The sequence below is a fragment of the Grus americana genome, chromosome 4 (genome assembly GCF_028858705.1).
Source record: "Grus americana isolate bGruAme1 chromosome 4, bGruAme1.mat, whole genome shotgun sequence".
NCBI lineage: Eukaryota > Metazoa > Chordata > Aves > Gruiformes > Gruidae > Grus > Grus americana.
The window spans coordinates 45,303,289-45,425,184 of record NC_072855.1 but is presented as its reverse complement, the minus strand read 5'-3'; the positions used below and the strand labels follow the sequence as shown (position 1 = coordinate 45,425,184).

At 37.9% G+C, this 121,896-nt stretch overlaps 1 long non-coding RNA gene across 1 annotated transcript; it reads left to right on the top strand.

Annotated features, from left to right (window-relative positions):
* Positions 1–389: 389 nt before the first annotated feature.
* Positions 390–88,940, top strand: LOC129205991 (uncharacterized). Its single transcript, XR_008576943.1, has 4 exons — positions 390–474; positions 23,916–24,159; positions 39,339–39,522; positions 88,734–88,940. It is a non-coding gene; the product is annotated as an uncharacterized LOC129205991 (long non-coding RNA).
* The last annotated feature ends 32,956 nt before the right edge of the window (positions 88,941–121,896 follow it).

Genomic DNA, 121,896 nt, shown 5'->3' with positions numbered 1-121,896 from the left:
AATAACACTGTTCTCTCTGCCTTCACTGAGGAGAAAAAGGCTAACTTGGTGGGTGACTTATGGTGTCTCAGTTACATGCTCTGAATTGCACAAGGAAGGACCTTCTTTCTCTTGACTAGAGAAAGACTTTAGATCAGCTAAATTGTATAGTTTAGGTAATATGAACTATTTTCTGTGATGATAATGCTGCATTCAAGTTAATTATTTCAGATATCTACTAATTAATTTCATACTTTCATATAGTCATACTTTTTTTTTTTCCCTTTGTTTCCAATAGCTCCCTCCCCTACACGAAAAGATTGTTTCTCTGGCAATGTCAGAGAAAGCTGATCTCCACTGACTGAGCACTGAGTGACACTGGAACATGAAGAGAACAAACCAGGAAAGCCCAAAGATGGGGAAATAGGGCTGCTAAAACTTCTGCTGCTATTGAGATTCACTAGAACCTGGTGGGGGACAACGGGAGGAAGAGTCGTAAGTAGTTGTAGCTACAGAACAAGAAGATTGTTAGATAGCTTTATTTTAACAGTGGCTGGTTTTAGGCCATTTAGTCTCTCCAACTGTTAACAATCAAATTTAGTCAGAAGAAGCTGTGAATTACAAAGGCTTCAAAGTCCTGTATGTTATGTAAAAAGGAAGAAATAAGAAATGTTTTGAAAAGCGAATGACCTTTACCTCCCCCAAGGTAGAGAAATTATTTTTTCCCATTACATGACATGATTTCTAAGGGGAACACGAGCCTTAGAGAAAATAGATGGTTGCAATGACTTAACAAAAGCCACTGGAACAAGCTTCAGAGCTAGATTAAGTACCTATGAATCTGACCAAAAAACCCCAAACAAACAAACAAACAAACAAAACCAACCAAAAAAACCAACCAACTAACCAACCAAAAAACCACAAAAGGTGGACTGTGATTGTTAAGGTGACAGCTGAGGAATTACATGACGTGATTAGGGAAACATAAGATAAGGTGTGTATTTACAAGTGTGAGTAAAGGAACTGTGTTTTTACTATCAGACAATGCTGAATGTAAGTGTTCCTGCTTATGTGTTTGGCAGGAGGCAGCCATGTATCTGCGTAGACTGCCTGCCCCTGCCAAGGACAGCATGGTGAATGGCATAGAAAGGTTATCTGGGGATTGCAAAATCTAATTAAAAGGCCAGAATTATATTAGCTTTGAGCTAATTACGGTATTGCAAAAATTCTTAAGACTTTCACATAAGCCAAAAATACAGACTAAATCAAACAATATACCTTATGTTTGGTGCTATAGGAAAAAATGTAGGCAGCAATAAGGTAGGCAGAGATTTTTTTAATTTTTTTTTCACTGAAGGAAAAAAAAGACCACAAATAATAACTTGCTTGATATTGTCTTTATTTCCTTGAGATAAGGTCACCAGAGAATGTTACAACTAAATAAGTGATCATGCTTAGTAATTTTTTTCCCCTTTTTCCTTGCCATGTGTTACCTGTTTTTCAGATGTAACAATCTTTGACAACAGGACAGAGTTTGTTGAGGCAGAATGTAGTAAATTGGTGGAAGAGTGGAGGTCTAGATGTGAAGTTGCTAGAGCCAATTATCTCCAGTATAACACGGTATTGGGAAATGGTATCAGAATAATTAAGGTCATGCTAGAAAAGACAAGAGAATCACTCTGATCCACATTTAACATTGTTAAATTGCAGAGTGATGTTAATGAAGCATAAATTGTTATGTGCTAATAATTTGGTTGCTACTTAGAAGGATGTCTCTTGGGGTTTGCAGGCATACGAAGACCCAGATAAGGAAAAAATCCCCAAAACCCTCTAGCCTGTAAGCCTAACAAAGCTTGGCATGACTTAGTGTGCAAGGAATTCTCCCTATTTCATGAAAATAATGATGTGAATAAATCTACACTGTGCAATGAAGCACTGTGCAATTGCCAGGACAGTTGTAGAGACACAACCTCCCATAATTACGAAAGTTTGCATCCCCAGGTTAGAAATATGCAGTGTTTTTATTGACCCTCCCAGAAAGAGGTAAGAATAAAAGGTTGTGAGTCTTCTATTTATCTGAGAAAGAAGCAGTTACTGCAGAGGCTATGTCTGCACCCCCATCCTCTCTGCAGCCAGACTGGATCTGGAAAGACATAAACTGTCACTGAATAAACTGGTGGCTACCAGACTATGCAAAGATGCCCACTCGGAAGCGTCATACCCACATTATGGTGGCTGTTCCTCTGCTACTTAGCCGTCACGACAAAGCGAGTTAGTCTGGGAGCGTGCTGTGAGGATGCTACTGCATTGCTTCTCATGTTGGGGCTGGTTCAGGGATGCGTGCACTGCTCTGTTTTGTGCATAACTGCTGGGAAAGAAAGGCCAGGGTTGTCACAAGAAATAACCTTCAAAGTCATATGACTTGGGCATCCCAAATAGCTACATGCTTTGGAGAAATAAACAATGCTTATCGAACTTGAGATGGGAGGGAAGGAAGTGGGTCAGACCTGGGCGTTTTGCTTGAAAGCGCATCACCTTTGTCCGGGCAGTGTTGGCAGGGACAGATTAGAGCCGGTTTGGTTCCTGAACCAGAGGATGCTGCAGCCAAGGTCTGGGGGAGCTGCCCCTGCTGTGACAGCCGAGATTGCTGTACTTTTGTATTTTGAGTCGATATGTAAAAAAGCTCTCATCTCTCTCAGATAATTCAAGAACTCCTGTGTAAGGATTGCTGAATGAAGGGTCACATTCAGCAACCATTAACTCAACTTCAAGCAATGCTATAGCTATGCTGTAGTTTTGGACCAGTGAGGTTTGTCAGCACTGCTGCCTTTTAGATTTGCAGCTGTATTTAGCCTCACAGTTACTTATCTTTCTTCTAATGCCATCTTTCGAATAGCTGCATATATCCATCCATTTGTGTTTTCATCTGCGTATAGACACGCAATTATCTCAACACTATTAATATATTTTACTCTGGCTTTCTGGGCCATATATTTAAAGAAGTGTGAAGTGGTACCAAAATGTGAGATAGCATCATAAAGGGAAAATCCCAAAGTATTACCAGTAATGGATTTGTGTGTAATATGAAATAACTTTCTCTACAGTTGGAAGAGATGACTTTGCTGTACCTACAGTTTTGGGGCAAAATCACAGCTGCAATTCGAAGGTATTTTATTTGTAGCTGAGTGTCACACTTTCTAGAAATGTATCAGAGAAAGGTCAATGAAGCCACTGTGCAGTTTCAAAGAGAGGTTCTTTTTCCAATGCATTTCTGAGGAGACACTGAAATAAACATTTGCACTCCAGCTTGGTAATTCTAAGCACCACCGTATCACTCATCAAAACGTTCAGTTGTGTAAGGCCTCTGTAAGAGCGTGTGTTATTTCAAAGCAGTTTATAGAGCAAGTAATAGCTAGTGTCAATGTACAGTACTGTGCACTAAATCAGTGAGAGGTGATTTTTGACTTCAGGTTTGCACAGGTTCACAAAAGAATTTGTTCACTTCAGTCTCAGCAGCCGGCTGTGAGATGTGTTAGGCTCCCAGTGAATGCATTCTCATTTCTTTGTTGTAGGACCTGTAGGTGCCTTGCTGACAGAGGATGCTATTGATTAAAATAACTGCATGTCTTTTTCTTCCCCCCCCCCCCCCCCCCCCCCCCCCCCCCCCCCCTCTTCAAGCTTTGTAGGGGTAAATTACTGAGCTGGTGTCCCCACTGAAGACCTTGAAATAATTCCAGTGTGATTTATGAGGAAATACAGTTGGTTCAACACATTATACCCCATTCCTTTATTTAATATTTTGTTGTAATGAGAGGGGACACTATTACTGATGAAAATCATTGTTTGGAACTGAAAACTCATAGCACTTTTAGCAGGATAAAGTTAAACTCAGGTTACCTTGGGCAATACCAAATTTGGTACTGATCTCCCAAAAAGTCCCCACTTCCTATTAAAAACTAATAGTGCAAAATGTGAGGGGAAAAAGAAAAAAACCCTTGCAAGATAAAAGATAAAGTAATTTGGATAGCAAAACTCTAAATTTTTTGCTTTGGAAGTGCATGAAGAAAATATTCCTAAGCCTACCTCAAAGACTTTTAAAAAAAATTTTTATGAGTCTCTATCTCTTGCCTGTGTGCTCATAGGCAAAGATGAACACAAAGGACAGTTAAAGGGATTAAATAATAATTTCACCTTGACATGCCGTTTAAAACACATCTCTACCTACTGAGTTCCTTCCCGTTCCTTTGGCCCCCTTTCCTGACAAGCTTGTGGCTTTGCACCATCCCAGCTGTACCCGCAGCAGACAGATGGGATGCAAACACCCAAGCTCCCTCCCTCCCTGCAGGTGGGCGCAAGATGGGTGCTGCTCTGAAGCCATCTCTGACACCCTCTCGCTGCAGAGAGTGACTGGGTGGCGTTTAGAGAGCTGGCGATGGGCAGATTGATGCAGGAGGGCGTTATGCCGTGAACCATACAAGGAAGGAACCAAGAAAGGAATGGGAGGAATTTTTAATTAGTGAGGTTTGCCCAGGAGAGGAGTGACTTGCCGCCAAATTTCCTTACAGAGGGGCGTGCCAACTGGGTTGTGGTGAGAAAAGGGAGCCTGATGCCACCATCTCACCTACATTTCTATTTGAGGAAAAAGAATTAAAATTGTTCACGTTTTTTCCCGCCCATTATTTTTTCCTTCCCTGGCAGTCAGTCCCAGGCATTGAGGTGCAAGAACAAATTCACCCAGGGAAACATCTGTTCCTGAGGTGGACACAGCGGCAGCACCGGGCGGGGACCTGAGGGAAACAAGGCCCCGACGTCCTGCCAGGGACGCCCCGCCAGGAGGGCACGCCGCAGCCGGTGCAGACCTCTCAGACTGGTAGAGGTACGCCAGGCATGCCGGTGGGTGAGATGCACACGGGACTGTGCCTCTGTCTGAAAACCGCAGGGCCGGCAGCCGCCAGCCCATGCCACCCTCGTCTTCCTCCTGCCTCTGCGCAGCCTGTGCCTGTGCCTGGCGTTCCCACAGCCAGTGACAACAGCCTGTCGCCCCTCTGAGGGGCACGGTTCTTGTGTTTGGATGGATTTTTTTTTTTTTTTTTTTTAAACCCCATCTTTTAGAGGCTTTGCTATTGTGCTGTAGATTACACCGTGCTGTTGCTAGGTGGCAATGTGTCTTCAGGAAAGACGGGCAGCAGTGGTGTGGGGAAGGGGCCTCGGCTACGGCCTGGCCAGGACTCAGCGGTGGCCCCCCGCCACCCTCAGACACCTCTGAGGTAACAGCCTCCCCACCGCACAAGTGGTGGGGGGACACACACACATCTGGATCTAACCGTATACATACGTAATTTTTTTTTTAACTGCTCAAACCGGGTTTTATTATATAATTAATTGATTGATTGGGAGGGGGGAACAGAACCCAGATACCTGCTCTGCCTTAAGTTAATGTAACATACAGGGCATAATATGGCTGTAGGTGCCAGGAGCAGGGGAGCAGCAGCCAGGGTGCTGCGGAGCCACCCCTCTGCTGCCCCAGCCTCTCCCTGCTGGAGGTGCTACACGTCCGGGTGGTTGGGAGCTAATGGGAAGGGGCTTGCTGTACAAACTTAAGTATAAAACTTTAAATGACTTAAAGTGACTTGGCAGTGACAGGCTACTACTTTAGAGACTAATGAGTATTCTTGGGAGTTTATATGGTTTTGGTTTTTTTTTCTTCTTTTTTTTTTTTCCTAATCAAAATAGGAACATGCTGCAAGATGTGAACCAAAGATGTCTTGAAATCTGCCTGCAACCTTTGCATGCTCAATATTGCATTACCTTCAGAGTGCCTTTCCTTCTGGCTCTTCTCCTCTTTGTAAGAAGACCCTGTGTTACTTGGCTGAACATAAATTAAATTACCCTGTGCTAATTGATGTGCTGGAGGTAGCTTTTACTCAAGAGCAAGATACAGTCATGGGTTCAGAAAGCTTTGCTCTGTATAAACAAATGCCATTTGTTATAGATGGTATAATGTGTTCCAGCTTTATTTGTTTTGAGCAAGATGTGCCAAGGATACATCCAGGTTTTTTTTATACTGGTAATTAGCAGTGGAAGGGAAAATTCTTTTCATCCATCTGATCCTGGTTGTTATTTACTCAGAAATGACAATTATTTTAAAGAGAATTAATTATGAGCCAGTCATAGAACTCTAGTTCAGTGCAGCTGACTGGCAATGGCTGATTCAAAAATGGTAATTATTACAGGTTTTGAAAGAGAGCTGAAATGACCCAGATGGTTAGCCTGATTAAACTGATCCAAAAGTCACCAGAAGTACTGCTAATCCTCAGTTTCTACTCAGTACAGCAGTGCATAAAGACCTGCGATAGCAGGGGACAGGTGCTAGTGAATCAGGTTGAGGCGACTGAGAGCTGTACCATAAAGACATCCTGCCGTAAGCCAGCTGGATAGACTTTTGAGGCACAGAGGCTCTGGTGGTGAAAAGCTGAGAGGTTAAAACACAGACACTGAATGAAATAGACCCCCTCTGCCACTCTCTGGCTGAGTGGTTATTGGCCCATACACACGGTAAAGGCATAAAACAAACTAAGAAAATAATCTGAGGAGAATGAGGGCAAGAAGAGCCCCATTCAGAGTTGAAGGTCTCTGGAAAATAATCAGGACAGAGTTTAAGCAGGGTTTTGTTTTCTATCCTATCTGCAAGCATTATATTCCAAGAAAACCCAAGATTGTCTGGCAGTAGTCTTGTATGTGACTAGTTTTGGAGCACTTAATGTACTCTGGCAATAATAGCTGTACAATGTGTTAACGGAAGCTGCTTCTCTATGATAAAAAGAAACACGTGGCAAATGTTTAAAAGTGAGGAAAAAAGCAAAAAAGTGCATTGATGTGAAAATGGATTCGTGACTGCTAAATCTGATAATGTTGAGGGATTGGAGTAATAGGTGAAAAAGAACACAGGAAGGACTCTTAAGATTGAAGTAATATGAAAGAAGGATCATAGGTGCTGTATGCTTTCTTCAGCTAACGAATGACATTAAGGAAGTTTTTAAAGTTTGCAAGTTGTTTCCAAAAAATAAGGCCCCTCATGGGAAAGAGCTGTAGTAGTATCAGAGAATGCAGCAGTCAGGTGGCTATGAGGTTGCAGTGAAGTATTGGTGTAGCATGTGTTATCCATGAGTTCATAAATAATGATTTGGTGGAAAGGGATGTCAAACCCCCCCCCGAGCGCCTACTGGGAAGGATATGTAGATTCAGCCTGTGATCTCTTCTTAGGTCTGCTAAATTACATAATGGAGACAGTGAAGTGTGCTTTGTTATCTTTGACATTTTATTCCAATAGGAATTGAAAACAAAAAATGTCTCCATAATTAAAAAAAACCAATGTCTGGTTCAGCAGGGAACTGGAGATGTATATGGAGGCAACCAAGGCAAATCAAACCAAACCTTGGTACACTTTAGGACCTGGGAGCAACCTTTAATCCATAAAGATGAGGCTAGAAGTACCTGCAATAGAAAATAAAGGCTGTGAACAGCAGGAGTGTCTTGAGAAGTGGCCATTGGATTGAGTGAGGCTGTCATTCCTGACAGTCCCATATTCTGAAACTACAATTTCTGCAGGTTCCAGAAGGAAACAAGATAGGGGATTAGCTGGCCTGACTGAGGGATCGGCAACAGACAGAGCAGTTTTAATTTGTAGAATTAATTATCTTAATATCACCTGATAACTATGATGCCCATGTGATGGGGAGATCACAAGAAAATGAAAGGATCCACAAAAACACCTTAACCATTGCTATTAAGCTTACCTATATGTGTACATTTCTGGCATTCCAAATTACATATAAGCTGGTGGATAATTGTTGTTATATTTGCATGGGAAGGTAAGGCATAGTGAACTGTCCCCTTAGGAGTTTCTGGAACAAGCTGCTGACTGTTGCGTGACTACTTACGTGGAACAACGTTGTGTTAGAAGTTTGACACCAAATGGAGCTGATCTCTCCTTGCCTTGGATTTCTAAATTCTACAGTATGCACAAGACAGACATGTATGCAATTGATAAAAGTATCATACCAGTCAGTCCACTTTCAGGAAGACTAAATTCCAACATAGTAATGGCTTTTTATAAAAGCTTAATGTGATTTAGATGAGGTTGTCCAATAATTTGTAATATACTTATTATATTTTAAACAATGAAATTGGACAGTCTTTCTTCAAATAAACTAATCTCATCCTTGTCCTCTATATGCATGGCTGCAGAGCTTAGAAAATCAGCAATTGCACTGTGCTGTTAATTCCATTTATTTCTCTATATATTTTACATTATAAATATTAAAAAGGGGTAATTACCTGAAACATCAAAGTTAACTGATCTTTGTTGACAGGCTGTAATGACTTAAATTAGCAGCTTGTCCGCAGTGCTCCCCTTGAAATGAAAGCAGTTATAAAAGCATATTCATAAGTTTGCCTAGCCACTGTGCAAATATTTTAGAAAATAGGGTCTTTGCTCCAACAAATATCAGTTAAACAGATACTGAGCCAGCAAAGACACCAAATCAAATGGAAGAGATAGGGAAGGCCGTTAAGAGAAAGGATTAAGTTATTCATCTCTGAATGGCGTTTCCATTACTGTGAAACTACTTGGAATGAAATGGGCAAATAGCTTTGTCTGAAGAAAAAAATAGCTGCAGTGTGGTGGTATCATTTGCTTAGGTTATTATAAGATGACTTTGATTTGGAGGAAGGGTGAAGAAGAGTTGGAAAGGAATTTTAATCAGTGTTAGTAGCAAAAAAGAAAGGACAGAATGTGATTCATGCAGAGGAGCATACCCTGGGCAACAGGCACTTACACAGCTGGGCAAACTGTGAGTTAATTTCGTTGAGCGTTGCTTTTTTCTTCCTCTTTCCAGCCAGGCTGTGGATATATAAGTCAGTGTTCGCACAGTGCCATACGCAGCCTTCTGAAACCTCCCTCTCTACTGGTTAGTGAGATTGGCAGCGCGCTGCTCTGCTCTGAACTGAGCATGGAGGAAAGGGGAAAGAGTTCATAGAAATGCAAAGGAGGGCAGTCTGAGGCAGGCAACACCATCACAAGACTCCTGCATTTGATCAGCTTGCATTACCACTGGTGACCTAAGCATGGAGCCTGGATTTGCACAGGATGGTTTGAAGATTATAATGAGTGTTACGGGTAGTGGGACAACCAAACACCAGTGAAGGGAACTTGATTGGCGTTGTGCTGGAGGTAATACAGTGGCTGCTGCTATGATGTTCTCTCTTCCCTGAGCCACTGTAAAAAAAACTAGTTTGGCTTCAATTATCACAACTAATTTTTCATAAAAATGAAGCAGGCAATGGTTTTGAAAAAACCTAGAAGCTTCCCTGCCTGAAAAGGTGCACCCTGCTATCTTCTGCTGTTGTGAGGAAGAATGATACCCTGTGGGGACAAAAGGAGGGATTACCTCGGAAAGCCAGATTGCTTTTCAGAAACCCCAGTGTTGTTCTTGATATTGGGAAAGATGATCTCATTGCTGTTTCTCATTGATGATCTCATTTCACTGTTCAGGAAAACTGTGAGGGCTTTTCTTGGGTTTGTGTTTGGGTTTTGGTTTTTTTTTTGTGGTTTGTGTTTGGTTTTTTGTTGTTGTTGTTTTTTAAAACTGGTAGGGATCCAGTTACACAGAGAATGGAAATATGTTTGATTTCCTTAGTACTTGTCATTTTCTGGCTTTTGAATCTGTCCTGTACCTTTACCCTATTCATACCTGCACATACCTGTCAAACAGGTTGAGATAGGAATATATCAATTTCTCACTGGGAAGCAGATATCCTGGTACCAAACAGGCACAGTAGTTTCCAGGATGCCATGGAATGAGCTCTGAGACAGAGGTGCAATTTCTGCTTGTTTTTCCCCGCTGACATTAACAGTGTCAGTAGAAACTTCAAAAATTGCTCCGTGTGGTTTATTGCTCCTCTGTAGCATTTTAGAACCCTCCAATGCTGTGAGGTTCTGTTACATTCAGAGACACTGCTGTCTCAAGCCAAAGATATTTTTTTTTTTTAAAGAAGAAATTATGTAAATTGAGTGAAATGTCAAGTAAAGCAGTCAGCAGATCTTGCTGCCTCTGTGAGCAGGGTGGGAGAGCCAGGCCACAACAGATATGACAGAGGTGGAGGAGATGGTTGATAGACAGTTGGTTGTTTGCTGCATGAACTGGAGAGGACAGAGACAGTGAATTTCAGAGAGAATATTCAGTATTCTCAGCCTAGGAAAAAAATAGGAGAAAAAAAAAATCTGGATCATAATCCATATGGCACACTTGCCATCACAGAGCATCCACATGACCCCATTCTACAATTTAGGGAGAGCTTGCGGTAAGGACTGATTGCCACCTTAGGACTTGGACCCAGAGTGCTCTGGTGGTTCACTATTATGCTCACTATTATGCTATAAGTTGTTGAAGTTTGATTGTATTTTTTTTTACTTTTTTGTTTAGCTGCTACCTAAAATTCTGCGTGTTACTATGAAGCACTGATGTCAAACAGTATAATATTTTATCTATAAATATAGACATACAATTGTTCAAGTTGTCCAAAACTAGTGAAGCAGGCATACAAACTGACTTTCATTCCCACGGCTGTGCTATACTGATAGCCCCTTGGAATTTGTTTTGAGTCTACAAGTCAGTATAATTTCTTGCATATTCCAAATCTAAGTACTCTTTTGTGCAGCAAAGGTCCTGCTCTGTAATACTATTTTTACTAATGCTAATCTAAAATTGTAATCCAAACATTGCAACAGGCCAGACTCTTATATCCCAGACATAAATATGGTGTTTCAGTACTGTATTCAGCATTTGTGTAGGGTATCATTAAGGTACTTCAACTGGGTAACCACATATTGGATCAAATTTTGCCACCTAGAGAATAAATGTAATATATATGATGGACAGAAATACCACATTAATATTCATACTGCTAGGAAGGAACAGAGCACCTCTTTATTTGCTTATTACTAAGCCAGCTTTGTGATGGGTCTTCAAAGCAGGCATATTGATGTAGTATGAGGAAAGTGAAAGATGTCTTTCTAGTTTACATAGCCTCGTTCTCCTTCAGATGGGACAGATAATGGTTGTATATGTTATACTGGTGGACTTGGTTTATGAAACTTAGTTAATGTAAGTTAAGTTATTTCAAAAGCAATGCCCATCTCACCACCTGCAGAAGCACCAAACTTCTGTCATCACAGTGCTAAAAGGCAGCTTGTCAGGAATATAAGTACCTGTCTGCACTGCAGGCAAAACTGTGACTAGGAGCAATGTCATGCCCCTGCTCCATTGCTCCAGGGCCTTACTGTCTTCTTTCTTTACATAGAGCTTCTCTGCTCCAGATCTTTGTTGCTTTCCAGTGGTGGTTCTAAAAATGTGCACCTACTTGGTCAAGTTCGATACCAGTGTTTAGTCTCCAAGCATCAAAGCAGTGTGACTTTCATTTCTGTTATTGCTAAAAGAATGAATCACTCCAAAGTTCCCATTAACAATATTTACTTTTAGTTATATCTTGTTGCTCTGCAAGTCCAGTTTAACTAGCTGCTACTAAAGATACATTAACATTAAACCTGAAAATCTCTTCTCCTTCTTACTGACATGCTTGCCTGCTTTGGAAGTTCTTTGTCTATACATTGGACTAAGACATCTATGTAATGTTTTCTCTCATTTTCAAGCAAATACAGGACTCCAACAGTTTCAGTTTCCAATCTACATTACTTATGTATATATGCTGTAAAGCCTTTTCAGCTCCTGTGTTCCTGCTGATCTGTAATCAGGTTGCTCTGATTTTTTTACTGTGTTGTGATACCCTAACAGAATATTAGATTACAGTGGTGTAATGTCAAACATAATAACATGAAAACATGTAAAACCTGGAGCCTGACTTAGCCAATATACTCATATCTTTAAACCCAAACTGGATTTCTTTTCAGAAGGCTGCTTCAATGATTAAAACATTTTGAATGCTTCCATAAGAAAATGAAAATCACTTTTTAAAAAGCAGACTTTTCAAACAATTCACACCTTTATGAATCAGACGTTTTGTGCACTCTGGAGCAGTATATGAATAGATTAGATTCTTGCTAGAAGTGATTTAATAAGTCGGACTGGCAAATGCTGAATCAGACAGCATTTTAAAAGTCTTAAATAAGCCAGGATAGTGTTTCCTATATCAGACCATGTGTTTGCTTTCTTCTTCTGTCTTTTATCTATTCCATGTTAAAATCTCCAGAACCACTACAGCTCAGACACGTAGAATAATTTTAGTGAGAAAGAGGATCTCAAGACTGAGGCTAGAGCAGAGCCTGAATGAATCCTATGTTTGGATAAGTTTCTTGCCTTTCTCACGGAGTGTGCTCTGCTAATTAATTAATTTTATAATTGTGGCAAAAGCATGGTCATAAAAATGCATGTATATGTGAAAAAAAGACGACAATGACAATTTTATTGTTAGGGGTTTGCTTGAAAGCTGTCATTTTCAGGTTCAGATACCAGAAAAAAACCCCTATACCTACCATATATTCAAAATAGGTATTCTTATTCTTTGCAAGTTCTCTCAGGCTAGATTTACATTGCATGGAGTCCTCTTACCCTGAAAAAATAATCACTGTATCTTCTTTCCAGTGTAGGTTTTACCCATTTACAGCCAATCTGTGACAGCTGTTACAGGTTCCCAGAGATTCATTCTTAGATTTCTTTTTATTTTTGCTGTGCTATCACTAACCATTTATACTGCCTGCCTTTGACTTTTTTTTCCAAGCAGTGAAAAATGTTAATATCTTCACATGGTCAGAAAAACCTGGCAGATCACTGTAAAAAGTATCCAAAGTGACAACCCCTCAAATACTTGTGTGTGTGTATATATATATGCATAATATACATATTTAAGTGCATGCCCAAATTTTAAAGCTAGGCAATGCTAGCCCCAGTGATACATATTTATGATGAGCAAACCTGGCAAAAAGACTGGAGAGAAGGTACTAGGGGGAAAAAATCCAACACAACAACAAAACCTGACCTTATTTAACATTGTTGGCTAAGAGAAGTATTGCGTGAGCTTATGCGGAGCATCAGCCCTCTGAAAAGAGACAAGGGTTTCAGAAGCTGCAGGAAATGGCAAAACATTCCAAGTGGCAGGCAAGAGTAAATAAAGCAGGGCACAGCTGGATGTTAGGTGAAAGCAAGCCTTTCCACATTGGAGGTCATTCAGGCTTTTGCACGTTCCTTGTGTAGGAATGGCGTCACTCCCTACATAAATCTTGAGAAAGAGCCCCCTGTAATGGTTAAATGGTCCAAAGAATAAAGCTAGCAGTTTGGGATTGAGACAGTAGTTTTTTTTCAGTTCAGTGACTGAAATGAGAAAAAAAGTAGGGCAGGTACTGTCTCACAACAGCTTAAAACCAAAATTTTTTCCATTAGTGAAAGAAGGCAAAAAACCCAGAATGATTCACTTTCTCTTAGAAAACAATTCTGACTGTTCTGATGAAATGTAACTGTCTTTGAAAGGGGAAACTGACTTTTTTTTGGCAATTTTAAAACAGCTTTTTTTGTGAAATATTTTTTTGCTATAAAGATATACTAAACTTGACTTAAATTCACAAGGGTAAACAGTTGAAACTCCTCTGTTTTGTTATAGAAATGCAGACTTACCAATTTTCAGTTGCTGCTTTTCAAGGCAATTACAACATACCAGATGTCAGTCAAAGAAGCTGGAAGAAATTATAGCGCCGGAAAAAGACCGTTTAAAAACTACCTGTTTGGCCTGCCTACTGCTGTCATGGCAAATCCTCCGTTGCTTCAGTGAACTCCGCTTGGATGGCTGTGTGCGCTCATGTTGAAAGACCCGTTAAAATCAAGGGAGAGCCTGTAGAGGCTCAGGAGTTCGCAAGTGTAGAATTTACTGCTGCATTACTGACTAAACTACCCCTCTAAGGCAGGTATGGCTAAAAAATAGATGGATCTCTGAAAGCGCCATATGCAAAAGGTCTCAATTCATGATTTCACCTTATTAAGTAAGCAATGTAATCCAGAATGAAAGAAAGAAGAAAAAATAGAGTCATGATGGAAAGTTAAAATGTTCTGTCATGTTTCATATTAGTGTGAGTTACCTCCTTTTAGAACTTCAGCATTGAACAAGAAGAGATGCCAAATCTTTAGCTGATATTGGGATGAAAAGGATTGATGGTCCTTGATATGAGCAGGATGATTGAAAGGATGCATTTTAATGCTGTAAAAATAACACCAAAGTGTTTGCTCTTCTGGCAGGCTAGATGATGTTTTTATTCAGCAGCAAAAAGAGGGTGAGCAAATGGTTAACATTAATGGGATGGGAAAGCTGTGTATCTAAGTAGAGGTCTGTACAAAATGGCTGCCTGCAACCTTAACTGTTAATTAGCTCCAATACTGGTTCAGCAAACACAGCCGTGTTTTGTGTGACCTCACTGGTGTGGCATCTGGGCAATTATCTTTGGGATAATGAGCCCCTTCATCCATAGCTGAACAACAACATCTCACTTGGCTTGTGAAAGATCAGAGCCAATCTGCTGCTCATCAGGGTGCCTGCCATCCCCTTTGTATCACACCTTATTTCAAACCTAACCTTTCACTTCCTACATTAATTGTTTTTAGATTAAAAATTAATGAATCAATTTTAACAGCATTGGGGGAGGAGGTAATAAGCACAAAGTATCATCCAAGCAGAAATTTGGATCTTAAATATTCCTGTCTGAGTTTTGAAAAGAAAGAGAAACAACATTCCAGATCACTGGTTACAAATTATCATAATTTTTTTCGTCTATGAAGAACTGTAATTAACAGGAAGTATGGTCCTTCTTCCTCAACAGTACAGTTTTAATGAAAATAATTCTTACTAACTATTCACGTAATACACAAAAATTATAGAAACAGCCACCAGAAGACTACCTTTTTTCTTATCTTTTTGTATTCCACACCATGATGTAGAGCAAAGCTTTTAAAACATTTGACCCTTCACAGAGGTTTTTCTCTTATTTCAGTTCATTCTTCAAGGGTAGTGTGAGGACTTGCTTGATTCCACTGAAATAATTGAACATGTTGTGGCTAAACTTCTGTAAGACTACTCTTTCATGTTTATTGATGAGCTATGAAGCTTTTCCCCTTGCTTTGAAGAGTGCTTATGAAGATGTGTTGCAATTTCACAAGGTGTGGCAATCAGTGCAGGAACACGACATGAATTGTTAATGTTTTGAATTGCTTTGTATCAAGAAAGTATAAATAGGAAGTACTTATAGAAGCTCCAATTCTGTCTCCATTCCCTAGATTTTGAAGAGTTTGTGGTTTCACCTTTTCTCCCCAACTTGTACAGTACAGTTAGGTTTCTTCTACAGACTTTGATTAAACCAAAAGAGAATTATGGTTTAATTTTCCTCATGGTCTGAGGCAAGGGCGCTTCTTCCAGCTAAGAGTAGTTATTGAGTTTCCTTGAAACGGCAGCTAGAAAGGTACCCATTGCCTAATAAAAGCAGCAACATCAAAATTTGTTCTGCTGTCCTCCTTTTTTTAATATAAGCTAACACTAATAAATCATCATGTTGTGAGACCTACAGAACATATCTTTGGCTCTGAAAATGTCTTCCTTGTTTTTATTCACATGGCTATCTCAAATATGCTTTTATGGTCATTCAATGGTAACTCTCTACTTCTGGTTTTCCATGTCTTTAAACTGTTAGTTTCCTAACTCTGTTTTTTCTTTCCTTTGGATCAAACCAATCAAATACAAGTGACTAATTTACATTGTAACCCGCAGACTTTTAATTACCACACTGAGAAAGTGAGAAGCTAAGAGAGTAATATATATGAATATATGCCTAAGAAAGTCAGGAGGAGATTTTTATGTTTTTATATATAAAATACATATAAAATTCTGAGTTGCCCTGATCATCCTTCTGCATGGCTTAAAAATTACTTGGAATTTCAGCTGTTCAACCTTCATGAATGCAATAAGTCAAAAAAAACCTGTTATGGAGTTTAAACTACACAGGTAATTTAAAGGCAAGGTGTTTACCCTCAGAAGTTAACTCTATCGGAGTCATTCCACAGCTCAACTTTCTGACTGGTTTGCATGGTGTGCTGTGAGGGATGACAGCAGTGTCTTGGGAAAGGAAAATGTCACTCTGGACTCCCTGTGCCTATCAGCTAGTGGTGATGCCATCTGATGGGTCTTCTCTCAGAACCTATCTCCTTTTATTTTGGATATCTAGTGAATGCAGCTTCTGTTGCTGTGCTTAAATAGCCATTTTCCTACATTAATTATCATCCCTGCAGTTCCTCCATTGATCCATTCCTGTGTTCTGTTTGCCCTTTCAAGTGCTGCCACAGCTTTGATGACGGGAGAAAAAAAATAATCTATTCTTACCTACAAACACTCTTCCTTTTCAGTGCATAGGCAATTTAGTATATAGGCTCTTTTGCCATTAAAATCCCCCTTATGAATCTTCATGAGACATCACAAATGTGCAGAGTGCAAATACGATGGAGCACAGTTCAATCAGCAAAGGTTAATGAAGACAGCCTATTAGTATCCTGCTGGGTTTGTTGCTGAATGCATTGTAGTAATGCCTAGAGGCTTTGCTCTCAAGGGAGCCCCAGTACAGTAAGGCAGGGCACGCACTAGATGTGGACAGAGAAATAGAGAATGCTTCTAAGTTCATAGACAAGTCTGACAAAAGAAGTGTAATTGAGATGCCTGACTTCTTAAAAATAAAATTTAAACAGCATGCAAGGACCATTCACAAGGGTCCCTATCTCCTACTTTGCTATGGTGGCTACACAAATGGGTACATTATTAAGCACATGGCTTGAAAAGGGAGGCAGAGGAAATTCTGTGATTCAGTGAAAATGTGGTCCAAAAGAATGTCTCAGACTCTTCTTAACAATGGTGGGGTACTGTCCCAGTCAAACCAGTATTATTCTAACTTTATAGAGGGACACTAAAGATAGATGAAATTTCTTCCTGTCAAAGTGAATGGGAGTGACTGGCTAAGGCTTATGCTCAAGGTAGGGAGTTGCAGAAGATGGATGCCTGAGCTGCAAAATGAATTCCCATTTCCTATATCACACTTCTACATGAAAAGTGTCATTGTTCCTTGCATTCTGTGTTATTATAAATCCAAGTGCAGTGTCTCATATGAAACAGGAAAATCTTCAGCACAGTTGTTTACCAGTTTTATACTTTTTCTGAATTTTCAGGGCATTATCCATCTGTAATCAAACCCTTTATTTTGTAAATTTAATCTAGCTCTTGTGCATTCAGGGTTTGAGTCAAATCTTTCAAGGCAATGACTTGCTGGGGACCACCCTGACCCCCCCTGTTTTCCTTTCAATTTTGCTTGGAAAATATTTTGTTGCATCATTCCTGGTGTTCTTTCCTCCTTTTATAATCAGTATATTACTCTGTGTTTTTTTCACATTGAATGGAAATGTATTTAGCAATTGCTATCTTTTTTCTTCCCTTTATTTGCTAGTTCTTAGCCTGTAAAACTTCATTTGCTTTTTTTTTTCGTTAAGCTAGTTAGATTACATTACATACACGGGTATAAATTGTAAAAGACAACTATTAGCCTAGAGCTTCCTATTTGTCTTTCACTTTAAACGATCTTGTGCTCCTATGGTATTGCAGAAGAAGAAATGATGGCTAGTGCTAACAGGGAGACTTACAGAATGCCAATGCCAGAAATGTGTTCCCTGTTTCTGCTGCTTGCTTGTTCTCAGACCTCTGTGATGCACTGTCATACTTCACTGAAGTTTTCCAACCTGGGCTCTAAAAATTACTCTCTGTAGTTGTCTATGGATAACATGCCAGTGCTGATTTTCAGAGTTGCTGAATACACAGTTTCCTCACACTAAATAACTGCAGACCTGCATCACCTTCGGAAAATCAGGTTGTTTCCTCTAATGCCAAGCTATGGATATAGACTCCTCATGGTGTGCATACGTTTGACTTCACAGGTCATCTACCATAGTTATTTAAACTCTCACTCTGATGCATTTTTTTGCCTGTGGGTGGTGGTGTTTTTTGGTGTTTTTTGTTTGTTTGTTTGGTTGGGTTTTTTTGGTTTTTTGTTTGTTTGTTGTTTTTTTTTCCCAAAGCTCGTGATTTTGCTTCAGGTCACTTAGGTTATTATTAATGGTATGTCTTATAATGATAGGGGAAAAAACCCTGACATTTTAGATAAGTCAGGCTGAAGTACTCCCCTCCTCCTTCTGTGATTACCAGGGGAAAGTGTTCTTCTCTGCTGCCAGGCCAAATTCAAGAGTTTGGAGGTAGGTCAAGTCATCTGAAAGTCATTAAAGTCCAGGGTCTAGATGCTTTATGTACCAGTCTGGTGAGAGATGCTAGAGACCACAGCACAGAAGCTGAAGTTGTTCAAGGTATTCCAATCATTGCAGATGAGCACATTTGAGGATAAAAACCTGCTTTTGATTCTAGGGGTTGTTTGTGATCTGGAAGAGGAAGGCTGTTTTTGTACTGAAGTTATTTCTGAGGGGTGAGCTAGAGAGTAAACTGCTTGCTGATAGCAAATGCCATCCATATTGTCTGTTGAAGGCTTTCCAGATATTCCATCCTGGTTTTGAATGCCAGGGGCAGGTCTGGCCTGTCTTTTTTAGGAGCTGACTTGCAACTGGTGCTATTTTAAACAAGTCCTTTGCTTCTCTGAGTGCTGACACGTGCAGGGTGAAGTATTGGCATTTTATAACATTGTGAAGTGTTGGCAACTCAGGAACTCCAACTTCATGAGTCAAACACCCGAATTATGAAGTGTAACTATTAAGATTGTTAAATTTGAATTGTTATTGAAATGTGAAGAGTTGTAGTTTCCAGGCCTCTCTGTGTTGTGATAAGAAGGGCTAGAAACACACTGCTGAAAACCCCAAAGGAAAATCAGAGGTTCTTCAGCAGCTGATCCCCTTCAACTGAAGTGAGAGTAATAGAAATGCCAAATGTAGCACAGCCTGGTGACTCTGAAGATACCATATCTCGCTGCAGGAGAGCGCTGTTTGAAGGAATTTTTTTTTTTATTATGGTGCCAATATTCTGGAGTCTGAAGATATCCTTCTCATGTTACAGCCATCTCCTGCCAAGCTGTGTAAAATGGACAGTTTGTGCCACATGGCTTAAATGTGAGGCATTGCCAAACGCTGTTGCAGAATGATTGATAGGAAAAAATGTCTCCTCCCTCTTGAGACATTTCTTGAAATGATAGCAGAGCTAAGAGGAACAGTTTGAGAAATGTATTTAACCTAGCAAAAAGTCCTGTAATTTGCAATATCTCTTTCTATGACATAGGATGACAACAATGCTTTTAAATGCTTGCGGCTATACACGCTTTAACATGAGATTAGTGTTACTCTCTTGTTAGGTATTCTAGTTATATCAGAATGTGCTTAAAAAGCATGTTAAAAACAATATAAGCCATTCATGTAAATATTTCTTTTTCCTGTGAATGACTTTAAGCATAGAAAATTCTGATATTTGAGAGATAACAAATACAAATAAAGAAACTACGCAAGTCAGTGGTTTGTGAAGGAGGTTAACATAAGTTAATGCCATCTGGAAACCAATGATTAGATAAAGATGGAGAAAATTGGTGTGGCATAACTTTATTAGATGTTATTTGTCCATGACTACAAGTTTAAGCTGTATCCTGAGTTTACTGAAAAGTCACCTTTATTTAAATTCTAAGTGAACATTTACTGAACATTTTTCTGCCCAAGAAGTCATATGCAACTTCATGAGCTTAGCAGGCTTGAAAGTTGCTCTCTTTGGAGGCAGGTCGCAGCTATGTGGAACAATAAATGTAACGATGGCTATAGTTTTTCAGATTAGTTCCTTTTGTATCCTCTTATTCAATCCTTGATGTCTAAGAAGGTTGAAAAGATCTTCACTCCCTTTCACTGCAGTGGAGATCTGCCATTCTTTAGTTTTTATGATATATCAACAGGTAGAAGTTTAAGAACTCATCTTTCCCTACCTTCACTAACTCCTGTCGAGCTGATGCACTTCAAACCAGAGGTTTTTTGTCTATGTGTGTTGCTGGTCCTTGCTGAACATTATGCTAGTTAGGTCTGATAGCATTTACAGTATAGTCAAGCTCCAGCAAAGGACCACCAGGTTTTAAATATAATTTCTGTCTGTTTGCAGAGACCAGACAGACTCAGGTTTGTGGCTGTGTAATGAACTGCTGGATGTTTCTTGTACGACCTCATGTTCTCTAGTCAAGAATTTTGAATTAATACTTTCAAAAACAACTATAACATCCACATGGTTCCTATAAATTTAACAGGGTGTAATACACAATAATGCATGTGTGCAAGTGCATGAGTCATGATGCCTAAGGGAACCATAACTTTGCATTTCCTGACTTTTGAGTGTTAAAGTGGGTTTTAAATTCCTAGTCATACTAGCATTAATATAGTTTAGGGCAGCAAACACCTTTCCTGGCCCTCGCCCATTTTTCTTCCAGACCCCACCACCAGCTTCACTGTTTTTTGGGGTGGAAATAAACAAAACTCTTAGTAATATCAGCTGATTCTTGCTCTACCTGTATTAACAAATTCAGGTCATATTTTAGATAAAATAACCTTCAGTATTTTGCTTAGTTTGCACAGCAAGAATAAAGGAGAAGGTGAGAGAGCTATTCAGCTGTGGGTGCTTGTTAAACAGTGGGGAATGCAGAAACTTCTAAATAAAACAAATCATGCTTGCAGGCAGAAAACTTGAAAAAATGAGTTTAACTAGAGCACTACTGCTTCTTTTTAGCACAGAGGGGATTTCACAGTGCTGTTATAGCAATTTAAAGGTTAATGCAGGCCTGAAAATGAGGGGTTGTTTCAAACTTAACATGGTTTCCTCTCTGTGAATATATTAGTGACAATTCTGAACACTAGTGTTAGCAGTGAGGAAGCTGTGTTATTCTCAAAGGCTCTATCCGAAATATATTTAAAATTAAGATATCTGATGAGAAGATGATGGGCCTGGACTAGAATACTGCTTCTGGAAGAGTCTGGAGTTTTGATCTTGATACTGATGAACATGTTTCCTTGTTTTCTTGAGTTAAAATAAAAAAAATTGATGTTTGAAACCATGGTGATGTGGAACACTATCTTCTGCCTTACCAGTCTCTAAACCATTACTGTAGGGATATAAAAAGGAGACTTAAAGAACGAGCTGTTACTGCCTGACCCATTTCCTTTCTGAAATAGTGGCAGATGCAGCTGTAGAGTTCCCCATTGAAATTCTCATCCTGGCACTGCATCAAAAGTGTAAAAATATTCAGCATTCTTAATAATTCTAAGAGCATTCAAATTTCTGGGTTTTTTTGTGGTGGTTTTTTTTTTCCCCCTCCCCATTTTGTACATCATGCTACTCATTTCAAGGTAGAAAGATTACATTTTGGTTTGTTCTGTAAATATTTATGTTTGGCCATCTTAATCACCGGTGGTCACAGTGGTTAGAGGCAGAAATTCTAGTCTGAAGTCAGATATGTCTCTAGTTCAGAATATTTTTTAATATGGATAGACAATTGTAGCTACAGCAAGATAATGCAATGCAGAGTACTCTGTGGTAGTATTTTGTATGTTGAATAATAGGTTCATTAATTCTGGTAACCATTTATTCTGTTAAGTCCATTTCATTTTATTGCATCTTCCTAATTTTGCTGCTCCTAGCACTTGTGCTTACTGGGTTGGTGCATAATTGACAAAATGCCTATCATTCAGGTGGCTGATAATCACATTTGTTAGGATCCATGATCATACAGCGTAGACACACAATTACACAAGACATAATACCTTCATTCTATGTACTTTCATTTTATTATGGAGTTACTGTTGCTACTTCGCTAGTTAACATTAAACTCCATTTTCCACTTTAATTCTATCTATTAGTTTTGTGCAACTAAAGCAGCATATCTTATCTAGATTCACAGCACATCTCGTGTATAGCTTCAATGTTTGTGATAATTTAAGTTCAACTCTTAGCTTTAGTTAAACTTTAGAAATTCAGGAACCTTTGTAACTAGTCCTGTTTACTTCAGAGTTTTGTATTGTTCCCTGCGGTTTCACTGATGAAAACCTGAATGTACTTGTGTCAGCCTTGTTTCTTAAGAAATGAGTTTTACATGCTGTGCAGCTGTCAAGTTGGTCACTAATATTTTTTGAACGCATTTCTTGGCTTCAGCCATTATTGACAGAGGGTAGACATCTCAAAGGTAGGAAAGGTCTACTTGTGTAAACTGGTGGCTGGATAGAAGAGGGAGATCCAAATCAGTGTCGATTACACAGTGTCAGTGGTGCCAGCCAGCTGTGAGGTGCAGCAGCCAGCCGGCCAACTCTGTGGCCGTCAGTCAGGGCAGGCCACGCTCTGAACTGTCCCCGGCACAGGAGACTGAGGGAGCAAAAGGGATGCAGTGGAGGAGAAAGGGTTAGAGGGTGGCACCACATGCAGACCCATACAGAACTGTGTGCCTTCAGTTCTGCTGCCTGTTCAACAACCTTTTATGGAGATTATGTTGTAGTGTAGGTAAAGTACGAAGGATTTCTGTGCATATATATGTAACTGCTTTGCTCACATTAGGTCAATAACTGCAGTTATTTTCAAATAAACCTGTGGTGACAGCAAAGGTAGTTTAATTAGCTACTATGCTGAGTGATTCTGTTGATAGAAATAGGTGAGAGGGAGACTATGGATGGGTTGGCTATACTGATAGATTACTTGAGCCCATGCCTTTCTCTGTAAAGGCCCCCATATGGCTGCATGATGGCTTCATACATTAGTAGAACTATTGCTTTAGCAAAATCAGATTTGTAATCAGATTCATGTCACTAGATGTTATCGCTGAAGGGTTTGAGCATGTCACCTGCCATTTTTTTATCCAAATTTTGCTATATTTCCCACTTTGTATATATTTGTAAATTTTCTTTTCTTTTTGTGTAGGAAAATTGTTCAAATTTGTCAAAGCCCAGGTTGTTGTGATATTACTACTGTTACATATCGTAACTATTTACAATAAGAAAGTAGCAGAAATAATGTGGATTTTTGTGGATTCCAAATATGCTCTACAGAAAAAAATCTTCAGCTGGAATAATTTTAAGTTAATGGAGCTGTAAAACTGTGTAGCTACTAAGATCATCTATGATTGTTGCTGACAAAGTTTATTATGCTCTATTTTTGATAGTACAATACGCTATTACATTTTCCCTTCGTGCATATGCCTCTGCCTGTATAGTATGCCAAATAATGCATCGTAAAATATTCTACAACCTGAGGAACTTTGGGGATGAAGTTTGGTAGTAGTAGTTGTGAATTGCACTGCATGGAGTTTTCTACATAATTCTTATTAAAATATTGTCACATGCTGAACTCGAAGTCTATTTGATTTTGTATAGGGACTAAAGGACTAGAGAGCTTATTATGTAGTAATGGGGGTTGTGCGCTCCAGCAGAAACGTTAGGAATACTGTACATTGTAATGCATAAGCTGTTCTGAGGGCTAAACAGTGACTGTTCCTTCTATGGGGATGGACCTGGTTAATTCCTGGAATAGCTGCAGTTATGGAGGGGTTGATGCACTGTGCGGTATCAGCCTAGCTTGGTTGGCAGCTGCCTTATGTCCTCTTCTATGACAAGAATTGTGATGTGCAGTCTTGCAGCATAGGCAGGTTGCCCAATATCCATATTGCTCCATATCCCGCTAATGGAATTTTCACCTGCTATACTTGAGATAGTTATGGCAAATAGTATCTGGCCTCAAGTTTCTGAAATTACAAATACCCTGAGGCAAAAAAGAAAAGAAATCCCAGGCTGTTGCTAGTATACTTTTTGCAGTTTGGGAACACTCACCAATACATTTTCATCTTTTTGTAGGGTGCAGCTGGTGCTATGCAGCCATATGGTCCATCCCCGACAATGGCTTTTTAAAGCTGTTTGCTTGCCAGCAGAAGCAGGATATGGAAATGTATGCAGAGTCGTCATTTGAAGAAATGGTGTTTCCTGTGCGCTGTGGTTCATGTGGAAGCAGAAGAGAATGTATGTCAGCATGCGTGCATCCTCAATAAGTAGGCATATTCATATTGCATACTTCATTGCTGAAGAAGTTGAGTCAGTCAAGGTAATTGATTTGCTTACTTGTGTCTTATTCTGGGTCTGTGAGAACAGCAAAGATTGGTGGATAAGAATTTTGTAACAAATAGGATATGGTCTCCACTGCAAGGACAACTTCAAGATACAAAAAGGGACAGTTTGCTGAACATTTTACACTGGAGCAGTGATTTGATTCAGCTGCCTGAGGAGGTTTTGATTTAAACTTAGCATTAAAAGCAAATTAATCAAGGTTCTGACTATGGTCACATTTATGAAACAAACATCATTCTGAACTGAGGAATTCTTACTTTATACTTTGATATGTGACTTCAAATTTATGTCCTTCCTGGGATTTGTGAACTTAAATGACGTTAAAATTGCAAAACATTCTTTTTTTTTTCTGTAGTCAAAGGTGTTTTCAATATTTTATCTCCAGATTTCCTTGCCCTAGTTCCAAATTTTGTTACTCTGTAAGCAAATATGCTTCTCTACAGATAGTGAGGTTAAGAAAGGAGTCACTAGGAAACAGATTGTACTTCCCTGAGGCATCTAACACCTGCTTGATCATACAGATGAAAGCTGAGCTTGATTATAGTCTTTGAGAAATGTAATCTAGATGTTCAGAAATGTTTACTTCTTGAAAGATTTTTTTAGGTTAATCAACTTTTAAAACTGTTTATAAAAACCTATCATAGGTCTAATACGTTTTGGTAGTCACAGAAATTTAAAGAAAAAAGAAAAGACATTTTTAAAACTGTTTTCAGTTGCACTTTAATGTCCTTTTACATAAAGACTTTAAATTATTCTATTTCATAAAATCATAGAATGGTTTGGGTTGGAAGGCACCTTAAAGCTCATCTAGTTCCAACCCCCCTGCCGCGGGCAGGGACACCCTCCACTAGACCAGGTTGCCCAAAGCCCCATCCAACCTGGCCTTGAGCACTTCCAGGGATGGGTCTGTCACAGTGTCTCTGGGCAGCCTGTTCCAGTGCCTCACCACTCTCACAGTAAAAAATTTCTTCCTAATATCTAATCTAAACCTACTGTCCTTTAGCTTAAGACCATTACTCCTTGTCCTATCACTACACACCCTTGTAACCAGTCCCTCTCCAGCTTTCCTGTACCCCACCTTCAGGTACTGGAAGGCTGCTATAAGGTGTCCCTGGAGCCTTCTCTTCTCCAGGCTGAGCAACCCCAACTCTCTCAGCCTGTCTTCATAGGAGAGATCATCTAACCCTCTCATCATAATTTTATCATCATTTAATATTATTCATCATTTAATAACTCTGATCATAAATTAATATTATTCTGTCTTAAATTAGGCCCATTTGAAGGACATTATTGCAATACATACGGTAATGTAGTCTCATGAAAACTGACCTTTGGACTCAGCCAAAATCTTCCCCTCCCCATGTCCAACAGTTACTAGATACATTTATGTAAAAGTTGTGGTGGGCTATATGTGTGTATTTTGAGCTGGGTGAGTGACTACAACAGCAAAATGATTTGAGAGATAAATCTACATTTAAATAAGCTTATTGCTGAAATAGGTGAGAATAAACCAGAATTTCCACTAGGAAAATATGTGCAGGAAGTTAATACAGATAAGAGGAACTGATAATGTCATAATGTTATTGTCCATTTATCTATAACAAGGTTTTGCCTGTATTTCTGATATTACTTGTAATTTTAGACTCAGTATTCCGACAACAGCTGCAGCACAAGTATTCAATTAAGATTAATTTTGAAATATAAAATACTTAATTCCTTTAAAAAAGAGTTACTTGCCTTTTCATGTACTGTCCTTTTTAGTTTATAAAGTAATCTCTGAATTCTCCATTTTTAGAAAAAGTTTGTGTTTTAATGCAGGTGAATGCCAGCAATGAGGTAAGCATTCTAAGAGAATGTGGATTTCACACAATTGTGGGTTCTGGACTAACTGTCAAAGAACTGAAGATTATATTTGTTCTGAATTTAGTAGTGTTGTGGTTTAACCCCAGCCAGTAACTTAGCACCATGCAGCTGCTCGCTCACCCCTTCACCTCCCCAGTGGGATGGGGAGGAGAATGGAAAAAAAACCTCATGGGTTGAGATAAAGACAGTTCGATAGGATAGCAAAGGAAGAGGATAATAATAATAAACATAAACCAAGTGATGCACAAATGCAATTGCTCACTACCTGTGAAAAAAACCCTGGTGCCCAGTCTGTTTCCGAGCAGTGATCCCGCCTCCCGGCTCGCTCCCCCTGTTTATATATGGACATATGGCAGGGAATATCCCTCTGGCCAGGCTGGGCCAGCTGTCCTGGCTGTGCTCTCCCAGCTTCTTCTGCACCTGGCAGGGCTGGGAACCTGAAAAGTCCTTCACTTAGTGTAGGGACTACAACTGCCTGGCAACAACTGAAAACTTCAGTGTGTTATCAACAGTATTCTCATCCTAAATCCAAACCACAGCACTATACTGGCTACTGGAAAGAAAATTAACTTTATCCCAGCCGAGACCAGGACAAGTAGTCAGAATCACAAGAAGCGCTTTTTAACAATTGTGGAGATGGTGTGTACCTCAAATCTAATTGCTTACAGGCATTTACTGAAAATGACATTTGTGAAGTAATAGAAATGACTTGCAAATTTGGAGGGGATTTGGCCAGTAGTTCTTTCAAGGGAATAAAAAGGAATAGATTTGGGGAAATCTGAATCTTTCATTTTAGCATATTTCAAAATAAGGGTTCTTCCTTTTTCATCAATACGCAGCTATTCAGAAAATTGTAGGAAATTATAATAAAAATAGAGTGGTGGGAAAAAAATATTTTCTCTCAATCCTTCCTTTTTGAATAAATTATCAGAATGTGGCAATCTTCTGAAGATGAAGAAAATTAAAAAATTTGTTTGTTATTCAGTTCACATAGCTAAGAAAAAATAAATACACTAAATCCTTTACCCATCTGGTTCTAATGCAATCACTATTATTCCATGTTCTGCTTAAATCCTGTGTTTAATATTCATTGTATATTGTCACTCTAATGAGTCATCACATTAGTAGGTGGCAACATTCTGTGGAAGGAGAGAGTGAGAGGGAGATGAAAGCTGAGCATTACTTGGGGTGATTAAAATAATGGATGTCTCAGAGCATCTTCTCTCTTTTTCCTGTCCTTCTTGGTTTGTTGGAACACAGCTCTCTTTCCTTGTTGCTGATAATATTACTTAGTGGTGAAGTAAGAATGTTTTTAAAATGTAAAAGAATGTGTTTGAAAAATTCAAAGCACTAGGGAAAGATCTGGACTGTGACCCAGTCACACAGGTTTACTTGTGTACTCTGATTTTGCCTTCTCCTGAATATATACGTAATAACTGTCTTTTGCGAAAATCCCCAAAAAGTCAGAATGAAAGGGGAAGGAGATAAGATAATTTAACTGACTTCTCTGACCAAAAATTTTACTAATAAATATGGTATGTTCAGTCAGATTTAGAAAACAATAAGCATATTCCTAAGTGAATAATCCACTGCCAAGGTATAAATAAAAACATAAATGTATTTGTTTAGTAGTTACTATTCCCAATGTAATATGACCAATATTTGTTTATAGCTGTTGGTATTCTGAATTATATTTTTTTGCTAGCAGAAACTGCTCATTCATGAAGTGAAATTACTTTATGAAAATATTGGTTACAGCATTTAAATGCAACCTGATAAAATGAAGAACAGGTATTAATAGAAGAATGATGAATAAATACTTTGCTAAACTGATCTAATAGTCTTGACTTATTTTGACCTTATGAATGAAGGAGTTTAAAATAAACCTGCTTTTATACAGTTGTGTTTTTTTTTTTCCTAAAATAGCTAGAATGCCAGAGAGCTCATTTCCATGGACTCTTACTGAAAGACTCAGCCTTAAGCCTCATAAAGGTGAATATCAAATCCTTAGTCACTGCATGTGATGATTTTCAAACTAAGTCAATCAGTACTTCAAAATAATTGAATATACTTGTGTCTCTTCCCAAGAGATGTATGAAGGATGGTCTGAAGTAAACAGCACTGTGAATCTGCCATGTTTGTACTGACCATGTCAAGCATGGTAATAATATTTACTGAAATTAAATTTTAGGCTAGTAGGCTTAAAACATTTTAAAATTACTCTTCACCTTAGCATACTGCTTTTACTTTGTCTCTTATCTACCTTGATGTGTGGGATTCAGAGAGCTGAAGACTGAGGAAAAAATACATTGATCTTGCAGTTTACAGTTTATCAGAAGCACAGCAATAGCGGAGAATGTAGCTGGAAGGGAATATGTTTAGACTGTAGGAAATAGTCTGAAGAAGAGGAGGAAGATGGAGAAAAAGAAATAACAGTTGACCTCTGTGGGTCATGTAATATGTAAGAACAGCAGAAGCTACTTTTCAAAAGGAAAAAACCCTGAACAATGCAGCCCTAGGGAACAAAATAAAACTTCCCTGGAGTTTGTAGTAATATGTGGGTAAACGCTAGAGTTCAGAGATAATATCTCAGAGTATTTAATTCAGGCATCAGATTTTGGAGTTATTCAATAAAAAATCCCTGAACAGTTGTGAAGTAAAAATCTTACTTTTTTACCATTAAAGTATTCTAAATTCTGCTGAAATGGACATTTGCTATTTGGTTATTAAGAAACATTAATTTCACAAGGTAAAAGGTAACAGATTAAGAAGTTATAATAGGAGACAAACACAAATCAATAACAAAATTTTTAGTTCAACACACAGTTTTGAGATGTTTTATAACTAGATTCAGCTCTGAATTTGGAAATTAAATTAATTTGTCTATGCCCTATTGGATGAGGCCACACCTCCTCTCAGAACTTGAAAGTTTTCCTGAATGCCTATGGGACTGAATATCTACCCCACAGGGAGATGAATTTGAACATTTGAAAATGGCCGCTATCATTTTAAACATCAAATTAAAATCCTCTGTTTGAGGTTTCTTAATTTTAGACATGCTGACAATCAGAGTAATTTTCAACCAGGTTTTTTTCCTGGTTAAGTAATCTTTTATGATTGATTAATAAAAATATATCTCACAGGCAAAATGAGAAAAAAAAAAAAAGAAAAAGAAAAAAGTTGAATGCTCTCCTTATCCTAAATATGCCTGTCTGCTTTGCAGTTTCTTAATGCTAATATTAGATGCACAGAGGAAATAGCAGAAAAGGCTCCGTTCCAGTCCTTTGCTGTAGTGACATGAAATGCTACTGCAGTTTCAAGGAAAGTAGATTTTAAAGAAAGATCAGTTCTGTGTTTGCGAGGTGATTGTCCTATGCTATCTAATTAAGTAAAATTTGGAGTTCTGTATGTCCAACAGTTAGACAACTTTGGAATTCTGATCAAAGCTCCTTCCTGTCTAAATTAGAGAAATTGCACCTGTCATCATATATACAATTATCTTGTAATGATGCAGGAAAAATGGAAATATTTCAAAGTGCATTTGGAAATCTATTTAGCAGAAATAGATGGAGATGAAAGTGGTGTGGAGTAGTGGTGTCTCTCCCTGATATGTGCTCTAGAAGAGGATTTACTGAACATTTACAATAACTGCATGAAGATAGCAAAAACATTGTAAAAGATTGAGTATAATGAACAATTCTCCAAAACATCGCCTTTTGAGGAAATGTCATGTGGAAGTTGCAGGTGGTTCATACAAAGGGAGAAAAAAAAAAAGAAACAATGATTTGATATGTACTGGAATAGAGAGGAGCAGGAGATCCTGAGGCTTTGGGAATCTGTTGGATTTTCTAACACAGGGGAGGAGAATCTGCAGAATTGTAAGGGGGTGTTCAGGGAGCTGACCCATTGATGAAGACTGGTAATGATGAAGAGAGGAGAACTGGGACTGCAAAGAAGGAAAGATATCAACCAGACTTTAGCTGCAGCTAAAGTAATCTCTTCATCTATGCAAAAGGCAACTAATATTTTTAAGATCAGTGGACCATTACAGCCAGAACCTAGTTTGATTCAACACTGGGTTTTGTGTTAATACCAGTGGGATGCAGGGAGATGAAGGTAAGGAAGGCAAGTTTTACGTGATGACTTAGTGTTGTTGTTTGATTGTCATATTCAATGATGTGAGAATGGAAAATACAGTGTTGAGACAGTTTCTGTGTTAATTTTTTTATTTTCTTTTCTTTACTTGTTTCTCAGCTTCCTTTTTTTTGATCTGCATTCATGTATTTCAAAGCAGCTCCTTCTTCTCATCCCATAGAATTATGAATGAACATAGATAATGTCATCATTAGGTTTGGTGTTAACTCAAATATTAGAGGAACAGAAAGGGAGGCATAACATTTACCTGAATGTTTTTAGACTCCAGGGTATTATTTGCAGGTGTAAATAATACCAAGTAAAGACATAACTCCCTCTGATGCATGCTCTACTGGCTTATATCTAGCTTAAATTTGTAGTGCAGCATTTGTGCAGGAGGAGGAACATCCACCAAAAAACCTCTCTCTGACTGTGAATGGAGGTATGTTATCATTTAAACTTGACTTCAGGCAACTGTCATTTTGGAGCAAGTTGTGGCACTATCAAGAGTACAGAACTAGAGGCATCACAGATGAAGGTAGCAGGCTACACAAGAACTAATACACCAGCGTGAGGAAAACAGATAGTGCCCCAAATAAAATATTATTCAGTGTTAGAAAGAAGTCCATACATCACAAATGTCCCCAAAGTGTAGAAAGGTTGTAACATGGAGCTGAAATCAGTGGTTTAAGCTCAGTGCCACTCATGACCTTAAGGAAATGAATGAACAAAAAAGTCAGAACTATGGCGTGTATTTGACTCTGGCTTCAAACTTTTCTGTGAATGATATCGGGATTTGTTTTATTGGTGTGGCTGCTTTCTTGGCAATCAAAGCAGCAGAGTACATCTCTACAGGAATAGTTTGGTGCAAATCTAATGTGGCTTATGCATACATTAGTTATTAATTACTATGAATGGAATAACGTGTAACATTAGGACTCAGAAAGGACAGTCTGGGTAACTACTTACTCTTTGGGGTCATATTAAAAGTTGGCTATCTTTTCAGGTTATCCTGAACGTTGATGAGCAACTAAATGGGTACATTTTTATTTACAGGGAGCCAAAAGAATGCTGAGCCGCAAGTATACTTAGGTTCCAGAGACTTTTAACAGGGCTATAAAAAGAGAACTTTTCAAATTTGCAGTGAGAAAGAAGACACGGGCTCCTCAAAAATATCAAGTTGTTTAAGAATTAGGTGTCTTCTCAGTGTTTTCATAATTTGAACTAACAGAAACATAATCTATTGTTCAGTAATCACAGGTGAAACCTAGGCCTTGTGGGAGTTGATACAAATTCTGCCGTCAGAATCAAGGGAGGTATGATTTGCATATTAATTTCTGGATGTGTATGCATTATATTAATGAATAGGTATAAAATTGCATATACTATACTCTGGGGTCTGTAGCCTTGGATATGAAAAGGTTGAGTCCTAAATATATCTATTGACGAATACACAGATTTTCTGAGAAAATTCTTAGATGCAGAAATTTACTGCTGGCTATATACCGTATGTGTGCATATCAATTGCAATGACACAATAAGGAATGTTATAGATTTTCAGAGGAATAGTGTGATATCAAGTTTAAAAGGTACTTGAGGAATATAAACTACTGATGAAAACTGTATGCAAGAAAAATTAAAGTGTCTCTATGCATTAGAAGAATGGTGTTAAGAGCATTAAACCTGATGGAGGTTTAAACTAGCTGCATTAATGTATATATTTTACAATGTATATATATAATACAGCACCATTTTTAGGAACAATGAATAGCACACTGACATTTTCTCAAGTTTTCCTGTAAGGGTATGAATTTGGAGAGAACATGGATCACTAAATTTTTTCTGGAAAGCAGCAGAGGTGGATGACCATTCATATTTTTAAATTATATGTTTTTTCTATGTGTTCCCTTTTTATTCACTTTCCATATACCTTTATGTGATTGAGTTTTGTTGGCATGGTAGTTCACAGAAATTAAGTTTCAAAGTCATGTGCATGATGATGAAAAGAAAATGGATTTTAAATGTACTTGCATAAAGTAATCTGACCAGCAGTGTTTGCACATTCATCTGCTCAGGGAACAGGTCTAATGGTGATGTTGGTTTCTGTCTACTCACAATGAGTGAAGTGCACAATAACTTGTGAGCTCTTTAAAATTGCCCTGAGAACTAAGGCATTTCTCAGAAGGTTTTAACAGTTGTGTTTGTGTTAGGTTGAGTGATTGCAAAGATCTTGTCATTCGGTATAAAATCATTAGAAGGCTCCAATAACCACGTAAGCTGGAGAACATTTTCCTGTAACTTTAATGTAGATTTTATTTTCACTGACCTTTAAAAATACTTTTATTATTCTGTGTCACTTTTTCTCAGCTACCTTTTCCCAGCTTCCCCCTACATCCTGTCCCAAACTCACTTGGTACTATCTAAGAGAATACATTTTCTGCCTCAGAGGATAAAAATTAAAAACTTTTCTAAATTTCTCGGAATAGCCTATATTTTATACAAGTTATTTTCAAAGAGTAAAATTGCACTGCAGTTCTACAAAGCCTTTGGAACCTATGCATAGTGGTGTTGATCTGCAGTATTCATATACCTTTCATGTGAATCTGATGAGCACAATTTAATTCCAACATCTTTTTAAAGGTCTTGATCAGTTCGGGTTGAGTTGTTCTATTGGATCAGGACCAGACAGAGGGAAATTCTTATTTTTGGGTAATCTTGTCTATTCCTTTTTGAATGGAACTTCCTTTTCTTTTATATTGTGCTCTCTGGAGCTTTGTTCAGGCTAGTTTTTAAAAGATTGAGTGATGGGTCTTCCAGTGGGAACCTACAAGATCTTTTACAAAAAGTCTCTACTGCTACAGATGTATGAGGGAATAGAATATGCGTTAATGTATGTCTTTAATTGGAAGTTTCGAAATGTAGTCTAAGTTCTAATGGCTGGATCATTTTATTTCTCAATGAATGCAAAACAATGCTGTTATTTAGATATTGCGCTGTTAAAAAATGGAAACTTGCTGGGGACAGAAGGTGTTTCTTCTATTAATTGAGTTACAATTCCCTCTGTGACACTGAAATGCAAAGTTAAACTTTTGCCAGACAGTAATGAGCAGCCTGCAGTCACACAAGTTATGTTTCCCTTATTTAATTGCCCCAAAACTAAATAAAAAAGGTTTTTTTTCTAGTTTTCTCTGTTATTCAGTGAAAAGCATAAAAAAATATAATGGTTCCACTGGGCCAATACACAAGGAGATTTCATTTTCAGTCTTTAATACCACATTTATGTTCTCTTTCTAGAGTGATCTATTACTTCTTCCATTTTATCTGTATAGAAATTAAATACTGTCGCACAAATTCATGTTGCAGAGAAAAGTCTTTACTATTGAAGGTGGATTGTATCCTTCCTGTTTGCAAGAGTTTTGTTTTATTCCCTAATGAAAAAGCTGGTTGCTGAATTACAGACTTAAACTAGAGCATGTAATTTCAAACTTTGTCCTTTATTAACCTAGCTTCTGTTTCTTTGCATTTTTCATTTTCACATAGGGATCCATTACATTGTGCCTGACTGAAAATAAAATCTTAGAGTCAAAACATTCCATGTTTCTTTGGCTTCCAAATTAGCTTTGGGTTGGTGGTGGTATTTTATTTTTTTTTTTTTAAATCTCTGTCAAACTAGGTGTCAAAATCGTGTAAGAATTGTAACCTGAAGGATCCTAGTAACATATAACTATGTTCAGCTTGAGCATAGTTGACAGCACAACTACGTAGTGCCTATGTCAGTTTAGAACATACAGGGTGAGGAGAAACTGTATTAAGTCCTCTTTGGCCAAAGGCGCGCTAAAAACATATTGACATTTTTGCATGACTTTGTGTTTAAAAGCACTAAAATAGTGTTTTCTTTAATGATTATACTTTGTTTGTGTATGTCTTCAGAACGCTACAACCCTTGTGGTGATACTTATCTTCCATCTGATGGTGGAAGACGTAGAAGTTGAGGGGAAGGAGAATCCTATTTATGTAGATTTTGGGGTCCTACAGTGACTTGCAATCCAGCTTGCAAGATGCATGCAATGCCAAAATTATGCATTCAGATCCATAGCCTGGGTCCTCATAATGTTTCTTTGGGATTGATAAAACTCCTTTTTATAGTACAGTGTAGCCAAACATCAATATTAAGCACTTCCATTCGGTCTGATGAATAGAACTAATTTAATTAAGTCCAAAGTGACTTAACTAAAAACATTACTGGCAGCTGAAAAGCATGTAAGCAAACTGCTATCTTTTCTTCCTTCATTCAATTTTTGTTCTCCTTCAGCAGTTTTTTCTGTGGTGTATTGAAAAGAAACATTTCTGGTACCCAAATAACAGAGTATTTCACTAGACTCATGTTTCTTGCATAGAAGGAAGTGACAACGACAAGAAAACTAAGACATGGCACATTGTTTCAAGGGACATGCAAACAAAATGCATTTTCTTATTGGGTATTGTATATTTTTTCCCCAAGTATATGTTTCTTCTGCTCTGGTATGTATAATTTGATTTATCATATGCTGCAATTTAATCTTTAGTAGCTCTTTTTAAAAAGTCAGTTCAAGCTATTTATGTGTACAGGTGAAATTTCACTGCATTCTGTTTTAGAGGTATCAATATTTTCCAACACTATTTACATGGGATTTTTTTTTCTTTACTGGTGAATTACAGGTAGGGTAGGACAAAAAAAAATTCCATAGGTAGTTAAAAAAAAAATTAAAAAATAAAAATCTAAGATAAGCAGGATTTATTACAAAATTTCTCAAGCAGCAAGTATTACCTATCTCCAAATACCTAATAATGCTTTTTGCAACACCCCCTACGCAGCTTTTTGTGAAGTTCAGTCCTTCGGTAAAGCTTATGCTTTCTTCAGAAAGTCAGATGGTTTTTCAGAACAAGTGATTTACTCGAGACTGAAATAAATATATGAAATCAGATATTTGGGACTTACTGTATACTGCTGTATGAATTCCATTTTGATTTTTCTCTTCTTTATGATGCTGATTTTTAAGACAAGAGTTACATTTATGGACAAAAAAGTAGTTATCAGTGCTTGGTTATGATTGCCCTGAATATGAAACATTATATTATAGTCAACATCCTATCTAAGAATAATAATTCTAATTTCAAGGATGTTTGATTAAAAAATGTTAATCTGCTCTGGTGGAGTTAGTATTTGGTCACCAAAAACATGAAGTTCTCAGAAGTTATTTTCCTTGCATGTCTTTTTGTAATCTTGCATACAAATGCAAGGCCTAGGAAAATATCTCATCTAATGAAGCAAGGTCTTAATCATCAGACTACATACATTACTTTTGTTAAGGCACACAATTCTGTACAGATACAAGAAAATAAATGCAAAAGAATAATAATTTATAAATCTTTGGTAACTTCAGTAAAAAAACCCATCCAACAACCAAAAAACCCCCTGGCTTTCACTGTACATTCTATTTTGCTGGTTTCTGCACTGGGAACCAGACTTCATCACAGGTTAGTGTTGTTCTATGAATATTTTATTGATTGGCTGATTCAGTCTTCCTCATTAGACGAGAGAATGAACTGAGAGACACCCATTAATGCAAGTGGAAGGTGACCACCCAGTGGCTCTCACCACCAGCAGTATGCATTCCTTTCAAAATTTCAAGGAAGTCAAAACCATCTCAGGTAAATTGCACGGCCTACTTCAGACTAAAGGAAGCCATATAAATTACAGAGCTGATACAAATTTAAGAATTTTTTTTTGTTTTTCACATTTGAGTAAATATCTAGTAAGTTGATATCAAACCATGTGTTTGCAGTAAGCCATATAGTAAGCTTCATGGGCATCTGCTTGCTATTATTCGTTCAATGATGTCTTCCTTCAAATCACACAATGTATTTGTTCAACCTGGAGAAGACTAGGCAAAGGATATGATCGAATTTCTGTCTTCAAGTGCCTAATGGGGGGTTATAGTGAAGATTAAACCAGACTCTTCTCTGATGTGAGCAGTGAGAGGTTGAGAACCAAAGGACAAAAGTTTCAGTTCCTTCAGATGGAAATCAAGGTGATCAAACACTGAAACAGGTTGTCCTGAGAGGTGGTGGACTCTCCATCCCTGGAGATATTCTGCATTCAGCTGGACAAGGTCCTGAGCCACCTAGTCTGACTTTGGAGTTGGCTCTACTTTGATAGCGTGTGTGTGTTTGTAGGTTGGATTACATGACCTCCAAAGATCCCTTCCAGCTTAAATTATTCTATAATTATATGATACAGCTGAAGTGGGAAATTCGTAGCAAAGTGGTAATGCCAGATGATTTTAAATTTAGATTGCAGTAATGAATATCCATACAGAGTCACCTGAATGCCAGATGTCCTACACGGTTCCAGTGGGGTAGTTTGCAAAGCAAGAGTCATCACATTTTGAATAAGCATTGTAGAAAGAATGGATATTTACTTTGGGATCTTTCCAGCGGAAACAAAAAAAGTAAAATCTGATTCCACAAATCAGAAGACTAGTATAAAGCTTCATTTCTGTGTAACCATGTGCGTGTAACCTGAGTGAGCTTGGCCAAACAATAATAGCGTTTTCAAGCTGATACATATTTACAAGGTCTGCAAGTAAATAAATCCATTCCAAAATGATTTGAAGTCTGAGTGCTCTTCTGATAACTGGTGTTTGTAAAATTGGATTGCTTATCTCTGCTGTGGGTGATCCATGCAAGAAGAGAAATCTTCGATGTGAAAGTGAGTCTTGCAAGCTCCTTAAAAACTTTGATTTTTTGCCGAGCTTAAACTGAGGATACACCTCTGCTAGCGCAATGGAATCTGTAGGGGATTAAAAGAAATCTTTAAATGATCGTGTGATATCTGTTACTGGACAGAAGAATAGCAATATCTTTTTCTGTTCACTGTACATCTTTCCCTTATACTGTTTCCTCTTTTCAACCGTAGAATACTTCCTCTTCCTTATGCACCCCATCAGGCTTTTTCTATCAGCCAGATATGAATTTCAGCTCTCATTGTGGACTTGCAATCCTTTTTTTTTTTTTCTTTTGGTGACAGCAACCATAGCTTTCACCAGAAATGGGAGTTATTTGTCCCTTTTGGTGTCCCTTTTCATCTCACCCAACATTATGGCTCTGACAGAGTTTTATATAGCCAAAGCATTTTCACAAGCTTTTATTTGGGTGTTCAGCAAGTTTCCTTCAAGGATTTTGCAAAAGTTACTGACAGATAGTATTTTGTAGAAGTATTTGAGAATTTTACATTATTTTTCATGGGAGCAACAAGCTTGACACCTAAGGAAACTCAAGTGTTATCCTACAGTAGCTTTCCAAACATCATAACTCATTGTGTGTTTTGTTGTCTATCAAATTAAGAAGGCAGAAAAAGTTTGTATGCACGTATGTTCAGCAGAGTGATGGAAATAGTGAAGCTAAGCAAAAGCCAGATCCTTTAGCTAGTCAATGCTTATTTGTAGCCTGATGGTGAAAGCAGAGGGAATGGTATAATAAGCAATTTTGGAATAAGAATGATTATAGCGTTCAGTTTAGCTGAAGAACAAAAGGGCAAGTGGCTTAGTCCTCCAAGCACTATAGCAGGGAATCTATGAAGAAAAAACCCTCAATTTTCAGACAATCCCAATGTCTTGGAGTTGTTCTTAGTTGTAGCCTTAATATATTTGGTATGGAAAAGAATTAAACTTTCCTTTTTTAAAAAAAAATATGAGATTAAACATTAATAACAAAAAAAGCCATTGGCCTCTGGGATGATTTCAGGGCTGGGATTTTAAATACCTTGTCTTCTACAGTGATGTTCTGTGAAAAGCATGAATGAAAAAGCATTCTAAAAATTTGAGTGAGTTTGTTATTGATGTGAATACGAATGAGGTAAGCTAGCAGAATATATATTTAAAAAAAAAAGTGAAATCAATTCATGTTCATTTATTTGCTTGCTTACAACTTAGATATGAAATGCAATCTGAGAACAAATTGATATTTCATTTTCACTTAATAAAACTGAATTGAAATAAGTGATACTCCAGCTGAGTGCTGCATAGTATGTTGATTTTTCCAATTCCAGAAGAAATTAGTGATCCAAATTTGCTTTGAAAAAATTGCTGTCTAAACCATGAAGCTGTCTTAGTTTCTTGTTCAACTCAACACTAAAATAAGAAGTCATTCTTTAAAACAGCCCATTAGAGAGCTGAAGTGTAAATAACTATTTATTCTAGTTCTCTGGAGGAAAATGCAGCCCTGAAAATTATTTAATTGTACTTATAAAGGACATTCTGACAAAAAATAAAAAGAAAAAAGGAAAAAAAAAAGGGAGAAAGAAGGAAGGAATTAATCTGACAGGGACTTATCAGCATCAATATAGTGAGAAACAAGTTAGAGGAGTTAATAAACTATAACTTGTCCTGAGGGAAATGAAGCTTTGACTTGAAACATCTTTTTCTAACGTTAACATCCTAAAGAACACAGTCTGCAAGAACCACGCAGGGTGGAGAGGCATGTCAACAAATATGCAAACATTGCCGAGCTGTCCATCATCTAACTGTGCTACACAGAAATTGTGCTGGTGATAACACCTTCTAACTGCCTTAGATGGGGGGGAGGAAAAGATAGTTTTATCAGTATTTAGGATTTTGTTTTCTTCTGTGGGAATGGATCTTGCCTCGAATTTCAGGTATTAAAAATATGTTTTCTGGAAAAAGCAGTGGACAGAGAATTGGTGACTCCTACTGAATCATCATGGAATGCTTGGTTAGTGAAAACATGAGAGGACTGATGCCCAGCTAAGTTCAGCACAAGAATGTTTAAACCCTTTGATCAGTGCAGCTGTACAAGGAAGAAGAAAATTATTTTGCCTGAAGCCGCAGCAACAGTAAACACCGCTCCCCAACCCTTAACAGATATTTCCATACAGTTGGTCTCTGATAACCTATGTCAAGGCCTTTAGGAGGCCAATGATGATGTCAGTCTGTGGCCATGGTTTCACATACAGCTGAGACAATATCTCAGCTGCAGAAGGGAGCTGCCCTGGGCTTGGATGCTGCGTGGTCTTGTCCTGTGCAGTCTCTTCTGAGCCAGCTGAAGGACTTCACCTCAGCCGCACAATCCTGACACCTTTTCTCCTCCCTTTCTGCACAGGAAATGATGAAATGATGCCTGGAGCCTCAAGGTGCCTTTAGGAATTGGAAGTTCACCTCCTCATCTGAAACCAGTCATTGCTGATATGTAGCTGTTGCAAAGTGAAGACCTACCCTTTTGCTCTTCTGCTGAAATCCCAGGTCACTTTTTCAGGATCGGCAGACTCGCAAGGAACAGGCTCAAGGTTTGTCTATCTCAAATCCATCTCTTAGTTCACCTGCTCTCTCTCCTCTCTTTCCATGCATAAGCAATCATTACGTCTGTCTGGACAGTATTTAAATATGTTATTCAACAGATGATAATTTATTCAATAACATTTGTTTCATATTTGTTTGGTTTTCCAGCTGGTCTGACACTATTTGAATGCAGTATTCTGTAAAACTATCTGGAAGGCTGGGTTCTACCTTTCATTGAGCTTTTATAGCGTCCCTCTCTGTAAATAGACCCTCACAAAAATGAAAAAATACTAACAGTGGATAAGAGTGGCAGAATGGAGACTAAATAGCTGAATTCCTTTCTCAGTGCTGCTCCAGAAGTGCTGAATTACTGACCTTGGGATGTGAACTGGTCAGAATGCAAGAAATCATTTTACTGTGGAGGAAATAGATAATAATCACATTTTTATTAGAAGTATGTGTATCTCTATCAGCTCAGTTTTGTATTGTGATCTGCTGGAGGAGCTAACTTGTTTTCTGTGACAAATGAGTAAACAGCTGTGCCAAGAGAAAAAATTACTCTGATGAACATGCGGGTCTGTCAGAGATTATCCTGTGCTGCTGGTTGAACAGTCAGTATGAATACTTTTGTACCTGTTTCAACTAAAATTAGCTGGGTTTGTGTACACTTTTTAAATTGTGGATCTTTGATAACTTGACTCAGATTGTGGCTGTGGCCTTAGACTGTCAGAGGGATAAAGTCAATTCAGAATGCTAAGGGCTGTCAGTATCATCTGATTGCAGATACGCTAGGACTACAGCAGCAGGACATACCTTTTAATGTTGGCAGGCAAAGACTGATGCAGAAGGGATATCAGCACATGGTAAAAAAGACACAGAGGGAACCTGAAGCAAAGAGAGCCACCATAATGTGGGAAAAAACCTACAATAGAAGAGAAGAAATGCTTTTGATATCTTAAGCCAGAGAGGCAGGCAGGGTTGCCAGTGCACATTGATGGTGCAGCATCCTTTGCCCTTTTAATTCAAGAAACCTAAGAAACTAACAGTGTGCGCTACTTGGTTAACAAAGATCTTTCAACATAGCTCCCAGGAAAGATAAATCTCCAGGGTTCCTTTGGGGTTGGATGGAAGGTGATTGCTATGAAAAGAAACATGTATGCTGAAGCTGGTAAAATAGATTTTGGCATTGTGGAGTTCTGTGACCTAACTTTGTTTGTGTTCGTAATGTGCATTGTATCTACAGCAGATAAAACTCTTATCCAAATTGTATTTAAACTGTTAAAATCTCAAACCTGGAGTCATGCTGATGCTCCAGGTCAAGGGCACATCAATATTAAAACAGAAGCTTTTGCCAATGTACTTAAACATCAACTTATTTAAGCTTGTTCCACGTGTGCTCCTGGGTTATGTCATGTTGTTTTTTCTGTGAATTTTGTTTCCCTGCTGCAGTGTTTTACCCTTGCACAGTGCCCATTTCTGAACCAGATGGCAAAGAACTGATACTCAAATGTTAAGAGTCCTAAATAATCCCCTTATCTAATGACTGCGTGCGTGAAAGCTTGTCCTTTTTCGCTCAGACATATCAGCCTGGCTATGAAAAAGGGAGCAAGGATAACACTTTATGATGATTAATAAAGGATGTCTAAAAAAACTTTCCTTCTTCACTCCAGCTTCTCACCTCAGTCACTGCCGACTGCAAAATCATTGGCCTTTTGCACTCAGTCAGCAGTCCCCTAACGCAGGAGTTAGTTAGCAAAAAGGCAAGGAGACAGAGCTGGGAAACACTATTTTTCTGCTTCAAGAACTCGTTACAAGTTGTGGACTGTATTTGTTGGAAATTTGTAAATGATTAGCAGTAACTACCATGGTTTTGCTGCTTAGTTTTAATTTCTGTGAAGGAAGATGACCCAAAGAACAAATGCAACTCTGTACACACCTGTTTTACTTAATACTTCCCTTTAACAGATCAGCCTTCACTGACCTGCTGTATACTTTTGAACTAATCAGTGTACCTGTACCCTGTGTGATTTTAGCTCACTATCTGAAATTTAGGGATAATTTTTCCATTGTTAAATCTTTTTCAGAATCCCTGAGAAAAATATTGTCTTTGAGTCAAACACTAAAATCTTTGAAGTAAAAAGGATGCACCTCAGTTGGTGGTGGCTTCTCACTCCTGCTCTTCCTAGTTTTTCAACATAGATTATGTCAACCCAGTAAATTGTAGTGGGTCTTTTGCTTCTTTGTTTGTTGGTTTGTGTAAAAAAAAATGGTGAAGGAATTATAAGGGAAGGCATTTGCAATCTAATTTGTTGAGGTGTTTTCTTAATATAAGACCTGTAGAAGATGATGTACCTAGTGGCTTTATACTCACAGACAAAGTGTAGACATTCCAAACCCATAAAGCAGCTGATAGGAACTTTGGTTTCAGTCTGCTTATTTTGGATGTGACTGCTGTACTTCGGGTGTTTAGAGGTTGAGTATTGCCCAGATTTTAAAATAAAATATAAGGTTTTCTAATCTTAAATACTGTAACTAATGATTCTAATGAATTGTGATCCATGTTACTACAGTGAAATATTTAGAACAGTTGGAAATGTCAGATTATAGGGTATTTACCAGATGGATTTTATGAAAAAACAAAACAAGGATGGGGACTACGAAAGCTTAATTTGTTGGAATGCTGCCAACGATACTCTGAAGATAGGCATAATTCAGGTGAGTGTATTGTCTGCCATCCTGGGGATCTGTGGTTGCTATGTGCAACTATCATTGCCAAATGTCTGGACTTCTCCAAAACACGCCTGCAAAATAAATAAATAAATAAATAAAAATTGCAGCTACATAGACGTCAGCATAGAATTTATAATAATAAAAAAGATAGTGATGTCAGGCATGATTTGCAATATAACAGTATCAATTATTCTTGTAATGATGGGAAACTGTTCTTAAAGCATGCAAGCAGATCAGCAGGAGTGGAAAGTTTTCAGTCTAAGATTTCTTCATGTTGTTCGGTGTCTTGTTCCTTTGCCTGCCTTCAGTCACAGAGGTGTCTATTTTGTGGAAGGTATTAACCAACTGCCTGATAGTCCTACTCCTAGCTGAATAAAGGAGGGGGAACAGTTAAAGGAGCAGTTACTGAGGTATATCCTTAATACATTGTGAACAGTTGATAGTGTTATTAGTCATTCTCTTTTTCATTTTCATGAAATATTGTGCAGAATCAGTGACATAGCAAATAAACATTTAAAGGCTTGGGACTTTTATTGCCTTCAATCTATCCTAATATATTGTCTCCACAACTTTGTCAGTAAAAATGGTGCAGAAGCCTTATAAAGAACCACCCTACTAGTGACTGTGTAAAAGAACTTAAATAGAACAGAGACTAAAAAAAAACCAAGCAAAAACCAAACCATAAAAAACCCCCAAAAACTCAAAACATAGGAAAGAAAGATACAAATCCTTTTAGAATTTTTTTTCATTTATGTTTGAGGAGAGAAGTGGTCATGGGCCATAGCGATTCTTATTGGTGCTGCTTTTGTTCTAGTTTGGATTTATTCGTATTCATATATGAGCAGAGGCTGATTCTCTTACTTTAGCTCTCTCACTCAAAATGTAAAGAAGAGTATCTGCAGTATGTACTCAGTTAAATTATATTGATATAAAACTTCTATGAAAAGAAGATTGGCCTTGTGGTTGGGATGATCTCATACTGAGAAAGTTATTGGTAAAATTTATCCCTGAATTTGCATGAGCTGTGACATTCTCATATATATATATATATATATATATAAAAAATGTTTTTATCATTTAGAAAGTACAAATAATGGAAATATTATATAGCAGATGAACAACAACTTTCTATCATTTTTCTAATCATGCCATGCCTATGTATAAAATTGACCACACTGCCCAAACTGGATGAATAGGACAGTGAATTAAGGACATTAAAAGAACAAATTAAAAAAAGCTTCTATTAAGACACTTTTGTTCTGTCATTAGCTCTCCATCAGCTCTGATAAAACGTAGACTAGCAAAACTAGTAAGGTAGTAACTGTATTTGGGTAATGGCACAGACAACAGAGACTGTTGAAAAGTGCTGGTGACTCATGTTTTTTCTGTCATTGAGTGTAGGTAAGAGCCTGCCTCATAATAAAGTGAGTTAGCAGCAGAAAAATTTGTATGATTTATTCTAAGCATTCAATATGCGTGTGCACGTCACTGTTCATTCTTACTGAACAGCAGGTCAAGTCAAAGTTCCAGATGAAACAATTCATACTTTAGATGGGGAAAATGCATGAGCAAGACAGACGCAGAGACTTTGTACACTTTGACCTTTCAGCTGCCCACAGGGTTCAAATGCCAGTTACCACAAGAAACACATCAGTCCTGGTTTCCTTTCTAGTTGTACAGATCATAGAATCAAAAGTGTTTGCCTACCCAAGCTGTTCCAGTAGTTTTCTTTTTCACATCACTATGACACATTTGAATTAATTGGTTGCAGCATAAATTTTGTCATCAGCCTTCTTCACTTTTGGCAGTGGAGCACTCATAAAAACTTAGACTCCTTGGCGTTTTTGCTTTTCGGTATATGAAATTCATTACACTGACATTTAATCACTTCAAGATTACCACACCAATTTTTTCTAATGCTAGTAGACTGACATCAGAGCAAAGGTACACTCTGCAATTTGGCTTACAAATGAAGTACTGGAAAGTCTGATGAATCAGAGTCCTTAAGCACGTAGTTAATTTGAGCTGATGCCCTCTTGACTTCAGAAGGAGTATACCCTTTTCTTAAATGTTTGATCAGGGCGGTGAAGAACATCAAATGCTGGCCTTTTATGCATCGCTTTCTGATTAGATCTTTGGAAGACAGATGACTGGTATGTGATTACTGAGTAACCTTCATGTCATTTTAACAGGAGCTCCACTACTCCCACTTATGCTTAGAACTGGAAGTCTTTCAAGATCACATAAACTATTACAGCCAGAGTGCGAACATGCTGGAGGAACCAAAGGGACAAAGTCAGGATCTGATCTGTATGAGGTGTGGGAAAATAATCTTTTGCTGGTAGGGACCTTGATGGGGTGCTGCGAGGGGGAGGGAGAGAGAGAAAAGGACAGATTTAAGTGTCTGTAAAGAGCAGATGGAAAAGAAAGGCAGAGAGATTTAGAAAATGAGATTTACGGATATAGTATTGCAGATTTCCGGCATAGTTGAGAAGTTGCTGTATGGATAATTATTGAAGAACAATATTGCAGCTTACAAATATATTTGTTGCTTACAAATCTCGGAGAAACTGGATGCCTAGAAGATCTCTAGAACAAAAATAAAAAGTGGTCAGGTGCACTTCAGAAATTTGTCTGGATCTTTTTGACAAGAATGCATAGTCAGTGAAAGTATGTGAACCAGATTAATATTTAAGAATGTATTAGATAATACAGTTAGGAGTCTACTGTAAGGGAAGCTCATGTTCTCTGGGATGTCCTTTCTAACTTCACTGTAAGTTATTCTGCAGTCTATAGAGCACCCAATACAATTATCCTTCAGGAAATACATTGCTATTTAATTTCTAGCACTTAGATGTCCTCTCACCACATATCATGTTCTTACCTGTAGTGGAAAAAAACCCTCATAATTAATTGTAAGGGATTTTCATGTTTTGCACGCACAGAAATGTTGGGGCAATTTTGCCATGTGCTTTATTTTCTTCTATCTAGAATTGATTTGTTTGAGTTTCTTATGGAATGCCAAGATCACTGATGATGTCTACTAAGCTCTTAAAGTGTGTTGCTTCTTTTCACAATGCTGTGTTAAACCCTTACTGTGTTAAACCTTGTCTTAAAAGTGATTTTTTTCTGTTACAAATTCTAAGAATGAAAAACAGTTTCAGTATTTGCATGGGGTTGGTTTTTTTTTTCACTAAACTCCTAACATTTTTTATTTAATTTCTAGTGGAGACCTAGAGTACTTGTGCTCCTTTTGTTACAAGGCTGACATCTACCAACTTTCATTTTCTTTCATCTTATTTGAAAGAAAGCTGAAGAAATTACTTGCATCCAATACAATATAAACATGCTTGCTAGGCTTTTACTGAAAGAAGTGTTTTTATTGTAAGAAGACAATGTGAAATTGTAACAGATTCTAAAGGTCTTAGGACTCACCATCTTCCATGGCTTTGTCCTCTAGCATATGGGTGGAGATCTGGACTGGTTTTTAATCAGAGGTAAGCAGGAGGGCATGCATCACATTCAACAAATAAATTAACTATTCAATTCCTCTAAGAAAAAACTCCTTTATTTTTCCTTGTTACTCCCATCACAAGTTAGCCTGTTTTCTTGTAGTGATTGTTACTGAGTATTCAGCAACATTCTGCCAAAGATCCACAATAATGTTTAATTAAATGTCTTGCAAATGTAGCCAGTACTTGTTAAAACTCTTTACTCAATAACTGAGCATTTAAGCAGTCAGTTCAGAAGTGCTTGGACCTTTTATTTGACATGTACTTTCTTCAGTATGTTAGACTTTAACCTCTGTGTTTAGTTTGGATGTACCCTGCACAGCTGAGTTTAAAGTGCATGTCAATGCAGGAACTGTGTGACAAAATTAAACAAATTTATACTATGGAAATGCATAGACATAATGTTAGAGTTTCTTTGCAGCAAAGCATCCTCTTTGGTGATCAGGAACTCTGTCAGAAAGAAAGTCTAAACGATTAGCTGGGTGGTTAGGAGAAGTCACACAAAAAGCAAAAGAAGGAAGCTTTTTCTGGCAGAAAAGGAAGACAATCATGTGTTCTTACCGCCCCAAAATTTCCTCCGTGAAAAGCATGACGTAAAAGGACTCCAATAAGTTAAAGCAAAATGATAGATGAGCACCTGGAAAACAGCCACTATTATATAGTATGTGGAATGAATTGACTTACTTTGTCTTTTTTTGAAGAGAAAAGGGAAGTAAAGTATGCTGGAACACTCGAGTTATAAATGACATGTTAAGTATATGCTATACATTAGTTAAGCCAGTTAAAACCGGTAGATGTAGCAGCAGTTCTTTATTGTGAAAAATAGAAAAAAACGTAAGTCCTTTATTTGAAGATGTAGTATCCAAATCTTATCAATGGTCTACCCAAGACAACTTTGTCCTTCAAACATTTGAGTTGAAGGGTTGGTTTGACTATAGTTCTGTATGAGACAGAGGTGTGGAAAATAGGAGAAGAGGAGAGAAGAAGCACTCCTAGAATTACAGCAGAATAAGTGACAGGCAGAATCTTTAGAAAAAGTTTGGAGGTTAAGTGATGTGATGAAGAAATTTCCAATTGGTGATTACATATTTTTCAGTGAGTTCAGTTAAGTACTCTTGAGCCAGTTGAAACAAAATACCAAGCAAAGAAAATGAGGTGTTGTGCAAGAGGGTCTACTTTAGCAGGATATTCCCAAAGTGGTGAAGCATGGGATCTGCAGGAGACAGGGAGGGAGGCAGTGCTGGCTGACCGGGGTTACCTCACCTTCTCTTTACCAAGAGGCAGCGCTTTGGGTCTAGGGAAGGAGGGGGCCTCACTGCAGTCTCGCCTCTGGTCTGAAGTATGAGATAGCACAGCCTCTCCCCAGCCTCCTTATTACAAGGGCACTGTGGCGTCACTGAGATGCAGAGAGGTGGCAGCAGCACAGTGGGACTCTGCCCTTTGCTCTGCGGGGAAGGAAGGTAACACCACCAAATGGATTGTACCCTGCGCTGGCTTTGCCGTGCAGTGAGGTCAGCGATTGCCGAGACAGCACTGAGGGGTTGGGAGGCAGAAGATGGAGTACATACGCTACTGTTGATCTGAGGAACTGAACAGGAAAACGTGTAGAGGGTTGTGAGATGGCTGGAGAGCATGAAGACTGTTGACTGTGAAATCTGCCTAAAACAGGGCAAAATAATTTTTGACAGGATGGCCTGCCTTTGAGTTTGCCTCTGCACACTGAGCTAGTGTGTAAACAAACTGTAGCACAAAGAATATTGCCAAAGCTTCTTCCCATAACCAAATTAAAGGTGTAAGGGGAGGAGGAAATCAATGTAGAAGCCTTCATATTTGTCACTGTTCACATAGATGACAAACTGTAATGAAGGTTTAAGTTTCCCCACCCCTCAAGCTAGAGAAACTCCTAAACATCTTAATTTAGTTTTCTAAAAAAGTATCTGGACTGCTGTTTTTTTTTTTTTCCCCTGACAATAATGGCCATATTTTGTGCTGTTAGAGAGCAGTGAAATTCAGCATTATTAAGTATGGAATACATATTTTAATGCTTTTAATAACTTAGTCACCATCCTTGGTGTTCTTATTTTGATTAATTTTTATTTTAGTGGGTAACCAGCAATCAACTTTGTAAAGGATAAGGAAAAGTTTATGTAACATCAGTGCCATATTTCATCAGTCATCTCTTTCTCATGCTGTGAGTAGTCATATGGCTTACACCAATACAATGGAAGTGGGAGCTGAGAAGCTAATGGTGACATACAGAATTTTTCACAAATAAGAATGAGCTATTAGTCTATCGAAATGCTCAAATCATTTGTTTCAGGGTGCTTTCACATGTATAATAATAAACCAACACATTTCAACAGTCAATTAAGTCCAAAGAGGAATCTGATAGCAAAGCATAAGGGTATTGAATGCTTAGAACCTAAAAAAAGAAAGTCAGAACGCAGGTTTTCAAGGATGGTCTGAAACAAGTGATTCCCTCTTCTCCCTTCAAAGTTGTCCGGGCTAATTCCTAAAGTCTTTTAGGGAGGAGTCTGAAAACTTAAGGTGAGCACAGGTTCCCTTCTGCCTTATGTACAGAAAGCTCTAGAGCCCTTGACTTAAGATGAATATGATAACCTTGCTGTTGTGGATCAGAGGTACTGTCACTCTCATGAGCATTTCTACCGTGAGGGGAATAACAGGACTATTTGAATGACTTTACATCTGCTACATGAAGAGCAACATTTGGTGAGTACTGATATAATCCAAGGTGTGAACAACTGTGACGATGTCTATGTTGATTTTCACAAACATTTTTGTGTAACTCATTTTTCTCTATTTGTATTTGTATTTCTGCTTGCCTAAAAGCAGAAAGTGAAAGTTATCTACGACATTTCAAACTAAGCCGATAAAATGATGGTGTCACAAGGGCAGATGGCATTTGGAAGTAGCATGAAGCTAAGGTAAAGTCAGACTGCCTGCAGGGAGCAATATGCATGCCAGGAGGTGGCCTTTGGGAATATCCTCAGAAAACAAAGACTTGAAATGATGGAAAGCTATGGCCAAGAATTACTTGTACAGCAAGGCAATCCCACTGGAGGTTGTGGAGGCTACATGTGATTCTAAGAAATACTCAGCTCATTCTATGAACAAAGAGAACCAGGTAAAGAAAGATAAGATATATGTAAAATATGCTGGTATTTGGCTTTTGACTTTTCTGGTGTGAGTTACTTTAACTGGGTGTTACTTTAGACCCCAGGACACAATCCTTTGCCCTGTCCAGAGCCAAGTGGGTCTGTAAGTAGTATCAAGAGTATCTGGGAGCAACAAGCTGGAAACTGATTGAACCTGAGCAAATTGCAGAATTCCACATATCTCAATACCAGGATGTAAAAAGGCCTGAGGATAGAGACACGCCACAGCAGCTGAATATTTGAGCAGAACCAACCTGGTTCCACCTATGCCGACTGTATGTCTAGATGATTATTCATTGTAATTAAACAAATCCTGATCACCCTGGATCTTCCAACAAGGTCAGTGGATCTTCACACGGTGGTGGTTGTTGTATGTGGCAATAGATATTTCTTAGTTTTCATTCTGATTTGGTGAGAGATATATACATGGTGCTAGTGAATTCCAGGTGATACAAAAGCAAGACGAGAGAAGCACTTACTGGGATTTGGGTGCTGCTAGGGTGTATTGGGTCTGGCTGAGATGGAGTTAATTTTCCCCACAGCAGCCCTCACAGTGCTGTGCTGTGTATTGGTAGCGAGCAAGGTGTTGGTAACACACCAGGGTTTTGGCTGCTACTGAGCAGTGCTGGCACACATCAAGGCTGTCTCTCTCCAACATTTCTCCCCCCCTCAGCAGTAAGCTGGGAGTGGGCAAGATCTCGGGAGGGGACACAGCCAGGACAGCTGACCCAAACTGACCAAAGGGATATTCCGTGCCGTATGACGTCTGCTCAGCAATAAGGAGCTCAGAGATAGGGGAAGGAAGTGGGGGGCATTCGTTCTTACGTTTGTCTTCCAGAGAAACTGCTATGCATAATGATGCCCTGCTTCCCGGGAAGCGGCTGGACATTCCCTAGTGATGGGAAGTAGAGAATATTTTTTTTGCTTTTGCTTTGCTTCCATGCACAGCCTTTTGTTTTTGCTTTATTAAACTGCCTTTATCTTGACCCACAAGTTTGGAGTTGGTTTTTCCATCTTATTTTTCTCCCTTCCCTGTTCTGCTGAAGAGGGGAGTGATAGAGCAGCGTGGTGGGCACCTGGTGTCCAGCCAAGGTTAAACCACCATATCGGGGAAAAAAGCAAGAGCTGTAGCTGTGTGGAACAGGAACAAAATGTCCCCCAAACGCAGCTTGAAAAATAATATTCTCAATTGACATTTAAGAACAAGTAAGATGTTTGCTTACATGTCACGCAAACAAATGAAATGAGAAATATTTCCTTAGGTACTATTTTAAATACAGTGGGAAATGTGAGGGAAGGGCATCAGAAATAACAATAAACTGTGTAAACTCCACAAATGGCAACTTAAAATGGCAAAAGATCCATATTGTATCATTCAGTACCTTTCTTCCTCTGCTGCCATTCCTAAAGGCAATAATAGGAATTAAGGCAGCTTTTAACTGGTTCATTGATAAAGAATTTTCAGTTAATTCAAATATCAAAAGTGGTGCTCATTTTCTCCTCAATTTCCAGATAATTTTGTCCTCTGCCAGTTCCTTTCTTTTGCCCTAATTTGGTGTGGAAGATACGTGTGTGTGTGTGTGTGTATATATATATGAATTGCTTCAGCTTGTATCCAGATTTGTAATCACATGTGGTCTGGACACATGTTACTTTTGAGCATCTGCCTGATGTCGGTGAGGTGGCTGTTGGTCTCTCTCACACTCCACCATTACATGGGAAGGCAACGTTTAGTGTTAAGTCCAGTCTCCAACAGCTGTGTACAAGCATGCAGACAGCTAGTTCGGGGAGATTTGAAAATATCTGCTAACATGCTATCGTATGCCACCTGTAATGTAATGTTTCCCATTACCACATAACATTAAGGTTTGTAGTACAAGGGCGAAGGCGCAAATGTAACGAGTCTCAGAAAGACAATGCGAATGCTCACCAGTGTCCCATCCCCTGCACTAGCATTATATTAGTTAAATGAAACTCCAACCTGAATTTAGTCTATGCTGCATGCTATGGTGGTGAACATGAAAAAACCTGTAAAACCTCAAACAGTGAATGCTGCAGACCCACTAAAAGGAAAGAATTCCTTTCCGACTGGTGATGATTTACCAGTCCTCTTGGATGCATGGTTTGGATAAGTCCCACGTGTATGTAACTTCTTAAATATATGTAGCCATCTAGGAAAGCTTGTAAGAGAAATAAGAATTCTTATCACAATGAACTCTTTTATCTAGTTACACAATTTTATACATAAACTTATTAGTCTTCATCTTGAAATAATAGAATTTTTTTGCTGCTTTCATTACTCTAGCTGGAAGCCTTTTCCTGAACTTGTTGTAAAGATGTATTTATAGCTGATTCATTACTATTTGATCTTGTGCTGATAATACTGCTCCATTTAGTTCTCTCTAATAATTCTAATCATCTTTCTTAGCAGTTACTCCAATTAAAGTTAATCTTCACTGAAACTGGTTGACCAGAACTGTACACAGTATTCCTAATTGGGCCTTTCGGTTCCTCTCACAACAAATGTCTTTCCTCATGCATTTGTAATTCATTAGCCCTTCATAGCTTTTGTAATTCATTAGCCCTTTCATAGCTTCAGCAATCACTGTTCATAGTCCATTCTTCCAATGGACTACTTCCAGTAGAATACATCTTCCAATATACCTACTTTTTTTTTTGTACTTTTCAACCTATATGATCAGGAGTTCTTAACAGATGTCCCCAAGTGCATGAATCTGCTCTTTCTACTATTAAATTTTATCTCAATCGGTCAAATCAATACAGTAACTTAATGTTTTTATAAGATAATTTGGTCTTTGTAATAATGACAATACTGCACAACTTTACATTGTCGGCTAATTTAATCTATATTTTTCCTTAAGATCTTTAAATAATTTATTAATCAGGACTGATAAGACACACAGTAAACTCTCCTCATTCCATGGGTACCTAGTCAGTATAAGCTGTTGCTGATCCCTCTGGCCACATCCTTAGCGGCTTTAGAAACCTTGTATTACCACTTGTCTTCACCTTTAGCAAACCTTTTCTGCCAGGGATATTGCATCAAATGTCTTATTTATATCTCTGATAAATAATATTCTTCTGTCTAATAGAGCATAACTCCTGAAAAGAGATTGGGTTGAGATGATCTACTGTTGATAAAGCCACATTATAATTTATGCTACTCTCTATGTATCTCTTTGCCCTTAATTCTTCTCTTAAACTCCATTCTGGGTCTTTTATTTTTTTTTTCCTCTCCATTAAGTCCATTTAATAAGACTAGTGGTTTCAGAATTGCTCTTTGTTCCCATTCTTTTGAATATAGTTTCTGCGTTTACTATTCTCCAGTCATAAAGATACTGCCTCCAAAAATCCTAGCAGTTGGACTTGCAATTTCGTTTGACAGTTTCATGTTTCTTTATTCCAACATGGAGATTATCCAGCCTGTCTTATTTTTGCTTTATGAGGTATTAAGAATGTTAACAGTTATTTCTCTCTAAGGTGTCATAATTTCTGATGCTCTACCTCCATTTTTATTCCTTACTCTACTAATGTCCTCATCATTAACTTTTTAGAAAATGGAGGCAAAATGTACATTTAATATGTGGATCAGATCTAGATTAATGTTAATCTCTGTTAAATCACATCTGTATTAAATCATAAATTCTATATTTACAGCACTGTAACATTTTTGTTCCCCATGCTGCTTTATTTTTATTGTTTGTAAAGATTTCTTGCTGATTCAGTGGTAAATGGAAAGTCAAGCTCAAGAAATCTCAGCCATTTTCCTTTCTACATCCTGTAAGTTCCGAGGAACAGTGCTCGCTCTCTGCTCTTGGTAGATTTACATGTGTACAAAAGCAGCTGATTCACTGAAGGAAGCCCAGAAGCTTTTTTATTAGCTTTTTTTTTTCTTGCTTGCAAGGGGCTTGTCTGCCCTTTGATTTAAAGTAATTCCTTGCTTTCTATGTTTTAAAAGCTCTGCATTCCTGAATTCATTCTGTGTGGTTTCTTTAGTTCCTTTCTAAAATCCCAAACATTAGTCATAGGCTGTTTGTCTTGCAGTTTGATAAAGACTGATTCAGCTCATGATCAATCAATCCAAGATTATTTTTTTTCCCGAAAAGCTGTTCTGGAAGACCTTATTTCTTGCTAAACCTGTGTCCGAAACAGCGTTAATTTTTATTGGTTCACTGAGTGCTTATTAAAGAAATCTGTCTTTTAGCAAGTTCAAGACTACCTAAGCCTTCAGCTCTTAGTGATGGCATTTATATTGCATCGAAGTTTGAGAGATTAGTCTCCCACATTCACACTCTTTATTTCTCATAATCTTACAGAGATTTCTCTTCATATTGTATCCCAAGCTTAGTGATTCTGTAACAGTACTCCAAAGCTCTCTCTTCTGGGGCTTCTCAACTTTTATCCCATAGAGAGTGTGATTCTTTCACTACAGGATTAGTTTTCAACCTACGGTCCACAGGTCCAGGGAATTCCAGTGTCTACTTCTTTAGGGTGAGTAGAAGGTAATTAAGAAAGGCAAGTTTAGTGTCAATAGGCTGAAATACCTGTATTCTATCTAGACAGCTTCATGCCTCCCTATTAACTGTCATACATTTCTGTAACATGCAGAGCTGCCCAGTCATGTCCAGTCTTATTTCCATCCTTCTTGAATAATGGAAAGGTTTAGCTCTTTTACTCAAATCACAAATAATTTTTCTGCTTGTTTCCATTCCTGCAATATCCAGTTAAATTTTATGCTTGATGTTAAGCTTGCTAGAACTAGTTGAACATGTTTTACTCAAAAAGTAATTCAGTGGAGAATAGACACTTTTTCCTTTTTCAAACCAAATTAGGAAATATTTGAGGTTTTTTGTAAGCTTTCAGCATTTTGTCCAATACTCCAAAATACAGGTTGGAACCAACATATTATAATGCAAAAACCTGAGTGTTTCCTACTTTTTGTTTCTTCCTCAGAAGAATAAAATATTTGATTTAAAATTAAAGTAGTTCTAATGTAAATATTTTTGTGTTGGGCAATACATTTCTGAAGTAGCTCCTGACCAAACCCTCCTTCAGAAGTTGTGCTTTGCTTCATTACCCGAACACTAACTAGTCAACTGACATTAAATGCTTCTGACAAAGTCAGTTGTTTTTGAGGAGAAAAAACTAAACAAAAATACAAAAGGCTGCAAAGTATCAAAATCTTCTCTGTGACAGCTGTGCTTTTAAAGTTTAGCGAACAATAGCATAGCTAGATGAGGTTAGAAAATTATAATATTTAACAGGAAAAAAAAAAGCAACAATCCTTCAAGCAGCCAGAACTAATTAGTTAAGACATTTTAAAATCCTGTTATTGAAGAGGCTTGATTTAGAATAAATGTCACTTCCTTTGCCCACATGAGGAGAGAAAATTTCACCTGTCGTGCTTTATTAGGATTATCAGGAGTATATTGCTGCTGAGCCATCATGCAGGACTGCAATAACTCTCAGTACACTGGTCAGCAATTACTGCCAGCACCCAAGTATGAAAAGCTGAGTAGAGAAAAATGCCTGTTTCACTGGATATTTTCTTTCCATGTGATTTGCTACCCTAGGTGCTATAAAGCACCTTGTTCTCAGAATTTTCCATGGTGTTCCAAGGGCACCTTGTGACTCTCCCCAAGGACAAACAAATAATTTCACGCCCAAATAAACCAATGAACGGAACTGGGTGGAAAAGACAGTTTTCTACTGTCTGATGTAATCTACACGTAGATTCCTAGACATAAAATAATCAACAGGATTCTCAGGAAATGGAAGATTTTTAGAAGTCAATGTTCATCCTAATATTTTAATATTATGATGTTAATATTTACAAATACTCCTATTGAGCAACTGACTTCACTAGTGTTATTTTAAAGTTAATACTAAATAAACTACTATTTTACAACCATTGATTAACTACTTACGATCTTGCGTTTGCTTTCTGTTGTAGGATCCAGGTGTTTCACTTTCAGATCTTCTTGACTGATGATAACTTTCTATATTTGTTCTTCTTCTGTCTGGAACCATAATTGACTTTTAAGTGTATTTTGTAAAAGATTTGCTCAAGAAATGGAAGATTAATGGCCATGAGCCCAAGTGAGTTATTCCACCTTTTTTCCTTACAGATTCTAATCTTGATATAATGTATAACTTGAACATTAGTTTTAGGTGCCTGATCAGCAGAAATACTAATGCACAGTGCTAATACTTTGGCTTTATAAGTTCTTTCTAGTGTAGAGAGCCAGAGCTTGAAAGGGGTACCTGTATTTAGTCTTTTGTAAAACTGAAAATAACATTCCTCATTTGCAGGTGGGAAAATGATGTGCAAAAATTTATAAATTGCCAAACGATACATTTGAATCTTACCTAAAAATAGAATGTCCTATCCTATTTTTATGAAGAACAGAGAATATTTATTTATTTATTATTAGGGCTTTCTATTATTATTAGGGCTACAAGGATGATTAGGGGACTGGAGCATCTCTCATGTGAGGAAAGGCTGAGAGAGTTGGGTCTGTTTAGCCTGGAGAAGAGCAGACTGAGAGGGGATTTCATCAATCCTTATAAATATCCAAAGGGTGGATGTCTAGAGGAAGGGGCCAGACTCTTCTCAATGGTGCCCAGTGACAGGACAAGGGGCAATGGGCACAAACTAGAACACAGGAAGTTCCATCTGAACATGAGAAAAGACTTCTTCACTTTGAGGGTGACCGAGCACTGGCACAGGCTGCCCAGAGAGGCTGTGGAGTCTCCTTCTCTGGGGATATTCAAAACCTGCCTGGATGCAATCCTGTGCAACCTGCTCTGGGTGATCCTGCTCTAGCAGGGGAGTTGGACTAGATGATCTCCAGAGGTCCCTTCCAACCCCTACCAGTCTGTGATTCTGTGATTTGTCCTGACTAACAATTTTCAGGTGCCATTTTTATAAAATTCAGTGTAAGAGCTGTAAAAAGTATATGTTGTTTGCACAAGAAAATTGTGAATTGATATCAGAGTGTGAATGAATCGAAACACGACCATATATAGAAGATTTGTTTAAAAATAAAAGTGAATATCTGACTTCAAAGCAATATTTAGAATATCCAGGTGAAATTTTCAAAGTGCAATATGATTGTTCACATTGAAAATAACATTAGCTATTAGCTATAGCAGCTATTAGCTATTACTTATTAGTGTTAGCTATTTGCTACAAGATGTTCATCAATATGAGAGAGTTATTCTGAAATTGCTTACCTGTTTTAGGGGATCTCTTCTATAGTGATTTGACAGTTGAATTCCTCTGCAATTCAAACAAAAAGGAGCCAAAGACTAGAAGCTGAGCTGGTCCACAGTAGCAATCATTTATTAGAAAATACTTGCAGATTTTGAGATGAGAGAAAATTTCACATCTTGACTTTATGACAGATGAAATAATTTAACATGGCTGTCTGGCTTGCAGAAAACTTTCTGTTTTCTGAGTTCATTGATACCAGTTGGTTTAATCAAGAGGAGCAGGAGACCTCACGCTAATAAGTTTACTGCTTGCTGTAGGTGTTTACTGGTTTGTTGGGGTTTTTTTACATCCAAGATTATGTGCTGATGTGCGTGGCTCATTGCTGGAACGACTATTTAGGATGAGAAACACAGTTCAGTAACTTGTCTTCTAAAGAAAATGTGTTTTAAGAACTGGCATTCAGCTAAGTTTCAGTTCACGTCTCAAAAATAGCCAGAAATAGAACTATCGCTCCAGATCCTGATAACTATCTTTGCACAGTGTCAGGAGAGGTATTGCATATATGTGGGATTTTATAGGTCCTTAAATGAGACTGAAATATGTTAAAGAGAGAGCTTGTGTTTCTCTTGAATTTATTTTTGGGAGGAGGGAACAACAGTTTTCCAGCATTTTGTATACATTCTAGTTTTCCTTTTAGCGACTGGTCTCTCTCCTTAGGTATCCCATGATGAGACCTTTATGCCCGTGCATGTTGAAAGAGATTAAATATCTCCAGCATGCATATGTGCAAAATGTGTCCTTTGGGGTCAATTGTAATTAAGGCTGGGGTAAATGGTGTGAAGTGTTTTGAACTGTTAAATGAATTTGTTTCGAACAAGCTTTCTCCTTCTTTTCACCTCTCCTTGCTCTCAGATAGTCTGACAATCCCAAACGTTCACAGAATGCAAACCCCAAGGTTTCATGCGCTGCGGGAAGGAGACACATTTTGCTTTCAGTTGCACAACAGTAGTTCAATTTGCCTGTAAACTCAACCAGTTGGCAGAGTATGCAAACATCCTGCAACATAGCCGACCAACTGCAGCTAAACACAGCTTGGATTTTTACTATTTCAGTTAAACGATGACGTCAATATTTTATTAGATATCAATCACATCTGAGTATTAAATTCAAACAAATGGTAGCCTGCTGGTAGTTTGTCCTGAGCACCCACTGTATCAGTATCGCTGAACAAACTGTTCTGTGAGAATTATTCGGTGAGCTCTTTGCAAAGTACTGGAATGTTCAAAGCTTTCCTGCCCTTGACTGCTATAAGATAGCCTGAATTTCTGGCTTCATATGATATTACTCCGCAGTTAGTGTGATGCAGATGATGGCAGACCTCAGACACACATAGTTCTGAAGTTATCGTACACCCTTATTGCAACACTTGTGTATTTCAGAGGCTTCAGACTAACTCCAAAGAAGGATTTGCGAAAGCTTTGAAGCAGTATTTTTGTAATTCACTGTTGGATGCTAGTGGAGTGTGTGACAGCCTCAAAATAACTTTTGCAGTGCTGAGAGCTGCTTGGTTTTTGGTTCAGCTGGAGCTTCTCCAGACTGTCTACTACCTCTATGGCAACTGGGAGCTACACTTGGAAAATATTCAGTGAACTGCAGACTGTTGTTGTTTTTTCTGCCAAAAAAGTCAAGATCTGTTGAAACCCTGACAGCTGTACCTTGTCATGGAGAGCATACTCCAAAGGAAAAACAAATGACCATTAATCTTGATAGTACATTACTGTCTAATGACTAGTTACATTTTATACATCAGTTTTTGCCACCTACATATTGCTGTCATAGTTTCCCTGAGCAACCATGAGGAGTTTATTTCTCTTTGCAAATATGTCTTGAAGCTTCATGTCATGTCTTTTAGTCCAAAATTACCACTGAATGTTACAGGAATCTATGGGGAATTTGTCTGAATAAGAAAAATAGTATGAAGATCCTTTTGAAAATAATATTGGACCTGAAATAACTAGGGAAATGATTGATGCCAAACGGGCAATTGACTATGATGAGAAGGACCTTGCAATGAGTAGCAGTTCCATTTCAATGTCACTGTTAGCTTTCCTGTTAACTTTCACACATTCACATGGTGTCTGAAACCAAATAATTTCATTAGTATTAGGAGTTACCATTACCAAATACTGTTCTTTTCTGTAAAAGTTTATTGAGAAATTTTCCTTTGACATAGCTTCATGCATACAGGTTAATTTGGCTGCAGCTATGGAAATTGAACCAATTTCATGATCCATATTGATAACCAACTGAATTTATGTTATGTTCCTTCTTCTCTGAAGTGCACTGAGTCACAAAGTGTTACTCAGAAATACTGACATGTCTTTGGAGTGAATGCCAGAAATATCAGCAAAAACCTTCATACCAAAGTAACTGTAATTGGTTGTCAGATATGCAGAGATGAGGGTAAGCGGATGCTACTGTCATTCCTGCTGGATTAAGAAAAGCTGTTGTAGGAAAAGGGTCACGTGAGCCCTATACATTTAGGGTCTAGATCTAGTAAAGTTCAACTTTTTGTGGTGTTTGAAAGATAATTTTCCATTCTGCTTCTTTGCTTCTGCCTTCTTTTCTTTTCACTTATTCTTGGCTCTGCAGTTCTGCCCTTCCCTCATGCCAGCTTTGGTGCCTGTCAGACATTGATGGGAGTGTCCTGGTTCTGGCTAGGATAGAGTTAATTTTCCCAAGGAGCCAGGACAGGTGAGCCAAGCTGGCCAGGGGGCTATTGTATACCATGCGATGTCATGCTCCCCATAAAAGGGGCCTAGTCGGGGAGGGGCGGGTTCGGCGTGGCTGCAGGACGGGCTGAGCGTGGGCTGGGCGTCCAGTTGTCGGATCGTTAAGTTGCTTTCTGTTATCACCCGTTGTCAACATTCCGTTATCAGTACTGCTGTTGTTGTTTCCCTCTCCCTGGCTGTCCCAGTGAACTGTCCTTATCCCAACCCACCGGGTTTTGCCTTCGTCTTCCCCATTCTCCTGCCCATCCCGCCGCGGGAGGGAGGGCTGAGCGAGCGGTGCCTGGTGCTCAGCTGCGGCTGGGTCTGAAACACGACAGGGAGCCAACTAACTTCCATAAGCCAGCAGAAAACACCCCCTGTCCGTCGTGTTGTCATCCCCCCCCTCCTTTTTTTTTTTTTTTTGAGCTAGTTTTCTGCTAGATTAATTCTTCAAATTCTCTTACATGGAAAGCCCAACAAATGCCAGGGCTGGTTCAAGACTGATACAAGTGCACAGCAGTGGGGTGGTGCCAGCTGGTGCTGGATATTTGTATTATCAGGTTCTACAGATATTTTTTTTTGAGAATTAAGAGTGAGAAACAGTCTCCTTAAGTGCTTCCAGCAGCATAAGAACAGCTAAACACCTCTAATGGATGGTGGCAGCTCCATTCCTAAAGTCAGGGAATAAGTATAAATACTTTAAAACAGGATTTTTGGCTAGTTCTCCCTCCTCAAGTCTAGAGGCATTGAACTGTTGCCAGCTCGGGGTCCCACTCAATGAATTTGAGAAATGCTGTTATCAAATAGAATACCTTTTCCAGCGACTGTCTAAGTATCTGATACTACAGCTGAGGCAGTTTCAGTTGAGTTCAGTCCTTAAAATAATGTGTAATATGGTATGCAATTAGGACTGTTAACTTTGATGTAGAAGGTAAGCCCCAGGAGGAAAAGTCAATGATAATGCCTAGTATTAAGATATATTGGTAAACAGATAATCCTGCAATTCAAATTCCTCTTCACGATACCAATACTGCCCATGTCAGAGAATATAATGACCCTCATACTTTTGACCCAAACAGTCAATTTTAGGAAGGCTTACGAGTTCTTCCCAAGAGGGGAATAAACTGATAATGGAATCATATTTCTTTCACGTAATCCTGATCATTTCAAAGAAAGAAAACTCTGTTCCCCTGAACACAGTGTGAACCAAACAGTGAAAAATAATTTCCTTTTTCACAGTTCAGAGCATCTTTCCGGCTGGTATTTTAGCCAAATTTCTTCCTAGCTGTTTGGTATTTGAATGTTATGGCTTTCTTGTTGCTTTTTTTCTTTGTAGCTATCTGATCTGTTTTCTGTGTCTCATGCTTTAGAGGTCCCAGAGAGCACTCCTTTGTTTTCTAGATTGTTCATCCAGAAAGTTATTATCAGCTGACTTGTCTTCCACAGATAGAACGTGAAACTGGCAAGAGCCTTTCAGCTCAGTAGTAAAAAACCCCCAAAAACCCCCCAAAAACAGGTAGTAAGTGCAGTCACAATTCAGTTTGGGGAAGAGTAAGGAGGTGAGCAAAGCCTTGGTCCCAGACTTGCTGGTAGCTTAGGCACACAAGAATTGCAAGTATCTGATAAAGCAAGCAGAGATCCAAAGTCCTCAGCAGCCTGCCTGAAGACACTAAGTAAATGTGAACACAGTTCTCCTGACAGCAGTGAGGTGTCTGTCATTTCAAGTTCCCGGTGGAAAAACGACAGTTTCTCAGATATTTTTAATGCTGTGGAAAACACAGATTTCATAAGGAGGATATTTTTTATCAGAGTATCATGCAGACTGGATATTCCTAGCTAGCAATAAAGTTGGATAGTATTCAAGAATGCTGTCACAAAGTGGCTGCAGTTCGATCACAGTCATCATTCCCGTCTTGCACTCAGCCCTCTTTCTCATGGCAGCTGTTTTCCTCCCTGTTCAGTCTGCTTTGTATTTGTTCTTCTCTCTAGGACAGAATTTGAGCTGAGTTACATCCATGTCTTCCATTTTTCATGGGCACTAAAAAGGGACAAACTGAGTGATTGATAAATAAGCTTAATGTCACATGCGGAATGGACGCAGCTCCTGTGTAATAACAGCACTGAGCTTTCTTGTACTTGTCCTGGTATAATGATTGTGTCCTGGAAGAAACAAGTTGGTCTCTGAAAATTGCTGCAAGTTCTTGCCTGTTCTCAACATCCTGTAGGCGGGATGAAAATGTTGAAGAGAACCTCTGTTGACTCTCTTGGGACTTTGTAAGCAGGGAAAAGAGGTTGGAGATGAATGGAGTAGCTGAGACATTTCAGAATGCCCTTCCTAGTAATTCTACACTTGATTGGTTTCCAATATCCTCTGAATAGCCTCTGTGACAGTTTTGGGGAAAATCCTGTGTAAACTGGTTGGAGCATGCCTAACGACAGTGGTGCATCAATGCAGTCCTTTGTCTTTTCCGTTTGTAAGGAGCTTTGAGGATCACTCTCATTATAGACAGACTCTTTAGAGAACTTAACTACTAAGCTCTTTAAAAATCTCTGCTGGGCCCATGCAAGTGACAGGTTTTTTTAAAGCTGTAGAACCTGGCCACATGTGGATGAACTCAAATCTTTCAAAAGGTGGACGGTGATGAATGGTGACCCCCAAGCAAATTTGAAGCTCCCTCTTGAAGTTTAAGAAGCACTAGAAGTTACTAGAGCAACAGCCAAACTAATACTTTTTTAGGTGGACCTCCCTCACTGTCTCCCAAGCTCTCGCAAGTGTTTACAAAGTTGTTTATTTAGCTACATCTAAACAGAATTGCTGAATGTTAAAAACAAAAGTCCCCCAAATCCACCAGTCTGTGCAGACACCCAGCATGGAAAATTTCAGACAAAATGATAATGCCAATGAAAGTTATGAAAATAAAGACGGGGAATTTTGCTGTCCTAATGCCTTCTGTGCCACCTGTGAAGAGCTTCATGTTGCAGGAACCAGTACAAATTGGAATTGATGCATACAGATGGTGGAAGGAGCTGCTTTCAGTCTGATCCCGTCTACTGTCACAACTCTCAGCAAGCTTTGTTATCTTTATACTGCCAAATAATTTTTTTTTGATACACACAAACCAAAAAAATCCCCAGAAGCTAAACCCCAAGTAATCTAGAGACTGAATAATGTTCTTTCCAAATGTGTGCAACTTTCAAATCATTTCAAGACTACAGCATTTATTACAGGAACTTTTTATAACAGATGGCAGAGAACTGAGGGAAGATTTTCATCCAGATATTCCTTCCTGTTGAAATGATTCAGTCTTCTCTCCCTTACTTTTGGCTCTCATTAAATAAACTTGATGATAAGATCCAGCTCTCCAGCCCAGGAGATCCTAAGCTCTGCCTGTTTATTTAAGTGCCACGAGAAGTGTCAGCAACAACTGTGGGGGTTTTGGCAGCATTAGCAGCTCTGTGCCAGGCCAAGAGTATGAGACTCAGAGTCCACTCCTTTTCCTCCTTCCCTGTGCCTAAAAGCAGGTTTCTAAATCTTCTCCCCAGTTACCACACTATCCCCAAACTGAAAACCTCAATCTCATGGCCATAGATATGTCCTTTGGGCCACAAAACCTGTCATCCCTACTGCCAATCCATTTAACCCTTCTGTCTATCCCGCTTGGTTTGACTGTGGGGTAAACCCTACTCACAGGCGGCTCCAGATGTGCACAGACATCACCTCTGGGGTGAATCGCCTCATAGGGACATTAGGCACTGCAGCCACAGAAACCTTGGAGATGCTTTGGATTGGTGGTATGCACACGTGGTTTGGGAATCTCTACTGTAAGCAAGACTCTCAATGGCAATTATTTTACACTGATGTAAAACAAATTTAACTTGGCCTGTGTAAAATTTCGTAGGCCAAGATGGGAAATATTTGATGCATGCAGAAGGCATGGTAATGACAGCAATAAATATTAAACATGTCCAGAGTTGCTTCATAACTGTGTGTTTAAATTGTTTTCTCAATGCAACATTTCAACACTCAAAAAGCCAGCAAGCTCTTTTTGCTGGCTGGCTTTTTTTAAGTGGAGCAATAGTGGAAAAAAAAAAATTCTGGAGACCTAGTTGCAATATTTTGTGGGGTTTTTTTTGGTGTGGGTTTTTCTTTTTTTTGTGACTGAAAACAAAGATGAAAAGATGAAAGCTGTGTATATACTGTTTTGTACTGTCCAATTCTATACTGTAGATGTAGTTTTATTGTTGATGCTTTTTATCAAGTTTTTACTCTTATGTACTAAAATATATGTACTTATATTTACCACAGATTTTTTGTTGCCTTGAAAAGAGATCTCTGTATTGCAGGAAGTTGCAGCTTTTGGGCTCAGTTACAACATTCTCAGTAGTACAAGGACCTGGATAATTAGCTGACTGTTAACTCATATCCATTTTCCATAAAGTGTTGATTTGCTGCTTTACTTGCTCAACAAACCTGAGATTAATCTACTTTTCAAAAAACTCAATACAGAGTATCTGCATTTTGAGCAGGTGAACTAGGAAAGGTTTTATACGAGGATAAGAAAGGGAATCTCGGAATTGCCTCTAGGTGGCAGTGAGTCATTATTTCTTGACATTCACTAATCTGGCAATTTCAGAGGCTTCCTTAGTTACAGTCTGAGCTTTGTTCAGTTTTCAAACCATTTTGCATACATCTTGAAATCCTAAACACCGTATTGCAGTAGCATATGATATGGTTGCAAATCAGTCAGTCCTGGAAATATGGCCAAATGTACTATGTGGCATGCGTGCTGTGAACCAGCAGGTCTCTGGTGCACGTTTTCGTGTGACCAGAGGGGACACGGTCAGCCCAGTCTGTGACCAGTGACTGCTGCACGCACACGCACACCCCCGCCAGAGCTGAAGGGCTGTGTAGCATACACATGGTGAGTTTAAATACTCTGGGTGTACAATGTGGTGGACTGCACGTTTGTAAGAATTGTGATCACTGGTAACGTTGGTGGGCTCACAGCAGATCTTCCTTTCCCCAGAAGCCAATGGCTTCAAACTGTTTTTTCTTTACATTTTTGCATCTTTTGCATGCTGATGTGGCTGCACACTGGCACAAGTTGCTTTCAAGGTGTTCGTACAGCTGTTTGGGCTCGGTGCAGTGACGGTATACGTGATATTCTGTTCAGCTCAATGGCTGCTCCTATCACCTGAGCAATAGACCACACTAAATGCTGCTAATGAAGAGATTGCAGGCCCTCTACTAAGTCCTTGCTGGCTGACAGTAGTAATTGTAATGTTGAGGAGATCGAGATTGGCTCTGCGACTGTAATTCAGGCTCTGCTTTAACAATGTGTTTAAATCAATTACTTTTAGCATGTGCTTGTGTTGACTGCATTTTAGCAGCGTAGTCACTAACTTTCTTATATCTCATCTAGGGAATGTTTTCAGGTTTATGAAGGTCCTTAAGTCTAACCTAGGAAAGTCCTTTTTGGGCATAAACAGAGGAAAGCATGTCATTACATGCTTTGCAAATTGGGGTATACATCACCAGTTCTGATACTGTGGGTTAAGAACAAGAAGCACAATATTGAGCTGTATGAGTTCCACAATGTTCACCAGAAAAATGTTTAAAAAATTGTTCTTGCAAAGCGCATGTCCTTCTGAATATCATCAATTTCCTGTTCTGGATAACGATGCTTTTTTTTTTTTTTTTTCTTTTTTTTAAACACGTGACAGTTTTTAACTCTATGTTGTGCATGGCTAGGACTAACAAATACCCCTAATAGCTCATCGGTTAAAGAATAGCGTTAGAATCATGGTGGGGCTCAATAGCCTGAGATTTGAAAATGTCAATACAAATGTTTTGTGGATTGTGCCAAACAAAGTAAAATGTGGAATGAGTAAACAATTTTAAACTGACTGAGAAGCAAATGATATATCTGGTAGAGGTTTCCAATACATTTTGGCATTAAAATTTAAAATGACTCTGAATACATCTCTTTTAGAAAACACTGTTGTGATGAAAGACTTAGCAGCTTGATGGATGTGAATGAATAAGTCTCGTAAATTGAGATACTGCAACTGGGATTGCTGCATTAATAGGAATGAGATTATCATAGTGTTAAATCATACAGCTATACAGTTAAAAGTACGTACTGGGAATAAATGCATATTGTATAATATTTCTTTGTCTTCTGCTCTCAGCCCAGCGCTATCGCACTACATCACAAACATAAGCATTGGTAGATTCTGACAGTCTCACACAAGAAACAGTTTTCAGAGGCAGGTTTAATAAACGATTACATAATTGCCATTACTTAATGAACCACCATGACTCTTGCTCCTGATACTAATGGAAAAAAACAGGAGCTGGCACAGAATTTTGTTACCAAAGATGACGTACAAAATAATATTAATGAAAGGTTTTAGATAGCAGCCAGTGTTTCACTGGAACTTCACTTCAAAAGGAATTTTATCCATCTTTAAGGTAATTACCATTTTTGGGACGTACTCGAATTTCATATTCACACTCTGATTTCATAAGATTGTGTCTGACTAGAGAGAATTTTCTTAAGACTGAGCACAATAGTTTCAGAAAAGCTCAGGTCATAGATTGTGTTCCACTATAAACCTACTGCGATTTGAAGATGTTCCACATTTTGCTGTGAAGGGCATCTCATTGAGACAGATATGATTCCATAATCAAATTCCTAAGTTCTTCGAGAAATTTCTGTAAAACCTGCTTGTTTTGATTAGTATTTAGATTATTTTGCACCATTCTGAATAGGTTACATTTCTGTCTCAAATTATGAGGTGTAATGCTGGTTTGCTGTGTGGGAGATTTTCAGAGGATGGCAGTGGCTTCGTGAATCTCCCAGGGAAGCCGTGAGCACGCTGTCAGCTAGTGTTCCTGTGAGAGACAGAGTCCTGCAAGGCTCCCTGCATGGAGCTCAGTTACAGCCAAAGTTTCCTTACAGAAGTGCAGCTAACAAAAGCCTAGTGTCACCAAAAACTGTTCATTAGGTCACACTCACGGGTTTTTTCTTAACTTGACTTTATCCTAGTGTTGGCTGTCTCTGTGCCCAAACTATTCAATAGCACGTGTGCTATGAGCTTGGACCTTCTTAATGCTGTCCCCCAGCTAAATAAGCAACAATACTTATTATAGCAAGTATTATTGAATTAATATATGCTTCTTTAAGGGTACAAGGTGAACTGATTTAAAAGAAGAAAAAATCCCCTGTGCATTTAAGCTGAAGCTTGTGAGAAGGATTTAAATAAGAACCTTCTCAGAAATCCCTTTCCACTCAATGGGATTATCAACCAAAGTTGACAAAATGCTTGTCAATGCTGCTTTAATTTAAGTATGCATTAATCTCTTTTGTTATTTTGATCGTTCCCTGTATGCACTTATGTGCACATCAATGGGTAGGTATTAGTGAACAATGAAGATATTGGAATGCTGGTTGCGATGTTTTTAGTTAGATGTATTGTCTTCAAAATATGCTGTTTCAAGGGTATGGGTTAAATCTGATGACGTTTGAGTATTTCTGAGATTTCAGGGTTCTTTTGTTACTTTTGACTTGACAAAAATAAAGAGAATGGGAGGAAGAGAAATACTAAATAAAACCAAAACATTGCCCAAATTTGAACTCTTCTATTTGGACTATGGAGACTGGAAGATATTGCAATAACATTTGAAAGGCTTTGATTTTGTCATGGTAAAGGACAAAAATTTATTTGAAAACTTAAGCTGACATGTAATCAAATTACCTACTTAAAACTAGCTTTAGTTATTTTTTACTTAAATTTGAGTCTGCATTTTGATGTTATTCCCCTCAATGTCAGTAGCTGGGTGCTTAATGCTTCCATCAAGAGCTACTTTTTTTTTTTCCCTTTCTTTTCTGAGAACTAAGTAAAACTGGTGATTGGCGATCAGTAGTTTCCTACCTTTAGTCCATTCAAATAGTTCTATTGGAAGTCTGTGTTCCTGTCCCTTTGTTGCTCGTTGTTCCTTACTTACTCACAAAGCCTAGGTGCATGAGCAAAATCAACTGCTTTGTGTTACTTCTCTTTTTCCTTTGGTCTTTCACAGACTGCCAAATGTGAATGTTTATTTTTTAAAAAGTAAAATAGAGGAGATATAATTCTGAATTAGATAAATTTTGGTTCCTTTTGGGTTTTGAGGGTGAGAAATGCAGCATTAGCCTTGTATTTTTCCAGTCAAAACATACTTATTTTCTTTCTAGCTAGAAAAAGTCTGCATTGAACTTTCCCTGAAGGAATGTTCATTCTTCCAGATTAATCCAAGTGGAGCAGATATTACGAGATCACTTGAAGTTGTAAGATTTTGACGCTTATTTAAACTAAATCAGGATCTCAGGTATGGCCTCAAGTCCTATTGTGTAGCCTGAAATCAATATTGTTATAAGAATGGTCTTTCCATCTTTTTTCTGTTTATTATAAACATTACTGGTGAAATAGCGTAAGTATATATGTAATCCTCCATTTTTTAAATTATCACCCTAATATGAGGAGAAAAGAAGGTATTTCATATTACGTGATAAACAAATAATGATAGTATTCCCAAGTTTATTCACCTGTATTGTGTCTGTGTTATGTGAGCTTAGTGGTGGCCAGGCCCTACGGCACACCCAATTAACAGATTTGCACCTGGTTATTGCCTTGCCATATGTATCCCTCTTTGTGTTACAGCTGAGACACAAATGGGTCCCTTCTGCATTTGTGAAAGAGAACAGCTTTACCACATAAACCGAATCTATCTTCTTACTAGTAGCTAACAAAGAAGCAGTTCTGCAAAGATTGTCTCAAGTGAATGTTGCATTTTGATTTCACTATTTGAATTGCTCAGTAATGTTCCTTCAAAAGTATCTGTGCGTGTTCGCTTCCTAGCTACCACCCTGGGCATCTGGCTGTGCTACAGCTGATTATTTGTAAGGAAATTCTCCAATGAATAAATTACCAGAAATATTATTATTATGGAAAGGAAAAATACAACCTTTATATTCTCCTTTAACATTTATATTCTGCTGTGAGTCTCGAAACTGCCCTTCTAAAATCGGGATGAGAGTCTAGGTAAGAATCTGGAGTGAGAGTCAGGTTAATTAGCAACACTTTCCTTCCATAGTTACAAAGAATCCAGCTGACAATATGGCTATGCAAAAAACCACAGAAACAGCTCTGGAATTCATCCCTTGTAAATTGACATTAAAAACCCTAAATGTTTTGCATCAGTGATTTTTTTTTGTTACTAGTTGATCTGTGATAACTGGACATGTAGGATTTTGGCCTATAACCTCATGGTGGTGCAGTTAAAAGTCTTTATTTAAACCATGTTGTATCTCACATTTATTTGAAATATATTTAAAATTGTGTGTGCTCATGCCTTTCAGGTACATCTACTATCACAGAGGCTGAGAAGCAGGATAAATTAGCCCTTACTGAGCATAGTGCTGACAAGCTAGACTGATAATTTAAAAATTAATTTAGGTATTTCTATATTGCAGGGAAATTGCCAAAGCCTACTGAGAAGGAATTAAAGCCTGTCTTTCTTCCTTCCTCCTCCTCATTGGCAACAGCTGCTTCGGTAGCTCTGACTCAGTCTTATGACTGACTGCAGCTCCCCGCCTGCCTCCCCTCTGCCTGCAGCTGACTTGGGCTGTCTCAGCCCTGGAGAGTCCCTTGTTCTCCTTTTGCACTCGTTACAGTTCCTTTCTATTTTTTTGTTCCTTGCCTAGTGAATGAGAGAAATGCAACCTCAAGTTACATGCATAAGCAGATATTTCTCACTACTGCTGGGATTTCCAGAGTAGCTCTAGGTGTTGCATGTCCGGCTTGCATTGCACTTGGTACCCACGCTCCCATACATACATACATATATATATATATATATACAGCCTCCCTTGAGTACGCCACTGGGAATTAATATGCTCACCAAGTAGACTGTAGCCAACAAATCCCTGAAGGACCATTTCTCGCTGACAAAGGGTGCAGTCCGTATCAGACTTCTCCAGTGGTAAAGGTGTTCCCATTCAAACACCTGCCTGCCTCCCTGCCTGCCTCAGTTCGACGGTCCCTTAATCACTGCGATTCAGTGCGGAGTCATGCTGCAGAGCAATCTGATTTAAACAACAATGAACAACCCACACCATTAAGTCGTCTCACTGCATAATGGCAGGTGCATGGCTTGGGCCTGGAGAGAGCAGGTGTTTTCTTAAAATTGCTTTGGTCTTGGGGAAATTACAATGTAGGACCATATCCTAAGATGTTTCTGAGTGTAAAAAGACTGCCTGTGATTGCTGTAGAGAAAGGTGCTAGGAATAAGTTAAATTCTCTCTCTACCCCAATATGTAAAGGTAATATATTATTTCAGGAGAAACTTGAGGACTTTTTATTTGAATTAAGCCAGAGTATCCTGGCCTGACAGGTGTTTTTATTAATATATTTCTGGTGTTGGGGAATAAAATCAGATTACCTAAAGATTTTTCTGTTTTCTAGATCTGGTTAGAAGGATGATAACACAGACTCTATGCAAGAAACATTGTGATGATGACATAGTATATGTCTGAAATGATGTAGTGTTCTCACAAATCACAAGATGAAGGGATAGCTTATCTTCAGATTTTAGCACTTCCTACTGCAGTATGAATTACACTGTATAATCTCTACTTCCATTCTGAAGATTGTCTGCAGTCACATATATTCAATTTAGGGGAAAAGCATATAAAGTAAATTAGGTTAAAAGAACTCCCAACTCTGCATTTCGTAATGCTGATTTAATAGAACGCAGCCCAAAAAGAATTCAATAATGTTAGGGCATAAATGTTAACATTATGTATAAATAAATGTCAGGCATAAGTTTTCTTCTAAATTTGCCTTAAGAAGTGAGTTAGAATGGATGTCCCTTGTGACTATAAATACAGAATATCTGACAAAGACCTGGCAAACAAGAAGTTTATCAGAAAGCAGATGATAGGTAATTATGTAAAATTCAACACAGATCTCTCTTGAGAATTCCACGTGCACGCACCCCCCCACCCCCCCAGCTTGGTGCAGCTGAGATTGATTGTAGTGACGAACCCCTTAGGTCCCGCTGGAGGCAGAGGGCTGGGCGCTGGAGAAAGGCTACATCTGGGAAGTTTCTGAGGAGCATGGGGAAAGCTCAGTAAAGAAACTCGGGGGAAAAGAAGGACCAGATGGTGCATGAGGTCAATCACAAGACCTATGATTAACCTGACTACCAGATTCAGAAATTGAAGATTTCTCTGTTCAAGTGAAGGTTTCCTTTTTTATTCTAATAGGATACATGAAGAAGTTAGAGGTTACAGTTACTTGATACAAACCAGAGAAACCTCTTATGTGTTAATTTTCCCTCTCTTTCCTTCATCTTCAGAGTTTCAATGTGGTGACATTTTCGAGATGATTATGAGGTATAAAAACATAAAGAACTCATTTAACCATTAAATGTGAGAGACTGGTACACTGTGATTTTCTGATTGAATGATGATAATTAGTGTACAGGAGACAGTTTTGACAATAGTCTGGTAAACAGAAAAGTATATTATTGTTCATTATCTCATGAATTGAAGGTACTTGTTAACTGTAGCTCACATTTTCTCTTTGAATTAATGTTTAGCTAGACTTAACCAAATATATGTTCTGGTTACAGTTATTGTATCAGGCAAAGAATAAATTATGCTTTTAAATTACAGTAAACCAAGATGAATAGAAAGATCAATAATTTAATTTTCAGGTGTCTTAAAGATGTCTGTGCAATATATGTTCTGGCATCTCCTGCGATCTGATTTGTATTTTTAGGCGATTTTAGAGAAGAGAAGATCATGTAGTGATACCAATTGCTCTATCCAATAGTAAATTAACATATGGAGATCTAGTTTGGTGAAGGATGTCTGCTTTTGAGGTTGTGGAAGCTAAACTCTGATCATTTCAAATTCACAGAATACATCCCCTTAGGTTTGTGCTCAAAACCATCAGTGAAAATTGTAGTGTTTATGTTCTTTGTACGTAGTGGTGATGTCTTCTGCTGCAGATTTCATCTTGGGAGCAGGAGGAGAGAGAGCTGTCCTTCAGGGGAGAGAGGAGCCAGGGGCAAGGGTCAGCACCATGGGTGCAGTCAGCACCGTTCAAATCACTGCTTTTGGCAATTGGACACCAGGGATTCTGATATTGGCTCTGGGAGCTTGCAGCCTCTCCCCTGCCCTGCTGACTCTGCACAGTTTTTCTAGCTGTAGATGGCATTAATAGACCAAAAAAGAAAAAAATTATAATGATAAGTTTGTCCAAGTTCACAACTGTCCTGTTTTCATAGACATGCCACTTGATTCTCACGAGAAAGGAAAAGTTGAAGGGTGGGTAGTGATGGAGTGGGTGACCTGATGGCTGGCTGGTGGAAAGCTTGAGAACACCTATAAAAATGTCTGCTCCTGAGCGCTGCTCACATCTGTGAAATTTTTAGGAGATATTCCAAATGAGCTGAGTGTGAAATATGATCCTGAGGTGATTCAAATTTTGTGGACCACAGCAAAAAATGGCCAATAAAATGGTAATAATAGTAAGAAAGAAAGTTACAAAATGGTTGTTAAAAGCATAACTCAACCCAAAAAGTAGTTCTTACAAAATCATAATTGTCTCGTACATGATTTTCAGTTGTAATATCTCAGAATAACTTACTCCAAATATTTTTAATATACTGAAATAAATAAATTATTTCATTATAACCTTTATTTTTTAATTTTTCCAAACCTGTGGCTGTTATTAGGCTAATGGAATAAAAATGGAAATTTTGTGGTATGCTACACATTGTTCTAATTTCATTGCCAACCACTACTAAAAGGAGCCCAATAGAAATCGAAAGAGGGTTTGGTAAATACCTGGATTTATCTGCACAGTGAACCAGGCATGTGTGTGTTCAATTCTGTTAATTTTCATGTGAAATACTTGATATATTTAATTTTTTTATTTATAATTACTATACTTTGTTATATAGTGAGGAAATGGCATGCCAAGATTCTTCTTTCCTTCATCTCTAGCATCACAGATGTTGTAGGGAATATACATAGGCAAGAAATTCTTAGAAAATCCTATAGATCCTGCTCATGGAGATTTGGTTGGTAAATTTTAAAGGTCCCTTATATAGAGAGTGCAATTACCTGGAATGTCAGAGCTTACCTGCCTTTAGCTTCTATGGGAGGTTTAAATTTCATACCATTTCATGGTATGTTTTTTTTCTTTTGATCAGGCTAAACATCCAGGCAGCTCTTTCTGTGTCCAACTACTGCTTGAGTTTCTGAAGTTGTGAACACCATGTGATTCCTGCACGTGGGTCAGCGCAATCCCAAGCACAGCTATAGGCTGGGCAAGGAATGGATTGAAAGCAGCCCCGAGGAGGAGGACTTGGGGGTATTGATGGATGAGAAGCTCAACATGAGCCAGCAGTGTGCGCTTGCAGCCCAGAAAGCCAACCGTGTCCTGGGCTGCATGAAAAGAGGCGTGACCAGCAGGTCGAGGGAGGTGATCCTTGACCCTCTACTCCGCTCTTGTGAGACCCCACCTGGAGTACTGCGTCCAGCTCTGGGGGCCCCAGTACAGGAGAGACATGGAGCTGTTGGAGCGAGTCCAGAGGAAGGCCACGAAGCTGATCAGAGGTCTGGAGCATCTCTCCTGTGAGGACAGGCTGAGAGAGTTGGGGTTGTTCAGCCTGGAGAAAAGGCGGCTCCGGGGAGATCTAATTGCGGCCTTCCAGTACCTGAAGGGGCCTACAGGAAAGATGGTGAGGGACTGTTTATGGGGGAGTGTAGTGACAGGACAAGGGGTAATGGGTTTAAGCTGAAGGAGGGTCGATTTAGATTAGATGTTAGAAAGAAATTCTTTACTGTGAGGGTGGTGAGGCACTGGACCAGGTTGCCCAGAGAGGTTGTGGCTGCCCCATCCCTGGAAGTGTTCAAGGCCAGGTTGGATGGGGCTTTGGGCAACCTGGTCTAGTGGAGGGTGTTCCTGCCCATGGCAGGGGGGTTGGAACTAGGTGGTCTTTAAGGTCCCTTCCAACCCAAACCACTCTATGATTCTATGATTTGCAAACCGTGTTTTTAAAAAATTATCTGCTTTTAGAGTAATTTTGTTAGGTGCATTCAGCAGAAGGCAAGGCACCCAAATGGATAGCATTACTGATACTTTTATTGTGTTTTAGAGCTTGGCAAGCCCGTGCATATGTCTGCCAGTTGGGCTTACAGACTAGGTTGTTTAAAGAACAGTTACACGTAGGAAAATTTCACACTACTTTCTAAATATTTAGCTGTATTTTCTACAAATAGCAAGCTTTTTATTATGAGTAGCAAGTATAAAATGAAAGAGGCTAATTCTTTCTCGTTGCATTAGGCCTTTGCTAATGCAACCAGTTTTGCAGTGGGTGGATCTTTCACACAGCAGTGGGAAAGTGAAAAATTGTTCTTTGGCTGGAAAATATCATTATAAAATTAGAAAATATTGGCAGGAGCAGGTGTTACACCTGAAAATATTTTTTAAAACTAAGTTGTAGGGATTTTGTTTGTTTGTTTTTTTGTTTGTTTTTGGGGGGTGGGAGCAAGACTTCAGATTCTTAATATTTCAAGTTGGCAGCATCCTGTTAGATTGCTTTGTGAGAGCTGGGAGTGTGCTGGCTGATGAATGCATACTCTGTAGTGTATGATACCATGCATATAAAATGGTTTATTGAGCAAAATAAACAATTCTCTGCAGTCTCTGACAGACAATTCTACATTTCTCTGCAGTCTCATAACTGACAGTTATGACCAGTCAGGTCTACCTGCGCATTGGCAATGGTTTCTCTCTGTTTCATATAATTTAACCCTAAATACCTCTTTAGTAGTGCACACCTGTCATTTTTGTTAGTTGGAATTTTTTTGATACTCTTAGTCATACAGTATTTTTCTGCCTCCTTCGACCAAAATAATGATTTCTTTTTCACAATGTAGACATACAGTGTATTTTAAAATAATATTTAACTGGAAAGCTTAGGCTTTCTTAGGCCGTCTGCTTATCTTTCCAATATCTCATATGAAGCTGTTCTTACTTCCTAATTAGAATACATATAATTTTTCTAGCCATTACTTTCAATTAACATAGGGGAAGGACTCAATGTGTGCTGTTTATTTGGTGCTTTTAAAGGAACAACATTTTTGCAATTTATTTTCATCATCCAATTTTCTTGTTTTCTAAATGGAAAAGTGGCACTTACAGCCACACAGGGGCCCTAACTATTTCAGAAGTTTTACTCTGACTCAAGAATTTATTTTGTACCTACTAAGTACAGAGTTTTATTCAATCCTTGCAACTGAATTTGAGTCTTTGATTTACTCGTGTCAAAATGCATAGGAGGAAAAGGTGGAGATAGCAGAGCCATTATAACTTCATCCAGTATGTCAAACCAACTTCAAAAATTTAAACTGGTCTGGTTTTTCTGGTGCACGGGTTTTAACAGGACAAGATTTCTGCACTTGTAGAGACTCTTCCAGCATCCTTCATTAGTACTAAGTATACTGAAAATGAAGTGAATAGAATCTGTGCCTCAGTGATAGCCATGCAGTTCTGTGCTCATTATTTTTGAAATCTGAACAGTGTCAATATTCAGCTAGAGATGAGAGGTTGATCAAAATCAAGCTAGTCTTTTTAAAGTAGCCAATATAAACAATATATATGGTCTGTTGACAGCTACTTGGGAATTTTGTGTTAATGAAGAAAATTCAGAAGTTAGAAAGAGGCGCACGAGGCTGAGTGTGTTCAAGCTGCTGCTGCTGCTGCACCTTCAGCATTCCTGAAAGGAGAAAACTCTTCAAAAGGCTTATCTTATGACTGGTAGATTTCAAAACACTTTGCAAGAGGGAAAAGTGAGCTTATTCCCAGTCTTCAGCAAGGTAATTCATAATCAGGCAATTTCACTGCTTTGTAAATGACTTCTTTACAGAAGCCCATGCAAAAGGTCATCAAGTTAGAGAAAGCCAGAGTCTGTGCTGAAGAGGAACATTGTGCAGAAGTGCAGGCAAAGTGATGTAGTTTCTCCTGTTATCTTTGAGGTAGCTGTGTAATGATATCCTGGGTTAGTGTCAACATGAAAATGCCAGCAGGAGGCTGGGTCACTGTTATTTTTTTATTTTTTATTTTTTTTTAAATGGTGCTAGGAAGAAAAGGCTTCATACTACAAATATTAAGTAAAAGAGAAAGACAGCTTATTTTTTGGTAAGTTTACAGTGCACTAGGTTTTTCCACCAGCGAGATATTAAAGTTTTATCATTTCCATTTGACAACCTTCTCAGCACCCTTGTGCATTAAAATCCAACTCTACTTCCCTAATAAAACTGTTAATTTATGGCTATTGTGAACTGCTATAGCATGGATCAATATTGATTTTCTGAACCTGCTTCTCACTAGACTTGTTAAAATAAACAACCTGATTTTAGAAAAAAATCTGTATATTTAAATTGAGCAAGAAGGTGCTTGAGTCTTATTGCTGTATTTTGAGAATGTGAAGACTCCTATGAAGACTTAAACAGACTCAGGCTTGCCTAAGGCAAGTAATAGTTTTTTATGGTTTTCAGTCAAAGAATTCAGCATGAGGAGTAAGAACATTTCATTTATTCCAGTGACTAAGAGAACAATTAACTATTTGAGCAGCTCACAATTCTTTGCCTCCAAGGGCAGACTATTTAGACCCATTTGGGTCACGTTGGCACATAGGCCGTGTGCGTGGAATCAGGCTCTCTCATGGCACTGCAGAATCTGACACACTGGCTGCAGTTCATTTGCTATGTGGAAGTGTCTAGGGCTATTTGAGATGCCCTCGGGGTATCCAGGACATCTGTGCAGAACTGGCAAATATGACACAAGACCAATGGGAGACCCATGGTCTTCTAGCAGGTCAGCTAGAAGCCCTAAAGCATCTGAAAGGGCACTAGATGTCTGTTTATAAGTAAGTGTATCAACCTCACCAGAGAGTTGGAGAATGAACTGCTCGCTGTTCTTCTTGAAGCCCTGAGTGGATAGTGAGGGTGTTTTTGAAAATTTTGATTCTGTGCTGCTTCCCCCACTCTTCCCATTCCAAGTTTTCTAGTCATTATTGATTTGATCCGTGCCCACCCCCCCACCCCCAATGTGGCATTTTGGCTTGGCAGATATAAAGATATATATTTGGTTTGATCTAAACCATCAGTTTTCCTATTTTTGGCATTTGTAAAAATTACCTAAATTCTGCAAGATAGTTTTGTTTGTTTATTTATTCATTAAACATGAACCCTATCTATGACTGTAATTGAGGAGAGTGCCCTGTGTTGTGTGTTTTGAACACAGTAATTTCAATAGGCAGCCTCAGCTGGATGTAGTCATGATTAGCTGCTCAGAAGTGCAAGGTGAAACCACTGATCAGAAGCAGAAGTTGAATTTATTGAAGGGAAAGTCACAAAGGGAGATTCAGACATGAGCTGGCGCAGTGCAAGATCCTCTGTTGCATGATAGAGTAATGGGTAAGCTTGCTCCAAACAGGGTCCCTGTCTTCCCTAGAATGAGCAGAGAAGGGAAGCCTAAATATCCAAGGAAGACCTGATGACTGTCTCCCTAAACTAATGGTGATTTCTGATCATAACGTACCATTTTAGTGCATTTTCCATAACAGAACATGCACTTCAGTTAGAAGCAAGCTGTGATGAAAATGCTTGAAAAGGAAATATTTTATTCCCTCTTCTTTTGGAGAATTTTTTTCTGACCATCATTAAAAGAAGTTACCCAGCCCTCGTGATACAGACTTTGGTGTACATATCTGCAAGCAGGATCTGAAATCAGCTGGCTGGCTGGGGTAAGAACCTCACATGTGAATTCCACATGAACTGTTGCTTAGTAGAACTTTCCTGAATTCTAGTGTAGCTTTTTCAGTGTTAGCTTGTGCCAACATACAGGTGGAAAAATGTTGATTAATGCAAACTTTATGGATTAATCAGTATGAGAATCAGTACCTCAGAGACTCAGAAATGTGTGCAAACTCTGCTGTTCCAATGCCCACAAATCTCAGACAAGTATCTCAATTGAAATTGTTGTGTGTTTGTTTCCTCTGAATCACTAAGTAGTAAGTGAGAGATTGCTGCAGAAATAAAAATGGTTTATTTTCAGTGACAAAGAAAGTGGGAAACGAGGCCATGGGGACTCTTGTAATCTCTCCTCTATGGTTATAAAGGTTTTTGTCTCATTTTTTTTTTGTTCACCAGAAAAAAACAAGAGCTGTATCTCTTGTCCTGTAGTTTCCTGAATTAAGTGTGTCTTCTGCGGACCTCTCACAGGCAGATGCAATTAAAAAAAATTTTTTTAAAGAAAATAATTCTATTGGGAATCACCTTTCACTTGATTTTGAAGTGAAGGATATTACAGTAATCAATGCAAAATAAGGAAAATGCTTACATGTGATGTATCTAATAACCTGCAGGTAGAACAGATTTGTCTGAAATTCCCTCTGTTATCTGTTTTCTGCTGTTCAAGAGCTGCACAAAACAAACATAATAATGCTGCAGTTAAGCTGTGTTTGCTTCTTTTTAACCTCATCAGAGAAATGTGAGGATGCTGGAATGTATAAAGGGTTTCCTTTGCTTCACCTTCTTTCTTGTACATTTCCCAGCACGCTTGTGCACCCCCTGTTGCCCTTTGCTTCCTACCATCTCTAGAGACTAGATTTGATAAAAAGAATAACTTCAACAATGAAATATTTATGATTGATTGACTATTCTTTTTGCTGCCCTTCTTCAAAATGGAAAGCTTTTGTCTCAGTAGACGGAGGAATAGAATTACCTCCTTAGAAGAAACTTTGCAAAGTGTTGGCCCTTTTTCAGTACGGACGTTAATTCATATTAGTCTCAGTGGGAAAAACCAGGACAGTACCTATCCTACCCCAAGGTAATGAGGAATAGGAAAGAGAGACAGTAAATATCTTTGGTAAATATGGCCCGAGACTGATGGGAGGGAAAAAAAAAAACAACCACTTGTTGAAAATCATAGTATACTAAAAATGTAAATGGTTCAAATTATTTTAGTGAATCTTAACAAAAACAATCTTAACTGTGAAAGAAATGGTATTGAAAGCATATTAATCAGTATTAGAAACAAATCTTCAGTATTTTCCAGTTCTAACAGTTATATCTGTGTTCTTTTATGGGAGAACTGCCCAAATTCTGACTTCTGAGAACTTGCATTTTCTGTAATTTTAGCCAAGGTTTACCTTTTGTGCACCAAAAAGTAAGGTACGAGTAGCTTGTAACCACTATGATTGTTGACATGATTATAGGAGTTAAATATCTCAGTGATTTTTAAACCAATTTTCTTAGGTTGTCAGAAGCCTGCCTGTTTAAATGCCAGTCTACTCTACTGGAGCTGGTTTTGATACATGCCAGGGAGAACTGAAATCATTGCATTTTGGTCATTTAAGATAAATACAAATTATGTAAGAAATTTGTTTAGGTCTTAAAGGAACCATTTCCAAACTAATTTTAATTCCAAGGAATAGTTACTTTGTATTCTCAGAATATCCATTTTATATTCAGAGGTACTCAACGTAAGTGCTTTAGAACTAGATAAAAGAATGCCTTGATGCATTGCAAAGATCTGGAATTGCTGTTATAAGCACAAAACTCACCTTACCCTTTACAGCAGAGCCAGAAACAAAGCCCCATAAAATATGTAATATGTTAAAGAAGTGCGCTCTCGGTATGGTGGGGATGTGTTGCACGGTCCTTGTTTTTACTGAAGAGTTGTGTTGTGATCCACGAGCAGATGGGATCCACAGGTCCTCTTTGTGCCAGGCATGATATAAACCTGTAAGATAAGGGACAGTCCCTGGATGAAGTGTTGAGGTGTGCTAGGCTTTGCATTCGTGCTACTGGGACCTAAAAATCTCTTAAACTCTATGTTCATTTACATATGTTATCTGACAATATGCGGAAGAGTCATCGAGTGAGCTGCTCATAATCTGTCAGACAAACTTGTGCGTTATCATAGTGGTAGCACCTGCAATAGCACTGAAATGCAAATAGCATCTGGGGAACCCTACTTGCTGCCTGACTGCCCTATGAACGGTGCTGAGGGCAGATGCTACCTGGATCTTGGATCCCCGTTTGAGTTTGTGTTTTGTCTTCAGACTCTCTCAAAGTCTTTTTCTTAAGAGACACACTGAGCATATATAACATAATCTATACAAAGTATGGCTGTAAATAGGACTATACATCTCTATCCAGGCCTTGGGAAAGGTTTTTGCATGATCTTGGTTCTCTTAATTTAAAAAAAAAAAAAACACAAAACTTTGGCACAAATATCTTTGATAATGATGCTTAATGGTTTTATACCGTGTAAGATAAAAATAATGAGGCCACCTCAGGAACCACAGCATTAGCAGCAGAACTACAGCTTCTGTAGAGTTTGCACTTTCACTGTATTTATGAAGCGCCTTTGGTGATAATCTTTAAAAATTCATCTTCAGTTCTGTTTTATTCAGCCATACATTGCTAGGGGCTGCAAACTAAGGTTTGGGATAATCACTGTTATCCTACACTTCTCTACTGATCAGTCCCTTCAAGTAAGAGAGCTTTTTCATACAGTGATAAAAAGTCTCGGGGTTGGTACAGTTTTTTATTAGTGTTATTACAACACTTTCATTCTTTTTGTTTTTCCTGGTATAATTTTATGATTCTTTCTTCACTTCAAATTTTGGCTTAATAGGACTTAATATGACTTGCACGTGACACGTGTTGTTGAGACTTTTCACATATGATTAGACTGACATGAAACAGCTCTTCATTCAAATTGCCTGGGAATATAGTGCAGACAGAATATCAGATCTACCAAAAGTTGAGACACTGGCCTGATTTTGATCTCAATTAAAATGTGTGTTTGAAAATAATGTCAGTGGCACTTATGTCAGATTTATATCCATGTAATTGAGAATGGTATCTGATCCTCTCTGGCTGGTCTCTCCTCTGAGTTTATCTTTACTTATCTCATGCATTACAAAGATTGGTCCTCTTGTCTTTTATATAACTTGTTAGATGCATGTCTCTCTTTGATCAAGTTATGTATGCCATCTTTGCGTCAGTCTTTACTGTGCCTACCCTGCTCATTGTTGTATCTTAAAACTTTTTGAATAAGTGGCAGTCATAGCAAGCGACCCATTCAGTACCTATGTTCATCACATGGCAATTACTTACGAATGAGTTTAAATATTTACTCTTGTTACCATTTCCATGTTCAAAAATATACCAGAGAGAAGTCAGAAGCCTTTACAAAGCAAGGTAGTATTGAAAAGGAGTTCCTTAACGTTGAGTGCCTTGGATTAACATTTGTTTGCTGTCTGAGGGACAGGCAAGCTCTGAGGGCAAGGCTGCTCAGCAGTCCAGTCCTGGCTGCAACAGTCTTTTGCTCTATGTGCTTTTGTGAATAGTTCAGTCATGCTGCGAGAGGTTTTCAAAAGAGGTATAAATGACCACTTTCTGTGATGCTTTTGTAAAGTCCATCTTTGGAGGTGAGGTGGGCTATTCTAGGTCTTGAAAGATTCTGAGCCATCTTATCCTCTTCTGCCAAACTTGTTCTGGTATGCCACCATAGGCTTTGATTCATCCACTATGATCTTAAACGTTTAACCTAAGTGCCCTAGTTACCATAGGTTACTGCTAAAATCAACAGAGGGTGATAACACTTCCAGAATACAACTCAGCTGGAGATGTGAACTGTCATCTGGACTGGTCTTTTTGTCTCCATTGTATACAGGGAACCCAGACTGACATGGTTCCCAATCATCGGAAATGTGTTGTGACCTCATGTTTCAGTGCTTTGCAGTAAAAAGAGGCTAATATGATATTCCTTCCTCATATACAAAGTGAAGCAAATACTTTAAAAGTTGTGGAGACATACATGTACCTAGGATTGATAGGGCTATATTCTTCAATTTTAAATCAAGTGCTGGAAGTATGTGCTTTCTAACTGTAAAGGAATTTGTGAAGATTAATGCTTCTAGAATATTCAAAGATGTAAAATACTGAATAAATGATACTTTCTAGCATGTTATTTTTGTTACTTCTGTTTTATTGGGAAAAAAAAAAAATAAATAGAATATGTTATACTGTGGACACAGTGAAATAATACCAGACCGGTCTCCAGTACAGTGATTGTGCTTTCTGATGAAGAAAGTGCCAAATGGTTCAGTGCTCCTAGGTGTACATGAGTCACACTTCTGTTCATCTTATTTTGAAGTGAAATGCTCTGGAAATTGAGTATATGAGCAATGCTAGCTAGTCAGAAAGATACTGGTAGAATAAAGTAAGTTGCTTGAAATTAATTATTTGGGAAGTGCTTTGCAAAGCAGAACTGTAAAGGAGGTAAAACTTTCAGCTGGCTCATTAAAATGTGAGCACGTTATATTCATCAGTGAATTAGTGATTAATGTCCCATTTTATTTTCATGTAAAGTACATTATCTGAAAACTAACGTACACCTGTCTTCAAGATATGTAGCCTTCAAGTGATTCATCTGTGAAGGTGTAGTTTGGTTACTCATTTATTATGAATTTCATCTGTTTTTTACTTTGAATATTGATTTCACTGTTTTGAGCTGCCTGGTATTCTGAAGGTTGTGTGTTTTTCAGCTAAACTTAGATCTGAATCCAACAGATTTGTCTTCTCTATTTGACTACTCTTCCTCAAATGGATTCGTACAGAATAATTTTCAGTTCTTAGTTAATTTGTTCCGTCACTCTTCTAGATGTCCAAGGCTAAAAGTGTAAGTGCACAGGGGTAAGATCTCTAATAGCATTGAAGTGCCTGAATGTTTGGATAGGTTCCTAGTGTGTTGTTTTAGGGAGAACTGAGTCACCTGGCTCCCTCAGTGATTTCAGGCACTGAATATCAAAATGCAAAACCAAATAAAAAACCCCACCCATTATCGCACTATCCTCATGATATAGGCACCAAATCCCATGTGATTTGGCCTCAAAGTCATTGGCATTTGTTGTATTCCAAACACCTAAGTAACTTCTCCAGTTCAATGTGTATTAAATGCCCTTGTAAACAGTCCCTCTCCAGCTTTCCTGTAGGCCCCTTTTATGTACTGGAAGGCTGCTATAAGGTCTCCATGGAGCCTTCTCAGCCCGTCTTCATAGGAGAGGTGCTCCAGCCCTCTCATCATCTTCCTGGCCCTCCTCTGGACTCACTCCAACAGGTCCATGTCCTTCTTATGTTAGGGACCCCAGCGCTGAACACAGTACTCCAGGTGGGGTCTCATGAGTGTGGAGTAGAGGGGCAGGATCACCTGCCTTGACCTGCTGGTCACACTGCTTTTGATGCAGCCCAGGATACAGTTGGCTTTCTGGGCTGCAAGTGCACACTGCCAACTCATGCTGAGCTTCTCATCCACCAGCACCCCCAAGTCCTTCACCTCAGGGCTGCTCTCAATCCATTCTGTGCCCAGTCTGTATATGTGCTTGAGATTGTGCCGACCCACATGCAGGACCTTGCACTTGGCCTTGTTGAACTTCATGCGGTTCACACGGGCCCACCTCTCCAGCCTGTCAAGATCCCTCTGGATGGGCATCCCTTCCCTCTAGCTTGTCAACTGTACCACACAGCTTGGTGTCATCAGCAAACCTGCTGAGGTTGCACTCGATCCCACTGTCCATGTCACCAACAAAGATGTTAAGAAGCAATGAACTGAAAACTGGCATTGTCTTTTCAGAATACTTCAAGGGCTAGATCCCCTTGGGTGTCAGTCCCTCCTGCAACTGAACACTTCAGCCTTCAAAAATTTGTTTTGGCTTCTGAAGTAGGGATGTCATAGCATTTTACAGTAGTGAGTGTTTCTTCCCACTTGCAGCAATGTGGAAATCACCACAGGGACCAAGATTGTTCATGTGTTCAGCAAGAAAAGCTATATCCCGTTCATAAATCTCTAAGTCAAATCTGAAATAAAAGTCATGCAGCAAAGCAGAAAATGAATTTTATTTTGAATCGAAACAAGGATCAGCACATATAGCCTGGGATTTGGAAATGATTAAGTGTAAGATTCAGTTAAGAAGTTTCACCTCTCAAGAAAATATAAAGCAAACATTCTTATTCCTGACCTATAGATCTTTACTGTGTTCAGAATAATAAAATGACTGATCCAATCACATATTGATGCAGAAGATCTTGAAGCATTTTTACTGAGACATGAGTCAATAATAGATTTTGCAGTTTGGGCTTTTCTTTTCTGGTTAAATCATGTTTTAGCTTCAGCTCCTCTCCCCATGAATTAAGTCCTACTGGTTGGTGTTGAAATGTGCTGATGGCTGTGTTTCATCTTATCTTTGCTTCCATTCATGGGAATCTTGGTGTAAATTGAGATTGCAGACCTGAAGGTCCAAGTGTTCTCACTTTATTTCTTGTCCCGTACAGTCATATTCAGCAGAGAAATTGAGATTCACAAGGAAAAGTATTGAGTGAAGTATGTAAATCCAATGTCCTAAGTGGATAAAATTAGAAAACTAAATTAATGGTGTGACTAATTGATTCAATGTGTGCTTGCAGTTTTCAGCTTTGAATTCTAGAAGGATTTTCAAAGTCTGCTTAATCTTGTCTTCTAGGGACTCCTCCCTGCACCAACTATTAAACAGACTTTCCTTTCATTTGTCTTGTCTCTCTGTACTTGTTTTTTGGGATTTGGATCATGCTTTCCTCTACTGCAGCAAAGATGACGTTTTATAGATCTTACTTCTCCAAATTTAAAAGCCGCACTGCTGGTAATGTTGCTGTATCTTGACTAATGGTACAGATAACTCAGTCACATTTGGCTATTGTTTCTATTTACTTACTTTGTTGGACTAAGGGAAACCGATATTACAGTTTAGCATAGCCTGTGGGGTGTGTTGAGGTGGTAGGAAAGGTATTCAGAGCACTGACATAAAACCCTAAAATAACCCTATACTTACTGTGCAGAAATTATGCATCAGCATAAATTCCAATGGGAAATTTGAATCTGGAAAAATACATGACTGAGAGGGACTTTTGCCATTTCCAGGAGGGGATGCTTACAACTTTTGATGTGAAACATTGCTGCTTTTACCCCATAGAGGAATCTGTTACATGGGAGCACTCTCAGCCTGCTGCCAAAGATAGTAATACAGGACTCAACCATTAATTCCCATCTTCACCTGTCACTGGGCCTGTTCTCTGGCTAGCCCCTGCTCAGAAACAAAATGATAAGGGGTGGAGGTTAGATTTGTAGGCGTACGCACACAGAGTGCACGGGCAAGCTTTTCCCATGGGGATACAGTTTCTTTGGGAGTGGTGTCAAGGTCAGGCATTTTGACCACTGGGAATAGGAGACAAGAGTCCCTCCTGTTCATAGGATCCCTATGCTTTTCCAAAATTTCTCCTTGCTCTCTGTCCTATCTTTACTTTTCCTGATGTGATGAATTCCCGTGACTGGAAACTACATTTTGTCAGTTGCTGTGCCCCACTGAAGGGAAGTAGTGGAGAGTTTTTGGTTCCTATTTCGCCTAGATGGTTGGTGGGCAAAATTCTCCTTGCCTTGGCATTTTCCTGTGAATTGGAGCAAGGGATGCTACTTTTGATTTGATATTATTTCCATTAAGCTTTGTCAGATTTAAGACAGACTCACTGGAGCAGTGATCTCTGACTCTGAAGAAACCCTGTTCAAATCAGAGCTCTCCCTGAGACCATGACACATAGATTGGCAGATCTGTCAAAACGGGCTTTAATCCAACACTGTTCTTCCTAAAATTCACTTGTGTGTTATTTACCTTTCATTGCCCTATTATAAATGCATCTCTACTGCACAATAATGTATATCTAAAATTCAGAAAATAATGATTTCAGTCTTCTGGAGCCTGAACCTGACATCATGGTAATGTAGTGGAGTGGAAACTGCTGCTAGTAGTCGTGAGATCTAATGCTTCATCTAGCTGTGTTGAAATCATTTACTTAAAACATCAATGATTGTTTTTTCCAAAATAAAGACCTAACGTAAAGTAGTATCGTAGAAGGGAAAAGGAAAGCAAACACAGATACTCGTTTTAGCTTAATCTGAAAAGTAATAATACTAAAACATGCGGCTGCATCAATTCTGTACTTAAGAGACTTAAGCATCTGGAAATTAAGATGTGCTAGCGCTAAGCTTTTTTAATAGAATTGAGATCCTAGAGCTGGGAGGATGTGAAAAAATATGCTTAGTTTAGCTTCATGATGAATGAAGCATTTATTATTAATTAATGCTTGGGAAGATAATGGTGTAATAATGGCTTGCAAAGATCAAAGGGCATAAATCTTCCAGGTTTCAATTCACATAAAATTTATACCATGTCGAACTTTATCTGGAGAAGTAATGCCATGAAACTTGGTACTGAGGTAGGGTAGGGAATTCTGAAAGTAATTCTGGAGGTAATATTTCAAGATAAACTATTGTTTTGATTAAAAAGAAATATGACTTTTATGTTAACCTTTGTTTGCAATACCCTTCATACAATTATCAAATTATTGCTTTTGCTGCAGGCTGTTTCTTCTTTCATTTATACCCAGACATCTCAGGAATAACTCTGCTGAGCTCGGATTGAGCAACCTGGCCTAAAATCAATTTTGACTCTGTACTCTGAATGGCAGGTGAGACTAGAGGACGTCCTGAAATCCTTTTCAACCTAATTATTCTACAATTCTGTGTTATGCTGATGAGAAACCACAACAGGGCCCAAGTAACAGGAGATGTACTTGAAATTTGAGGTACGCTGGAAATGCTGGCAGCCGCCACAATACAGACAGAAGTATAATTGTACCTTTCAGCATTAACTGACTTGAATGAAAATCTCCTGCTTTTCTACGGAAGCAAAAGAGAAGCAGATGACAATGAGTTACGAAGGAAAATATATGTTGGCGAGATGCTTTAATCCATTGAATTATGTGGTCCTGAAAATGTAGTAATAAAAGTTTGGGGGCATTATTTTAGGAGGAATTAGGTACTAGCAGGTGTTTTGTAAGGGACACGGTTACGCTGGCCTGGAGAATGGAGCAGGGCAGTCAGCAGTGAGGAGCTCCGGGGTGTTGCGTCAGTGGTTCCGCACACCGCAGCCTATGCTGGCAATACTGAAACGTGTTCTCACACCTAGGAGTTAGGCTGCTCTCTCTAGGAGGCAGGTATCTTTCAGCTGTAGTTTCACCTCTCATCTTTTTTCTTTTTTTTTTTTCCCTTACTCTTGGCTGGTATTGATGCAATCGGTTTTTAAAAGGTAATTCCAATATTTTCTTTGCTCAGCCTGACTGACTCAATCCTTGGTCAGTAGTCATCAGCAGTTGCGTTTTGTGCACTGAACTGAATGACATTTTCTACCTACTCAGGACAAATCTTTTTTTCCTCAGCAGAGACGGGCACTTTCTTCATCAACAGTGAACATGTCAATTTAAAGCTAACTGGAAGAACTGAACACTGGCATACTAGTTCCAGCAGGCAGCCTTAATTTATATGCCAGCAAGTCGCATAGATTTACAACACTCTTTTATTCAGAACAAAAATGAGTAGTTGCCATAGTTACCACAAAAGTCACAAGATACTATACAAAACTGGGAGATAAAAAGCATTATCATTAAAGGACACATTTGCCAATGAATAAGAACAGCCCTTTCCTTTTGGTAATGTTTTAACCAATAGATTAGTGACATCATGCCAGTTGCTATTATACGCAATGCTAAACCTGACAGAATATTGAACCCTTCATGGAGTGACTACACAAACATATCGCTAATGCATTTCCAAATACGCCTCAAATGTATGCCTGGAATGTTTCTAGAAACAGTCATATGGAAAGAAACTGGTGCTTTTACTCTTTTTCATACAAGAAAATATTTTCTTTGTATGTGGAAAATAGACTTGTTTTCCATCACTTATTTTTAAAGCATAAGAAAAAAAGGTTTTCATACTTCTGGTAGACACATTTTGGCTTTGTTACCTCTCTTGATGCTCTACATACGTAAATGGCTTGACTTTGCTAAGAGTTGCACTGCTGCTGAAATCAGTGAATCCTGAATATACCAAAACTTTGGCAATCTAGTTTAATAAAGTGTCATGCTTCTGCGAGCTTATGTTGGTAGAAATCAGATATCTGTACACGGCTGTCTATCCCACTATGGCTTCCTGCCGCAGAGCATAAGCAACCTGGATTTGGGTGGGTAAGACTCATTGGAGAGCTTTACTGCAGTGTTTATAAGACTGGGGATTTCACTGGAGGAAAGGGAAAATGTTGACAAAGCTGCTCAGGTTTAGGAATACAGGAAATTTCATAGACTTCCGAGAAGAGGAAGTATGCTGCCAAGGTCTGTCCGAATGTATGGCTAGCTTCGAGAAACGTCAGGCTAAATAAACACAGTTTAATATTGCTTAACTCTTTTCTTTCCTGGAGCTTAGCTTTACATTCCAGAGAGCTCTCCATTATGAAATGGCAGGACCAAGTTCACCTTTATGTATTTATTTAAGAGAAATATGTAACTGGCCAGTCGTTTCCTGCTTTGAAATGACTGTCCTTTTTCAGAGCAGTCAGGTCTTTCTCTAGAATTTAGTTATCTAGATATCCTTGATAAGGTCATCAAAGGTCAATATCTTTTTGAGAGACATAATTATAAAATAGAGGTCATGATTCTAGGTTAGAACAGAAATACTGAAGCATACTAATATATCAAGAGAAACAAAGGAAGGTGTAGAAGTGTATCCTTTTGGGTCAACTAGTAGCACAGAACAACAGTGACCCATTACTTTGAAAACTCTAATTAAATCCAGTTAAGGATGGTGGATATTTATTTCATCTGGAATCACTAAAGACAAGTCCAACAATCAGTGAATAAGCTATGTACTTATTAAAATTCTATAAGATGGATGAAAATTTATGAATAGGTCGCTTCCTTAAAAATCTATAAGTCATTTCAAAATAATGCTCAACAGAAATTCACATCGAATCTTGAAAACTGTCTAAAAGTAAGTCAGTAGCAGTTGGTTTTATTTCTATAGAAATATTGAAGCTGCTTTGTTATTTAAAAAGGTGGCTAGGCTATTTGTGACACATAATTATGCTATTAGATGTGATCTTAGTTACAGTAGAACAAAATAAACTGAGCAAAACCAGAGGATTATTGTCAAGACTCACTCAGGACTTTATATTCCATGGATGTTTCTTTGTAGTGTAACTATTTATATTTATACTCCAAAATCTTTATTTTCTATGACAATTAAGGTAATAAACATTTTCCTCATAGTGCTAAAAATAATTTGCACAAAATACCTCAACTATCATGCATGAACTGCATTTATAAGATATTTGAAGCACTTTTGGTGTGTGCCAAGCATGCATGAACTGCCGATCACAAACAAATTTCCACCCTGAGTATGTATCACAGCTTTATTTGTAAGTACTGTATATATTCCTGGAACAAATGCAAGGATCCAGGATGTGCATGCTCATCTTTTTGTAAATGCGCAGGTGATATCTGAAGCTCTTTGGGCCAATCCAGTGGAAATACTAATGTAACAAAAGATTATATCATACAGTAAAGTCTACTAGAATAGACCACATTTAACTATTCTTTGCGGACTTTCTTGCCAAATCCGATGATTTCTATTTTGAAGGTTGTTGCATGCAAGTTTTTCTCTGTGACTGATGAGGTTTGAGGTGGTGTCTTTCCTTACTGTTTTTTTATTGCTTCTCTGTTGGTTCTACTGTAGCTTCCCAAAGGAATGATCAGGAATCACAGGTCTACAAATGTAACAGTGTAAAGACTATGGCAGCTCCAAAGAAATGGCATCTTCATCTCTGCAGACTTCATCAGCAAAAAGATGAGTAGTATCACAGTATTCCAAGTATTGTAAGTAAATACTCTTAAATTCTTCCTTCTATGTATATGTAAGTTCTGATTCATAGAAATTACATAGACAAACTGCAGACACAGCTTTCTTAGCTCCTCCTCCCCTCTGTGAGGCTACCTAGAACAATCTGGAGGGTGGCAAGTTCTTCTCCCATGACTGAGTAGGAGGAAAGACTAGACAGAGGTATGAAAATATATCTGTAGGCAGAAACAAAGAAAAAGCTTAGGGATGCTCCTTGGTGGTGATTATCTTAGATGATGACAATAACTACAAAGAGGATCCAGTTCTCATTCCACAGGACTGGTCAGGAAGATGATTTCATCTAGCATGGTTTATCACAGACCCTTACATTTATTATCATTACAATGACTGGCAAGGACTCTGTAAATGGTTGTGCCTGACAACCATGAAATAGGATAAATAGGAATAAAATAAATACAAATTTAAATAAGATAAATAGGAAAAAGTAAATATCATAAGCTCTGACAGCTTAAATATAAAATATTATTCAGCAAGCCAAAAGAGGAGTGAGAAAAAACTAGCTAAAGGAACAAAACTAAAACAAAAGATTTTTTCCAGCTTATTTGGAAAAGAAGCCTACCAGAGAGCTGTACCATGGCAGCTAGATTATAAACGGAGCACTCAAATAGGATAAGGCCATTTCAGGGCCGCATGAATTTTATGCATTGATGTTCATTGTGGAAGAAACTGAGAAGGTTTGCACCCTGGAATGCTCTAACAGAGGAAGAGAGGGCTCGGCATAGGATCTCTTTGAAAATACAGACTGCAGAAGAAGCTGTGGTACAACTAGATGTAAAGATCCCCCAAAAGTCATCAGGATTGTTTAATATTCACATACAAATTCACAGACAGCTTAAGGGTGAAGTAGCCGATTTATTGACGTTAGTACGCACCCTTCGGAACAGCCCTGGTATCCAGAGACAAGAGAACGGCAACTCTAACATCTAAAAAAAACCCCCCAAAACCCAACCAGTTTTGGTGTGAGCAATGTGGGGAAGTGCAGGCTGGCCATTCTGACTCCTGTGCTGGGCAGATCAGCAGAAGCTCTGGTGAAGGGGTTTGACAGACTCTGGGGTGGCAGAGTTCAGCACCGCTCTGGTGGCAAAGGGTGCACCTTTGTAAGGCTCCTTGGCGTCCTCTCAAGGCAGCAGCAAGCATATCGATGAGGTGATTGAGTCTGCTAAAACCATGTGCTGAAGTTTCCAAAAGGCAAACCCTTTCCGAGGGTTTTTAAAGCAACAGTGGGGCAAGATGAAAGATTGTAGCGTGGATTAGTAGTTGGTTGAAAGATAAACAGATGAGTGTCTTGCTTAGAGACAAACAGTGACAAAGTGTGCGGATGATACCATGTTATTCAAGGTAGTAATGGGAGGGCAGGGGCAGGCGGTGTAGACTCAGAAGGACCTTGCAAGCCCCAGGTAACAATGAAATTATGGGCAAAATTTAATATAGATAAATGTAAAGTGACCCCTTGGGAAAAGCAGGCTGGGCTTTGCATATAACACGATGGGCTCTGAACCAGCCATCTCCTAGTGTTTTCCATTGTGATTATCTCAGGTTTTGGCAGATACAAGTGCAATCCATACATGTTTGTAATGGAGAACGCAAAGTAAATCACTTTCTATGTGTGCATTTGAGGAGAGAGATACTTTTCTCCAAGTCAGTCCACAGTAATTTCTGAACGAGAGAAGGTCTTGAATTGTACCATAACCTGATCCATTAACTGAGTAGCGCAGCAGTTTCCATTTTTAGATCACTTCACAGTGTGAAGCAAGGGAGCAATTTCATTGCCTACCCAACACAATCTGGGCTTCACTGTGTATATGGGCTTTTCAATTAGTTCCACCACCCCCGTCCCCCCCCCATTTACACAGGTAAATTTATTCAAGAAAATACATTTTTTGGCACATATCCAAGTTTTATGAGTAAAATAGCATTGGATGTGAAAGCAAGCGGAACCAGTTCAAACGATTATGTCACCCAGGCAGGGAAAGAAAACAAGGTGATGCAAAAACCAGAATGATTGAATATTCATGAGAATAAAACCTATTTAAACCAAAGTTGTTACAGCTGGCCATTTATAAGCAATCCACAGGCTGAAATTTGTGCACCGTATCTATTTGATAAACAATGAAGTAAAAGTAATTCAAATCTCAGGCAATCTAACAGTAGTGAAAAGGACAACATTTAGCAGCCTTTTTTTTTTTTTTTTTTCTTTTCTTTCTGAAACTGTCTGTGTTGCATTAATATATCATGGGGCTAGAATATCAGCAGCAACAGAGCCTTGTTTAATGAATATGGGATCAGGTTCTGGAATCCAAATTTCCGATACCCCTGGGAGCTGATGGTGTTGGCAGGTGGCTGTATCACTGATTATTATAGCACAGAATAGTCCTGCCTCATGGCTGATAGTGGGGCTGGGGACATGTGCGACTCATTTGGAGACACAGTCCAGCACACTAAACACCCCAGATTAATTCCTTGCTTGGCACTGCAGTTATATCCAAGTGAATTTTGTTGCTTATCCAGCAAATCATTAAGGAATCCTTTCTGTTTTCCACAGCAAAAAAAAGTGACACAGCAAGAAAACCAATATACGTAGAAGCTGTGATTGTCCAAACTCATGTAGCAGAATCAAGACTAGAACAGAAATTGCCTGCTTAATTTGCAAAGGATGTTCTTCTGACTAGCTCTTATCCTCTTGTAAACAGTTTATGCCTTTTTGTACAGCTTAGGAACTTGCATGGTTGGTGATCATCCCTCACATTTCCAACTTTTAAGTATCTATGTACCTGTGGCATCAATACATTAGAGTACTACCTACAAAATAGTGGCAAATTTGTAATGGGGATAATGATAATAATACCAGAAAATGGTGGCAATAGAAAGATGGATATAATGGCAGTAAGTGGCAGATACTCACAGAAACTGGACATTCTTCTCATTCTGAATTCTTTAACTGGAAACATGACTATAATTTCACGTTGCCTTAAGCTTGCTTGAAAATATTGCTTGTTAAAATCTTTATCAGAAGCCTGTAAATAATATGGGTGCACTAGCCAGATGTTGCTTAAAGCTGTCCTCCTTACAAATATAATGATATCCACTCAGTCAGGGAACAGAGACATTGCAATGTAACTGCTTGTGTAGCCGGGAGCCTGGAGTAAGGGAAGGTGAATGCTTAGAATGGTTAACTGCTTAAGCCCAACCCGTACTGGAAAAAAATGGTGGTTGAATTAATAATACATGTGAAGGTATAAGGTTTTTTAAACAATATTTTAAAAATACAGGAGACAAATCATACCACATCCACCTCTTTACCCATGCATGTAATATTGTTGCAAAGTGGTAGGATAGTATTATGACCATGAGCTGCCAAGCCACTGTAGCCACCTGTGATGTTTCTTAGACAAAGAGCATTGTGTACCCAAAATGTGCAAAAGTAAACTTTTACGGATTGATCATGAGGACTAACTGTAGATGCCAAACTAATATAAAAATAATTATTGCAATCTTGCACCATTTTCAGAGCTCAGAAGGAACAGTTCCCAGCTGTTTCCAACACAGAGCATCTTTGAGTCAACAGCTGAGGAAATTAAGTAATAAACCTATTGCCTGCACCTGAAATTCATTACTTTTCCTCAATAAGGTATTTCTTCATAGGACTGCTTCTATCTTTAAGGACAGTAGTGAATTTCCTAAAGGTGAAGAATGTTTTATATTCATGTATAGAAACTCTGTATTTTATCACTCTGAGGAACAGAAAGAACCTCAGGCTTATTGGATTTTGAGCCTTAGGAAGAAGGAAAAAATGAACTTGGAACAGATCTTTCAAAACACAGGAAAAAAAGGTGGGTTTATATCAGAAGAAAGTTAAAAGCTATACTGATGTTCCAGAGTGTTCACTTGCTGATCAATGGATGTGTGATATACTGAGGAAAATTGTAGAAGACCAAATGCACTTAAAAAGTACATTTTATTGGCGGTTGGGTTTTTTTTTTGGTTTTGTTTGTTTGTTTTTAAGATATACCTCACACTAAAATAAGATCTCAGTAAATTTTGTGGAATTTTTGTCTCCTCACCTGTGTGAGTGAACTGTCAAATAAATGTTTTTTATCTAGCTGTAGAACTGTATTTACACCTGAGATTTTTAATATTTATGTTGTGTAATTGTAAAGAAATTCCTTGATGACGGATATGCAATTTCTGATGATGTTCCCTCTCTTCCTTCATCAGCTTCTAAATTGCTGATTGTTTTGTTTGCTAAGATGTTCTGCTTTCTGAGAGTCATCAGATGTTTCCTTTCTTTTGCGCTGAGGAGAAGTGTTGATTAGGGACATACAAAAAACTTTTATTTTAGGAATTACTGTCCTAATCAGTATTAATGCAAATAATTCTATTTAATGAAACCTGTAGTAGACAATAGCAGGCACCAGTGGCTTTTTTAAAATACCTTTTTCTCATCCTCTTGAACTACATGAATGTTTTTGTACATCATATAAATGGCACAATCTTCAGTATTTGACATTTTGCTGGTGTCTGCTTGCACTTAGAGTTATATTAACTACCTACTTTGATAACATCCTTATCTTGGCATGTATAGTTTCTTATTCATACAGATGAAATATGCCAGCACTGGGCCATTTTCTTCAAGAAATTTGGACAAATGGTTTCAGGTTGTGCCCATCTTTGAAAGCTGTTTTCATAATTCATTTTTGGGGCTTTTTTTCTACAGCAGGACACCCAATTGCGTCTTGCCTTTGTCTCCTTTCTACTCCTTTCACATTTCCATAGTAAGAGTCCACTTTTCATTCAAAAAATTATATCTTCTCTTACAGCTGAGTAAGAAGAGATACAAGGAAACACCTTTTTTTCTGGGTTTTGAACTCTAAATGTTTACTGTATGCAAAAATATAGAATATATAGAAAGTTGGCCTTTACATCTGGGAAGCCTGTTGTCACAGCATATCCGAAAACTTCAGTGAAAGTTTGAGAGGCTTTATAAAAGCTTTAATTAAGACTTTTAAAGTTAGGATAACTTTTACACCTGTATAGCTAACAGGTGTATGTAGAATCCTGTGTATGCGATGACTTGGAGGACAGAGTTTGTCTGCTTCACATAACACTGTACCAACAGCGTACATCTCGAAAGGTTAGAAATCTTAACGCTGTGACAAACCCAATGCATATTTGCAGTTTGCAAGTTGTGTCAATGGTGTCTTGTCGATGATATTTTGACATGAAATACTCCATCTATAACTTCCATCTCATTACACATAGTATCTGAAGAAAGGAGCTTTAAGCACTGACCCATGTAATGTATCAGAGTAGAACCCGAGTCATGATATGAAGGAAAATACAATGACCACGAGTCACTTCTAAGAGGCTCAGCAATGGAAAGTCTTTACAGAGACTCTTGCTTGGCTTATTCTTCAGATGGGTTCTTATTTTATGGCAAAAGTCAGTCTGATTTTGGTATTTGTGGTACCAGTCTGAAGGTCAAAATACAGCAGAGTTGCCATTAAGCTAACGTAGCTGGTCAGTGGAAAAATGCAGGTGGAAAAAAGCCAATGAATGGCTTCTGTAACCCTCCTGCCTGCTTGCTGGTGTGGGAAGCTCTCGGGTACCTTAGAAATTTGCATTAATTCCACCGAGTAGAAGTAAAATTTTCTCCTTGGCTACCAAACAACTTCAAACTCAATAGGTTTAACTTAACAGTTAATTGCTCTTACATTTAGGTGCACTGGTAAATCCATCAATATAAAGATACTAGACTCTGCATTCTTCAAAGGTCTTCTCTTTTGTCTCAATTAAAATGCAATCAATATAGTCTCAATTTCACTAGCTTGTATGCAAGTTATCAACCAATTGTGGGCATACCTATTCACTAATGTGCTTTACTAGAATAATTATCTCCACGATTTCTCAACTTTAAATCTTTAAAATTAATACTGAAGTTTCATAGCAAGCCATCCTTTATGCAAACAAACAAAAATTAACTTAACTGAGAGTAAACCCTAAATAGCTTCCTTTGTGGCTATGGTCAGTGAGACAGAAAAATGCTGGTGATATTTTGGAAACTCAAAGCTATAGGCACCTAGTACTAGCAAACCTGCATGTGTGACTTATGCACGTGGATTTGAGTGGTGTGCAGGCCAACAATATAATTCACTTCACTACTGATGATCATGACTGTAGATATGGAAGAATACAGACTTCAACTGTATGCAGAATTGAAGTTGTGAATGCATGATCAAGGCACTATTCTCACTCCTTTCGCTGAGGAACACTTCCCCAGGTATTACTGATTCTCGGTGCAGGCTTTGACTACTTTGCACTGCTCTGTTGTTCTAATGTCAAGTGAGCAAGGGGATGCTTTTGCATAGAAGGATTACGCAGCTAGCACTAAATTCACAGAAAACGTTTTGCTTCAGGTGTAAGAGTTTCACACCAACAGGAACACCTTTGTTGCTATTATATTGCCCACAGACAACTGCACAGTCTTCAATACCTCTATGAAAATAGCATGGTTCTGCACTTTGACCTACCCAGAGTGATGATATAAAAAACAATGTCATCATCCTTCTAAGATGGAAATAAGTGAGAAAGAAGAGTGAAAGCATACACAGATGTGAGCATCAATCAAGTTTTGTCTTTTTGCGTATTGATGTATACATTTTTGTGAGGAATGAAGTCACAGAGAAGTATTTTTTTGTACAAAAAGGGCCATGGAAACATGTTATGGAGTTATGAAGGACTAGAGAATGAAGAGAAAGGGAGGAATTAAAAAGTGAAGTGAAATAGATCTGATGTAAATGAAGAAGTAGAAGGGATGGTGGAACAATGAAATGTGAGAAATCAAAGACTTTGTATGTGTACAGCAGCTAAAATTGGTGGTGGGATGGTCAGTCAGAGCTAGATCCTCCATTGTATTTAATATTGTCCTCTAGGGAATTAGGAACGATTGCTCGAGCAAGTCCATGGGGCATGTGGTTGACCCTTCTGCAATGGTTGGATGAATTTATAGAGTTGCTGGTCACAATCGTGGGGAATTCAGAGCCTGCTAGGAGGACCGCTGTACTCGGCCATCTTGCAGGAGCTGACGTTGATCTGGTTGTTCAAGAGTTTGCCTGTTGACAATGCAAAAGGCATTTTGTTGCCTGTAGATTTCTGTAAAATAACAGAGGTTTTTCTCTAGGTTAAGGCTAGATTACTTTCAGAAGTACGAAACCGAAAAGGGGAACAAATTATTTTCTCAAGGGCTAGAAAGGAAATATCAGTCTTCTGAAAAATCCAGGAATACTAAATTACAATTAGTAAAATGAATGCAGGTGTGACTTGCTGACTGACAACTATCTACCTTCTTATTTGGCACCCTGCTAGCCCATATGAAAGCTGTCTTGCTGCTGCACTGATCTGATTCCTTTGGGGCAACGTTTCAATATCCTTTCTCTTGTTTTAATGTCGTCTTGCTGCATGACTGACCAAAAGGAAGATATCTGGTGAGAATGAGCATATGAGAACCTGGGCCTTAGTAATATGTTTTGTACACCATGTAACTTTGAAAAGGATGATTTACAAAATACAAGATTATCTTTTTGTCTACAATTCGTGGGATATTTCCAAGCAGGAAAACACGGGAGAGACATCTTTTTGAATACTGATGGTATTATTGACGATTGTACAGCAAACATCCGGTGGTCTGTGATTTCCTCTGTGGCATTTGCTGCAAGCTTGCTAGAAGCTGCATCATGATTTTCAGAATATGCATTTTGCTTTTTATAAAGCAGATTTCACAGGAATGCATGTACTGTTTTTTTAAATCCTTTAATAGCAGATATAGCTAATCAAGTATGACAAAAATCTCATAAATGTGGTTTTATTCATTCATGGTAGTATCTTACGAGGTACAATGTGTACTCCAGGGATTTTGCAGATATTTTGTCTGCTGGCACTTTATTCCTTTAAATAAAAACGCTTTAAATAAGTAGAGTCAATTTCCAATTCATTGCATTTTGGGAGGTATTTTTTTTAAATCTAGTCATGACTAATGTGTTGAACATATTGTGTAAATGTTTTATGAATTCCTGTTCTGAAATGATTGTGAAGTACATAATAAGATGTAATGTATACCAACAGGCAAGGTGTACCTCCTGAATCTTAAATAATTTCTCATTTTTAGTTACATTTTTGACATTTAATTGACCTTTCCAAAAAGAAACAGTGCAGAAACAGTGCATGCATAAATGTACTTAAAGTCTACTTCTTGAAGTAATGATTTTTCTCAGCCTTGATTGAATTTAGAAATGCACAGTTAGCAAATTTTTATTTCCTTTTATATTTGTGCTAAATAGTAGTAGGATTTGGGCTTTTTTTTTTTTTTTTTTTTTCCCCCTAGACTTCATTTACTCATTACTTAAAATGATGACAGGAGAATGAATTGCAAGAGAAGCCTGGGTCCATTCTTACAAGCTGCTCCCACTGCTGGGTTGTGCCTCAGCCTTTTGTTGAGCTCTGGGCAGGCACGTGGGTTGTGGGATTCACATTTATTCCAAAGAAATCAGGTAGCTGAGCTATCCAAGAGTGTTTTGCACATCAGTACAACTGAGACTGCGTATCTGCAGGTTTGTAGGGGGACAGTATTGTCTAAGGTGTTTTTGGAAGTTATCCAGATTAGTCATCTACATCTTTCATCTCTCTCTTTGGATACTTTATGTGTTTATGTCCTTATCGTCCTACAAAGTTTTTGTCTTTCTAGGGGCATTGAACAATGCAGCATCTCTGAATATTGCTCCTAATCATTACATGCTACGTGGGAATAGTTCATGTTCGTTTGGTGGATTTTACATCAAGTGTCACAGTTACACAGGAGAATGAGAATCAGAAAGCATTTATTGAAATCCATGCCTAGAAAACAATCTAGTTTGTACTCTTGAGCCTTGCCTCTTCTTACAGTCTTTCTTCCACTCATCTTCGGGATTATCATTCCAGAGAGTTTTATCATTCTCTGTAAATTTCAACTATAAAACTAGCAGAGACGGTTCTTTACTGGTCAGTGATTTTTCTGTTTTTCCTTCTGTTGCTCATTTTCTTTGTCTATCTGCAACATAAACCTTATTTGAAATATAAACTACTGGAGTTAAAAAAAAAAATCATGTGAGTTGTATTACATTTGATTGGGACAAAATGAATAGAGAAACAGAAATCTTGAACTTTTCTGTTGTTCAAGAAAACAGAGCATGAGAAGATGGGAATGATCCAGTTGAATTGTTTTCAATAGTAGTTCCATTATTGCAATTTCCAGCTAATTCTCTGCTGATACTTTCTCCTTTTTCCTGCAGAGTATGTGGAACTGGGAAAATATTTCAGTAAAACATCTCAAGAACTTTTCACGCAGAATATAGGCTCTTCTGTAGTGTAGTTAAGCTTTTCAGGCAATTCACATACAAACATGTATACTCTAAATCTGCATATTTTTATTTTCATCTTGTTTTACGTTTGTGCTAGGTTTGTCTTAGGGCATGAGTGGAAATATAGTTTCTCTCCCCCCCCAAGTTGTGAGAATTTTAGAGCCAGTTTTATTTTGGAGGTTTTATGTTAACAAAATTTTTAAGTACTCTTTTAAATACTTTTTAAAAAAAAAAAATATTGGGCCAGAACTGGGCTGTTTAATCCATGCAATTTGGTGAAGCATTTACAGTGTGTTTAAAAGTTCTCTCTCCAGTAAAAGTGAAAGAACCTGATGCTAATGCTCTGTGGTTAGGACGCTTATGTGGAAATGGTGGGAGAGCTGGTTTATTGTTCTTGATCAGAGGAAGGTTTATGTCATTTTGTCAATTTTTTTCTAATGTATGCTGCAGAAGAAATTCTTGGAGGAGCCCCAGTTTCTTACAGTCTGCATGCATTAAACAGAGGACAGGTCTAATTCCCCTGTCTAGATGAATTAACCTGTCATTTTATGCAAAATGCAAACCCTTTAACAGGAGTTATTGATCCAGACATGCTTCATACTAGTCTATAGTCTCATCTTTCACTTGGACCACCAGTTTCAGTTTCATGATCTGAAAGTACCCTGAGCACTAGTGTCACGTTATAGTGTGTTGCTCCTCTTTCTCGTCATAGTTTGGACAAAAAAATCTAGCAGTCAAGGAGAAATTTTTGGGGGCACATTTTACAGTCTTATGAAGAGTTTTAGTTTTCAAGAATTTTCAATTTGCTTTGAAAATTTCCTGGCCAGGTGTAATCTGACATCATTCAGAAATTCTAAAAAATTCTTCGGGGGGGGGGGGGGGAGGGTTTGCTGCATACTGTTATAACTGCAAAATGAGTGAACTACACAGTTCTATCTGGACATAAAGATTTAAACTTGCCATCAGTAAGTAGTGGGTGATTCATTCTAAAAGCTTCATTTTTTTTTTTTTTTTTTTTCCTTCAACAAGTTTCCAGAGGAAATTGGCCGCTGGAAGCATGAAGCTATCTAGAAGCAAAGGCTGCTTCAGCTGAGGAAAGCTAATCACCCAAGGTACTCTCTACTTTACACCAGTTGCAGCAAGAGGGCAAACTTTAGCTGGGCTCTTAAACAACACATAACCTCTTTCTCTCTCATGACTATGAGCAAGAGGAAGACTAGGATTCTGCAGACTAAAAATATTATACAAAAAAAGGTAAAAAAGATGTGGCCAACCTTACCACACATACCCATTTTCACAGAGCTGACATTTTGACACAAATAATACTTAAATGCTATCTCGGTTTGGTTTTCTATGTGAAGTTTAGAGGGGTTTTCCAAGTGGTTTGTTTTAAAATGTGTTTTATGTGTGAAGCTTAGTTGCATTTTTCACTCCTATAAATTACACTCTAAACCTACAGAGCATACTGGTGTGTGAAAAAACTATTATTTTTCTGTGTGAGCATTTATAAAGATATTGTCTTGGTGCTACTGACATATACTTAAGAATTACACTGACTTGCTTAAAAAGACATCAATCTGCTTATTTGACTGTAATGATTATTGATCTTTGTCTCTTTATTGGAGGGTGATGCAAGACCGAACCCATCACTTTCACTATCATATGGCAAGGTACAGGGATGCTCCAGTGAAGTATCTGCTTTTCTCGATAGATTCTGTGAAAGGGAAAATTCTGTCTGAATGTAGTTTTGTAATATAGGAAACTGAGATTCTATAAGATGTTCGAGAAGTAATTCTAAGTATTGTGACTAAGACTGTTTATAATATTAAAAAAAAATCATCAAAACAGGATGTCATTTGCCTTTATGCACAAAATGGATATTTTAAAGCTTCTGTTCTGCAAATAGCTTGGGTTGTAATTCTAACATGTATCTAAAGGAAAAATAAAGTGTGACTTTTCTGAACTTTCTTATTGTATTTTGTTTAAAGTGTAGCTGTGCCTACAAAACCATATTCACATACATCACAGATGATGAACAGAGTTGTAGATGTATTCTTAATGCCTGTCCAGGTTTCTTAAAAAAAAAAATCTAGATTTTTTTTAACTGATAAATAATATTTTTGAGCATGAAATTGTATACTTAGCCAGTTACAATAATTTTTGTCTGTCTCTTGGATAATTAGAAAGTCATTGTACTCCTCTTAGAGAAAGAAAAATACAACGCTCTCAGCTGGAAAGCGAGACAGGCAGAACAAACTACCTCGAAGGGTTTAGAGCAAATGATAACAGTGGGATGAACTATACTTACAAAACCCCCTGGTATTATTCTTTATATACTTTGTTGGTTCACATAAGACCATATGTCCTGAGATCTTTTTCACATTAAAAACAAAACAAAAATAAAGCCAAGGTAAATCCTAGATGCTGTGCAATATAGCTGCTTTCAGTTTCCCTGAAAAGGGGAGAAACAGAACCCCTCCCCTCTCAACTCCACTTCTTGTTTATCTTAAACCTCCATTTAGAAAGCAATTCTAATAACTATTGCATATTGCTCCATTTTAATATCAAGTGAACTTCAGTGGGCAAGAGGGAAACAATCTTCACACACTGACTGAAAAATTCTCTGCCGACCTGTTATTCTGGCGTTCTCTGTGCTGAAGCTGTGCCTTCACGCTGCTCTGGGCTTGACTTTAAAAAAATCTTTTTAAAAGCCCTGAAGTCCTATGCCTGTATTAGCCTTATCAGTGAACTATTTCAGGGGCAATGCTGAGAACACCTCCCTTTATCAAAAGTACAGGGAGAAACAGCTCTGCTAAAAATCCACCTTTAGGCTCCAAGCAGATAGCGAGGAGCAATCAAAGCACAAGAGGACGAGCTTAGTCGTCGCTGCTCAGTTCTTCAGCTGTTTCCCTATCATCTTTATCTGCCATTACTGAACTTGGAGCCCCTAGGAACTACAGTGATTAACTTTTGGTCTGACAGACCCTGGGTTAACCACCCCCTTGCCCTTCAGCAGCCAGAGATGTCCAGCAAAAGGCATCTGTAACAAGCCATGGCAATGCAAAGACGTGTGCCCAGGGCTCCCGGCGAAGACAGCAGCTCAGATGGAGAGCTAGCAGGCTCCTGTTTGGATTACTGGTACCCAGTCACAGCTTAAAATTGCCTTGCCTAAGCAAAGCACTTTGATTTACTATGTGCAAACACGTCCTTATACACTAGAAGAAATAAACTAACTTGTCACACGTAGGCTACAACACCACCACAAAGCACGACTGCTCTTTTGTCTTAGTATGAAATGCAGATTGGCAGAGTCCTGCCCCCCAAAAAAAGAGTAATGGGTAACTGGTCAGAAAGCCTGCAAATTTTACCACAGCTTGTACAACTTCACGAGTTTTCTTCATTTCTCTATATGCCAGCTGTCCAGTTTGCTGAAATTAGAGCAAAATAAGGACAAATCATTTCCTAGGTATTTATTTTTATATGGTTTGGTTTAGTTAAGTAATATTAGGGAGATATACAGAGGGATTATGCAGGCAGCTGTGTGAAAAATTTATATTCTTAATTTATGTGTGTTTTTTTTGTTTTGTTCCCCAGCTGCACATCTATTTCATTTTGCACGCCTGTGCTTTCAGACATCCAATAAATTCAACAGTTTTCTTTATTCATGTAAATGCACCTCAGAATGGCATGGCAATTAATTTATATAGTGGGTAAGTTGATTTGACACAAAGTTGCCAAATGACAAGGAAAACATATGTCCCTGGGTAAAAGATAGGCAGCAGAGTGGAAGCGTTCAGTTGTGCAGCATAATTACTGTCCTGAAGTCTTAGAATACCGCTCTGCTGATAGATCATGGCTGGTATAACACCCCTAGCTGTCTTTAGGTCCAAACTACTTCAATTTTGTTATATAAAATCCTGTATTGTATCTGTTTGCAGTCTCACTGCACACATGATAAAAAATTCTCTATCTTCTTTATGACAAGTCTTTGTCTGAGTCTAAATCTTTATTTTGTTATTTAGGTTTTGATGTTCCTATGTGAGCAAAGCTCAAAGCTGACTCCTCAAGAAATCGTGCCCTTGCTTGTAAAGCAATTTGATACAAAACTAATCTAAAACTTTTTATTTTATTCACTAATTGTATGTAGCTGCCTGGTGGTTGGTCGGGATGAGATTAAATTGCTAGGCGAAAGTGCCATCAGTGTGAGTGATGGCAGAGTACTGGAGGTTGTCATTGCATATATTTCTTTATCCTTAATGAATACCAAGATGAACTTTATAGTCAGGTTCTAACAAAGTAGTAGCCACAAGATAAGCAAGCAAGAACAACAAAAAAGGAGAAGAAAGAAGAAAAAAAGCTTTCATTAATGCTGTTCAATAATGTCAAAGGTGTTTTTCATTTGAAACGACAGGTTGGCAATCTGTAGTTCATTGCTGACAAGCAGAATTGCAAGTGTCTTAAAACTGAGCAGGTTTTGAAATTGTTGATTCTGTCTAAAACTCAGTCTGGTTTGTCTGTAGCACTGAATAAATTCATTATTTACTGTTAAAAAACACGTAGACTGACAGTTATTCTTATCCAAGAAAACTACATCAGAGAAAGTGAGTGTTACCCTTACCATCTGGCTTTTTAAACACTGAAGAGAAAAGAAAGTTAGAGCTACAATAAGTGCCCTGCAGGCAAAATGCAGGAGTTTTTTAATGGCTCAGGGGATGGTAGGTGTAACCTGAACTGTAGTGCATAGTATGAGAGAAGAATTGAAGGCTGAAGGTTAGCAATGGTGTTTTGTGACAGTGCCTGTCTGACAGACGCTTAGGGCAAAAGGAGGAGGTCATTGATCTAAAGGTCAGCTGAAATAGGAATGTCTGTATTTTCCTACCACTTGCTTGTGTGAGGTTTGGCATTTTAATTCTTGGTAAAGATCTTTCTTCTAATCTAGCCTTCTAGTAGAAGTTAATACTGAACATTTCGTAATTTTTTAAATGTATATCTAATGGATACATTTATAAATATATATTTGAATAAATATTAATTTAAATATAAATTAACAAAATTGTTAATTCAAATATAGCTTTATGTAGGCTGTGTAATAAAAAACATGAGAGATATGTATGTATACTATTTAAAGGACAAACATGTTCTTTCATTTGCCTAAATTAATTAGGAGACAATGGCAATTGCCACATGGGTTCCTTTGAAAAAGGATATGTATTAATTTATTGTTGTTACACTACTATTTATGTGATAACATATTTGCTTTAGCATTCTTTGTACAATGATTACACAAAGATTTTTTTTTTTTACTTCTGCCTCCCACTCTGATCTTAGATTAGAAGCAAGAGGAGAATGAAGCATGCATGAAGGTTAGCTTGTGGGACAGGTTCCAATAAAATTGAAATGATAATACTTGTTGGTAAAAGTTGATAGAATAAGGATGGATACAATTTATGATCTTTTAGTTTGTAAACTGAGGGCTCAAAAAAATGGTTTCATACAGAAAAAGATGAGTAAAAAGTAAATAAAATGAAATGGTTTAAATCTTGATTTTGAACTATTATAGTCAGAAACTTGCCTCAAAATAATTGTCACCAATTTTAAAATCTCTGAGAGAAAAAGAGTGGAAAACACATGCTTTCTCTCTCAAAACCAGTTTTTTGTATCTTTTTCGTTTTCGGTTTGGTCAACTAATTTCGCAGCAATAACTGGTACGCAGTCAGCTTTCTGCTCAGCCTGTGGATGGCTGGGAGCCTGCTGCGTCCTTCTTTCAGACTTTGTAGTTAGCACTCACCTTTTCATCAGTTGCATCTTCCCTGGGGCAACGCTTGAATTATACGGAAGCTGCATAAATTCCTTGTAAGTTCCAGAACTTCATGGATTGTCTGTTTTGTGTTTTCCTTCTCTAGTGCCCCTAGCAGTATTAGACCTGTGTTTTAGGATGGGCAAAGACTAGTGACTTGTTTCCATAGTGAATTTACATCTTTTGTTTTAGGAATGCAACTTCTTGGAAGGTAGAAATTTTCAAGGAGAAATTTTCCACTTGGGAAATAAAGATTTCCAAAATTTTAATTTTTTTTTTTTTTAGTGAAGGAGATTTGGAAATATTCAGGGAAATGAATTTTTTTTTTGGTTAGCTCTGGTTCAGAAAGTCTTAAGTGGACTCAGCATTACAGTTTGGGAGTAAACTGGCTCACCATTGATATGGGAAAGTAGATAACATATGCACCATTAGTAAGAATATTTAAAGCCTGTAGAATCATTCCTGTTCTTCACTTACCCCATTGATTTTTATGGTCTTTTAAATTCATGCTACTCTGACTATGTTTGAATATCATTCTCCCGGTTGAGAGTATGAATATCAAAGATTGTCACATCACCCTCCATTTTTATCTCCGTTTCTCACTTCTATCTTCATCACTGGATGGCAATGCTTCACACTTAATTTTTTGTTCATATTTTATATCTCAAAATTCGTGGAAGAGAATTTTGCTAGGTCATATGAGCTTCTCTTCATATACGTTATATCAAAACTATACAGTCGTTTTATCCCTCTACCTAGTTAATACATGCAGTGAAGTTTTTGTGGCGTTGGTATGAGCAAAAGTTATGTACCCTAAAACCTAGCACTCTCCATGGTTTTAGACTGTCTCTAAGGTTAAATTTTTTTTGTTCTATTTCACCAGGAGGTTTTTCTAGTTTCATGCTTTAAAACCTTCCATATTACAGTGCAAGAAAAAACATTGCTTAATCAAAATGTGGGTTGTTTTTTCATTATCAGTACCTTCAGAACAAGCAATGCTCTTATTTACCCCAAAATCTGTAACTGACAGCACACCTGAACAACAGTGAAGAAGAAAGTAGGTCATGCTGCAAACTCCTGTTGTTTCCCTAGCAGGAGTGTTCTGTGCCTCATTAATGTGAATGTATTCTGTCGTCTGCTGTGATTTCTAATTATATATGATGGCTCATAACATCCTTTCAGAGCAGCTGAAGCAGGTGAAGACTCTCCTTGAATGCTGAGTCTGAGACCACATCCCTATTTCAAATTCTTTTAAAATTGGTCAATAGATTAAATAATTTTTTTCAGGTAAACTGAGAGCCAGGCATACGTGCAGAGGTAGGTAAGAGACACACGTGCCTGTGGAGCGTGTTGACTGTACAAGCCTTTCTTCCCCAGGATACCATGCTAAAAAGGAATTGCATTCAGATATGTGTTGTGAATGACTATTGAACTCTCCACATACAGCAGTGTTTTATCCCACAAGCAACAGCAAGTCAGGTGCTGAGGAGGTCTTCAGAAAAACACTCTATTGAAAGAATGGACTGAATTTCAATGTTCAGGGTATTGGCAAAAAGATGACCTTTTAAACTTATTTCTCCCTGAGGAAGAAATGCCATTTTTGCAGGAACTCCCCTTCAGCGTTGACTCATGGGATAATAACTAGTGACGTGCGCAGGTGACCCTGACTGCTGGGACAAGGAATCTATTTGCAATCTTTTGTAATACCTGGGCCCGCCTCTCTGTACCTTCTTGTCCCCTGGCTGCGCGGCTGCTGTGCTGCGTGGTGCAGCACGGTTCCTGGAGCCCCGCTGCAGAGGGCTCAGTAGCATCTAAGCTCGGTTTCCCTGGAGCGTTGGCTTCGCTGCTCGTTCTCAGCTGTTTTCTTGGTTGGGCAAATGAGTAGTCCAGTGCAGTTGTCCTGCCAGCATCCTAACAGGATCTTCACTCAGTTCAAGCTGTACCTCTAGAAAAGAAAGTAAAACTCAGTATGTAAAGGCAGTTGGTTGCTTCTCTTTGCACTTCTGAACCACTTCAACCATTCTGTCACATTTTTATGACTAAATAAACTGCCTTTTCTTTAAGCATATTGCTGTTATGCACAACATGAAGTAAAAATTTTCAATTAAATTCCCTTTATTATTGAGCTAAAGAATTAGAAAATTAATACACTAATGAATTTAGGCAGATCTTGTCTTTATTAGTCTCATACATGGTCTAAATCCATACAGAAATATGTGTATCTTTGTGTTTACTTGTGCAATTGAACAATTTTACCAAGGCCCCTGAGGTGTAAATCTTTATACCGCTGATGGGAAAACTTGTTCTGAGAAATCATTATAAATGATTTGTTTCACCCATGAAGAGAAGAGCAATAGAAGTAAATAGGACTCAAACTATAAAAAGCTTTCTGGCATAATTTGAACATTATATTCACCACAAAGAAAAACCTGCTAAAAGGGTTATCTAACAGGATGGCAGTAAGTAATCTAGATTTTTGTTATCTGTATTAAATTTTAGTCAGTGAGCCAGACCCTGTAGAAGAGGTGCACAATGTCAACAACTTGTGGATCTCAGCCCAACCATATAATTAAAAAAATCTAGCAAATCAAAAAGCATCCATCTTGATTGTGTGAACAAGAGTAGCTCTCTGAAGTCAGTGGGATTGCAGTGGTATAATTCTTGGATTTATCGTAGAAGGATGACGCTTCCTATACATATAGCTATACAACACAGAAAAATTCAATATTATTAAAAAATATTAGCCTCCTGTGTAACTAGTACAGTCAATTCCAAGTGCCATCCCCCTGCCAACTAACTGAAACAAGCCCCCTCATCCAAAACCCCAGCTACCTCTACGCAAATCTAGACCTCTCAGTTGTGATGCTGCTATGAATATCCTGAATTTTAAGGTAAATACGAACATGACTGATTTTATTTCATAAATAATTCTGATTTTCTTTTTTCAGGATTTATCCTATTAGAAAAAAAAAAGGTGAGTCTGGTAGTCTTACTTAATCATATGATTTCAGAAACATATTTTAAGAATTTTTGATAACATAAAAAAGCGGAGAGAAATGGTGATAAGTGATGCAGCTTTACCAATACAGAAATGTAACATAGATTCCAAAACAGTGATGAAGGAACAGTGACATTTTAAAGGCAAAATTTGATGGCAATCTTTAAAGAATAAACAGACCAAAGGTATTTTTAAGGGCAAGTTTGGTGGAGCAGTCTGGCGCTCTGAGTGTGGTGATGTCCACGACAGATTCAAGGAATAATATAAAACGTATCAGAGGTGCTGCACGTAAAAGCAACAAGAAGTAACGTGAAGTTGAAAGAACATAAATGTGCTTGTAACTCAAGAAAATAGGCACTGTTCTACTAACAGATTTTGGGCTTTATCTACTCTATGAAAGATGAATACTGCCTTTGCATATTTGTGGTTCTTTAAATCCAAGTTATGAAAATGAAAGTGCAAACACAGTTAGCTATTCTTCTGCAGAGCCCTTTTGAAAATCAAGTTACATTGAGATATCTGTTGTTGTAGTGAATAGTTACAGCAATAAGAGAACGGACGTGTTTCTTCTGAGTGTTTTGCAAATGTTAATGTTTTTGTTACTTAAATTATCATATGAATAATTGTACATTAAACCAACTCTATAGAATGATCAAAAATCAATTGAGTTTGAGTGACGGTTAAATTACGTCCTCATAGTCTTTGCAAGAAATGCTTTCAGAATTATGGATTATTGAAAAAATAGCAACAAAAAAACAAAGGAAAAAAGTCAAAGCTGGTAATACTAACGCAATAGCTAGTTGATTGTTATGCACAATGGAAAAACAGAAGAGAAATCACACTTTAGCTGCAATGAACACAGCTGATCTATTGGCTATTATTATTAATACTAATATGTATTTTGTAGTCAGAATGTTTCTCAGCCTATAAACAACTTATTCCTTCTCATTAACACATGCTTCCTTGCTGCTGTAAGAAATATTGCAAAATTTTCCTCTGAAGTCAGGTACCTTATGTAAACATATCTGAATGCGTTCTTGTAAAGCTAGAAAGCAGAATCTGGCAAACAACAACATAAATATCACTTGTCGTGTTTCAGACATTCTCCTTTAGCCACACACATGCCAGGATATATGCTACTTTTTAACTAGAAGAGCTCTCTTTCACCCTTATGTGTTGGGGGGTGTGTGTGTGTTTGTTTTTTTCCCTGTAAGTGAGAATTTGCTTCAATGAATGTTCTGGAAGGAAGGTGTTCAATTTAAAAAAAAAAAAGAGATTTAAAAATAGTATTTAATCTTTGGGTTTTTTTATAATTCTACTAGCTTAAATCTACTGTGGTTAAAAATGTAAAACCCCGCATCTTGTGTGTGTGTTTGTATTCCTTCCAAATATGTTTACAGGAATGATTATTAATAAACTACTTTTACTCTGGTGTTACTGTAGCAACACCAGAGAGTGTACTGATATTGCTATTACTTTTTTTTTTTTTACGACCTTAAGCAAGCTAATTACACTGGCACTATTTCTGTGCTAATTTACCAATACCACAGGCATGAAATTGTTCAACTAGCCGTCTTAGGATTCTCTTTTGTAAACTTGGGAGCAGTGATATTGCTGGTCATATCGAATGTGTTAATTTTGCTAGACAATACAGTATTGTCATAGACTAATTTTAAGAAACTCTTAGTAAATTGTATTAGATACTTAGTGAATGTTATAGACGCTGCAAGGTCAGCAATATTTCTTATTGATTGCATTAGCCCATCTCTGGAAAAGACTGTGCAATAAAATTATCTCTGTTCTCAATACCTCTAGTAAGCATGCTGTGCATTTGGTTTTATTTCTGTAGCTTCATCTGCTGATAGTTACAATTAAAATTGCATTTTGTATTGGAATTTCTTATCTGATAGCATATTCTGAATTAACATAGATATTTTTCTCACATAGGCTAACTAATTGAATAGACATTACTTAGCTTTGAACAGTGGTTGCTTGGTAACTTTCTCAGTGATGTTTTGTACTTTTTCTCAGATACGTTTATATGTCTATTTCTGCCATATTAAATAACAATAAGAATGTTTTGACTAAGGAAACTTTTTGTTCAGAGTTAAGCTCATTCCTTTTCACGTATCTGAACATATTGAGAGTCCCATTTGAAGAAAGATGGATAATATGAAGGTATCCCACAAAGGAAGCAGGACTCTCTTTCTTTTTGTTGCCTTATAGTGTTCTTAAATGGGTTTGTATGGTACTCAGCATATCCATTTCTATTCTGAGACAATGCATTTGAGTTTTATGGTAGGGCATAAGAATAGGCACTTGATAATGCAACTAAATGAAAGATCTTGGGTTCAAGGCAAGAATAATAAAAACAATCCTTCAGATTATATTAAAAGACATCCAAGGAGTAAATAATTGAATTTGCAAAGAGAAAACTATAGAATACATAAAAGAAGTAATATAGATTGGGGAGGGATCAGCAATTTTTTGTTTTTGTTAATATAGTCTGGAGGTGTGAAGAGGAGCTGTTACCATATTATAGTTTCTTCTCTCCTTTATTTTGCAGTGATTTTGGGGAGAAGTTCTGCATTAGATTGTCAGATATTCTCATAATTTCCATGCATCACTAAACTAAATGGAAATTATAATTTTTCCTTTTATCTGCTTGGGATGCTCAGCTGCATATAGTCATCCATGCTTTGATTAACTTTATAGGTAGAAAATTGTCCAAGTCAGTCTTGAGAACTAATTCATGCAAGCATAAAGGACTCAGTAGATACAGGAAAAAACATTATATTAGTATCTCAAGCATTTTTCTTTTTCTGTGGCATCAGTGGTCACACTGCTCTTTACTTCAAAAATAAAAGGACTCCGTCTGTCTCTGTGAGTGAATAACTTTGAAAAAAATAAGGAACAGGTCTGTGTTGGGTCTAATTTATAATGACATTTGCTTCAGTCAGATGGCTTAGGGTCTGTGGCTCTATTCTGTGCAAAACATTCAGTGTTTTTTCTGAGTGTGGGACAGACCTTTAATGAGTTGTTTTAGGCATCAGCCAAGTGCTGCAGTATCTGAACATCAAATAGATCCTTTGATCCAGTTACTAATGGCAATCTCTTGCAATGGTGAGACTCAAAGCTTTTGTTTGTTTGTTTGGGTTTTTTGTTGTTTTTTTTTTTTTTTCTGGTGAAGGCATGAGAGATCAAAGCAGCTCTGGGGCTGTTATCATTGAACAACTTGTATGAGCAGCAGAACTTGGCAGACGAGGCAGTGGGGAACTGGTTAGTCTTTGGGGCAGGCTGCCAGGCCGCCGGCTGTACTACGGTGACGTGTCAGTTATGTTAACGTTCTCCTTCCCTCTGTGAAACTCCAACCGAAATTAGAGAAAACCATCTTGACAAAGGTGTACTTCCAGTCTGGTATCTTAATGTTTTCTGCTTAACTGCCATGTTTCCACCAAAAATTCTGCTATGTATAGCTTTGCCTTTTTTAATGTGATAAATTGCAAGAATTTCTGGAAATAGAAAGAAAATGCTTCGCTCAACCACTGAAAGCATTACAAAAAAACCAAAAGTCACTGGTGTACTCTTGACCTGAATACTTTGTTCAATTCCAGTCATTTAGAGGAAGACTAGTGAAAGGTTGCTGGAGTAATTGGAAAAGTAGGGAGCTCATTTTACCAGAGTGCTGAAAGAGACTTTTTCTATCTAGCTCATAGATTGTATAATTGCTTGCTAGAAATGTATCAAAAGAAGAAACAATACTAGTTACATGCCACAGAGAAACCATGCTGGTCAAAGAGCAAATGCACACAAAACAGAGGGTCAAAGACAAGGAAAACAATTACAGCAAACATTAGAAAAGTAGGGAGCTGGTAGCCATGAGACGAATGAGTTTCTGAAGTCGCCTTTCTTTAGGTCTGCTTTGACTGTGCCATCTAACCAGTTTGATGAGAGAGCGCTTATGAAAGGGACTGGGCTGCACAATACAGATCGTCTCAGGTAACAAGGGGTTAGACGTGATGGCAATGGAAGCTATTTTCAGTATTTTATTCCTAAAATACTATCTTAAGCACCTTGTACCACATCTGGGTGCTATTATTTACAGGTGGCTGTTCTGATTCTCTTTCAGCTCAGATGTATGGCATGCCTTATATACAGTAAAATTCTAGACATTGTCAATGTGGCTGCATTACGTTAGTTCAGGGCTTATCTTGCTCCAAAAGAAGCGTAATTCAGGCTGGTATGTTCAGAGTGGCTGTTGGATTTAGGTGTCTAAATCACATTGATGTCACACATAAATAAACATCAGTAGTTAGATATATTGGTTTGAAGTCAGCACTCCTTAGCTGCAAATAAATTTGGAATTTAACAGTGCAGCTTGGGATTTTGAAAAATGACTTTCCAACCCTAGTTCTATATTTCACTTATAGTTCAGTGCATTGATTACTACTGCCTATTAATTGACATAATTAAATAACATACAGACACACTGATCTTATTGCTTTTCCTGTAAACTAAGTTCATTCATGAATTTGTTACATTCCAACAAGAGGGAACCAGTTTTCCTCTCAAGTTATTTCAGCTAATTGACACGAAAGTGTCAAGATTCACTGCACTAGCTCTGTAATTTTCATAACCTTTCTTGCTGCTGTTTTTTCCATTTCCTGACCATAAAATCCTGTTTCATTGAAGAGGGTCTGAATATAAGAAAGTGCTTCTGGCATCAAGCATATAAAACTTAAAAGTATATATTTACCAAAATTAGGTTCTCACAGAAGTAATCTCTTTGACTTGAATAAGACTATTTATTTGAATGACTGCTATTTAGTATCGGCAACATGGATCAATTTAAATCTATTTTCCAGGAAAATGTGCTTTTATCATGGGATGTTGCTATGGTCACATAAAGAAATTGTTTAGCAACTCCTTGTAAAAACTGCTTTCATATTCACACAGAGAAAAAAGCAGTCTGAAGAAAGATCTGACAACCAGAAAAAAAGGTGTCTGTTGGAATAAAATATAAAATCTTTTTCAAGGACATATAATCTCTCCTAGGTATCAATTAAGTTTAATTTCAGTATCAATTTGTTAAAGCGTTTTATTTTCTAATGTAAAAAGGGGCTCATGAAAGGTAATTTCACTGAAGTTAATCATTATTCCATACAGTTTTAAAAATATTTTGATGCAAGAAAATTCAGGATGAGGCCCTGCACTTAGTAGGTAAAAGGGCAGAGATCCCGATCGTGATGAATTTAATTCTTGTAAGTTAGTTTGTGTTGAAGAATTTCTGCGCGTGCAGAATTTAGGCTGAAGCCAATTGTAAGAGCTTCTGACTGAGCTTCCTATGAAGATACGTAGCCTGCCATTGAAAAACTGCATTTTTCAACTAAAAAGGACTTTTTCCTCTCTGTTTCCAGAAGAAGCAAATGTGTTTACCCACTTGTCATTCTGGGGTTCTCTACGCCGTTCTCTGTGCCCACACGTGAGATCAATTTCTGTACTTTTTTTGCCTGGTGAGGGTTCCTCCGCCCGTGCTGGGCACTGGGATGGATCGTGCTGGTTTGGCAGAGCGCGGCTCGCTCTTCCCTCTCCTCCGTGCCTCTCGCCGAGGCCAGTGCGGCCGCCTTGGCTGTGGCCTCCCTGCAAACCTTCGTGTCACTTGCCCGTTTCATCAGTACTGTTGTTTTTTGGGTTTTTTTTTTCATTCAATTGTGGTTCAGGGATAAAAATTTCACACATTTTGGGAACTGGTGTTAATCCACAGTTACCTACTGTGCTAGCCAACCTAGAATTACATGGTTAGCCACAACTGACAAATATTTCTGATTAAGGCTGGGTTTAGCCAATTAATGTGTACTTTCAGTGTATTCTATATAGCTGCTTTGGACTCGGTGTGAAGTGACAGTTAGTGTCCATGCAGCTATCAGAAATTACGTAACTTAGTGTTATCTCATCTCAGGGTATTTATTCTATAGAGCTTTGTGGGGTTTTTTTTGCTTCTGATAGTCTTTTGAGGATACTCGGATCTCCAGCTGGTTTATCTACTGTTGTGCTAATGTTCCTTGGATCTTCATACTCCAAAACAACCAGCAAAAAATGTGATGTTATTATAGTATTACTTTTGTGGTTTTTACTTATAAATAAAACTGATCATAATTTTGAACTGAGAGTCTTTTTCCTCAGGAAATAACATTGAAGTTAAAGGATCTATAAAATCTCATCTCCCTTTTGTTTTCCTGCATAAATAGAACGTAATTGCGTATGAATGCTTTTCTGAGAATTCTCAATTAGAGGAACATGATATAAGTCAAAGTATAGTAACATTATTGCGATCGTGATACTGGTAAAGATATCTGAAAGTGGCAAAGATGAAATATCCATCAAGCTGCATAATTTTCCTGTTATTCTCTGGCAATGTCTGTGTATATTTGTGTCTTTGTATATGTGTATATAGATAATTGTATGGATCTTTGCGTGTGTGAACATGTACCAAATATCCTAGAATTCAAACTCCTCTTTTTCTTTCTTTTTTTTTTTTTCTTCCCTGCTTCTTTTTCTTATCCAGGACACTTTCAGATTATTTTATGCATTCTCTTCCCTCAGTCACCTGCTTGCTCATCTCACAAATCTTTCAAAAGATCAACTTCTTGCCCTTTGCTTTTTACAACTGCTTGCAGAACAAAAATTCCCTGAGAATGTTAAAGTGCCTTGAAATAATTTAAAGGTAAGAAGACATTCACAATAACTTTTGAATAGCAAAACAGAAGTATCAAAGTGGTTGTAAAAGTGTTTCTCAGGTAGGCAATATTTGTCTTGTTGTTAATAATACTGGACAGTCTATATGCACACATTTGATCTAGATCAACTAAAACCACATTCTCATGTTGGTCAGAAGGGTTAACCAGAACTAATAGTTTTGTGGTTTGGTGTTTCCCGCCCCGCCCCTGGGTTTAAGTTGCCTTAGAGAGAACTGGTACCTGATCCAGAGGAAAGTCCAGGACAAAAAAGCTACAAAATCAAAAAACTTCTAAGCAATATGATTTGCAGCAGTTCACCATATTGTGAATCATTCCTTCTTAGAATTAGTGTTTTGTTTTTTCCTAGATTAAATAATTTAGGAAACAGAAATGGAATCTGAATTTATTTTACTTCTAAAATTGCTATCAAAATCAAGTGAGAGTTTGATAAGTAGACCAGTTATGTGACCATGTGACATCATAGGCAGTGTGCCTCTGAGTGAAAGCCAAATTGCTGAGTACTGGAAATGTAACATGCAAATTTTTCTTTGAAGTAAAAAGGAATTGCTAACAAAAGTATTCTGATTGTTATACCTATTCATTATAGAGACAAAAAATAAGTTTGAATCTCAAGATCATAGTCTTGAGTTTCCATTTATCATAATGAAAGATTATTATGAAAACATTATATGTAAACCTAAATAAATCTGATCAGGGAAATACTTTTCAAATTAAAGATTATATATATTAAACCCCCTATATATGTTATAGCAGTAAATACAAAGAAGAGAAATATGTCATGTTTGATTATGGATGTTGGATTAAAGTTTGTTTTTTTTTTTGCTAAGACTACATTTTTACCTCTCCTCCTCAGGTTCACTACTATCTATGAACGTAATTTATCCATTTTTTCCCCTTTATCACTGAGTGTGCAGATTCACTGATCTTTATTTTCAAATTCCAGGAATTTTGTGGATTGAAAAGTTTGATTTGTACAGGACTGAGGCTTTTTTCCTACTTAATGAGGTCGTGAAATCAGAGCAGACAAATAAAAAGAAATTCTAATGATAAAAAAATACTTCATGGTGGAGTTCAAAAAATGTCTTGAGCCAAAACACTATCCTTTAAAGATTGTAGCCTGAGAAACTAATATAAAGAGGCACACCTCTAAGGTGGAATGAAAATGACTGGAAACATCAAAAGAGCTCAAAAAATGGTGGCGATGTGAGGTTGGTAAAGAGCATAGGATGGCCATGGTTTGTTAACAGTGAATGCTAATGTAAATTTGGTAACATATTTGGTCAATTGTCCAGGAACAAAAACCCCTTCCCTCTATATGTAGCTTCAGAAACAATATTTTCTCAATAAAATATTAGAATTCTGAATTAATTGCCACGTGATATTAGTAAAACTACAATCTCACTTTGGGAGAAGAGACTAAATACGTGTTTGGTAAGGCTAAGGACAGTTACACTTGGTAGGTAGACGGGAAATAATTCCCTGTGATTCAGAACAGTAAGTGACATTTTCAAAGAAATATTTTCTGGATAAGTTATCACATTCTTATCCGCTATAATAAGTCTTGTATCTTCTTTTGCTATGTTCAATACTGGCCACTGTTGGAGACAGAATGCTGAATTAGAGAGTCAGTGTGGCAAATCCTGCTTTGGTTTGCCCATTATACAGATATTTTCCACAAGCACATTATCATTGTTACACAGCAGCAAGTCTTGATGAGATTGTAGAAAATAGGGGAGAAAAAGAAAAAAGGTTTCCTTCATATTATTGTACGAACAGCATACAGCTATTGATTAGCTACACAAGTTGCTTCTTCAAAGAGGAGTGTAGAAGAAATTGCTTTAGTATTTTGGGTGATTTACTTGTACTGATCCTGGCAAGGTCCATTAAATACTAGAAAAAAAACCCCCGACCTGATGCATGAGATTAAATTTCTGTAAATGTAATTAAATCCTGTCCTAGGTTTGTTCATGTATCAGTAAACTAATTGCATTTAGTCAAACATTTGTGTTGAGTCTGTACAAAATTAAATTAATTTCCCCAGCTGTGAACTATAGAAAAGGAACATATAGTAAATTGCTCAAGCATTCAGGTTATTGACTCAAAAGACAGAGTTACAACAGAAATGTTGATATATTCAGTAAAAGGAGCCATTAGAAGAATTACATTTAACTTGGGGAACAATTAATTTTTGGTTATCAAATTATATATAACAATTAAGGTAGATGAATAAAAGAATTATTAGAGAAGGTTTATTTCCTTCTGCCTCTTGGGGTTCAATTCTAAAAACATGAAATTTCTCCTCAGATTCCACAGTATGGTTAACAGAGGTTAGACAAAGCTGAATTAGAATTTGACAGAACAGCTCATGAAGATACCCCTGCTCAGAAAGGAAGTAGTGGAAAAGCGTAAGTGGAGGGAATCTAAGAGGACTGGGACAAGCACCATTACCTGCACAGGAGAAAGCTTTCAAATGACTGTCATATGCACAGGTGTTGAAGAAGATCTCGACTCACAGAGGTGGTGTGTATGGAGAAAAAACAAATGAAAAGATTTGGAACAGATTTTGAGGGGAAATCTGTTCCATTTTCTATACAGATTTGCATCAAGTTGAAGAGTAAGATGGGTTATCTGTAGTCTTCTGCTCCCTTTCTGCTCCAAGCCTAGAGGAAGTCCCATGAACAAGGCCAGCGCAGCCCTGAGCTTGCCTGGTAATTGCTGCTGAGAGGCACAAGCTCAGCACTGCTGGGTAGGAGGGTCCCAGCTCTTGCTAACAAAATTCATCAGGGTTTCTGGTTGGGACTGCGCGAGCTTGAGATATGTGGAAGAACGCCCTGAGACTGCCCAATACTGCTCACGGTATGGAAACATGATTGAGGTGCAGGTCTGATTTCACAATTAGGACATTTGTTAAGAGATGTGGATTCTAGGATCGTTTTATTAGTGATATAATGTATAAGAGACCAAGAACATCATCTTCCTCTGAGTGCCCTGTACTTGAGGAGGCCTGAACTCGGATACTTTCCCTCTGAGTGAATGGTCTAACTCTTGAGGTCCTGCAACAGCTGTTCTCCATCCAGTAACTTTGTGAATCTTAACCTTCTTTCCCATTGCTTAGCTTACGAACGAGTTAGAAACTAAACAAAAAATTCAGTGGATTAAAAAAATAGTAGCAATCCTGATATGATCTGATGTGATTTTTTTTTTTAAACTGCTGCATTGAAAAAAGCAATTTTTGATACAACCATATTTTAGTTAAGTGCAAAGAATATCTGGCTAAGTTTCTGAACTAGAGGAATACTTATCGTCTCTGAATCTCTGATCTGAGTCCTTTAAGGTTTTGTCATAATTTTCTATTACTTTGAGTAAACGGAACAGAAATGTGAATGCTAGAGATGAATAGAGAATTTTCAAAATGCAAGTCCAGCATTCTTACTCCAATTTATATTTAAATTATTACCAGTATAGTCAGCCTGGCTCTTTCACACATGTTCTTCACCCATGTACGGGGGGTTTACTGTTCGCAGCACCCGCCAAACTGAATGCAAGCAGAGAAAGACAGTAAAACCCACTTTTGCTTAGTTCTGTGCATATTTAGTTGCACTAAATCATAGACAAAGTATGGGAGGACAGTTCTGTAATAAACTCTGTACATGTAACATTTAAAGGAAACCTCATAACCGAGGCAAGTAAACCTGCAGAACCATGTCCAGACTTGAACGTCGTACAAAACAGGAAGCTTGGTAAAGATCTGGCTGATATTCAGGAATCACTGGCAGATTAAACAGCAGTGGAAAGAAAAAAGGTATGTTTCTTATAACACATTATGTTTTGCCATCTTCTGACTGGACCAGGTTTATCACACAAATACTGAAAGTCATGACTTGAAATGCTATCTTAAAGTAAATGCTGGAACAAATTTTTACTTATGAAAGCAAAGAGCTGTAACTGGTTACAAAGTACAGTAAATCATACTTGTAGAATTTATACAAGGTTTAGAGTCTGCCATTTTATATTATTGCATCATATACTTCAGCAAGATATCATTTATCTTCTTGTATAATGAATAACCAAGCTTATCTCCGTCTATTCTGATATACCTCCTACTCATTTAAGCTGCATACTCTGACTCCTAAAGTAAATAGTTGATTTACACCTGGATGAAAAAAAGTATGTAATATCAATATCAGTAAACAAACAAAAAAAAATTTATTTTTGTGGGTCAATTTACATTGTTCACTGCATTATTATCTACAGAAAAATTCAATTTTGTATACCACAATATCAATTCATAAGAATAAAAGGCCTTCTGGTTATCAGAACTAGACCATCCAGTTCAGCCTCTAAATATATTTGATTTATTTTGGCTACATTATCCTGTTTTTTCTCTCATCAGATCGCACATTTCTTGGCACAGAGCTCTTGAGAAGCTGTGTTTCCTTATAGTTTTTGGTTTAACTGGCTCATATGCATAAAACTGGTGATTTGAGTGTTAATGGACTTTATCTGTAGTAGCAAAAATGAATCTGTTACCAATATGGTATGGATTAAAAGAATTTGTCACTGTAAAAATAATGATATGAAGAAAATACAGTTCCTAGAAAGAAAACCAGGATCCTCTACCAATTTCAGTAATTTATATTCTGGGGGTTTTGGGGTTGTTTTGTTTTTTTTTTTTAGTAAAGCAATGCTAGTATGCCAACTATTCTTGTTCAGGAAGAAGAAGAGCTTGCAGTAAGACTTGAAAAGCCGCAAGAAAGATAGAAACCAAACCAGAAAGGACAGAAGACTGTCAGACAAAACAGAGCAGAACTCAGTAGCTGGAAAACGGAATGTGCGAATGAGGCTCTAAGGTGAAAGACATCGCTGAGACTGTAAGTACTGCAAATAAGTTAGTTGAAGTTGACATACTCTGCATAAACCATACAGCAAAATATAAAACGGAAAGCAAGCTAGCTGAGAAAAGGGTCGTCTCAGAATCTGTTTAGTAAAATCTGGGACCCAGTAACTCTAAATGAAAGCAGTGTTAAAGTGATGTAGGAGAAATATAAGAAATGCCATGCAAAACCAATCCAGTCCTCCTTGTACTCTAGTATTCTGTTTTTAGCAGTGACTCTCAGTGCTATAACATGTTTTAAAGAAAGCTGGAAGAAGACATGTGGTAAGCAATTATAAAATCTGCCCTGAGGAACAAGTTTCTTTCTGCAACCCATCAGTTAGAGGTTTGTTTATGCCCTGAGGCATGAGGATTAATATTCCCTCCAAATGCTTTTGTTTTATAAAGCTTTACCTTTTTTCATATAAATGTTCATTTTAATTATTATTATTTTTAATTCTACTGACCCTCTGGAAGCCAACGATGCCTGCAACAATAAATTCTACCATGTAGTTATTTATTTATGTGACAGAAATATGCTTTTATGACTTCGAAGGGTAGCTGGAATAAGTGGGTACTTCTGAAGACTTGCTGAGATCATCACTGACCAAACACAAAGGTGAAAAGAATTAAAAAGGCAAACCATATGGTGAGGGAAGGAGGGAGATGAAATTCAGAGAGAATAGACAAAATATTGTGTTTCACCAGACAGTTGCCATTCATCTGGTCCTTATGACTGCCATATACAAACAGTAAATGTGGCAAACGTTAACTACAACCAATTGCTAATTATAATCTGTTTAGAGTGCATAAACCCCAACTTTCTCTTGCTCAGTGAAGATTACTAAAAACAAAATTCCCAAGCCCCACAATATTAAATTATCCTTAGAGTATATGCAGCGTTATAGGAAAAGAGGGAGGAGGCTTGGAACTCCTGTTTGGAGAGATTAATTTCTTGCATCCATAAAGCTTGCTCAATGTGTGTATTTTAAATAAATGAAGGGAAAATATATTCTTTTTTTTCAGGAATCTGTTTTCTCAAGCTCTTGCTTTAGGATAAAAGGCTTGATCCTGAAAACGTGGGCAGCGAGACTACCTATGCACATAAGTTCATTTATATATTCAAATCTTCATAAACTGCAGTGTGACCTACGATGCAAATACCCTAATAAAGAGCCATTTATGAAGCAAATTATTTTTTTTACTTCCGTGGGGAAGTTATGTGCAAGACAATTCAAAGCAGAGAGTGCAGTGCCAGCAAGGTGTTAAAGATTAAATAAAGCCTCTCACATTCTCAGTTTGTAAAGAAAACAATATGCTAGTATTTTGTATTTTCCTTTTCAATATCTAATAATAATAATTAATTTTTTTATAGTAGACAGGAAATGTAGATATTTTCTGCTTTCTAAATGAACAGTATGATTGGCATATAACATAAAAGTGTGTGTCTAAAGAACAGGAATCTTCAGGTAAGTATTAAGTCTCACAGGAGTTCTAAAAACAAAACCAACCAAACAAAAAGAGTAAGACCTAGTAATTCTATGGTGACCCATGACCATCTAATATATTCTGAAATACATATTGGTTACAGGAATCTCTCCCAGCCCAAAAATTTCATATCTATAAAAAGCAAAGTAAGAGGAAAAAACAGATCAGAAGGAGATGGATGATAAAGAATGATAGGATGGAATGGGAATGCAATGACAAATAAAGGTCTTAGCTGTGGCATTTAACCACAGAGCTACAGTGATGGTAATGAAAAGCTATCTTGCTTCTGGTGATGCTTAGGGAGCAATTAGAGAAAGATAACCTTCTTGAGTTCCTGATGCCAAAGAGCTCTTCTGCTGATGTCAGTCTTTTAAATGGCCTGTGTGGCCTCCAAGCTAGTGACCTCAGAAGAAAAACTGCTATTTTGCTGTCTGCCCGCTTCCCCAGCAATGCCTGTCCCATGGCTACTCAAAGAGTATTTTTGCAATATTTGCAAATTCTATCTTTTTTTTCCTATGCCAAAATCAGGATTCTAGACTCTGGCTGGTAAGATCTTATAGTTTAGGCTGTTGTGATGTCTGAAGGACTTGATTGCAGACTGATCCTAATTCCATTTTTATTTACCCTGGTAATAGATAGCACTGAAATGTGTATAATATGGACTCTTTTGTGCCTTTTTTTCCTGTTTTCTATTTTTCTATTTTTCTCTTGAATGACTTGTGCAAGCATTTTTTTGCTCATTACATGACAGCCAAATTTACACTCGGGCTAGGAGGAACTTGCCATTTTGTGTGTGTGTATAAAATTTCAAAGAACTTTAATAAACAGGTAATTTTTTTTTTTATTCCTTTAATCATAGCATTCATTTAACTCTAATTATATTTTCAGTTATAATTGAGCTAAATAAAATTATCTAAGCCTTGTGAATGGGTAAATTTATTGTTTCATCTCAAATTTTTCTACATCGTTGGGTTTCACTTTCAGTGAGGCAGATTTGTTAGAAAAGGTTTAGCTATGTAAACAGCGAAAATGAACAAGACACAGACTATATCCTGATAGGTGTACGATGATGAGCTATTGCCTATTAACTGCATTAACTTGCATTTAAGCAAGTCCGTTTCTGCTCAGGAGAGCTCCTTGGCACCTGTGCCCTTTAAGACCCACTTGCTGAAACCTGTGCGTCACTTTTGAACAGGTGCACTTTCCTGATAACAGGGTATGAATAATGACTGGTTTTGAATTGAATGCTCATTTTTTAACGCAATAAACTGAAGCTTCCTAGACCCGAACTATTTCAGAAGGAGGTATTGTTCATTGTCCAAAACAATGTTCTTGTAGTGTGATTTACATTGTTGTTTACATCTACGCATTGTTGTTTAGGTCAAAAATCCATAGTTTAAAAACTGCCAAAGGACAGATTTACTGTACAGATAGAGTGTAGCAGCTGGGAAGGAGCCATTAAAGTCTATTGAGCAATTACCGTGAATTTTCAAGAACAGTATTTATTTGAAATTCCACAAAAGCTCAAAAAAACTTCTGTTTTAACAGGTAACTTCAACTGGAATTTGTATAGCAGTGCACATATTGTTGGTATTGTGGTAAGAGAAGAGGGTGTTTTTTTCTCTTTTATTCCACCTGTTTCTCTATGAGATCTCTGTACTTTTTTCTTGGATTAAG